The following is a 144179-nucleotide window of genomic DNA, read 5'->3' as shown; positions in this document are numbered from 1 at the left end:
ATTGATATGTGCTGCTTTTGGATTAAAACCACCCTTAGGGGACCCCTTCACAATAATTCTCAGATTTCTTAGGTTGAATTTTGTTGTAAGTGTACTTGGATGTTCATACCTATGGCAGTAAATACCTGTGGAAGGGAGGGGAAAAATAGGCTTGAGCAGAGAGACTGGTTGAGTTGTGAAGCAGGCCTGATGACCACCTGGCTGACCCCAAGGGCACTCAAGACCTAAAGCAGCCCAACATCAGAGCCAGTTTAACTTGAGCCAAGACAGTGCTATGTCCACTGCAATCAGTCACTCTGGAAAGTGACCCTAAAGGACAAATCTTTCAAACTAAGTCAATCCCTAGAAGAGATGAACCCTGAAGGCATGCCCTATGCCCTACAGCTTGGACAGTTTTCTATCCATACATGGGGTGACTTTGAAACTCAAAAGCTAAACATGGCCAAGTTCAGCAGAGAACCCCTACCTGTACTCTATTAAAATGAGACATTGGCACTTTCAAGTTTATCTGTAAAGCAGTCGGTTCTGTGTTATTTAATGCACACATACACACATGTGTGCATGCATAATCTTTAGACACGTTTAACAAGAATACAAAACAAATTCTATAGTGCCCATGTAGTAACATGGATACTTTAACTTTGTTAGGTAAAAAGTTTATACAGAGCCTAAAGTGAACCATAATGCTGATAAAATTTGTCTTCATGGTATCAACCTTTGTTCTGTCACTTTCCTGCCTTTCCACTCAGGCTTTCTCCAACTTAAAAAACAAAAACAAATTTATTATCTTCATACTTCTCACATGTACTGCCTTTTACAAACCTTTTTCTTATCTTCTTTATGATCAGTACTACTTCTAATAAAAGATACAGGGCTCTTTTTATAGGAGAAAAAATATTTTTAATCTCAAAAATGAAGGGATGTAAAATAAAACATAATGTGGAATTTTACAACATACCAAGGGAGCTGCATAATACATAGGGATAGTTGAGAACCAATCAGTTCACCAGGAGATAACATAGCTGCCTTGAAACAGCAGCTCACTCTTCAATAGCATGGCTCTGAGCCTGTGTCCTCTCTACAGTTTCAGGCTACACAGACTAGGAACTAAAACATGGTTGATTGATAAGACTTCCACATATCTTTCTCATTTCACATACAACTGCTAATATCCTGCCCCATATCTCAGAAAATTATCTCTGAAAAATCTCTGAGGACTCTCATAAGTATTTCCAAGTGATCTTGTTTTGCTCTTCTGTTTTTATCCTCTCTATACCAGTGTCCATGGGTCAAGAACCCACCCGAGGCACGTCTTCATGGCTTCAGCCCTATTCACACCAAGGAGGCTGGCTTCATAGCAAGGATGTGGTCTCTGTGCACTGCCCATGTACCTTGAGGTGTTGATGTGACACAAGCAGTCAAAAGTCTCCCCAGGAGAAAGGAACCCTGCTCCACTGTTGGTGGGAGTGTAGACTGGTGCAACCACTGTGGAAATCAGTATGGAGATACCTCAAAGAACTAGGACTGGAAGTCCCACTTGACCCAGCTATTCCCCTGCTGGGTATCTTCCCAAAAGAATTAAATGAATCATATCACAGCAATATATGCACACCCATGTTTACAGTGGCACTGTTTGTAATAGCTAAAGCTTGGAAACAGCCCAAGTGCCCATTAACTGGAGACTGGATAAAGAAAATGTGTTTTTTAAAAATAAAATGGAGTACCAATCAGAAAGAATGAGAAATTAGAGACATTTATAGCTAAATGGATGCACACTGAGGACATACTCTTAAGTGAAATAAATAGGACACACATATGTAAATACTGAATAGTTTCTCTGGTGTAAGAAACTGAAAGTGTAAATAAGGATTAAAATGAATAATTCATAATGTGTAATAGGAAGAAAAGGTCCAAAGGGGTAGGGAAAGTGGAAGCGGTGGGGGAAAGGAAAGAAGGGAAAGGAAAAAATATGAGATAAGAAGTAAATGTAAATAATGCCTTTGCAGATCGGGGAGAGGGGTTGAAGGGAGGGCAGGGGAATGGGGAAAAAATAAGAACCAAGATACATCATGTAAAGGTACAAGATCCCAATGAAGAATGTAAATGTGCTATATACCTAAAATGTACCAATAAAAGAATTTAAGAGAAAAATAATGTCTCCCCAGGTAGGAAATGCTATTTCATGTAGAGAAGCTGAGAGAGCCTCCCCCACTTCATGTCTCAGAGTCTCAAATGAACACTGTTTTATCCTCACATCCAGAAGAAGCCCTGTGAAAGCAGTGCCTCTAAAAAGCTACACAGATGTAGAATAAAACCCCTCTCTCTATAGATGTAATTCTCAATTCTTAAAACTGACTCAGCCGCAGTTTGCTGGCTCAGGATGGGCAGCTGCTTTCTGGCAGAGACTTCAAGTTGTCTTCCTCAATCCATTTTTCAGCACAGACATATATTCCCTCAGCGCCTTTCACTAAAAAACCTTGCTCAACTTGGCTCCTAGCAGCAGCATTGCTAATTATGTTCAAACATATCTAAATCCCAGTTTAGGGTTAAGTGGGGACTTCTATTATATATACCAAGGAATTAAAGAAGAAAGGCAGTAATGATACTATAAATATAATAATGATCATCATTTACTGAGGCTGTGTGTTAATCACTGTGCCAACTGCTTCTTTAACGTGTCCTTATTTGAAATATTGTCAAGCTCTCCAAAAGATATTATTATTTTCTCCTTAAAAAACACAAAAAGGAAACAAAGGTAGAAAGAGTTAAGCAATATGTCCAAGTTCACATGTCTAGAAATTTGCTGAACCCCAAAGCTGAAATTCACCACTATCTGCAGATGATCACAAGGGATTGACTTTCAAGTCAGCAAGCGCTGCTTAAGGAATTCCAGCATGCATCTTATTTCCAAGGGGTGATCAAAAATATGGTGAAGACTTAAACTTTTAAAAAATTTATAATAGTGAAAGACACATTGACATTAATTCACCCCAAAATACTCGGCCTTACTTCAGATACACTTAACTCATCATTCTTGCCACTTTCTGAATCCATTTTGGAATCCCTCTTCTGCAGATATCTTTAATTGCACTGTCATGACTTTCTCAATGTTCTGAATTGATTCAAAATATTCTTTTCCTGGTCATTTTAATTTGGAGGAAGAGTCAGAAATCAGATGGTGAATATGGTAGATAAGAACACTGTAATGTTGTGGCACTCACTGCAATAGATGCCACTCAGCACCAACATTGATTGTATTTTTTTATGTACTTCATAAAGATATTTTAAGTAATCACAAGGTAGTGATTATATTAAATCTACCCTGGAACCTCCATTTATATTTGGACATTTATTTGTAAACAAATGTAAGCCCTATTAAGACTAGTGATGACATTAAAGTTGTTATTAGAGAGCAGTGATTGAGAAGTACTAGTCAGAGAGAATCTACTGCAGAGGAGAAAGGGCAAAACACCAAGACTGGAGGAAATAAAGGAAAATTAGTAATCCTAATGAAACTACACAGATAACAAACCTCAAGCAGGGAGAGAGAGCAATCAAGAAAAGCAAACAGACGTGGCCACAGAACGGTTTGCATCCTTGTAATCCCACAAGATTACTAAGATTCTTACTCAAAAGAAGTAAAGGTTTTACTTATATTTGACTTCTGTATAGTTCATTATCTGGGCTGTAGCAGTACAACCCCTAATTTATAGTATTGCTATCATGAGTAGAAAATTAAAAACATCAACTGACAACAGGGGCATTCCTTGGGCAAAGTTGTGGGGAGCAGTTTGGGCTGAGTTTGCTCCTAAACAACACATGAAAGGGAATATGACTAATATATAAAAAATAACTTCTTCCTGAGCTATGGAGAGAGCTACTTGTCAATATTTGAAATTTCTGCCTTGAAAAAATCCCAAGATACTCATGAGTCTAGGCTGAGAGAAGATAAAGTTCTCACTCTCCCCTGGCAATGCTGACTGGGTTTCAGAGTGGTGTGGCAACTTTATCTGGGAGGGCAGGGTTTACCAGGTTGCAGGAACAAAGCAGAGGTCCTGATTATCAGCATTTGCTTATGATGAAGGTCTCCATAGCCCTTAAATGAAGAAATGAGGTTGCATGAATCATGGCGGGTATGGAGGGGAGGGCTTGATGATTTTAACTTCCTGCAATCAGAAGTAGACAACGTCTGTCTGCCTCTAAGCTCCCAACTATCCACTGCCATTCTAAGCCCCAGAAAGGAAGAATACTGAGCAATTATGCTGATCACTGAAATCATTCATCTAGTCGGTGTTCTAAAAAAACAAGTTGACGCAGGCCATAAAAGCCCTAATAGGCTTTAAGTTCAAGCAACATGCTTCAATAAAGCCAAATTTTTATATCATCTACAGTATCAAATCAGTAGATTAAATGCCACAAATGAAATTCAAATATTAAAAACCCTACAAAACAAGTCTTTGTATAAAGTAAATTAGAAATCCTTTTCAATATAATGTACAAACTATTCTTGTTCTGAGCCAATATTTCTAATCTGTGCAAATTCTTTTCTGAGAGAACTATGGACACAAAAACAGCAGCCAAAAAAATAAATAATAACTCAGGCTTTATAATCTTCAATGCTCTATAAACTTCAGTTCTTTCATTTCAGAGAGCTGGCAAGAAATTATTGATTTTCCCAGAAATAAGCAAGAATCAGCTAATTCCTTGAGGCAATTAATGACTTTGTTATTTAACATTTCTCAAGGGCTTATCACATATTGAATGTACAGAAACTTTCTCAATGGTAGAGTATTTTATTTAGGCCAAAGCACAGAAGAGGGTAGTAAAACATTAGTGTGGACTGAAGACATTTGTATATCTGGACTGGATAGAGGTAAAGCTACTGTCATTTTATCTCTTAACTTCACTCTCTAATCTCAAGATAAATTTCCTTAGCTTTGAGAAGCCATTTGAACAATGATAAAAGGCATAAATCTCCAGTATATAGAAGCATTGTTGTATTAGCTGCTTTTGAATGCATGTTGTCTTGAGTTCTTTACAACAATCTGGAGTTGCAGGTGTCATTTATTATTCTCAATTTTTGGGTGCAGAAAAGTGAGGTAACTGGTCTAAGGTGACACAACTTAATAGAGTGGAGGCACATTCAATCTCATTTTCTAAATTGTCCATGTGTGTCATGAAAATTAAAATGGCCCTCATTGTAAACATATTATTAAACAAACAGTTCTCAAAAAGAAAGAAACACTGTCATTTGCAACATAGATGAAAATGGAGATTTTTATGTTAAGTGAAATAAGCCAGGCACAGAGAGGCAAGTATCACTTGATCTCACTCAGATGTGGAATTTTTTTTTTTTTTTTTGGTACCGGGGATCAAACTCGGGTCCTTGTAAGATGTGGAATATTAAACGGTTATTTCATACAGGTTGATAGAATGATGATTATCAGAGGGTGGGGAAAAAAGAGAAAGATAAGAATGGAAAAGGTCAATCAATGGGTACTAAGTACACTAAGAAGAAGAGAAAAGTTTTATATGTTATTGGACAGTAAAGTAACTACACATAAAATAAAATACTGTATATTTCCAAGAGTTGGAAAACTATGAAAGTTTTCACCATAATGAAAAATAAGTGTTTGAGAATATAGATTTGTTTATCTGATTTAAACTTAATACATACACATATATAATGTGTACTATATATGTGTACTATTTTATATATCAGTTAAAAATCTATTTAAATTTAAAGTTAAAAAGTAAAATTCACTGAAAGTTTAAAAAACTCTCCTTATTAATTTTAATTATCATAAAATCCCAGTGGTTAAAGAATGTGTTATATATATTTGGTTATAATGCAAATTTTCCCAGAAATTATATAAAGGAGGCAAATGAAAAACCCAGTGGAATATTGTACTGTGCTGGCTGGCAGGCATACATGGTATCCTTGGCCCTCTGCCAGTGTATCTCCAAAAGTCACAAAAATTCTTACTCAGGTTTATAGATTTTCTGGACGCACAAGAATTCAACTTAAGAGAAGTCTGAACATTTGATTCCATAAAAGTAAAAGCAAGTGAATGAAATGGTCTGCAGAGCTCCTCAAGGCAAGTAGTTCAAAAGATTTCTTCCTGTTATTCTTAGCTACCTGCTTTGTTTTCATCACAGGTGGTTGCCAAGAGAAAAAGGAAGGAAAATAACTTATCACAAGCTAATGTGTGACTCAAATTCTCAGAAGTGAATTTCCAGAAGCAGAAAAATCTCCCCTTGGAAAAGGCAGTTCCCATCATATTTGCTAAGATGTAACCCAAAACTTGTTGAATACCAATGGTTTGCTGGCCGCTTTTATTTTGCAGCAATCATGGGAGGCAAATACTGTTATCTTCACTACTAAGCTTAGTCTGTTTGCAGACACTGCTGAGGTCACGTAGTGTACATTTTTAAATTATAATTGAGATGTAATATTCATAAAGAGAATCTAGGGACTACATTAATGTTAAATATATAGGTGAATGAATATATATCCATATAACCACCACTTAGCTTGAGAGAATTTCAACTCTGCAGAAAGCTCTTTCTTGCTCTTTTTAAATTCAAAATAACTTCTAGAAGTGATTTCTGTTCTGACTTTTATAAAATTGTCTTAAGCTCATTCTTAAACTCCATATGACTAGCTATATCATGGTCTCTAGTAAGGTTTGTCTTGATCTGAGGAATTTCCCAGGATGTAGTACTTTCAGTAATAGAATTGTAACAGTTGGATATTCTATAAATGGAATCATACAGTATGTACTCTTTTGTGCCTGGCTTCTTTTGCTCAGCATGATCTCTCTGAGATTCATCAAGGCTGTTGAAGCAAAGCTTCATTTTTATTGCTGTGTATTTCCAGTGTATAACGATTTTATAATTTATCCAATATCTTGTTGATGTACATAAGAATTGTTTTCAGTTTTACACTCCTACATTTTTTTTTTTTGGTTCATTACCCTTTAGCTGAAAAGCATGTAAGTTAATTTTTTTTTTTGCATTGCTGAATTCTGTAGCACATCTTTTTTTTTTAAATTAAATTCTTTTATTGGTACATCGTAGGTATACAACACAATTACATTTCTCATTGGGAATTGTACCTTTACATAATGCATCTTGGTTCTTATTTTTTCCCCATTCCTAGCCCTCCCTTCACCCCCCTCCACCCTTCCCTATTTACAAAGACTTTATTTCCATTTTTTCCATTTCTCATCATTTTTCCTTTCCCTTCTTTCCTTTCCCCTGCCTCTCCCACTACCCCTACCCCTTTGGACCTTTTCTTCCTATTTTGCATTATCAATTATTCATTCTAATCATTGGTACATTTTAGGTATTCAATATAATGACATTCATCATTGGAAATTTGCACCTTTACATAGTCTCTCTTGGTTCTTATTTTTCACCCTTGCCCAGCCTTCCCTTCAACCCCTCCAGCCCTCCCTATTTACAAAGATTCTGTTCCTATTTTTCCATTTTCTCATATTAATCCCATTCCCTTCTATCCTTTCCCCTAGCCCTCCCACTTCCTTCCCCTTTGCCCCTTTTCTTCCTATTTCACATTTCTCATGTAAGTTAATTTTTATAGTGTAAGTCAAGGGGCAATCACTTCAGTCAGTTTTGCTTGTTTGAAACTCCTTTATTTTTGCCTTGCATTTTTACAAATTAATTTCCTCCATTTATTTTTCAGAATGAATGATACTAAGTGCGATGTTTCTTTACTGCATAAAAATATACTTGTATTATCATTCTCTATTTTTTTAACATTTTTTAAAAGGTTAAATTTATGTTCAATAAAATTCCACTCCATGGGATAACTGTTATGGTTTTAAATTCAGTTGCATACAGTCATGTGTCTGTCACTACAATCATGATACAAAGTGTTTTCATTACCTCCCCCCCAAATTTTTTCATCTTATCCAAGCCCATCAAGCAACAGATCTGTTCTTGGTTCCTAAGGACTCTGTCCACTTTCAAGAGTGTGATACAAATTAAATCATATGATAAAAATTTTGAGATCTAGCTTCTTACACATATCAAATTATACTTGAGAAATAAACATATTATTGTATCTCTCAACGGTTCATTCATTCTCAAAGCTAGATAATACTTGTTTTATGAAGTTACGACAGTTTTTAAAGTATACTTACCAGTATAGGGATATCAGAGTTGTTTCCAGTATGGGGAAATTATGACTAAAGATTCACAGAGTTGTGTGAGTATAACTTTTCATTTCTCTTGAGTAAATATATGGGAGGATGACAGTTGGATCATAGGTATACAAGGTGTAATCAAAATATACAGTGAACATTTACATTTTAAAAACTATTGCAGTAAAAGGATCAGTACTATTAATACCCCTCAAAATAATCACCTTTTCTTCAAATACACATATCCCATTGTTCTTATCACTTTCTTTATTAAAAATTAATTTTATTGGTACATTTAAGGTATACAACATAATGACATTCATCATTGGAAAGTCATACTTTTACGTAATCCATCTTGTTACTTATTTTTTCCCCATTACCCTGCCCTCCCTTCAACCTCTCCACACCTTCCTATCTACAAGACTTTGATTACATTTTTTCATTTTCTTATATTAATTCCATTCCTTCATTTTCCCTAACCCCTCCCACTTCCCCTTCCCATTTGTCCCTTTTCTGCCTATTTCACATTGTCTATTATACCTTTTAGTCCTTATTAACACTTTCAGTGTCTCACATTACAGAAACTATTCAGTATTTACACATGTGTGTCCTATTTATTTCACTTAAGAGTATCGTCTCAATGCGCATCCATTTAGCTATAAATGTCTCTAGTTTCTTGTTCTTTATGGCTGAGTAATACTCCATTTTATATTTAAAAACAGATTTTCTTTACCCAGTCTCCAGTTGATAGGCAATTGGGTTGCTTCCAAGTTTAAGCTATCATGAATTGTGCTGGTATGAACATGGGTGAACATATATCACTGTGGTATGATTCTTTTAATTCTTTGGGGAAGATACCCAGAAGGGGAATAGCTGGGTCAAATGGGATTTACAATCCTCATCCTTTGAGGTATCTCCATACTGATTTCCACAGTGCTTGCACCAGTCTACACTCCCACCAGCAGTAGAGTAGGGTTTCTCTTTCCCCACAGCCCCACCAGCATTTGTTATTGGTTGATTTCATGATAGCAGCCATTCATTCTGGAGTGAGGTGGAATCTCAGCATTGCTTTCATTTGTATCTCTAGAATGACCTGTGATGTTGTACATTTTTTCATGTTTATTTGCTATTTCTATTTCTTTGTCTGAGAAATGTTTGTTCATTTCAGATGCCCATTGATGGATTGGGTCTTTAAATTTGGGAGGTCAGATTTTTTTAAGTTCTTTGTAGATTCTAGGTAGTAGACCTTTGTCTGAGACACAGCTAGCAAAAATTTTTCCCCACACTGTGGACTGTCTCTTTGAACTGTTGGTGGTTTCTCTTGCTGTGCAGAAGCTTTTTAGTAAGAAGAGATCCCACTTGTTGACTGTTTGTGCTAGTTCATGGGCAACTGAGGTTTTTCATAAAATCTTTTCCTACACCAATCTCTTCCAGAGTTCTACCTAACCTCTGTTCCAGCCACTTTAGTGGTTCTGTTTTAATATTTAGATCTTTAATCCATTTTAATTTCAGTTTAGTGCATGATGAGAGATATATGTCTAGTTTTACTCTTTAGCAAGTTGAAACCCAATTTTTCCAGCACCATTTATTAAAGAGGCTATCTTTCCTCCAGTGAAGGTGTTTGTCTCCGTTATCAAAGATGAGATGGCTGAGTATGTCTGGAGTTGTTTCACAATCTTCTAATCTGTTCCACTGGTCCTCAGGTCTGTTTCTTTGCCAGTACCATGCTGGTTTTTTTTTTTATGACGGTGGCTTTGTAATATAGTTTCAAGTTGGTGATTGTGATACCCCCTGCCATGTCTCTGTTGCCTAGAATTGCTTTTGCTATTCTAGGTCTCTTCTTGTTCCAAATGAATTTTTGGAGTGTTTTCTCAAGGTCTGTGAAGTATGCTGCTGGGATTTCAATTGAGATTGCGCTGAATCTCTATAGCAGTTTTGGAAGTATGGTCATTTTCACTGTTGATTCTTCCTACCCAGGAGCAAGAGATGTCTTTCCATTTTCTGATATCCTCTTCAATCTCTTTTTTCAGAGTGCGATAGTTTTCAGAGAAAAGGCTTTTGACTTCTTTTGTTAGGTTGATTCCTCAGTATTTCAGTTTTTTGGATGCTATTGTGAAAGGAATTGTTGGCCCTATTCTGTCTCAGTAAGTCTGTTTTTCATGTAAAGAAAGACTATTGATTTTTGTGTGTTGACCTTGTATCCAGCTGCTTTACTGAATTTGGTCATTAAGTCTAGAAGACTTTTGGTGGAGTTCTTAGAGTCTTCTATGTAGAGTATCATGTCATGTGCAAATAATGAAAATTTGACTTGTTCCTTTGGTATCCTTATTCTTTTATCTCTTTCTCTTGTCTAAATGCTGTGGCTAAAATTTCCAACAATATATTGAACAGGAGTAGTGATAGTGGACAACCTTGTCCTGTTCCAGATTTTAATGTGAAGGATTTCAGTTTTTGACCATTTAGTATGATATTGGCTATTGGTTTTTCATAGATGGCTTTTATTAGATTGAGGTAGAGACCTTCTATTCCAATTTTTTGGAAAGTTTTTATCATAAATCCATGTTGGATTTTGTCCAATGCTTTTTCTGTGTCTATCGAGATGAACATATGGTTTTTGTCCTTAGTGTATGACATTTATTGATTTGCATATGTTGAACCATCCCTGCATCCCTGGGATGAATTGCAATTGGTCAGGTTGTATGATTTTCTTGATGATCTTCTGCATGCTATTTGCCAGTATCTTATTAAGGATTTTTGCGTGTATGTTCATTAGTGAGATTGGCCTCTAGTTCTCTTTTTTGGTTGGGTCTTTCTCTGCTTTGCGGATCAAGGTGATGCTTGCTTCCAGGAATGACTTTGGGAGTATTACTTCTCTTTCAATTTCATTGAATAGTTTAAACAGTAGTGGCAGTAGTTTCTCTCTAAATGTCTTGTAGAATTCAGCAGTGAAGACATCAGGACCCAGGCTTTTCTTAGTTGGTAAGTTTTTAATTATGTTTTCAATTTCATTGATTGATATTGGGTTGTTCAGAATTTTTATGTCATCTTTGTTCAAGTTTGGTAATTCACAGGTATCCAGGAATCTATCCATTTCTTCTCTGTTTTCCATCTTATTGGTGTGTAGGTTCTCCAAGTAGGTATTGATGATCCTCTGGATTTCTGCTTGGTTTATTGTAATTTTACCCTTTTTATTCATAATTACATGGATTTGGGCCTTTTCTTTCCTTTTTTTGATAAGGTTGGCTAAAGGTTTTGCAATTTTGTTTATTGTTTTAAAGAACCAACTCTTTGCTTCTTTGATTTTTTTTCTATCATTCTCTTAGTCTTGATTTCTGCTCTGAGCTTTATAATATCCTTCCTTGTGTGAGCTTTAGGTTTGTCTTGCTCTTCTTCTTCTAGAAACTTGAGGTTAAGCATCAGGTTGTTTAATTGGGCTCACTGTGTTTTCCTAATGTGAGTATTCACTGCTATGAATTTCCCTCGAAAGACTGCTTTCATTGTGTCCCATAGATTCTGACATGTTTTTATTGGCATTGTCATTTAATTGAAGGAACTGTCTGATTTCTTCTTTAATTTCCTCTGTGACCAATTGGTTATTCAGAAATGTGTTGTTCAGTTTCCATGTGTTTATGAAATTCCTGTGGTTTCTTTTGCTATTGATCTCCAATTTCATCGCACTATGGTCTGATAATATACTGGGAATAACTTCAATTGCTTTGCACTTACTTAAAAATGTTCTAAGAGTGAGTACATGGGCTATTTTTGAGAATGACATGTGTGCTACTGAAAAGAATGTGTATTCTGATTTTGTGGGGTGGAACATTCTGTAAACATCTGTAAAGTTCATTTGTTCAAGAGTTTGATTGAGTTCTAATATTTTGTTGCTTATTTTTTGTCTAGTTGATGTATCTATTTGTGACAGTGGGGTATTGAGGTCCCCACTACTATTGCATTAGTGCTCGTTTGATTTTTCATGTCCATTTGTATTTGTTTTGTATAGTTGGGCACATTAGTATTTGGTGCATATATATTTGTAACTATCATGTCTTTCTCTTGGATTGTTCCATTTGTAAGGTGTATTGTCCTTCTTTGTGTGTCTTAATCAGTGTTGGTTTGAAATCCACTTGGTCTGCAAAGAGGATAGCTACTCCTGCTTTGTTTCGGTTTCCCATCGCATGGAGTATTGTTTTCAACCCTTTAACTTTCAGTCTATGAGTTTCTTTTTGAATTATGTGTGTTTTGTGTATGGACCATATTGTTGGACCTTGCTTCTTGACCCATTCTGCCAGTCTATTTCTTTTGATTGGTGAATTGAGGCCATTAACGTTGATGGTATAACTGATACATATTGACTTATCATTGTCATGACTTTTTCTTTTTGTTGGATTCTCCCCCTTTGGCTTTAATTTCTGGTCGTGCCCAATGGATTCATTCTGCTGGGATTCCTGGGGTTGTGATTCTCATTGTCTTTTCCTACTATATTGTTTAAAATTTTTGGAGTGCTGGTTTGGTATTCGTGATGTTCCTAAGGAGCTCTTTGTCATGAAAGTATCTTATTTCTCCATCAATTTTGAAAGATAGTTTTGCAGGGTACATCAATTTGGGTTGGAGCTTGTTTTTCTTTAGGGCTTAAAATATGTCACTCCATGCTCTTCTTGCCTTGTGGGTTTTTGTTGAGAAGTCTGCTGTGATTCTGATGGGCTTTCCTTTGTATGTGACTTGTTTCTTTTGTCTAAACTGCTTGTAGAATTGTGTTCTTCTCTTGAGTTTCTGGAATCTTAGCTATTATACACCTATATGTAGATTTCTTTTTATCACAGCTAGTTGGAGTCCTATATGCCTCACTTACCTGTATGCCAAGGTCTTTCCCCCTATTTGGGATGTTTTCTGCCATCACTTCTGTGAACAGGTTTTTTTTTGTTTTTGTTTTTTTTATGTTGTCTGCACTCTCTTCTGCTTCTTCATTGACTCCAGTCAGTCTGATGTTATTCTTCTTTACATTGTCTATCAGCTGCTGGACTGATTTTTCATGGTCCCTTACTATTTTAAAGAAATTTTTCTTTTCCTGGTCACTAATTGCATTCCTATCTTCTATATCTGAAATTCTATCCTGGCATTGGCTCATTCTGCTGCATAAACTTTCAATGGAGTTTTTAATCACCTGGAAATCTATTTGCATCTGTTTTCCGGATTCCATTTGTTTCCTATGTTGGGATTCCATCACGTTCCTCGGGTCCTCTATTCTTTTTGTCCTTGTCTTCTCTAAATTTATTAATCATGTCATGCACTATGGGCACAATGTCTGCTGTTACCTGAGAAATTATTTCTGATTTCATTTTTTCCAGGTCCTCTTTCATTTACAGTTCAGGGAGTCCATGTGGTTAAGTGTCAGATTTTTCCATCTCGTTCTTTTGGGGTTTCCTTAGGTGATCTGGAAGTATGGTTTTGAGACTTATTTACATTTCTTCTCATTTCAACAGATGCAATCTGCTCTGTCTTTGTTGAGGTGAGTTTTTTCTCACCAGTGGTCTTGAATTCTCAGCAAGCCACCAAGAAGCCTTTACTCTGCTGCTCACCAGTACACCAATTCCTGGGTCAGAGTGGTGGCCTTCTGGATCCCTAAGCTGACCTGTTATCTGGGTGGGTTTCTGGCTGGGGCCTGCTCACACTTGGGACAGTATCTAGGTGTGCCTCTTGCTAGGGCCCCTATGTAGCTGTTGTCTAGTAGGGCCTTTGGCCGGGGGCTGTGCACCCCAGTTCCTGTTGTCTGAGCTGGCTTTGGCTTGGGTCTCCACCAACTTATCAATGGTAGCAGGGTGAGCCTCTGGTATTGCTTCTGTGCCTGTGTAGCTCTTTTCTAGGCAGGTTCTTGGCTGTGGCCAGTGGTACAGCAAGCCTCTGGCTGAAGCTTGTGCAGTTCTTTTCTGGGTGGGCCTTTGGCTTGGGTGGGTGTGCTCAAGCCCCTGGGGTTGGGCTGGAGCCCTGGCTGGGATTTACCTGCAGCCACACTGGTCTGGGTCACACAGCTGCTCCCTGGGATCTGTGCGCACTTACGGTTGGAATGGCGGGCCTCTTCTTGTCACTTTATGAAGCAATTCTAGAAGTCTTCTTTCTTGCTTTTATGAAGTATTATCAAAAGTACAGTGAATGCCTCTGCCACGTGCCATTCAATCAAAAGGCAATCTCGGCATGTAAAACAATTATGGTGTATCTTTTTCTGCCTTACTCACCAGATCTGGCACCATAGGACTTATGGATCTTCCCCAAAGTCAAAATGACCATGAAAGATATATGTTTTGCATTGATTCAGGACATGGAGTCAGCCATGACAGTGCAACTAGAGACACTCATGTAAAAGGACTTCCAGAACTGCTTCAGAAGGTGGCAAGAAGGACAGGCACAGGGTGTTTGAAGTAAGGAAGAGTATTTTGAGGGATTTAATAGCAATTTTTTTTATTTTAATATATTTTAAAATTTAAATATTCATTGTATTTCTTGATCATATCTCATATGTTTAACTTCATAAGACTCTGTCAAACATTTTACAAAGTGGCTATAACATTTTCATTCCTACCAGCAACATGTGAGAGTCTTAGCTGCCTGCATCCTTGCCAGTCTTTGATATTACCAGTTTTGTCTATTTTTTAATTTGTGTAATTCTCATAATTATGTAGAAGTATATATATTATTAATATATATATAGGTTTAAACTGCACTTTCCAAATGTTAAATGATATTAAAATATTTTATATGTTTATTAGTCATTCATATATCTTCTATGTAAAATATATGTTAAGATATTTCATCTATTTTAAAAATTGGGTTATTTTCTTATTGTTGGTATTTTAGAATTATAAATATAAGTTGTATAAGTCTTATATCAGATAGTATGATTTTCAAATATTCTTTCCTGATCTGTGGCTTGTCTTTTCATTTTCTTTCTGTCTTTTGTAGAACTAAAGTTTAAAATTTTATAAATTTGGAAAGAAAAATACTTCATTTTATATATCTCCATTTTTTTTGGTACCGAGGATTGAACTTGGGACCTTGAACTTACACGGCAGGCACTGAAACCACTGAGCTAAATCCCCAGCCCTATGTCTCCCTTTTAATGTTACATGTAAACACTGTTTACAATGCAAATGAATAAAATTTTTAATGAAAATAAAATTACAGTGGATACAACAGAAATACAAAGGATCAAAACAGACTATGAACAACTGCATGATAGTAAAATGGATACATTAGAGAAGAAAAGGACCAACTTCTGGAAACAGACAGCCAACAATGACTAAATGATGAAGAAATATCCAATCTAAATATATTAATGAATAAAGAGGCATGTACACTCAGAAACAGTTCAACAGAAAAGGTCCAGACAAGATGGATTTTGGGATAAATTCTACCAAACATTTAAAGAAGAATTAAAGCAAATCTTCTCAAACTTTTCCAAACATTGAACAGGAGATGGCTTAGTTACTTTTCTCATTTCTGGGACAAAATACCTGACACTCAGAGTTAAAGGAAGAAAGGTTTATTTCACCTCGCAGATTTTAGGATTCAGTTCAGTCAGCTGGTTCCAAAGCAGGGCAGCATGGCAGAGGGGCAACTCAGAGGAGAAACATTCCATGGTGTGGCCGACAGGGCAGGAAAGCAGCAGGCAGCCAAAACAGCAAGCAGCAGATACAAACCTGCCTTCTTTCTGTCCTCTTATATTCCATTTAGGCTACAAGCCTATGGTGCCACTTGTACCCAGGGTGCGGCTTCCATTATTCACACCCTTAATTCCAGTAATACACCCTTAATCCACACTTACAAACCCTAATACAACCACCTTCAAAACTTTCCCCTTATGACCACATGAGACTTTGGGGAGACAACTAGATATAAGATATAACAGAAGGGAAAACTTCCAAGTTCACTTTATAAGGCAAGCATTGCTCAGTTACCAAAGGCAGAGAGGGACATTACAAGAAAAGAAAATTATGGGAAAATTTCTCTGATAATCATGTCATTTGACCATGAATGCAAAACTCCTGAAAAACATATGAACAAACCAAATGCAAAAGTACATTAAAAGTACCATGCATCATGGCCACCTGAGAGGCAAGAATGATTTAACATACATAAATGAATAAATGTGATATACCATGTTAATAGAATTAAAGAAAAAATCATATCATCACCTCAATAGAGTCATAAAAGCTTTTGACAAAACTCAACATGCTTTGTTAATTACAACTCTCAACAAAGTAGGTATATAAGAAATGTATCTCTATACAATAAAGACTATATAACATACACGTAGTTAACATCATACTCAAAGGAAAAAAGCTTAAAGCATATTCTTCTAAGATTAGGAACAAGATTAGGGTGCCTATTCTCAATACTTCCATTCAAGATAGTGTTGGGATTCTCAGCCAAAGTAGTTAGGCTAGGATAAGAAATTAAAGATAATCCAAAGTGGAAAGAATGAAGTAAAATTGACTCCCTGCAGACAATGAGATCTTATATATAGACAGCCTGAAAGTGTCCATCAAAAATACTGTCAGAAGTAAAAAATAAATCCAGTGAGTTACAGGACACAAAATTATAATATCAACAGACATATATATGTGTGTGTGTGTGTGTGTGTGTGTGTGTGTGTGTGTGTACACGAGATCATACCAACTAATGCAAAAAAAATTCCAAAACTGATTCATAATAAAAACTCTCATAAAACTAAAAATAAGGGGAATTTCCCCAGTTTGATAAAGAACATCTATAAAAAGTGTTAGTTAACTTCTTATTTAATGGCAATAAATCAATATTCTTCTCCAGTGATTGGGCACAAGGTAAGGATGTTTCAACACTGTGCAAGCAATGAATAGTTGGAAGTTGGAATGAAAACCATAGTAAAACTTACATTAGCACCAAAAAGCCCTAAAAATGCTTAGTGATAAATCTATTGAAATAGATGCAGCATCAATATGCATTAACAACAAAGCAGAAGAAAAAAAATTCAAATAACTGGAGATATATTCCATGTTCATGTATCTGAAGACTTGAAATTTTTAAGATGTAATTCCTCATAACATGATCTATAAACTCAATGTAATCCCAGTCAAAATCTCAAAAAGTCATTTTATGAAAATTAACAAATTTTTCTGATGTTTACATGGACACAAAAAAATTAAAAAGCCAATGTGATATTGATGAAAAACAAAATCTGAAGACTGACATTACTCAATTTCAAAACATATTTGTCATCGAGACAGCATAGTATTGGAACAAGTACATATAGATCAATAGAACACAATGAAGAGCCTAGAAATAGATGCACATATATATAGTCGACTTATCTTTAATAAAGAAACAATGGCAGTTCAATAGAGAAGAGGCAATTTTTCAACAAATGGGGCAGGAACAACAAGATATTTTTATGCAAAATAAAAAATCTAAACACAGATTTGTACCTTTCAAAAATATTAACTAAAAATAGGTCACATGCCTATACATAAAACTATGAAACTGCCATAGGATAACACAAGATAAAATCTAGACAACTTTGGGCTTATGATGTCATTTAATATACAACACCAAAAGCAATATGCAAAACACAATAGACAAATTGTATTTTATTATATCTAACAATTCTGCTACGTAAGATGCTATTAAGTTAAAAGACAATCCACAAACTGGGAGAAAATATTTGCAAAATATCTGATAAAGAATTTATCTCCAAAATATACAGGGACGTCTTAAAATTCAATGAAAAGAAAACAAATGTCTCATTAAAACTTGGACAAAAGATCTGAACAGATATCTCATCAAAAACATATACAGATGGCAAATAAGAATATGACACATTATTCAGTATCATTTGTCATTAGAGAATTGCAAATTAAAGCAAAAATGATACTGCTATTAAAATTAGTCTATTAGCATGACTAAAACTTTTAAAAGCTGATACTACAAATTGGTTGCAAGAATATAGAGCAAAAGGGGCTGTCATTCTTTGCTTGTCTGGATGCAAAATGGCACAGCAATTTCAAATGACATTTGACACTTTCCTGTAAACCTAAGTACAGACTTATCATACTCACCATCATGCTTCTAAGATTTTGTTGAAATTATATGTCCATACAAAACCTAGTACACAAACATTTATACATAGTGGCTTTATTCATAATCACCAAAAGCTGGATGTAACCAAGATGGTTTTATTACATGAATGGATAAACAAACTATAGTGCATATACATAATGCAATATTATTCCACAACAAAAAGACATGAGTTATGGAGCTGTAAGAAAGCATGAATGAATACCAAATGCATATTTTTAAGTGAAAGAAACCAATTTAAAATGTATGTATCATATGACTCCGATAATGAGACAATTAGGAAAAGATAAAGCTACAGAGATAGAAAGATGAGCGATTTCCACAGTTTCTGGAGGAAGACACATATGCATGGTTGAAGACAGGATTTTTTTATTGAGGTGAAACTATTCAATATGATATTCTAAGCGAACATCACATGCATTTGTTAAAACCCATAGAATTGTACAACAATAAGAGTGAACTTTGATGTATGCAAATTTTTAAAAACTTACTTAATTAGGTCAGTTGATCCCCCAAAAGAACAGAGATTGTGACAATAAAATAATTATAAATTTGTGAAATTATGTCACTGAAGAGGGTGAGGGAAAGTGGTGCTGACTGTATAGAAATAAATAGAAACAATTGTACTTTAGTTAAATAAGTTGTTATCAGGTTTCAAGTTTACAATTCTCATGCTGCTATACCTATATCCTGGATTTGAGGAAATATGTAAATGGATAGCAGATGGTAGGAGTTGAATTTCTCACTGTTGGAGTAGGAGTTTACAGCTAAACAATAGTATGGGGTTAAAATGATTCATATAGCAATGGGTTAGAATTAGAGATATCAATGCAACATATGTTTTGTATAGATACAGATGGCTACACATAGAAGTATTTATAGATATATGTGCATACAGTGATTATCAAACATGCATATACTTCTTTCCCCTGTCATCTGGAAAGTTCTAAGGGAAATGATACCCCAGTAACTATGAGCACAACTAAATCCAGGTTTGGTTTTCAAAATGATTTTGAAATAAAAGGAACCAAGGAACCTTGGAGAAACTGTTAATTCTAGGACCACACACAAAATATACTAGGTTAGTTTATAGCATCTTGTAATGCCAGGAAATAAAGTCTTGCTCATTAAAAGAAATTACCACTGATGCAGATATGTTAATAGGATTTGGAAACCAAATGCAAGAGCTCCAAATGGCCAAAGTGGGAACAATTTGAGCAATAAAGTAACATTGGATGAAAACTCAGAATATAAAATATTCATAAATCCAAACTGATATAGTTTATTGAGTGAATAAGTGGAGAAGAGTTCAATTAGAAAAAAATTATATAGATATTTCATTCTGAAGATGGAGAGAATAATATCTTTTATCATATTTGTGGCTGTGTGTGAAAATAGCTTTTTAGAGATACTATTGAACATTTATAAAATGGTCAAATTTTAAAACACTGACAATATCAAATGTTGGCAACAATGTGGAGCAAGATGTCTCACTTATAGTTGGTGGGACTACCAAATGCTACAGCCACTTTGGAAGACAGAAGTCTTACCCTTGGTGTTTATCCAAATGAGCTGGAAAAGTATATCTACAGAAATACCACAACAGATGTTTATAGCCATAACTATGTTACGTTCTTATCAAAACTTGGAAGCCATCAAGATGTTAAATGGATAATCTGTAGAATAGATATCCAGATAATGGAATACTATTCAGTACAATACAGAAATGAGTTACCAAGCAAGCCATGAAAAGTTATGGAAAAAATTAATTTGTATTATTAAGTAAAAGAAGAATTTAAAAATCCAATATGATATATGGGTTATGATTAAAAAATGATGAGTATTTAAATTTTAAAAAATTTAAATGCACTACAGTGAAATACATGTTGTCATTAAACTCCCTCAAAATACTTGTCATTGCTTTGAACACACTTCTCCCATCATTCTTGCCACTTTCTGAAGCAGTTCTGGAAATCCTGTTTTGTGAATGTTTTTAGTTGCACTGTCATCTTTAGTTGTGTTGTTGAGGCTATCTTGATGCTTTGGATGTATTCAAAACATTTACTTTTCATGATCATTTTGATTTTTGAGAAGAGCCAGAAGTCACATGGTGTCAGATCTGGTGGATGAGAAAACACCACAATGTTTTTATTTGACAGAAAGTATCATAAACATTTTGAATTGATTCAGGTATTTTTAGAGAAGTGATAATACTCCAAATGGTGTTATAATGGTAGTTACATGTCATTTTGTCCAGACAAAAAATATTTAACACAAATAGTAGATCCAAATGCAAACTACAGACTTTGAGTGATTATGATGTGTCAGTATGGTTCAGCAATTGTGACAAATGTACTACCCTGGTGGGGGATATTGATTATGGGGAAGACTATGTACATTTGAACTAGAAGTATAAGAGATACTGCTGAAGTTTTCTTTCACTTTTTCTGTGAACCCAAATCTTAAATAAAGTTGCATACGTACATTCACACCTTTGTACTCTTTCTCTACAAAACCACTGCTTCAAAAAACATCAGACAAATTCTAATAGAGGATGATCCAACAGTTTAACTGACCAGTAGTCTTCAAATTCATTAAAAATAAGAAAGGTCTGGGAGCTGGGGATTTAGCTCAGTGGTTTCACTGCCTGTCACACAAGTTCCCGAATTCATTACCTGGTACCAAAAAAAAAAGAAAGAAAGAAAAAGAAAAGTCTGAAAAAACTCTCAACAACCTAGAACCTAAGGACACTAAAATGAAAGTATTTTGGAGAAGAAAAAGGAAAACAGGTAAAATCTAAAAGAATGGGAGTGTAGTTAATAATAATATATCAATTTGGTTAATTAATTGTAGCAAATTATTATAATATATAAGATATTAATATGGAAAACTGTGGGGAAGTAAGTGGGAACTCCTTAAACCATTTGCTTAATGTTTATATAATCTAAAACTTATCCTAACAAAATCTATTGATTTAAATAAATATGCAGTACATAAATCAGACTGCCATATTTTTTCTTATGATCAACGCTTTACATGTTAGAGCATTAATCCTCACTGGGTAAGATCTACCCAGTCATTCATCTGAAAAAAAAAATCCTTGATAAATTCCAGAAAGAAGTTACAGATTGCTTTAGATAAGAATGCCTGGGAAGTACACTGAGCAGCATACCCCTGTCTTTGGGCATCATTTCCTAGGATATTAAGCCATGCAGTTCATCTCACAGGATGAACTTAACTGTGGAAATTGAGTTAGAGACTCAAGTGAATGTTACCACAACCACTCTATATGCTGCAAGAGAAGACTGAAAATATCCAGGATCCATAACACATATTTCAATCTTATTGACCTTATTAGTGAACAGCTAAAATGTGCCTATGAGAAAAAACTATGAGATTTGTCCAGATTTACTTTAGTAATAGATTTATGATAAGACCACTTATGTGACTTGTTAAACATCTAAGGTGGTTTTGAGAAAACAAATTTTTCATGAATATTACAGATGTAAATGTTACCTCCTCAGAATGTGTGTCTTAGCACCCTAACTCAAAGGAGTTTTAACACTCATTTCTAATAACTGAAATAAATTTTGGAAAATGAAATTCTCTTTTTTAATAATAATTTTTTGTTGAATCATGGAGGTGGTATATTCATTGGAGGGTTAGTCCACTGATGAGTTTATAGCTAAATGTGTTTCTAGGACGTGGGGCCTGATCAGAAGAGACAGGTCATTGGGGACATGGCCTGGAAGAGTGTATCTCTGTTCCCAGCTTCTCTCTTTTCTCTCTGCTTCCAGCTGCCTTGCTCTTCTGTCGTGGAGTCAGCTGACTGAACTGAAAAGTGAACCCAAATCAGTCTCTCCTACTGTAGGTTACAGGTGTCAGGTATTGTGTCTCAGTGACAATAAGGTAATTAACACAACTTAGTTATTTTTTGTTTCTTTTCTTGCCTTGACTGCAAAATTTTCAACTTTGTTTTTAAATTTTAGTCACTGCCAAGTTTATAAACTTTGTAAATACTTAAATAACACACTTTATAAAGTAGGTACAACATTCCTTGGGTTTTATTAAGGAATTATTGATTGATAGGTCAAAATATCGTGGTATATGCTACATAATTTCTATGTATATATATATATTATGAAATCAAAATAATCAGTACATCACATACCTACATTTTTTGGTGAGAACATACCAGATCTAATCTCCTAGCAATTTTGAAATATACCTTACATGATTATTGATCACCGTACTATATAAGAGATCTCCAAAACTGATTCATCCTTACTGAAACTTTGTATGCTTTAACCAACATCTGTCCATCCTCACCAATTCCCCACCTCCACCTCCTAGTAATCACTATGGTACTCTGCTTCTGTTTCACTTTTGTAGATGTTATATATAAGTGGTATCAGGCAGTAATTGTCTTTCTGGGCCTAGTTTTTTCATTTACCATAATAGCCTCAAATTCATCCATGTTGTTTTCAATGATAATTGAGTAGCATCCCCCCCATATATATCTTCAATGATAATTGAGTAGCATCCCCTACATAGATAAGATTATGTATCTTAGTCACTTTCCTTGTCACCAAGACATACTATCTGACTGACACAGGCAACTCAAAGAAAGAGGAGTTGACTTTGGATCATAGTTTAGAAATTTTAGTCTATGGTTGGCAGGTGTAAATGCAGATACACTATGAAGGAAGGGCCTGACTCAGAGGAAAGCTGCTCATGTTATGGTGGCTAGGAAGCAGAGAGAGAGAAGGAAGGAGGTAGGGAGGGAGATATTCCCTTCCAGATCATGCCTCTAGAGTCCCAGCTCTTCTGACAAGGCCCTACCTCTCAGCAATACTTTTAGCTCTGAACTCATCTATGGATTAATCCACTGATGAGTACAGCGACCCCATTATCCACTCATCTTCCAAAATCCCCACCTCGGAGTACATGAGGCTTTGAGGGGAAATTTCAGACACAAAAGACAACATTTTGCCTCTGGCCCCTGAAAGACCATGCACATTTTTTATGCAAAATATATCTAGTGTATCTCTAGGAGTTGCAAAAGTTTTAACAGTTTCAGCATTGCTGAAAAGTCCAAGTCCAAAGAGTCCATTTAAACTCAAGGAAAATTCTGTATGTCCTTGTAAAAATCAGAAAGAAAGTGAACAATATTGACATACAATGGCATAGAGTAAACATTCCAAAGGGAGAAAGAAGGAATAAAAAATCAATGAGACTAAAGCAGGAAGCAAGAAGCTGAAACCCAGCAGGGCAAATATTAATTACCATAACTCCATGTCCAGCACTCAGGACAAGTTGTGGCAAGATGTGAATTCCAAAGGCCTGGGCAGCCCCACCCCTAAAGCATTGCTGGTTGAAGCCTTCATAGCCTCTCTGTTGGGGTGGCTCTACTCACTACCTGAGCAGATGTTCCATGTTCCTCAGATCTTCAATTTCCTGTGGTCTCCACTGTACTTTCAGTTTCACCCACAGCTTCATTCATTGCCTTCTCAGGGTCACACTGCCTGGCCTCTCAGGCATTGCTCTGAAATCTCAGTGTAAGCCTTCATGAACCCACAACTCTTGCATTGTGCATGCCTGTAAAACCAGAACCATCTGGATGATGCAGATGTCTGCCAACAGCTTGAGCAGTAGCATGGCCCTCTTGGATTATGGCTGCAGAGACTTCTTAGTGCCTGGATAGCTGAGCACTGTGAACTAAATCCCAGGGAACCAATTCTCAAGCTGCCCTGTTGAAGCACGGTTCTCTAGGACTTTCCTCTCAAAATAAAGTCTTTCACTTTTGCATCCTTGAGCCTATGAGGATCTGGATCTAGTTTATTCTTGAAATGTCCTATCACATCCCAAAACCCTGGATCTGAGTGTATTATGGTTTTGAGAGTCTCTCCAGATTTGAGAAGTGTCTACTTAGATTTTCTTTAACTGGGTCATTTGTTTTCCTGCTATTTCATAGCTTGAGTTTCTTGGATATTAACCCCTTATCATATATTTGTTTCGCAAATATTATCTCCTGTAGGTTGAGTTTTGCTGTCCTTATTATTTTATTTGCCTTGCAGAAGCTTTTGAAATTGATGTAATCCAATTTGTGCATTTCTTTTTTAAACTTTGCTTTTGGGTCATATCCAAAAACAAAATTTTTTTTTCTAAACCAGCATCAAAAAGATTTCTGTTATGTTTTCTTCTGTACTTTTATAGTTTTAGATTAAATGTTTAAGTTGTTACTCTTTTTAAGTTGACGTTTTTCTGGCCTGGGGTTGTGTCATGTTTGCCTAGTAAAAGCAAAGCCCTAGGTTTGATCTCCATCACTAAAAAAAATTATAATTTCTTTCTTCTGTATGTGCTATCTTGTTTCCAGCACCACTTATTAAAGATACTGTCATTTCTTGATTGTGTGTTCTTAGCATCATTGGCAAAAGCGTACATGTGCAAATTTATTTCTTGGCTTTCTATTCTGTTCTATTGATCTATATGTCTGTTTTAGGGCAGCCATCATGTTTTAATTACTGTAGTTTTGTAGCATATTTTGAAATCAGGTTCATGATGCCTCCAGTAGTGTTTTTTTCTCAAAATTTCTTTAGCTATTGAAACTTTTATGGTTCCATATACATTTTGAGTTTTGATTTTGTTGAAAAATGTAATTAGGAGAAACTCAAAGTGTAAGTAAGGATTAAAATGATTAAAATGAATAATTGATAATTTGAAATATGAAGATAAGGTCCAAAGGGGTAAGGGAAGTGGGAGGGGAAGAGGAAAGGAAAGAAGGGAAAGGAAAAATTATGAAAAGGAAAAAATGGAAACCAAGTATTTGTAAATAGGGAAGGGTGGAGGTGGTGAAGGGAGGACAGGGAATGGGGGAAAATGTAATTAGAACTTTGACAGGGATTTCATTGAGTCTATGTATTATTCTGGGTAGAGTGGACATTTTAACAGTATTAATTCTTTCTCTGAACATGAGATATCTTTCTACTTTTTATGTCTTCATTTATTTCATCAATATTTTGTAGTTAACACTCTATAGCTCTTTCAGTACTGTGGTTAAATTTCATCCTAAGTCTTTGGATGTTGTTATAAATGGGGAATTTTCTTGATTTCTTTTTTAGATAGTTCATTACTAGTGTGTAAAAATGTTATTGATTTTGTACATTGATTTTTAATCATAAAACTATTGAATTTGCTTATTGTATCAAATAGTTTTTTAACGATCAGCAAACAGTTTCACTTCTTTCCCATTTGGATTCCATTTGTGAATGTGTGTTCTTGCCTATTGCTCTGGCTAGGACTTGAGTACTATATTGAATAGAAGCAGCAAGAATGGACACTCTTTTGCCTGGTACTAGAGGTAAGGCATTAAACCTTTTACTATACAGTGTGATGTTAGCTGTGGGCTTGTCATATATGGACTTTATTATGCATTTTCAAATTATGTATTTTCAGTTAGGTTGAGATCATTTAATTTGTTCTGTATAATGGACTATGAGTAGAAATGAAATGTTTTACTTCCAGACTAAAGTAATTAGAGATATTTTCCCTTCTTCCATGGTTGTTTTACTCTTGTTCCTGTGGCAGTATCCACCAGGGTGTACTAGGTACACCTGGAGTTTTGGGCATTGTACTCACTCCTGATTCTGAGGTGAGTTACTGATGTGCCTCAGTTATGGGATCCCTATGGTCTAGAACAGAGATTGGCAAACTTTTTCTATAAAGTGCTAGAGATTAAATATTTTAAGCTTTGAAGATCACATATAGTCTTTGTCATACATATTTCTTCTAATTCTCTTCCTTCATCTTCTTATTTTTCATATTCTTTTAAAATTATAAATAAAACTCCAATTTCTGGGCTATAAAAAGCATAATGTAGTAGGAGTTGGCCAACTCTGGCCTGTAACATCTTCCTTCTGACCTTGAGCCTCTTTTACTTTCTCTGCATGGATTTTAGGAAGTCCTGGGTTCCCGACATGCTTCCAGAGTCTACTATTACAGTATTATCTGTTGAGAAAACTCCTTTTCCTCTCATTTTTCATTGCTTTTGGACCATACTGATTTCAGAAACAAAGTGGCAACTCACATATCCTTTCATTCTTTGTCAATTTAGTTGAGTTCCCACTGGGGTTGGGATTGGGATTGGTATTGGCTAAGGTTCAGGATGTAGGAAATGCTGGGGCCTACTTTTAGGGAAACAGACATCAAATTTCCTATCCTAGTAGTACTGTCTCCAAATTTCTCCTTTCCCCTCTAGCAAAAGACTTACTACTTTTCTGTTTGTGGATCATGTATTCTAATCTTCTAAACTATAGTTTATTGGAGAACTCTCCCATAGTGTTGTCCTATACGTGGCCATCAAGCATGAATTTTCTATACTGTACAGGAAGTACTTAGCTTAAAGGATAATATAAAGCCAAGTATTCTAAAGTTATATGTTACAATCATCTATTTAAATATTTAAGTGATCATTTATTCATAAGGCCCTACTTTTTCTTCCCAAGATAGCTAGCACAATGTAGAAGCAGTTAAGAGGCACTCATAATCCCAATCACAGTAATTATTGTGCTTTCTGGCAGCCCTGTGCTACTCTTCCATAGTGAGCCTCCAGAGATCCAGTTCTACCTCTGGAACAGAGAGTGTCTATCCTCAGCAGGGGCTCTCACCTGTGCTCCTGCCTGGGTCAACCATGAGAGCTTTGGCAGTGACTCAGCTGTGCCTGGGAACCATCATCAATGACTCAGTGTCACCAGCAAACCAAGAGGCTGCTACATATTCAGCTGCTCTTTTTCTCTCATGAAGATTCAACATTCTTTGATATCTGCAGGGTGAAAGATAGCACATTTAAAATTCTAAAAAGCATTCTGCTCTAGACGACCTGCAATATGGCTCAGGCTTTGAACACAAAAAGGAATAGGATGCATAAGATGGTTCTTTGTCAACTTAAAAGGAAGCATTTAAAGATAGCTTGTTTCTTTCAGAAAGGCTAAAGCTACTTGCCTGGGCCAATGTTCTTTTCATTCCTTCTGCTACTTTATTTAGCGGTGTGTGTGTGTGTGTGTGTGTGTGTGTGTGTGTGTGTGTGTATACAGGAAAGAGAATGAATGTGCAGCCCAGTATCACAAGTCTCCTTCTACCTCATATAAGTAATAGCTGTGCCAATATTACTAGAAATTTAGAGACAATATTACTATATCCTCACCAGACAGTAATTTCTAGATCTTCGAAAATAAAAAGTGAGGACCTCTACATCAAGCTGTTAAAGAACTGAACTTTCCACCTGCCAGGTCTGAAAATTCACCATTAGAACTATTGCTGCTGAGAAATGTTATCTGGCCTTTTCAAGCCAAGCCATGTATTTCTTCTATTCTCCCATAGCTAGGATAACTGAATGTTCTGGTTTCCCAATGTCCTAGTTTTGGCAGTGAAAGTCCTAGGTACTAGGAAATTCTAGATTTCTAGAAAACACTTGAGCAACTATTCACCATGGCAATGTGTTCAGGAGTTGGTACTTACATTAATATAATCATTGAGTTCCCTGCTGGTTGCCCTTACTAATTGTGAATATTATGAAGGTAAAAAGTATATAAGCTCTAAAAAATTCGTTGTTGAAAGAATAATTTGAAAGAATAATCAATGAAAATGAATAGAATTAATTAGCCTAATAAAATTACCTACACTTTTGAGAGTTTCATTTATTCTTTTCCTGAGAAGGAAAAGGAAAGCCTTCTTCCATCAGTGATTTTACCAAGATCACATGCTTGAATGTCATGGTGGGAGGCAGTACTGGGATCATGACTGGAAAGGGTAAGTGCTGAATAAAAAGTCCGAGGGCATGAGGTTGTACCAGAGATTATAATGAAAGCTGAACATAAACTTTTACCAAGACAGAAAGACAACTGCTATGGTTTGAATGTGCCCCCTCCCTCAAAGTTCATGTGTTGGGAATTGAGGGTGATGGGAGGTGTTTAGGTCTCTGGGCACTTTCCTCTGGAATGGATAAGTGCTATTATCAAACAGTTGGATTGTCATAAAAGGATGAGTTTGACCCTCTTGCTCACTGTCTCATCCTCTCTTTGCCTTTCCACCATGGAATGATATAGCAAGAAGATCCCCACTGGACAGCTGGCCCTAGATCTTGGACTTCCAAGTTTTAGGAAGCATGAGCCAGTATATTTGTAGTTATTATGAATTACTCAGTGTGTAGAATTCTGTTAAAGTAATATGAAAAAGACTAAAACAATAAGAGATCAGAAATTTTTTCCTAGTCTCTTTTTTTATTAGTAAATGACCCCACTTTATACAGTATGGTATAAAAAGTTTATGATATCCACACCTAAATTCAATGTATTAACTTTTATTTTCATTCAGCTTAATGAATTATGGGCAACCATAAGAGCATTGTGGTATGCCACAGTGAGGACAGAAGAAAATCAGGGTCAGTGTGGTATATTGGTAGATGGTAAGAAGGCCTGATTACTATAAGGCCACTCACTATAAGCCAGGTGGCCTAGGTTTTAATTCCTTCACTTCCACCCTCTAAATCTTTGACCTTATGTAGAATCTATAGTATCACTAATACTCCATTGCTTCACCTGTGAAATAATCATTGTATCTGTAATATTTCAAAGATAAATGATACTCAACACTGGGCTCAGCATTTGCACCATAAAGAGTTCTCCCTAAACCAGGCACATTGGTATACACGTGCGATCTCAGCACTGTGGGAGGCTGAGGCTCAATCAGGAGTTCAAGGGCAGCATGGGCAACTTAGATCTCATCTCAAAAACAAATTCTTTTAAAGGCCTATGGTGGAGCTCAGTGCAAAGGCTCTAGTTTAGATCCCCAGTAATGGAGAAAGAAAAACAGCAGCTTTCCATTAATGGTCTCAGTAATGGAAAAAGAAAAACAGCAGTTCTCCATAAATGGTTGGAGTACTTGTTGCTGCTATTTTTATTATTATTAAGATAGTCTTTGGCATGCAGGAGTCATAGTTTGGCTGTTATTATACTATAGACTAAGTAAACTATAATAAACATATACACAAAATGCTATGGGGAATTTAGGGAGAAGGGAGAGATATTACCTAGAAAAATTTGTTAAGACATTTAAGACATTTCAAAAAGGTTTTGGAACATTAAGTCAGGTTATAAAAGTAGCTGTGAACATGTAACCTCCAAGTACTGACAAAATGAACGTGTTTCCAATCACAAGGACTTCATTGTTATACTTCTGCATTTTCAATTCATTGCCTTGCATAGATTAATAACTGAACATAGATTGATTCACTGATGTTTACAAAATAGACCCCTGTAAATTAAAATATGGTCTGATAAATATACCAATAACCTTAAATATTCTTTAGTAATATGTAAGGGTCAAAAGGTTTGATAATCTACCAATGCTGCCTTTATTTTTATTAGATCATTCTGGCATTATTTAGATAGCTATAGAGCACTTCTTCAATTGCCCCATATAAATTTAATAATGATGATGGTGAAACCTTGTTTTCAAAATTTTGCAGAGAATTACTTAATTAGTCTTCTATTAACATCCCTTTTTAGTATAAAACAATTCCTTTTATAGATATAATTAGAAATCCTCAGATCTGTAAGAATTGATTCAATTTCAAAGCACTTCTATTAGGCCTGGAAGAGCCCCTGTAACAATGAGATAATCCAAAGACCACAGAATGGTTTGGTTACAAATAGGGATGACTCTGGGATTGTCTTGCCAGAGTACTGTTTCTAAGAATGGCACCCACTCACAATACAGCATCCTAAAGCCTTTTAAATGTCAATCATTAGGCTGGAGATGATGAAATACATGTACAACTTTCACAACAGCTCAAACCATGGTGAGCCTGGAATGAAGAGAACCTGAGCAATTACATATCCTCTAAACTGCCTTTGCCCTTGGGAAGCCCAAAAGGCTATAATGATGGACTGTCAAGAGAAAATGGTTACAGTTTTAACATCCTTTTAATTCTATCAGAAGGAAAAATTAAGCCAGATTTTTATCCCTCGACTATCTGTTTCTCAGTATAGTGTCATTCTAAACCAACTAGGTCATCTGTCTTTCTACAAGGTTATTGGGAAAGCATTATCTTTATATTTAAACAGACATATATACATCATTAATTTTTATGACAAATCAGTACACCTAAAATATATGTCCTTCTCTTGGGCCGCATCCTAAGCCCCTGAAATTATATTTACTCTTCTCTTCTGAAATATTAATGGGAAGATTGAGTACTAAATGTGATGATTTATTCCCACCAACCAAACACAGATGTAAGTTCCATGACTTTATGTTTTTAATTTGCATGAATTTCTTGTCTTTCCAGTACTCAGGCATGCACAGAAGCCAACTCTGGCTGCAAGAAACATGGGACTCATTTTACCATTCTCCACTCCCAGGTTTCATACACTTAAATTTCCTCTACAGCACAAAGGATTTTTTTCTTATGTTTTACTTTCCCTTGAGGAGTCAGAACTCTACACAATCATATGTAACAGCTGGTGATACTCTAAGATCTCCCACAAAGCAAAATGCAGATGGTGATGAAAAGTACCCACCAATTGTCAGTTTGCCTAGATATGAACCTCAAGGGACAAAGTTCACACCAGTTAAATGAGCACATTTTCATGTCAAAAGAGAGCAGGCTGCTGAAAGACACTGTGCTGTCCAGATTCTGCCTCATCCACCCTGGCTGAGCATTAGGATCTCTAGAGTCAAACCGAAACTCAAATGACCAAGGCTTAGGACTATGACTTTTCCAGCATTGACAAGTGATTTTGTAGTTTAAGCAACAATAGTAGTAAAGTGTTTGAGTTTCAGGTAGAACACAGTGTACAGAGAATGAAAACAGATAGCTTAGGATTTCATCCTTACATCTCTTGCACTTTTGTGGCTCCTGCTGTGGGAATCTGAGAGCCCAAACAAATGTCTGAGAAGTGAATAACTAAAGAACTAAATAACTACAAAATAATTTTGTAGTTCAAAATAGGTTAAACCCCAAGAAAAGCCTAATTAGTTTATACATTATGATGGTTAGAATCCCAATTCCACCAACTAGCTGTCTCATCATAGGTAAGTTACTTAAACTCTCCAAGCTCTATTTCCTCATAAACTGTATAACATTTGCCTCGTAGTGTTGTTCTGAGAAGTAAATTACACAAAATAGCAAATGTACAATGAATAATCAAGTGATTTGCGTAAGTAGACTTCTGAATAATTGGATATTCCTTAACAGTATGCAGAACAATTCTGCCTTACTTATGTTAATAAGAGCTCAGGGTCAGAATTAAGTAATGAAAAAAATAGAACTCTTATTATAAAGTGATGGAAAACCAATTAAATTGAAACAGATTACCACTTACAGAACCACTTTTTGGTTTCCTTGATTTTGCCACTTAGTAGCTACATGGTATTGAGAAAACTATTTTACCTTTGTTATCCTACTATATCAGCTGCAAATTGTGACTGTAATTTTTGCTTATCCCAACATACAAGTCTATTTTGAGATTTTTATGCTTCATAAACAGTGAAGAATCAAAAATATAAGGCACTATAATTTGAGATATGTTTCAAGGTACTAAAGAGAGACAAATTGATATATATTTGGCTTAGATCATAGGCAAGGTGTAAGGCATGACTTTTCTTACCATGAGAAAGAGAAGAACATACCTCCAACATCATGTTACAAGTGATGAGTAAGAGTTTTTCACTTTGGACATAATAGGTTAATGTATTTTGCAAACTTTGGAAACTAAATTGAGAAGAACTGTGGGAATGTGAAAAGAATGCCACTGTGGTTCAATCTTGGCTGCTAAAGACACAGGAGGTGGGAGTGTCAGTGTGCATGATGTGAATTTTCCACTCTAATATAATGTACTCTGCTACACCTAAAATACTACCAAACAACCCAATTCTTGAAACTGTTTTGTGAACCTTAAATTGCTTTGTTTACCATGAATATATTTTTTTCTCTGCTTGCTGGCACACCTTGCTTCCTCCTACCAGTTTTGTTTTCAGTCTTCTTACTCTGAACTCACTTCTTCAGTGATCTCTTTCACTTCCACAGAAATTCCCTTACTTGTACACATTTCTTAAAAGTCATAATCCCCTGCATCCTACATGGTAAAACATTTGTGTGTCAGCATCCTCCCATTGTCTTCAGTAAAATAAATAAATCTCTACTTTTCTTATGTCCATTTGTCTCACAGGTGTACAGTATCTTAAATGTAGAAAACTGTATAACTCAAATGTATTTTATATCATAGGAAATGTAATCTCAGTCAGTACAAATTTTTTGATGTTTCTCTGGGACATATCTAAATTCCAGAGATTTTATGAAACTATAATGTCAAGAGGACTGGCCAGCAGATGCTTGCTATTACCTGTTTATGTTTCATTTTCCGAGAGTTTCATCACACCATTCACTGGGCTTCTGGGACCAATCCACACACTTTGCTGCTGAGAAAATCCTCATTAACAACTGCTAGGACATTTCAGAGTACTGTGATTCTTTACGGCTAGCAGCTTCTTAAGTGAGGAGCAAACATTAAGGGACAAAAGCAAAGGCACATATAAGGGAAAAAACAATTTCTTTTCCAATAACAAAAATATTTTCTGACTTCACTTCTACACACAATGGAGTAATAAGGACAGATTCGCCATCTTACCTAAAATAAACAAAAAACTGGATAAAATATTTTTCAAAACTTACTAAGATATATAACATAAAGAATTGAAAAATAGTTGTGTATGAGAAGTGTGAAACAAAGGAGGTGAATTTCCAAAATTCCCAGCTTACCACATCAGAGGGTTTATAGACTGTACAAGAAGGGTGAAAAAAACAGAGGGGAGAGCAAGGGAATGGGGAAAAAACAAGAACTAAGATATATCATGTACAGGTACAAATTTCCAATGATGAATGTGATCATAATGTATGCCTAAAATGTACCAATAAACATAATGGGGGAAAAAGGAAACAAGAATGTGTGGCTGTACCTTGAGATCATATTGTTAAGTGAAGTAAATCAGACACATGAGCTTAAAAATATTGCATGGTTTCTCTTATATGAGAAACTCAAAATATAAATAAAGAGCAAAATAAAAGAGAGGAAATAAGAAGTAGGGAAAAAGATCCCTTTCAAATGGGAAAGAGATCAAGAAATGGAGGGAGGGGAGGGGAAGGGAAGGAAGGGAAAAGGGATAAAAAAGGAATTCAGATGTATTATGTACATGAACCAACTCCCCACAAGGAATGTAATCATTATGTATGTACTAAGGTTAAAAACTAAAAACTGAAAAAAAAAAAAGGAAAAAAGAAAAGCAGAGGCTGCTGGCCTCCATGAGTTAGAGATGGAGCTGGGACTTAGGGGAATCAAGGCAGACAGAGTTCACAGAGCAGAATACTAGAGAGCAAAGACTGGAGAGAGAGAGAGAGAGAGAGAGAGAGAGAGAGAGAGAGAGAGAGAGAGAGAGAGAGAGAATGAATATGAATCTGTAGAGGGTTTACCTGTAGTATTTATCAGAAAACTGATGTGAGAGAGGAAACTACCAAGACCAGAATTTATAAAAAGTCACTAGAGCTTACAAGAAGAAAGAAATAGTTCTTATTATAGCCAATTAGAATGGAAAACCTCATCATTGAGGAAGGATCTGAGTTTAGTACTCAGAGGGGGACTACCTCAGTGGGAGAAAATTAACACTAGATGAAGCATTGCTCTGATCTTGTCTAACAAACCCAAAAGCAACACACAAAAGGGTTGAATTTTCACAATTGACTTAATCACATTCTAGCACAATGACCAAAATATTTATAATACAAAAATATCTAGTGCCCAACAAAATAAAATTTATTTTATATGCCCAGCATGAAATTAAAAATTTCCAGTAACAAAAAATTTCCAGGTGTGCAAAAAAGTAGAAAAATTACAACTCATAATGAAGAGAAAGATATGAGTCAGTAAAATATACACTGAGACAACACAGCTGATAGAACTGGTAAGGGAAAAAGTATTTATAAATTACTTCAAAATGTTCAAGAAGCTAGAGAGAAGAATGAACAGGTTAAATACTAACTTGGATGATATTAAAGAGACCTGGACTGAATATATAAAAATGAAGTATGCTTGATAATATTAATGGTATATTAAATATAATATTAGTGGCACTCATTGGAGAGGAAAAGTTGAGAAAACTTGAGGATATGGCAATAGCAATTACCCCAAAAGACAGAAAAATGTCTTGGTGAAAATTAAATATAGTATCACTGAGTCATGGTCAATTTTATGGAGCCAAGCACACATGTATTTGCATTCTTAAAAGGGTGAATGAAAGAGGATGAAAAACAATGTTTTTTCAAATTTGGTGAAAACTATAAACCGACAGATGTTAGAAACTGGACATAATCCAAGGACAAGAAGCACAAAGAAAGCCACAGCACAATACATCATTATCAAATTGATTAAAACCAGTGACCAAGGGAGGCATCTTAAAAGTGGCCCAAGAACAAGTACACATGCAGAAAGAGGGACAAAAAAGACTCTTGTTGGAAACAATACAATTGAGGAAATTGTGGAGAAGTATTTTTAAAGAGCTGAAACAGAAAAGCAATTCATGATGACTAAATACAAGTACCCAGCACTCAACCATCTTCCAGGAAGAAGAATGGAAATAACAGGTATAGAGCTGCATTGTGAGGTAAGTGACTGAGGGAAAATCAGCAACAGAGACTGGAATATTTGAAGAGTCAGAGACCTGGGATCTTACCACAGAAAGAGGAACAAAATATCCTGGTGTCTGCTGCCCTAGCTCCAAAACCAGGGGAAGAAAGAGACTGTCCATTGCAGAAGTAAGAGGGAGAATGAAAGTCTCAACAAACTCTGTCAGTGTGGTGCTGGAACTCCTAGGTACTAGGACATTTCACAGTCCTCTCAGGCTTGTAGACCATTAGATAAGTAATTTGAAATCAGCACAATATCCTTGCTTTGCAAAGGATCTCACACCATCTCTCAGTGAACCTAGAAACTGTTGTAGCCAGAAATCATCTTGACACATGAACTATTATCTGAATTTGGGCTGCTTTAGGGGTCAAAAAGCCCTGCATATTCCCATCTCTGGGATCTCACAAACATTCCATTGCACTGGCTCAGGGAGCAGCTGCCTCATGAACCCAATTTAATCCAGCAGATTGTCTGTAACACAAGACCTTTGGGTGGCCTGTACTGTAGGAGATGGGCCTTATAACATGGAGGGGAAAGGAGAGTGCTGTCCCCTCCCAGAACCAGATCAGGGTGCTTGTTCTCTGAGTCTCCCCGCTCCCCTGTGTTTCTAGTTCCCTCAGGTCCTCTCCCTACAGCATGATCAGACCCCTTTTGCTGACAGTATGAGAGAGAATACCACTGTTCCCGCAGCTGTCCCACCCACAGGAGCATACTAAGTGTTCTTTCAGCAAATACAGTATTAACCTCCAGCCATTGCTCTGCCCTCAGGCACCTATACCAAAGATGACCTTAAAGAATTTTTCTGAAGTGTCACTTTTAGTTATGCTGCCAGGAAAGTTGCAATTGAAGGAGTTAGAAAAAGAGCCATGCTATGACTGCTGTTCCACCCTTAGGCTTGTGCTGTCACTGAAAGGCCTGAGAGAAACACCAGAAGCTTCAGGCACTGCCCCACTGCCAGACATATAACAACACCAAATTAGGAGATAGGAACACCATAGTTCCCATAGCTACCCTATCTCCACAGTGTATCTGATCACATAGTGCTGTCAGGGCTTGGGCAGAGACACTGCAGTTCCTGACACTGCCTCTCCTCAAGCAGCATCTGGATCCACCCTACTGATTGGTTGAAGGACAAGTACTTCGGAGCCCTCACCACTTCTGGGGCCAGCCACCAGTGCCTTAGGTCCTTGCTAGTAACTGAGCGAGCATGAGGAGTATGAGAGAAATGTCCATTGAAGAAGAGCAAGCAAACCACACCTACTGTTGTCTACACCACACTTGACTTAGCTACTAGAGCAGTGATGGCAAGCCTAAAACACACGTGCCATAGTGGGCTGTTTGTTTTCTTTGTTAGCTCTAAAAGGTTCGTCATCACTGCACTAGAGTATCCCTACTCTTCCATGGACTTTAGAGTGTATTCTACTGCAGTGTGTACACTGTGACTAAAGTCATTACTTATAGTCGAAGATGTTGTAAAGAGAGCACACTATGGTGCCAAGCTGGAAACAAAGCCAAAATTGCCTAACAGACCAAACCTCCATGACACATCTTCACAAGGCCACTTACTAAAAAAACCACCCCATAAAAAGTGATAGTGACAACTGATCCAGCAGATGCACAGCTCTGAACAAATACAAGAAATATAAAAATACTAGGTAATATGATGGCTCCAAAAGAATGTAATATCTATAGCAACAAACTCCGCAAAATCAATAAGGACAAAATGACTGAAAAAGAACTTAAAAGAATGAGTATAAAAAGCTCAATGGAATCCAAGAGAACACAAATAAACAGTTAAATAAAATTAAGAAGACAATATAGGAGATGAATGAGAAAGTCAGTAAAGACTGATAATGAACCAAATATAAATGTCAGAAATGAAGAGCTCAATAAATCAAATAAAAACTACAGTTTAAAGCCTTAACAGCATATTTGAACAAGCAAAACATGGATATCTGATCACTTGAAATATCAAAAGAAGGAAATAGAAAAGAAAGGAAGGGAGGAAGGAAGAATGAAGAGAACATTCAAGAATTTGGGACACCATTAGCCTTAACAAATATTCACTTTTTTGGAATAAGCAAAGTAGAAGAAAAAAATGAAGGGCATAAAAACTATTACATAAAATAATAGCAGGAAACTTCCCTAATCTTGGACATCAAGGGACAAGAAGGTCATTGGGCCCCCAAAGATAATGATCAGAAAAGACCTTCAGCATGCCCTATTACACTCCCACTGTCAAAAGTACAGTCAAAGAAAGATTTTTTAAAATCTGCAATAGAAAACCACCAATTTTTATTTAAGTGTATCCCTATTAGTTGAAAAGTAGACTTCTTAGCAGAAACATTAAAAGGTAGAAGGGAAAAGGATTTTGTGTTCTAAATTCTGAAAAAATAAAAAAACCCTGCCAATCAAAAATACTATAATTGAAAGAATGATAACTATCATCATGAAAATATGTTATGTATAAATCTCCTGGAAGAGTAGACACACAAAATAATCAAATATTAATATAGTAATTCTCAAAAATAAGAGAGGCAGGAAAAACAAAATAATTAGAAGAAAATTAACTACATGACAGAAGAAAGTTCTTACCTATGACTAATAATATTGAATGTAAATGAATTAAATTCTCCAAAAGATGCTGACTGTCTGAATGGATAAAATAATAAGACCCCAAAATGTAGTGCATTTAAAAAATTCACTTCACTTTAAAGCTACACAGAGGATAAAAATGAAAGGATAGAGAATGATATTACAAGTAAATAGAACTCTAAAGTGAGCAGGAGTGGCTACACTTAATAACTGATAAAAAGACTTTCAGATAAAAAAAATGTAAAAAGAAACAAAGTCTCTCTGTAATCATCAAAAGATCAATTCAACATGAAGATATAACAGTTGTAAGTCAATATGCATCTAATATTGAAACACCTAATTTTATAAAACAATACTCACTATTAGATAATAAAGAAGAGGTTGTCTCCAATAAAACAACAGGAGAGAATTTTGACCCTCCAGTTTTATCAATGAGAAGCTCATACAGGCCCCCCCAAAAGAATAATCAGAATAATAAAGAAACATCAAAATTAAACTATACTATAGATCAAATAAATGGATTCAACATGCATTTACAGAATATTCTATCCAACGGCTGTAGCATACACATACATTTCATCAGTCCCTGGAACTTTATATATCAGGACGAAACACAAGTCTTAACACATTTTTTTCAGAGTGGAAAATTCTTTATTTTATTTCCTTATTTATATTAGCAAATGTTTGCACTACATGGTTACATTCCTTGAATGTAGTTGGTACATAACACATTTTATTCTTTTTCATCACCTTTCACTCCCCTCCCTCCCTCTCCCTCTATCTCTTGATCCTCTTCTCATTTGACAAAGACCTACCTCCCTACTTTCTGTTATCTATCTTTTATTTTCTCTGTATTTATAATTTTGGTTTCTCATATAAGAGAAACCATGGGATACTTAAGCTGTGTGTCTGATTTATTTCACTTACCATGATGGTCTCAAAGTGCATTCATTTTCTTACAAATAACTCATTTATCTTTCTTTATGGCAGAGTATCATACAAATAACTCAGTTATCTTTCTTTCCATTGTGTGTAAATATCACATTGTCTTTATCCATTCAGCTATTGGTGGACATATATACTGTTTCCAAGATGTAGCTATTATGAACTGTGTTGCTATAAACGTGGGTATACATACATCACTGTAATAATAAATCTTTAACTCTTTGGGGAAGATACATAGAAAATGAGTACCTGGGTCAATGGAATATATAGTTTTAGCTTTTTAGGAATTGCCATTATGATTTCCATAGAGGTTGTACTAGTTTACATCCCCTCCAACAATGTAGAAGGATATTATTTTTCTCTTCAGCCTTGTTAGTATTTGCTATTATTTGATTTCTTGATGATGGTCATTTTTCTGGGGTTAGATGGAATCTCAATATTGTTTTAATTTAAATTTCTCTAAAGGCCAGTGATGCTAAGCATTTCTTCATGTATTTATTGGTCATTTGTTCTTCTTCATGAACTATCTATTCATTTCACATGACCATTTTCTGGATTGGATCTTTTATTTTGAGAGTGTAATTTTTATTTCTTTATATATTTTAAGTACTATTCCTTTGCCTGAGGAAAGAAAGATAGCCTCTTTAATAAATAGGGTTGGGAAAACTGTCTATCCACATGCGTAAGATTGAATCTAGACCTATATATTCTACCACGCCTAAATCAAAATGGATCAAAGAACTAAATGTTAAAACAGAAACACTTAATCTGCTGGATAATAAAATAGGTAAAACTCTTGAAGTCAAAGGCAAAGGCAAAGACTTTCTGAATACAACCCAGGTTGTACAGGAAATAGTACCAGGAATCAACAAATGGGATCATATCAAATTAAAAGCTTCTGGACAGCAAGAGAAATAACCAACAAAGTGAAAAGAAAACCTACAGAATTAGAAAGACATTTTGCCAGCAGTTTTTCTCAAAAATTGAAATTATATCCTGTATATTATTTGATCACAATAGGATAAATCAAGAGGTTAGGAGACATTTTTTAAATTACATAAGTACAGGAAGCATGAACAACACAATTTCTAAAAGCTTTTTATTTTATTTTATTTGTACATGTTTGCACTTCATGTAGTTTACAATCATTTTGGAGAATGGTTACATTTATATATATTACAGCATTTTCTTTTTTAAAAATCCCCTTCCCCTTCCCCTTCCCTTCTCTTCTCCCTCCCTCCTCCAGTTCCCTTATCTCATTTTTCATTCCTGTTGATATTATTTATCTTAGCTCATTTTATGGCCTATAATCTTTACATTAATTTGGGGTTATTAGCTTCCTGTACATGGCATATCTTTATTCTCCTCACTTCTCCTTCCTCTCCTTCTCACACTAACCCTTGTTCACTTGGACCATTTCTCTATTGCAAGAGGTCCATCAACTTGTCTTTTTCTATCCATTCTTTATCATTTTCTTTGTGCTTTGCCTCACTCAAATGAGAAATATCATACAGTACTTAAGCTTGTGTGTCTGGTTTATTTCACTTAATATTATATTTTCCATGTGCATCCATTTTCCTACAAATGTCTCAAATTTGTCATTCTTTATACTAAGTAGTATTCCATTATATAGATACTACATTTTCTTTATCCAATCATCTGTTGATGGGTATACAGGCTGCTTCTAGGATTTATCTATTATGAATTGGCTGCTATAAACATTAGTATGCATGTATTGTTGTAGCATGATGACTTAAGCTCTTTGCAGAAGTTACCTAGAAGGGGGTGAGCAGGGTCACATGGAATTTCTAATTTAAATTCTTTAAGAAAACTCCATAATTTCCATAATGGTTGTACTAGTTTACATTCCTATCAACAATGCAGTAGTCTTCCTTTTCCACCACAGCCATGTCAATATCTGCTATTGCTTGATTACTTCATGATTGCCATTCTTTCTGGAATAATACCCAATCTTAGCATTTTTAAAATTTGCATTTCTTAAATGGCCAAGGATGTTGAACATGTTTGCATATAGTTGTCAACCATTTATATTTCTTCCTCTGTGAAGTGTCTGTTCATTTCTCTTGTCCATTTCTTGACTGTGTCTTTACTTTTAGGTGTTTTTTTGTTTTGTTTTGTTTTGTTTTTTAGTTCTTTGTATATTCCAGATATTAGTCCTCTAAGAAGTAGCTGGCAAAACCCTTTTCCCCATTATTTAGGTTATCTCTTCACTCTACTGGTTGATCCTTTTGCTGTACAGAAACTTTTTAGTCTGATATAATCCCATTTGTTGATTCTTGTTACTATTTCTTGTGTAACTGAGGCTCTGTTTAGAAAATCCTTTCCTACCCCTGTGTTCAAGTGTTTTACCTATTTTATCTTCTAGTAGGTTTACTATTCCTGTTTTAATGTTTAGATCTTTGATCCATTTTGATTTTAATTTAGTATATGATGAGAGATAAGGGTCCAGTTTCAATTTTCTGCAAAACAATATCCAGTTTTCCCAATACCATTTGTTGAATAGGCTTTCTTTCAACATGTGCTTTTGGCCCTTTTTCAAAGGTCAAATAGTTGAATATATCTGGGGAAGTTTCTGTGTCTTTAATTCTGTTCCACTGACCCACGTATCTGTTTGAACAACCTACTTTGCAAAAATTTGCAAATAGGATTACATGAGACTAAAAAGATTCTGTACATAAAAGGGAACAATCAACAGGGTAAATATATCCTACAGAATGGAATTAAGTATTTACTAACTATTCATCTGACATGGACTAATACCCATATTAGTATTTGCTAACTATTTGTTATTTTAACCCACATTTGCTAACTGTTCATCTGACATAGGACTAATACCCATATATTTCTGTATAAAGAAATAAAAAAACCTAAAACCAAAAAGATACAACTTTAAAATGGCCAAGTAATCTGAATAGACATCTCAAAAAAAAAAAAGAAAAAAATCCAAAACCTAACAAATACATGAAAAAATGTTTACAATCACTAGCCATCAAGGAAATGAAAATCAAAAGTATAACGAGATATCTCTAGTTAGATGACTGTAAAAAAAATAGTAACATCAACAACAAATTCTGGCGAGGATGTAGAGGAAAAAGAACACTTATTTACTACTGGCAGTAATATAAATGTGTACAACCATATGGAGAACACTATAGAGGTTCCTCAAAAAAACATAAAACAGATCTGCCGTGTGGTCCAGCCATCCTACTTCAGAGTACATATGAAAAGCATATAAAAGCAGCATACCAAAGAAATATCTGATCACTCATGTTTATTGTAGCACTATTCACATTAGTTAAGATATGTAATCAGCCTAGGTGTTCATCACCAGGTAAATGCATAATGAAAATGTAGTATATATTTACAATGGAATATTATTCAGCTGTTACCAAGAATGAAATTCTGTCATTTGCAGCAAAATATACACAGGCATTTTGTTAGGTTATAAGAATAAAATAACTTGAGATTAAAAATTATAGATTTGTTGATTTTCTTTTCAATATACTAAAAGAACAGGGTTCATTAGCAACACTAACAGTATTTCTCTGGATTCCAAGATCCTTTGAATAATTTTTGACAAAAATATCAACTTTACAAAAAGCTCCATCCCACACAGAACTGCTACACTTTCAGAGACAATAGACAATTAAACTGTCAAATTCAAACTTAATGATAATCTAGTAATAAACTACCATCTTTAAATATTAATAAATTATCCTGAAGAATATGAGAAATGTCAAGATCTAAGCACTTCATGCAGTCTCTTTTGGGAAATTAGGCCTCTTACCTACAGTTCATGTCACAAAAGGACATAACCATCAAGTGAATGTTAAGGCACTTCACTAACTGGTATCTTCCCAGCTGGGAAATACAACATAAAGTTTTCAGACATAATAGCAACTTCTCTGATAAGAATTCCTTATTTTTAAATCAAACCTCACTGATATGAAGTAAATAAAGAATAAAGCCTAAAACATAAAATTACAGATGGGTGTAGGAGGGAGTAACGAAAGGATAAATCAAGAAACATAAAGAATTTTACACTCAGAAAAACTTTACTTTTATCAAAATTCAACACTGGAGGACATTTTGGAAGGAATGAGTTACAGGCAAAATCAGATCAGACATTCAAGTGGCAGTGTTTGGATAAAACAAATTTGGAATCAAAGACAACCAAGTTTGATTGTTTCCAAAACATTAATAATTTTCTGAAAACAGAAAAATTGCATATTGTAAGAATTCAATAAATTTTAGATGCTATGTTTTTATCATTATAGTCATAAAGCAACTTGTACATACCAAATATTTCATAAAAATTATTCCATATTATAAAACTACACATACAACATGAGGCAAAGAAGTACAACATCAGACTGATCAGAGTCAATGAAGAAAGAGGAGAGTGCAGATGACATAAAAAAAGCTGCTCACAGAAGTGATGGCAGAAAACTTCCCAAGCAGGGGAAAGAACTTGACATACAGATAAGTGAGGCATATAGGACTCCAAATAGCCTTTATCAAAAAACACCTACACGTAGTCATATAATAGTTAAGATTCCAGGAACCCAACAGAAGAACAAAACTCTACAAGCAGTTAGAGAAAAGAAACAAATCACGTACAAAGGAAAGGCCATCAGAATCACAGCAGACTTCTCAACACAAACCCTTAAGGCAAGAAGAGCATGGAGAGACTTATTCCAAGCCCTAAAGGAAAACAGGCTCCAACCTAGATTGATGTACCCTGCAAAACTATCTTTCAAAATTGATGGAGAAATAAGATACTTTCATGACAAAGAGTACTTTAGGAACTTCATGAATACCAAACCAGCACTCCAAAAAATTTTAGACAATATTCTAGGAAAAGACAACAAGGATCACAACCCCAGGAGGCCCACCAGAATGAATCCATCAGGCACAACAAGAAATTAAACCCAAAGAGGGAGACTCCAACAATAAGAAAGTCATGACAATGATGTCAATACATACCAATTAAAACCATCAATGTTAATGGTCTCAATTCACCAATCAAAAGAAACAGACTGGCAGAATGGGTCAAAAAGCAAGATTCAACAATATGCTACATACAAGAAACACACTTAATTCAAAAAGAAACTCATAGACTGAAAGTTAAAGGGTTAAAAACAATACTCCATGTGACAGGAACCCGAAAAAAAGCAGGAGTAGCTATCCTCTTTGCAGATCAAGTGGATTTCAAAACAACACTGATTAAGAGAGACAAAGAAGGACACTACATCCTTGTAAAGGGAACAATCCAAGAGGAAGAGGTGACAATCATTAATATATATGCACCAAACTATATGAAACAAATACTAATGGAGATGGAAAATCAAATAAGCACTAATACAATAGTAGTGGGGGACCTCAATACCCCACTGTCACAAATAGATAGACCAACTAGACAAAAAACAAGCAATGAAATAATAGAACTCAATCAAACCCTTGAACAAAGGAACTTAACAGATATTTACAGAGTGTTCCACCCCACAAAATCAGAATGCACATTCTTTTCAGCTGCACATATGTCATTCTCCAAAATAGCCCACATACTTGCTCATAGAACATGTTTAAGTAAGTGCAAAGGAATTGAAGTTATCCCCTGTATATTATCAGACCATAGTGGGATGAAATTAGAGATTAATAGCAAAAGAAAGCACAAGAATTTCACAAACACATGGAAACTGAACAACACACTTCTGAATAACCAATGGGTCACAAAGGAAATTAAGGAAGAAATCAGACAGTTCCTACAATTAAATGACAATGACAATACAACATATCAGAATCTATGGGACACAATGAAAGCAGTCTTACGAGGGAAATTCATAGCAGTGAATACTCACATTTGGAAAACAGAGCAAGCTCAATTACACAGCCTGATGCTGAACCTCAAGCTTCTAGAAAAAGAAGAGCAGGACAACCCCAAAGCTCATACAAAGGAGGAAATTATAAAGATAGGGGCAGAAATCAATGTAATGGAGTCTAAGAGAATGATACAAAAATCAATGAAGCCAAGAGTTGGTTCTTTAAAAGAATAAACAAAATTGCCAAACCCTTAGCCAACCATATCAAAAAAAGGAAAGAAAAGGGCCAAATCCATGAAATTAGGAATGAAAAGGATGAAATTACAATGGACCCAGCAGAAATCCAGAGGATCATCAATACCTGCTTTGACAATCTATACTCCAATAAGATGGAAAACACAGGAATGGACAGATTCCCAGTTAAGTAAGAATTACCAAAGTTGAATAAAGAAGACCTAAAACTTCTAAACAACCCAATATCAGTCAATGAAATTGAAATGTACTTAAAAACTTAGCAACCAAGTAAAGCCTGGGCCCTGATGTCTTCACTGTTGAATTCTATAAGACATTTAGAGAGGAACTATTACCACTACTCTTTAAACATTTCAGTGAAATTGAAAGGGAAGCAATACTCCCAAATTCATTCCTGGAAGCAAGCATCACCTTGATCCCCAAAGCAGAGAAAGACCCAACTGAAAAAGAGAACTAGAGACCAATCTCACTAATGAACATAGATGCAAAAATACTTACTAAGATGCTGGCAAATAGAATGCAGAAGATCATCAAGAAGATCATACAACCTGACCAATTGGGATTCATCCCAGGGATGCAGGGATGGTTCAACATATGCAAATCAATCAATGTAATACACTATATCAATAGAGTCAAGGACAAAAAACATATAATCATCTCAATGGATGCAGAAAAAGCATTTGACAAAATCCAACATACATTTATGATAAATCCCTACAAAAAATTGGAATGCATGGTCTCTACCTCAATAAAAAAAAGCCATCTATGAAAAACCAACAGCCAATATCATACTAAATGGTCAAAAACTGAAATCCTTCACACTAAAATCAGGAACAAGACAAAGATGTCCTCTATCACCGTGTCTGTTCAGTATAGTCTTGGAAACATTAGCCATAGCAGATAGACAAGAGAAAGAAATAAAAGGAACAAAGATAGGAAATGAAGAAGTCAAATTGACATTATTTGCAGATGACATGATACTTTATATAGAAGACCCTAATAACTCCACCAAAAGTCTTTTAGACTTAATATCAAATTCAGTAAAGTAGCTGGATAAAAGGTCTACACACAAAAATCAGTAGTTTCCTCTACATGAACAACAGACTCACTGAGAGAGAAATAGGGCAAACAATTCCTTTCACAGTAGCATCCAAAAAACTGAAATACCTAGGAATCAACCTAACAAAAGAAATTAAAGACCTCTTCTCTGAAAACTATAGCATTCTGAAAAGTGAGATTAAAGACAATATCAGAAAATGGAAAGAATCCCCCTTGCTCTTGGGTAGGAAGAATCAACACAGTGAAAATGGCCATACTTCCAAAACTGCCATAGAGATTCATTGCAATCCCAATTGAAATTCCAGCAGCATACTTCACAGGCCCTGAGAAAACAATCCAAATATTTATTAGGAACAAGAAGAGACCTAGAATACCAAAAGCAATTCTAGGCAACAGAGACATGGCAGGGTGTATCACAATCCCCAACTTCAAACTATACTACAAAGCTACTGTGATAAAAACAGCATGGTACTGGCAAAGAAACAGACCTGAGGATCAGTGGAATAGATTAGAAGATGCAGAAACAACTCCAGACATACTCAGCCAGCTCATCTTTGACAAAGGAGCCAAACACCCTTACTGGACAAAAGATAGCCTCTTTAGTAAATGGTGCTGGAAAAATTGGGTTTCAACTTCCAAAGATTAAAACTAGACCTGTATATCTCACCATGCACTAAACTAAAATCAAAATGGATTAAAGATCTAAATATTAAAACCAAGATACTGAAACGCCTGGAACAGAGATTAGGTAGAACTCTAGGAGACACTGATTTAGGATATCATTTTATGAACAAAACCTCAGTTGTCCGTGAACTAGCATAAAGAATCAATAAGTGGGATCTCTTCTTACTAAAATGCTTCTGCACAGCAAGATAAACCAACAGTGTGAAGAGACAACCCACAATGTGGGAAAAAATTCTCACCTGCTATTCCTCAGACAAAGGTCTACTATCTCGAATCTATAAAGAACTTAAAAAGATCAGACTTCCCAAATTGAAAGACCCAATCTGAAAATTGGCATCTGAAATAAACAGACATTTTTCAGACAAAGAAGTAGACATAGCAAATGAAAAAATGTTCCACATCACCAGTCATTGGAGAGATCCAAATGAAAACAATGCTAAGGTTCCACCTCACCCCAGAAAGAATGGCTGCTATCATGAAATCAACCAATGACAAACGGTGGCAGGGCTGTGGGGAAAGAGGAACCCTGCTCTACTGCTGGTGGGAGTGCAGACTGGTGCAACCACTGTGGAAATCAGTATGGAGATACCTCAAAGAACTAGGACTGGAAGTCCCATTTGACCCAGCTATTCCTCTGCTGGGGATCTTCCCCAAAGAATTAAAAGGATCATACCACAGTGATATATGTGTATGCATGTTGATTGCAGAACAATTTGTAATAGCCAAAACTTGGAAGCAGCCTAATTTCCCATTAACTGGAGACTGGAAAAAGCAAATGTGGATTTTTTTTATAAAATGGAGTACTATTCGGCTATAAAAAATGAGAAATTAGAGACATTTATAGTTAAATGGATGCACATTGAGGCAATACTCTTAAGTGAAATAAATAGGACACGTGTAAATACTGAACAGTTTCTCTAATGTGAGAAACTGAAAGTGTAAATAAGGACCAAAAGTTATAATATTTAATGTGAAATAGGAAGAAAAGGGGCCAAAGGGAAGGGGAAGTGGGAAGGGTAGGAGAAAGGAAAGAAGGGAATGGAATCAATATGAGAAAATGAGAAAATGGAAACAAAATCTTTGTGAATAGGGAGGGATGGAGGAGTCGAAGGGAGGGCAGGGAAATGGGGAAAAAATAAGAACCAAGAGAGATCATGTAATGTTGCAAATTTCAGTGATGAATATAACAGTATTTTATCCCTAAAATGTTCCAATAAAATTAATTTAAAAATTTTGTTGGTAAGCCAAAAAACAAAACTACACATATTAAATAATTGTTGGTTGTTGTTATAGTGAAGACAGAGAAGTCTGTGGCATGCAAAATATTAAGAAATTTATCAACTATGTAACTACATATTGCCATCAGAGAACTGCTAGTCCAAATGATATGCTAAATAGCTCAGCAACTTTGAAACATGTAGTGGAAACAGAAACCCTTTCTTTTCTTTTGATGACAACATCCACGTTTCCCTTCCTAACACCTGCATCAGTGTGACTGATGATACTATCAGCTCCACAAGAGGACCTGTCACACAGGTTTGGTCACTGGGAGTACTGTCTTCCATGACCACAGTAATTATTTGCAGAGGTAAATGGAACCTAAATCAGACCTGTTTGATATACCTCTGGGAATTTATTGAAACTACTGGCAAAGGAAGCTGTCTTTGTAAAATAGCTAACCTGGGTGGTCTATAATTATGGAAGTCATGATATTCCTTGTATGGGAGGGATAACTTGACACTGAAGTCAATGTGAAAGAAAGTAAAACAAAGAAATACAGAAAAACATATCTTTGATGATATAGATCTACTAAAGTGGCAGTAGCAATCGGTAAGCAGCCTGTGAACTTTCCCACATTTCTCAATTTTTAACATAGTTTCAGTGAAGCCATACGCCATTTTTGATCAGTAGGATTTTATCACATATGAAGTATGTCATTTAAATGCCAAAGCCCCTGAGAACAGGTATTGATGATCCATGGTCCATCTTTTCATGGATCATGGCAACACTGGAAACCACAGAATAAAATAGTGGCAGCACAGATGGCAGCACGTCTGTGAATATATGAAATTTGTATCTCCTGACCTGTATTCATCAGGACAAGAAATATTAAGGTCTCAAATGCTAGCTCAGAGATAAAAATAAACTCACCACAGAAATAAGAAGTCATCCAAGCAGGACTACAGAAAATAGGATAGTTGAGCACAATTGCCCATGTACAACTGAGATGAATAGAGATACCATGAAACTAGTAAAACATTCTAGAGCCAAAATGAGAGCAGCAAAGGAACATAAGCAGAAGTCAAAGTACTCAGCTCAGAAGTTTCAATTACCCAAAACGGGACACCAATTTTTCATAAATCGACCAACAGTAGAACATCATAGTCAGAATACTCAATAAATCAAGAGCTTAAAGATGGGGTTAAAGTCAAGGAAATTAAAGTTAAAAGTGAGATTATTAAGCAAGAAAATAAAATTTTCAAGTAGCTCATGAAATTTATGAAATAAATGAAGCTAAAACATAATTAGAACCAGAAAGGGTGAGAACAGATATTACTGGAAATGAAATTATTGGCATAGAGAAAACTCTTACACTAATTATGTAAAAAGTGAATTGAAAATAAAAAGGACAACAATTAGTGCAACAAAAGGGAAAGCAGCAGACACTGAAAAGAGATATAATCTAAGACAAATTGAAGTTCCTGAAGTAAAGCTATATAATATATAACAAAATGAATTTAAATTATATTAAAAATCTCTAAAATGAATAAAGGCAAACCTTGGTTCTTATATATTAAAAAGACCACATTGTATTATAGACAAAATATGATAACAAAACACTCAACATCAGATATAACCTAGGTAAATTACTGTAAGGGGAGAGAAATAGTGATATAGGGGGAAGAGATGTGACTCCCAAACCTACTAGATATCCAAAATGTGAGTTCGTGGAACAACAAAAGTTAAAAGCAGGAAAAATTTATTGAGAAAGTTTCTCTCTAAGAGAGACAGAAGGGGGACCAGAAAGTGGGTTGCCCGGGACCCTATTTCCCAGGAGTTTTTTATGAAGCAAAGCCACAAGGTCAGGCGGGTTCAAGGTGGGACAAAACTATAACACTCAATGGAAAATTACAAGGTGGGCATGAGGTGGGGCAAAACCATGACCAACCAATAAGATTACAAGTACCATCACCCACATAATATAGATTAAATGGGGATCAGATAGGAAATCAAGTCACATACAAGTAATTTCCCATTTAGAATATCAATCACTGCTATCTATCTCTAGGGGAAGTAGTACCTCTTTACCTTTTTTATAATGCTAACCAGTAAATGTGCCTTAATTGTTCTCTATATTGGCTCTTAGCTGAGTTGGCTCCTTGAGGGTGGCCCTGTCTAACTGCCTACAAAATAATCTAATTAACTTACCTATCTACAATAATAATTCTTCTGGTATCCAGATAAAAGAAAAAATTTAAAGGGAATAATAATAGACTGATTTAATATTTCTCTAAAACTTCATTTAATGCCAAAAGACAATAATATTTTTATAATATAAATTTATATACACATATAAAGTTTAAAGGACTACAGACATGACAGAAGAGTATTATATACAGCAAAATGTCTATCAAACTTAGAAGTAGCTATCTTGACCAAGTCACAACCAGCGCAGATCCTGAGATTTTCATGAAAATATAATTACTTTTCACTGGAATATAGTCCCTTAAAAGCTGAATCAAAATAAAAAATTAGGAATTAAAAAGCTGTGCTAAAAAGAATTACCCATAAACATTGATGAACTTAGATTAAAGGGAGTCACCAAATATAAGAATTATTGCCACAGTTGCTCCATCTAACTTTTATCTTCGTACTTTGCTAAACTATGGAATCCATTACAATGATTATATGTGAATTTTCAAAACCATTATATATTTTTTTCAAAATAGACTGAATAAACTGGAAAATCATTATTTTAAGGTTTTGGTATACATATCATATATGTTGCTGTCATTTAGTTCAGCACTATTAGTATAGATAGATGAACTAGGTAAAAATACTATAGGCAGTCCCACAAGGGTAAGTCCTTGAGAGGGCCAAGACAAAGAAACACACCACAGCTGCACATCAGCTGAAAACCAGGCCTCAAGATGGAGACAGGATGACCAGACCCACAAACTTCTTCAAAGAACTGGGCTTAGTGAAGTATAGCTAGGCATCGACCACCCTGGGGGTGACCAGAGACCTCTGGACCCACCGCCTCCTAGGAAAATCCTTGTTCTTTCCATCCATCCTTGTTATGTGACTTGCTTCCCAATTGTACCACCATTACCTAAGTGACTATACTTCTTATGGGATGTTCGTGGCTATGGCCCACATTGTACACATGTTGGTTTCACCCTATAAAACTTCTCTGTAAAGTGGAGTCCTTCGCTACCCACTCAGGACCTCTTCTGCCCCTCAGGAGCTTTCCTATCAATAAATACCTTCCTACTTTCAACCTCTGTCATTCCTAGGACTCATTCTTCAATTTGTAGAGAACAAAAACTCAGCATATAATACAGTTAACAGGTTGGGAGATATAGCATTTCATATTTCATATTTCCTGTGACACTATTAAATTTTGTTTTAAATTTTCACAAAATAGTATTTGTAAATTGATTCCTGGTTAATTCTCCTTTATAAATTATGAAGTTAAAAAAAAGCAAGATAATTCACAAAAATGACAGGACATTAATAAAAACCACAAGGGGCTGGAGACTTGGCTCAGCAGCACCGCATCTGGCTGGCAAACATGAGGCCCTGAGTTCAATCCTTGGTACCAAGGAAAAAAAAACATGAATATTATAAGCAAAATAGAGGAATGAAATGTACATAGAAGTCTTTATAAAATTCAGATATTTTTTATTGTTCATTTGTCTTATGTATTTTCATCAGTACATGTTTGCAATACATATGGCTAGACTTATCGTGGAGAGTTTGTACATGTGCATGTCACATCTTAATTCTTTTTTTGTCCCTTTCCATCCCTCCCTACTCTCCCTGATTTTTAATCCCTGCCCCATTTTAAAAAGGTCTACTTCCATTATTTTTGGTAATCCCTTCATCTCCTGCCCCCCTTCCAATTTGAAAAAGTTCTCCCTACTTTCTATGATCTTTTATTTTTTTATTTATATTTGGGCTTATCATATAAGAGGAACTGTCTGATACTTATACTTGTGTATCTGATTTATTTTACTTAACATTATGGTGTTGAGGTGCATTCTTTACCTTACAAATGCCTCAAGTTTACCTTTCTTTATAGCAGAGTATATTCTTAGAGATCTAGAATTCCCTACATGTGCCTAGGTACAACCTCACTTTTGAGTTAAGCCCTAATCTCTCACCTGTGGCTCATTCTGAGTTCCTCCATATGCAAGAAGTGAATACTAAGAAGAGTTGCACACTGCTGGAGAATTGAGGCAGGCCCAACAAACAGTACCCTTCAAAAAGATTAGGTCATTCATGGGTTCAAAGCATTCGAGGAAATCTCACTCCAATCAGTTCATCGTTAAGTAAACTGAGCAGAGCTGCCAGTGGACATCCATAACAAGGAGCACAGACTTTACAGAGTAACTGCAAGAAAGGCACAAGATAAAGGACACAGGTTCTAACAATAAAAACAGTGAGGAGGACAACAAACCCTAAAAGGGGCAGAGCTGAATTTGATTTCCAATATTGCCACATAATATAATTGAACTGCCCAGATCTTGAAAACAGCAAAATATGTGACATGCAAAAAACAGCAGCAAACAGAAGGTACTTCTGAAGAAGTTCAAATTTGGGCTCACTGAACCACTACTTTAAATCAACTCTTCTACAAGCAGTGAGCTGAAAAATAAACTAAAAGGAAAAAAGACTAAATTATTAAGCCAAGCTATGACTAATGCCCCAGCAAATAAAGAACATCATGGTAAAAAATAGAAATTCTTATTAAAAATAACCAAATAGAACTTCTATAGGTAAAAACACAACAGAAATTTTGAGAAATGGTTAGGCTGGTTTCACAGCAGATTTGGCTGAGGAAAAGAAAAAAAAAGCAGTGAACCAGAAATTCAATGAAGTCTATGTAGGATACACTCAAAAAGATTCACATTCAGAAACATTAAAGTGTTGAAAGCCAAAACAAAGAGATAACCTTGAAAGCATCATTTTAGAGAACACATATATAATCTTCAATAGAACAGCTCTGGAAATGTGACAATTAAAATTGCTTCTGGTTGTGCCTTAGAAATTACAAGCATATTGTTGGACACTGGAAGAAAGATGATCTTCACAAAGTGGTGGAGAATTTGAAAGAATTATGGTTTTTGTTCAGTAAAACATAGAGCTTTTGAGTGATGAAAATGGATATTTAGTTGGGGAGATTAAAGTCAAATATCCAAAGTATCATCTCTTTGCTCCTTATTGTTCATAGTGAAATGTGAAAGATAGATATAAATTGAAGATTGTTAGGAAACAGGACTTGATGATTTGAAAAGCTGGCATACTCTAGAATGAGGCCAAGAGTGTGTCTGAACAACACTTGTTAAAGCAATTAGGTATATGACTTGTGGAGCTCAACAGAGGCCAGAAAGAGAGATGTACTAATCCAGGAAAGGCTTATATGATGGTTTACATCCCTCTAAACTGCATGGAAAAACCAATTTTTTTAGGGTTTTATACTAGCAACATTACTACTAGTCTACACTGAAAGGGGCAAAGACAAGATAAAATGCAAGAAATGACCTGTGAAAAGAGCTACTGATGCAGATGCCTGTCTGAAGGGTCTCCTGGGACTTCCACTCCAGCGGGCTGAAAGGGCCGCCATCCCTGCAATTCAAGAGAACAGAATACTGAGCCGATGAGGGTTACACTTAGGCCATGAAATTTAATGTATTTTACCGAGATGAGCTACAGATTCATTTGTGATCTGTGACCGCTTTCTCTTCCACTTTTTCTTTTTCTAAATGGGAATGCATACCCGGCACTGGTCCTACCAGTGTATATTTTGAAACAGCTAACTTTTTGTGATTTTACAGGTTCACCGATAAGAATTTTTGTTCAAGGATGAATCATACCTGGGTCTCATTCACAACTGATTGAGATGATTTAAATGACAAGAGTCAGGACATTGACTTGATATTTTTATGTGATTTGGAAGTTAAAATTGATGCTAGACTGCTTAATATATTTGGGGATACTTGGATTAGAGTCAAACTATTTTTCTCATGAAAATGATATGCATTTTGGGAGTTCAGAGTGCAGTCTGTTATGGATTGAATTATAAAGGACATGGTGAAGTCATAACCCTAAACCTTAGAATGTTACCTTATTTGGAAATTGTGTCATTGCACATGTAATTAGTTAAGATGAGGTCATGTTGCAGAAGGGTGGGTTCTTAGATGTGACTCTTGTTGTTATAGGAAGAGAAGAGAGAAACACAGGGGAAAGGTAGCCATATGACAACAAAAGTGATACATGTAAAGGCCAAAGAATACTAAGGAACACCAGTAAATGACAGAAGCTGTAGGAAGCAAAGAGGAATATTTTGAGGATTTTAGAGGGTGCTTGGCTCTACCAAGGTCTGTATTTCAGACTTCTAACTGCCAGAACTGCAAGACAATAAACTGTTGTGGTTTTAAGCCAAAATTTGTAGTATTTTGATATGGTTTGCTTGAGAAACTAATACATAATTCAATTTGGAATGTGTATTTTTTTCAACAAATGTTTGAGACAGCTACATATTCACATACAAAAAATGAAATCGGATACTAACCCACTTTATGTACAAAAAATTTCAAAATTGATCATATCCCTAAATATGAGAGCTAAAACTCTAAATTCATAGAAGAAATATATATAATATATATACATATTGTTATAACTTAACAATAAAATGACAACTGAGTTTTTAAATTCACCAAATAATTTACACAGACAGTTCTCCAAACAAGTTACATAAATGACCAATAAAGCACATAAAGAATGCTCAACACCATTAGTTATTAAAGACATACAGACTAAGACCATAATTATATATCACTTCATAGCCATTAAGATAATAACAATAACTACAACAGGCAGAGGTAGAGGCAGTGGTGGCACTGGTGTGGAGGTGGAGAAATCATGCAATTCCTGGAAAAGTTAAGCAGAATAAAACTATGTGACCTAGAAATTCCACTCTAACTATATATTCATGAGAACTCAAAACAGGTACTCACACTAAAAAATTGTAAATGAATGCTCATAGCAATATTATTTATAACAGCTGGCAAGTAGAAACAGTCCAAATGTCATTAACAGATGAATAATGCATGAACAAAATATGGCATATCCATATAATAGAATTTTTGGCAATAAAAGAACCAAGTACCTATATATGCTAAAATATGGATGAAACTTGAAAACTTTATGTTAAGTGAAAGATGTCAGTCACAAAGGGCTACATATTTTATGATTCCATTTATATGAAATGTCAGGAAAAGGAAGATCCATAGAGAACTGAAGCAAGCTATTGTTTACCAGAAGCCTAGGTGAAGGGGAAAAAAGCCATGACAGCTAATTGATAGGGGGTTTCTTTCTGAGGTGATGAAAATTTTCTAAAGTTGTGTAATAGTGGAGGTTTTATAGCTGTTAATATGCAGGAATCTCCTGAGTTATATACTTGTATAAGTATAATTTTATGGTTTGTGATTATTTCACAATGTGGCCATTATTTTTTAAATGTTATACTGGCTTATGTGGACCTGCTGTGTATTTTGATAATGTTGATTTATGCATGAATTACATTGCTTATCAATGGAGCATAAAACAACGGCAGTTCTGGAAAAATTAAACTCAAGTTATTTCCGTGTATTTTTCTATATCTACGTTTCCTACCTTATGTCTATTCACAGGAGTACTATTGGAAATTAGTATTATTTAACACATGCAATCAATCAAAGCTCACATAGTAAAAATTTTTGGAAAAACTAGGTTTAGGAAAATCATGATTTTTCTGCCTCCAACTCTTCATCAAATGAATGCTTTGTGAATTTCCAGTGGTGGATATATGTGCTGCTTATCCATGAATTGTTTTGGGTGATGTTTTATGGGAGAGAAAGGTGGGTTTTAAATCACCACTGTTGGCTGGGGATTTAGCTCAGTGGTTCTGGTGCCTGCCTCGCAAGCGGAAGGTCCTGAGTTCGATCCCTGGTACCAACCCCCCCCCCCAAAAAAACCGAAAAATAAATCACCACTGTTCTCTTTACTCTCTGCAATCACAGATGACCAAGGCAGAAGTCAATAAAAAAACTTCTCCTAACAGTTTACCAGTCAAGTTTACATTGTAGCTTTCCTATAAGCAGAGAAAACCATTATTCATGCCCAAAAATGTGCGACATAACAGAGATTTCAGCAGTAGTGAAATATCAAAGTAAAGTCCTGCCCCTTACATTGGTACACTAAAGTTTCTGGACAGATGTAACCCAATTTCTGTCACTTCTAGACTCTGAATATCAAGGAATTTCTTAACTTTTCTAGAGCTTTAGTTCTTTCATCTACAAATTATAAATTAAAAGGGGCCAAATCCACAGAGCTGTTGTGAAGATTAGAGAATATAAGAAAAGTTCAGAATGGCTACTACACATATAGTACTTTATAGTTCTTTTTCTGTGTGTTGTTATTATTCTGAACTAGAAGATCGGAGAAAAAAGTAGCCTGATACCAACATAATAATGTCAACCACTTTATCCCACTATCTCAGGCAGCAGACAATCTTTGTCATATTTAAGAGCGATTCTAAGAAATCCTTAGGAATAAATAATGTGATATTAAATATAGTTTTACCATATTATCTATGAATTAATAGCATTATATCTTTTTACCAAAAATTCAATACAGAATGTCATTCTCTCACAGTTTGTTTCAGTAAATGATGTTAAGCAATCGATCAACTAGAAATGCTTAGGGAAGACAGTTGATTCACCTTGACGGCTAAAGGACAGGACTGTTTGTGTAAGAAAAAATATTTCCTTCTGTCAATAGCCACAAATAGAAAATTCAAACTCTGAGCTTATGTTTCCTAAATCTCTTACACAGCTTCAAGTAATATCTAAAAGGGAGTCTGGCAATGATAGTTTGTCTTGCATCTATACCCATCTATATCTATATATTCATTTATTTTTTAAATTCATTAAATGTATTGGTAGATTTTAGGTATACAATATGATGACATTCATCATTGGGATATTGTACCTTTAAATGATATATCTTGGTTCTTGTTTTTCCCCCATCCCTTGCCCTCCCTTCCGCCCCTCCACCCCTCCCTGTTTACAAAGACTTTGTTTCTGTTTTTTCCTTTTCTTATATATATTCCTTGCCCTTCCCTTACTCATCCCACTTCCCCTTCCCCTTTGGGCCTTATCTTCCTATTTCACATTATTGATTATAGATTTTGATCCTTATTTATACTTTCAGGTTCTCACACCAAAAAAACTATTCAGTATTTACACATGCCCACTCATTTATTTTATAAATAAAAGAATCATGTGCCTGTGGCATGCAGAACTACCTGCATGTTCTCATATGTACCAATGGGAACCAACAACAGCAATTTTCCTTTGTTACCAAGTATAAAAGTGTCTTCATTAGATTGTCTTAAATATACATTAGTTACACCATTTGCTCCCAACAGATTTATGTTTGTTTTGGAGTATGCGAATTTTGTTTTCTAAGGTAGATACAAAAGATTCAAGACAAGATATAACATCTTTGTTGGTTAGGACATGCATTTGGCTGTCTTCCATAAGACTTTTTCTAACAAGTAACAACAAAATGTTATTGGAAAAAAACAAAAAAATAAGTCCTAGATGTCAAACATTAGGAACCAGAGCTCTAACCACAAGGTAAAGACCATGGATCCCAGAAGTTGCTCCAATGGAACTAGCTTACAAATATTTATTGTTACTTTGTTAATTGTTGGGAATTTGAATATTCACAGTCTCTGAGGGTAACGTTTGATTCACCAAGCTCCATCATATTCCATAAGAAAAGCAGCAGAAGGAGGCAACAATAATTGCCTGGTACCAAAAACCATCCTCCCTCTGTCACTACACACTTTGGAATATTCTTATAAAACGAATATTAGCAAAATCTGAATAACAAGGGAGGGATACAGATTATTGAGCATCCAAAAACATGACAAATATTCCCTTTGAGTAGTGATAATAATACTTGTAACTGTCCCTTCTTCATAGGATTATATAACTTTATAAAATATTCCAACATAAAAAAATCTCAGTCACTTCTACAAACCTATGGATCACATATCATTATTCTCATTCACAAATGAGGTAACAAGTGCTCAAGTATATTAAGTGCTTTTCCCATCGTCACATGGCTTTGACATGACAAAATTAAGATTTGTATACTATACAAATAACGTACTCGGGGCCGGGGATTTAGCTCAGTGGGTTTGCCGCCTGCTGTGCAAGTGCAAGGACCCAAGTTCAATCCCCAGTACCAAAAAAACCCCCCAAAAAACAAATAGCATACTCACTAAATATTTATTTAATGAACAAATTAGTGACAACTCTGTAGAATCATATAAGCAACATCTCTTGGATATAGCTTCAAAAATGAAAGGTTATTTTGATACATTTAGTCTATCACCTTTATTTTAAAACCCAGGAAACAAACCATGAATGAAAATGATTCACATAAGCCAGAAAGAACAAGATTAGAATTCTGCTTTACTAAAACTGTTTCTAGGTCTTATCCTTACATATATTCCCTTCCCCAGGTACTTGTACTTGACTGAGTATCATTTTTATTCTTTAAAAACAGGTAAGAAGAATAATGAAAACCATGTTCTCCCTAAGTTCACAGGCAACTGGAAAATCAGTATTCTAGGCATCAGCCCAGCCTTGTAGAACTCTTAGGATTCTTTTGATGTTCCTCAAGAAATCCAGGACTCTTGAGATTCCTTCCTGCTGCTACCCTTCTGGAACCCCTACCCTCTGGATGCCATCAGTCCTGAAGAAACGTCTTTCCCACATAGTTTCCTCCTCTCATTACTTTACTATACAAGGCTCAGTGGAGCCATAACCAAAAAATTCATCCTCAAAGCTTCTTGATATCATCCCAGTAGAGAGTGGGAAGCCCCAACTGAAAGAGAGAATTGAATAGACTTTCACTGATAGTCATGTGAGACAAGTCTCCCAAATTGAAATGTATACCACATCAGCAGCCATTTAGTGTGATTAATTCTATTCAGCTATTTGAACTACAGTTAAGTATATAACAGATAAGCTTTTCAAGGCAGTTTAGTGTATCAGTTAATATGCTCTCAATTCCAAGCCTGAATTGCCAGCTCTTCCTGGTTCTACCTTATCCTGACCCTAATCAGTTATTCCTGAAAAGGAGGACTTACAAAGCTGAAGCAACTCAGCCGCATCTTCCTAAACTAGTTGCAGGAAATGAAAGATAATTCTGAGCACACACACCCCCATCAAGAGCACTGCAATCTATCATAAATTCCCCCAAGAGTAACTGCTGTTTCTCTCTTCTCTTTGTTTCTATTTTGTGAGTGCTATGCAGCTATGCTCCACCACAAATAGACCTCACATGGGAGTTCTTCAGTTGATGATAACATCCACTGGAAATAACCATGGCAAAAAAAGAAAACTGGGTAATTGTATCTTGAAGCTCTCCTGAAGAGGTCTTTCTAGATGTGGCCATGTATAATACTTATTTTCTTCCTTAGTCTCTTAAAAGAAAAGTGAAGCATTCAGACAGAACACTCAGGGACAACTCTATTAATCAATTGAGTGTCGTGATAAATTAAGCCAGAAAATGCATTTTTGTTTTGTTTATAATTTCAGTACCTTTAAAAAATTCTTCAATGTATTGGTCTACATTCCTTTTATAATGTACAGTACAAAAAGAGACAACATGTTGCTCTCTGGTTACTGGAGCAGTTGTTACAGTTCTCTATCTTAAGTCCTAGTGATGTGGAGGCAGACAGCTCTCTGTCATCTGTATTACTCCTTGGATTTTCTGGGAAGAACTATTTGTGCTAAATCTCTCCTGTGAGATTGCTCTAAAAGAGACGTGCACAAGGAATTCTAACTAATCAGGATTTTACTAAGCAGTCAGACTTCTCTGAACTGCAAGGAGTGCAACTATACAGATCTTTTTATCTCCTTTGTCTATCCTCTTCAGTGATGATTAAAAAGAAATGTTTCAGTAAGACTCTTCCATTCTGTTTTAGCACCCAATCAATATAGTGCAATTCTAGGGTAGGTGTGTTTGTTCAACTTGTCTCTGTGCTTCCGGAAACTCTTTCTTTAGGATGGGTAAATAAAATTCAAGACTTATGTGCCCTTGCTGTCCAATTAAAGTCACAGAGAGAAAACAGAATCTTTCCCTTTAGGGATGAATGTCTTATTTTAGTATGTGCCAACTACAAACAGCTTAGAAATGTTACCAACTCAGCGGAGACATTTAATTTACAATATAACTTCCTGATTTGATGGCAGTGTTTGTGCTGCATTTACAAGCCAAGAACTAAAATAACAAAATGATGAGTCAGAAGTTCAAGTTGAAGCCAGATATAACACAGATGTCATTTGTCTTTTCTCTCTTTCTGCCCACCATCCTACCCAATCAATTCTGATTTGAGCCCATTTCACTTTAATCTCTCCTGTAGTTCTCCCAATTATTCACCCTGTGCTAGAATCATCTACTCTCACAGCCTCACATCTCATCTCTTACTGTACCAGGGCCTCCCTGAGTTTATTCCTCAGGTATCCTAAAGCACCAAAGCTGCAGACTAGACTCACAGGTCCACGTTCATGTGCCGATGAGGACACACATACTAATATTTATTGAATATTTATTAGTTTCTGATTTACAGCATAGTACATTATCTGTTATCTCATTTAATCATCACACTAACCTATTTACATTTTATATAGAAGGAAATAAACACCAAGAAAACTTCTGTAATTTGCCTAAAGAGCAAAAAGTAAGTGCTCATATTAAAACCCAAAGTCTCTTATTTTTGAAGCTTGCCCATCAATTCTTTTATGACACACCCCACAACGAAGAGCTGCCACTTAAGCAGCTAAGGAAGAGAGTGCCCAGGATCTAGGCTGAGGATCAGACACTGTGGACTTGATCCAGCTATAGGTTTGATTTCTGAGACACATGAAGGTTTCCTCTTAAAGTTACCAAGCTTTCCCCTTAACTCTACCTCTAACATACCTCTTCCAGTCCATCAATTTAGGATATTCCATAAAGTTTTATTTTTTAATTAAAAGCTTCTAATTACCTGCTTAAATGAAAATTCTATTGACAATACCTTATTGAACTTTAAAAATTCAATTTGTACCCCAATATGACAATGTTTATTAGATAATTTCCTGGTTATGGATGACAATGGGAAGAGAGAGGCACAAGATAAAGAAATATAAGACCACTGTTCAGGAAGTAGAAAGAAAAATTTTGGAAATTGGTAAAAAAGGACTTCATGTCACAAGAAGGAGAGACAAGCAAGTATATGCTACTATACATCCTGGCTTTACCCCAATTGTAATTTAGATGTCAGAGAAGGGGGCGGAGAGATGTGAGAGAGAGAGAGAGAGAGAGAGAGAGAGAGAGAGAATAATGTTAATTTAAGATTCTCCCACTCAATTATTTTAATATGCAACCTAGAAATTGCTGAGGTGTCTTTGGCTTATAAAAGAACCATTCATATATAGAATAGTTATTTCAAACTTCGTATGTTTAATAAGGATAATCTTGTATGCAGAAATGATTTGAAATACTGCCTTCTCTGCATGTCCAAGTAACTACTGAGTAAAGTTATTAGGAATACTTAAACATACTTAGAATTAAATGCAAATACCTGTACTGTTGATTTTTTGGATTGTAAAATCTAATTCCTCAAATTCCTTCCAGCTTCTCTACCAGCCAGAAATGAATCAGAGCAGGTGGCTGTGGATATGGGAAAAGCGATAAAGAACTTACTTGGCATCAGTAGGCTGCTGTCACAGCCTCAATATATCCTCACCAACATGGCACCCGAGTGATTAGGAACTTTACTTCTCAGTTATATGTTATTAATTTAGTTGACAAATGTTCACTGAGCAATGTCTATGTACCAGGCAGTGCAGATACAACAATGAGAAAAACAGACACTGTACCTCCTTATGAAGCCAAGATTCATTTTTCCATGTTCAGCCTAGTAAACATATTTTCTCCATGATGGCATGACTAGAGGTAGATTATGAGACTATTTTAGCAAAGGAGCTCAGAAATATTAGAAATCATCTCTGAACCAATCATCCTTCTTCCAAAGTGCTAGAGGAGAAAATATGGACATAAGATAAAAGGATCAGAGGATAAATTTATAACCAAACCTCAGCATAGAACCATGGTGACATTGGCTGAAGCACGGAGGTTTCTTGACTCCAATTGATAGGTAGGAGTCAAAAGACAAGACATTCCAAAGTAAAGGAGGCCTGCTTCAACTATTCTTGTCCAACACTGAAACCTGAGTCTTAGACCTTACCATGGCAACTTAATGAAAGACGTTAACACCTGTGCCAGAGGGAGGACGTAAGAAATCTGAGCTTAATGTCAGAGCAGCTTCTTTGTTCTTACGTGTCTCTAGCTATAGAAAAGATGATCTCATGGAGCCTGTAGTATTCCTCCTTCTTAAGAGAAGAAGAGTTGGGAGGAAAAAACAGGCTTGCTGGAGAAGGCAGCACTAGTACAGCCTTCTCACAGTCCCAAGTTTGTTGTCCATGAAGGTGGACCAGACACAGGACAGAAAAGACAACCTCCAAGAGGAGTAGATGATGTAATCTTCATCCCACAAACACAGTTAGGAGCAATTAAAACACAAGGCACCACGAGGATTTAGCTCAGTGGTTCTGCCACCTATCTCGCAAGCGCAAAGTCCTGAGTTCAACCCCCTGTACAAACACACACACACACACACGGCCATTTAAGATTCAGAGTCCCAAATTATTAATTGTCATGTACTCTAACTCCAGAAAGGTGAAGAGATTTCTCTACAGTCAATAGTTTCTCAAGGACAATGACCCAAAGGGGCCCAAAGTGCCCCCATAACAGTAATGTTTCCACTGCTATACTGACTCCACCAGAAAGCAACTCAGCTCAGGCTGATCTCCAACTGGCAGCAGATGAATCTCCTGTGCAAGCAGATGACATGCAGGTGTGTGTTCAGCATATTTGATAATGATGGTTTTATGTGTACTATCTCAGCCAGTCTTGGGGTAAGGGCTTGGATGGAAGTATGCTAAGGCATTGACTTTACAGACTTCATTTGACATGTAGATTTTTTTAGTGTAAGTCTTCTATAAATGTTTAGGATAAGGCCAAACTTCACCAGCATCTGGAAGAAGTGAACTAAACCAGTCCTATGCCACCTATGCCTTCACATTCAGGTCAGAACAGATGGTTCCTGATTCCCTGTCCCTTGGTTTGGGCTTAGTAGCAACCTCAGAGACCTTAAGAGTTTTTGTATTCTTATTCTATCTTTGGCTCCACATTGAAATCTCTTGAGGGGCTTTTAAACCTCTCAAGGTCCAGATCTCACCCTACATCAATTAGATCAAGCTCATCGGGGCAGGTGTCCAGCTGTCAGCTTTTAAAGCCCTAAAGGTCATTCTGTGGGTACTCAAGTTTCAAAAACACAGTTAAATGGACTAGTTTTAATGGAAAAGGGCTGCATAAGCAGAAAGGAGGTGAGTGAAACTAGCCTGGGACTACTGTCACTCACTGTTGTTTCTTACAAATTTGAAACTTTAGAATGTTTTTAAGGCTACCCACAAGTATAGCACATTACAGAAATTATGAGTGGTTTAGCTCAGAGAAAGTATAACAAGATTTATAGCAGAAGAAAAAAGACAGTCCCTTATTAAAACTATAAACACACGGGCTATTATGTTTATAAAGAGAAAGGTGATAACAGTTATAGCTATAAATTAAAGTAATTTAAAGAAATGTCATATTTTGAAAAGAAAAAGAAAAGTAAAAGTTAAACACTGGTAGGTTGATTTCCAAAAAAGTTAGGATTTTTTTTTTTTTTTTTGGTACCGGGTATCGAACTTGGGTCCTTGCAGTTGCACAGCAGGCAGCAGAACTACAGAGCTAAATCCCCGGCCCAAGTGACTACATTTTTATTTCCACTATCCATTCTGGATAGTCCTCAGAGACTTCCTATAGATCACTCCAGGGCAAGGGTAGTGACCACATCCTTAGGATTACTTGTCAGTATCACCGTCAAATTTACTTTCTCCATGTATGTAGTATCAGATTCTGAGATTTATTCCTTCAAAAACATGTTGGTGGGCCAGGGATTTAGCTCAGTGGTGCTGCTGCCTGTCTCACAAGCACAAGGTCTCGAGTTCAGTCCCCGGTACCAAAAAAACCAAAAAACTATAAACACACCCTCAGAACCAGCATGTCCTTCATTTACACACAGGTGTTATCCAGACTTTTTGAGGAATAGTTGAGGGAACACAGTGTGCCTGCAGACAGTGGCCTCCTGTGTGGACTGGACACCTCTACTGCTTGTTACCAGCAGAGGTGGATGCTTGCTAGTACTCAGCTGCATTTGTTCCTTTCTGTTAATGCCTTTTGCTCCTGTTACCCTAACTAACATAGTTTTATATTTCATAAACAGAAACCCAATAAGTAGATGCAAAAAAAGAAATACAGTTTTTTCTGTAAAAGGTGAAATGCTTGGAAAACCTGTTAAGAATATATTATTAATTGATGTTATTAATATGTACATATATACATGTGTGTATGTTTAAATACATAGTAATACAAATAGCCATATATGTTTACATGTATTCATGCATACATGCAAGCACATTTATGTATATGTATTCATATTATATGATATAGTATATGATCATGTTATATATGTAGTGCATGTAATATACAATTATGCACTCCATATGACATTTCAGCCAACAAGGGACTATATATATGAGAGAGATCTCATAAGATTATGTCCCTTAAGCCACCTTAGCCATTTTATTTTGTCTAAGCACATGCTATGATGTTCACATGATGCTAACAGTGCCTTTCTCAGACTATATCACCATTAAATGATGCATGACTACATAGATTCCAAACAACTACAAATGTTTTAAAATATGCGTCAAGACTCAGTGGGAATTATAACTAGATTGCTTCTTAAATGTCTTTAAATTCTAGTTTTACTTTAATCTCAAGATCCTAGCAAATGCACAAAATGTGTGATTCTGATAAGAAAGATAACAAAAAGTTCCAATCAGCATAGTCACATTTAGAGAAAGGGTCCTTGTCCCTATATCAAAAGACTGGAAAATAAATACAATTTTATATTCCTTAAGTTAAAATAAAACATTGAGGGATTCTTTCCCACTATTAATAATTATCTGTTAAAAAGTCCCTTTGAGTTAACTGTTAGTAGAAGTCATAGATGAGGGGAAAAGGCTCCTATTTAAGTGGCATACATGAGTCCCTGGCCAAGGATTTGGTAAGAATTAAACTTTCCTTCCCAATAAGAGCAAAGATGTTTTCAGTGAGGCTGTGATCTAAACAGACCTCGAAAAGTGTTAGGAACAGAGGTGTGGAATCAGGCAAACTGGTTTTCAAGGACTCTTCTGCCACTGACTAGCTCCCTGATCTTGGAAAGTTATTTGCCTAGGCCTTGCTTGCCTTATCTGGAATATGAAGAACAAATAAAATGAGATGTGGAAAGGGGTTAATAGGGGTTAATAGCTTGGACTCTGGATTCAGAGAGCTTAGTTTGAGTAAATCCCTATAATGCCCCTTATTAGCTTTGTAACCTTGAGCAAGTTTCTTAAAATTTCTGAGCTTGTGTTTCTTCTCTAAAAATAGGAAAAACTATAATGCATGCTTTATAAGGATTTTCAGAATTAAACAAGATATTACATATAAAACACTTGTAATATTGCCAGGGACTTAATAAGTACTAGAAAAGTATCATTTGCAAAAAATTGGGGACCTATCAAGTGCTTAGAGGTATTTAATAATTAGTAGCTACTGCTACTCTTAACATTATTATATAATTATGTTTGCTTTGGTTTTAAAATAAGTTAGTCTGTGGTAATTTTGACCATACTATAGGAATGATGTTTACTTGGACCATCAGGTTCCTCAGTGGGAAATGCTAAGGTCATGCATCAAACAGAAGTTTAAACAATTAAGAATAAAGTGGCCTCTGAGTTCTATAGAGACAGCACTGTTATAGCTTGTAAGACAGATTGAGTGATGGCTGAAGAGCTTTTATTTTTCTAAATACCTGGTAAGTAAACCCATCATATCACTGAAGTAAAATGACAGTAAAGAGAGTCTGATTTAAAGACGTGGTTTTGATAATAGGATCCTAGAGCCTAGAAGAGACACTTGAAAGTAATTCCAAGAGAAAGAGAGAACATGAAAGCAAAAACTTTGTCTATCACTATTTTTGAAATGTATTAGCTTGTCAGTCCATGATCAATTAAACAAGACTTTATTTGTTTAGTATTTCTTGATAATTTTCTACATATGCTTGTAATTTATTGATGGATGGTTGATCTATAATATTTCCCTTAGTTTAAGCCTGTTTTTCATATTTGAGAAAGGTATGTTGAGAATTCTCACTAAAATGAACTTGTCAGTTTTTCTACACATTATCAATTTCACTTTATATATTTTGAGGATATTGGCTGCACACATGATTATTTCTCTTCTTGATAAATTCAATCTTTTGACAGTATAAATGACCCTCTATAAGATTAATTCTCATCTTATAATATATTTTGTCTGATAATTATATAGACAAATTAATTTTCTTTGGAATTGGTTTTCTCTTTTTTTCATTTCCTTGTTTTACTAATAATTTGATCTATCCTCATACTTTAAAAAGTCTCCTTTAAAAAGCATATATCCAAATTGCTTTCTAAATCCAGTCCAACTGAACAAGTTTAACCAATTTACACATTTACACATTTTATAATTAATAAAATATTTGGACAGGTTTCTATCTCTGTACAGTTTATAATTTAGTTTGTTCCACTTTGTGTTTTTGTTTCCTTATATGTCTTTGTTGAAGAAAAATTTATAAAGTATAAAATTCATAATTTCTTTTTTTTTCTTTCTTTTGGTACTGGGGATTGAACTCAGGACCTTGTGCTTGCCAGGCAGGCGCAGTGCCACTGAGCTAAATCCCCAGCTGTAAAATTCATAATTTCTGTGCCCATTAAGCAGTCATTCCCTACTGCTTATCATCCCCCAGCTCCAGGCAACCACGAATCTCTTTTCTATCTCCATAGTTCTTCTACTTACCATAATGTTTTCAAGGTTTATTTATGTCATAGTAGGTATTTCTTAATATTTCATTCATTTTTATGGCTGAATAGTACACACACACACACACACACACACACACACATTTTATTTATCCATTCACCAGTTGATAGACTTTTGGGTTGTTCACAATTTTTAGCTATTGTGAATAGTGTGACTATGAACTTTCATGTGCAAGTTTTTATTTGAAGATCTATTTTTAATTTATTTGTGTATATACTTAGTAATGGAATTGCTAGGTAATATGGTAAATCTATGCTTAGAATTTCTGGAACTACAGATCATTTATAAAGTAGCCACACCATATACATTCTTGCTAGCAATATGTGGGAGTTCCAGTTTCTCTACATCTTTATCAACACTTGCTATTTTGTTGTAGGGGTAAAGTTCAGTAGTACAGCACCAGCCTAGAATGGATGAGGCCTGAGGTCCAACTCCCAATACTTAAAAAATAACTTGCTATTTTCTGGGTTAAAAAAAATAATATCATTATAGCTACTAAAAGGTTGTCAATTGGCATCTGCTTATAGTTTTCATTTGTATTTCCCTAATGACTAATGATGAACATTTTTCTCTGATGGGCTTACGGACTTATATAACTTTTTTTTGGAGAAATGTCTAGCCTTTTGATCCACAAAAGTTTTTAATTTTATTAAGTTTCAATGTATCTATAATACTTTTCTTGCTTATTCTTTTAGTGTCATAGCTAAAAAATGTTTTTATATATGTTTTGTGTATATGTGTGAAGACAAATAAGTACAGATCATAAAGATTTATTTATCTCTATGTTTCCTTCTTAGAGTTTTATAGTTATACTCTTATGCTTAGGACTTTGCTTGTTTTTTTAGTTAAATTTTATAGATAGTGTCAAATAAAGGTCTTAGTTTAGTTTAGTTTTTTTTCTTTTCATAAAGATTGCTGAAGAAACTATTTTTTACCCATTGGTTGATTTTGGCACCTTGTCAAAAATCACCTGACCATAGTATTTTGGGTTAATTTCTGGATGTTGTTAGGGTTTAATGTTGTTCCATTGAGATATATATCTACCTGTCAGCACCACAATTTTGATTACTATAGCATTATTATAAATTTTGAAAATGAAATGTGAGACTTCCAATTTTCAAGTTTCCTTCTATTTCAAGTTTGTTTTGAGTATTCAGAGTTTCTTGCAATTTTATGTGAAATTTAGAATTGGCTTTTCCATTTGTCAAAAAAAATAGGTAGCTGGAATTTTGATAATAATACATCTGTAGATAAACTTGAGGAGCAATGGTACCCTTAAGAATATTAAGTATTCTAATCTGTGAGTAAGAAACTCTTTCCATTTACTTAGGCCTTCTTAAACTTGTTTAAGCAATGTTTTATAATTTTCAGTGAACAAATCTTGTACCACCTTGGTTAAATTTATTCCTAAGTTTTGTAGTCTTTTTGACATTCTTGTGAATGGCATAATTTCCTATTTAGATTGTTCATTGTTAGTGTGTGGAAATGCAATTGAATTTTTGTATATTGGTCTTGTGCCTTGAAAAATCTACTAAATTATTTATTATAATAGTTTTCACATGCATTCATTGGGATATTTTTATATAACGTATAATGTCATCTGTGAAAGTGGTTTTATTCTTTTCCTTTTGAAACTGGATGCTTTTTATGTATTTTTCTTGCCTAACTTCTCTGACTAGAACTTCCACTGCAATATTGAACAGAATTAGTGAAAGCAGACATCTTGCCTTTTGATCTTAAGGAAAAAGCTTTTTCCATTTAGTATGATGTTAGCTGTGACTTTTCATGTTGAGAATATTTCCTTTTTCTTAATTTATTGAAGGGTTTTTATCATAATAGGTTGTTAGATGTTGTTAAACGCTTTTTCTGCATCAGTTTAGATGAATATTTGTGTTTTCCCTTCATTCTATTAAATTGTTATATTACATTGATTGATTGATTTGTTACCTTCTAGGATACTATCTCTTCACCATAGTGTCAAATACTTTCAGTATGCTCTTGAATCCATTTCCCTAGTATTTTAAGAAATTCATTGTATCTGTAGTAACAAAGAATATCTGTCTCTAGTTTCCATGTGATGCCTTTACTTGGTCTGGATGTGAAATTAATACTGGTTTCATGTCCCAGGAATAAATTGCCCTAGGGTTTTCTGTTTTGCCCATGCTCAAAGCAGGATTCGAGAGAGATATACTCCATGTTTTTACTTCTGGTAATACTAAACCTGTCTCAGTCCCCTTCATTTTGTGTGGACCAGTTTTGTCCTCTATATTCCACATAGGCAACACCCTGACCAACATAATCAATGTGATGATTCAGAGAACAATGGCTCAGTAGCTTTAGTCATTCTTATCATTTTGCTTTTCTGTTCCACTAATGGTTAACGAGAATATGCACATTGTATTTTATATAGCATATGTTTTTATTTTCCATTTTTATATTTATCCATCATTGCTATGTGTTTGTAGCTGAGGTGTGATTGAAATGCAAACTCAGATATATCTTAAAATATATGATAAATCTAGAGTGATGCTTTTCGAAAACATGTGTTATACATTTGTCTGATGTGGCTTCTGCTTTGGCATCCAGTTTTAGGTCTGACATAAGTCATTTGAAACCCAGTCATACCCTATCACTTCTGGCCCAGTTAAAACTTCCCCATCCTGAGTGGTCATTTTCCATGTGGTGCATTTGCTCTTGATTTCACTTATCCAAAACAACGTACCCCACAGATGTTGACCGGGAGCCTTGCAATTAAGGTCTCATCATTTTGTGTTTTCTTTGAACTCCCACCAAATACCTAAGGGATAAAGCTCACAGACCTTAATAAAGGCAGGACCCCACACATCACTTTCCCCCTTCTCACCCACTGGCTGAGCTCCATCCCTCCATCTCCAGTCTTTCTGTTGGCCCCCTATTAACATCCCTTACCTTTGTGAGAGTTGTAATAACTTCCTTCTGTTTCATCCATTGAGGTTTCACTTCCTCATCATACACACGCACACTTACACTAACATAACTTTATGCTGGTCACAGATCTCCTTGAGACTATTTTGCCTTATGTCCATTCTGAAGAGACACACCTAAAGATCAAATCAGAAAGAAATCAATGTTGGGAGCCGTTTAATTTGGGAGAAAAATCATTTCACAATTAAATTATGATTAGGCCTAGTTTTCTTACCTACAGGCCAGCTATGACATGCCTAAACAACTCCATTTTTGCCTTTGGTCACAGGTGAGACCTCAGTGGTCCCATACTGCCATGACACTCAAAGGCAAGATTACATTAGCTGAAGACATTCTGGTTTTTTGAGAACTGAGTACAAAGGTTTCAGCTGGGGATGGACAAATTCCTTATCAGCTTAATTCAACCCACCTACTGTTTTAATAACATCTTTGCTCATCTTCTCATCCTAATCAACATAAGATCCTCATGGTCCTAGGATTACAGCCACCCTCCCAGATATCTGATACTTCCTCCAGTTATATGATCCTTGTCAATTTAGGATTATTCCTGCCCTCTTAGTCTTCTGTTACGCCCTATGAACCCAATAAATATTGGCAACATTGAGGTGCCTCCATCTTTGCTGCCAAGAGCAGCATTGATCAGTCCCAGAACCCAGCTTATTCTCTGTCTTTTTTCCTTTCTTTATTCTTTAATTCACCTTGTGCTGTTATGACTCACAGGAGACCAGGACCCACTGCAGGGGTTCTGGTAACGTCCTCTTTTTCTGTTCCCTACAAATCATAACATAGAAATCATGATAAAAATCACCACATTAGTGGAAAAACATATACAGATTAAAAGTTCACTCATTGTACAGTACTTGGGAATTCAACATAGAATGAAACTGACAATATGGATTATTTGATGAATGATGTCGGGTCTACTGGATATTCCTTTGGAAGAAAAATACATTGTTCTTTCATTTTTACCAGAGAGTATCTCTTTATCATTAATTGCTGAATAGATGAAAAAATTATTATTATAGAACCAAAGCTTGTTATTATTGCCATAATCAATTCAATAATGGTCACTTTGGCAATTTTGATGGTCACTTTGGCAATTTCTTACTTTTCTTTTTTGGTACTGGGGATCGAACTTGGGACCTTGTGCTTGCGAGGCAGGCAGTGGAACCACTGAGCTAAATCCCCGGCCCTGGCAATTTCAATCAATTAAAATACACCTACTTTTAAATTCCTAAACATTTAGAAGCTATAAATATAATGTTGTTCATCACACAATTATAATTACCCAAAATACAAACTAGAAAGAAGCCCAAATTCTTACTTATAAGGAAGTGATTAAAGAAGTAAGTAAACAGTTCAGTGATTGTAACAGTTTAGTGATTCAATGTGAGGTTGATCTTCATATGTTTATAATAAAAGATGTCTAGACTTATGTCCAAAGAAAAATTATACTGCTTGTAAGAAATACAAAAAAAATTTGTATAAAGCTCAAAGAATGAATAAACATATGACATTTGAATATAAAGAAGATATAGTTGAGGTGACAATTTTGATAGGAAAAATCATTAGAAATGTAATTTTATATTTATTAAAGCTATAATCCAAAATTAAGTCATAATAAACTTGTACAATGTAGTCATGTGCTTTTATGCACCTGATGACATAGTAGTAAAATAAATTAAGAAAATGTAGACTTCTAAGGAGAAATAGACTAAAAAAAATAAGTACAGTGGAATATACATCTATATTAGTCATTGAGAGAACAAACAGAAATATGTTAGGATTTCAATAATGCTACTAAATTCTTGTATTTTGAACTTAATGTAATCTCAACTATCCATTAAACATTTTAAAATAATGATCATATGTGAGTTCAAGTTATTTTCACTAAATGCAAAAACTTCTGCATGACATCTTTTTTAATAAAATTCAATAGCACTGTAAACTAACTTGCAGTTATTAAACAATTCAGTACAATCTCAGCCGCTTGAGTAATTAATACCTCCTTAATAATCATGAAGTAAAGACAATACCAAAGATATAATTATGACAACATAAAGTTTACATTAAGTAATAATAAGATATAGAAAAAATTATCCTTAAAATGCTTTAAAATATTTACACAAAAATTTATTCATTGTTTAGTAACTAGAATATGCTGTGGATTTAAGAATTACAGGGGAGAAAGTAAAGAATAAAAGGAAGGTTTACTTTCCTGATTTCTAGGCATTTAAAATATCCTGCATTTATAATAACTTACAAATCCTTAACAGGCATGAGGGATCTTATTGGGGTGATAAAGTATTTCATAACTATGAAAGTGATGCTCTCCTAACTCAATAAATTACTGTAAATAAATTAATGTAAAAATTATTGGTTCTACAGCTAAAATTAATGAAACCTGTAGTAGGTAAATTATACTTCAACATTTTCTAAAGACTCCTTTTATCTACCAAGATTTAGCAGATGCATCTTAAATAAACACTCTGACTTTCATAGATCTAATAAGGCGATTTTGACTTTTTTTTTTTTCGCCAATGTTCTCATTGCTTTTATGAAGAATTGGCTTTATGCTATGCATCTCTCTACCATTTTTGAGGTCTTGGCCATTTTAAATTCTCTTATCTTTTTAATTGTATTGATATTTATGATTTTTGCCTTGATCATCTCATCCACTTGGCTATAGCATTCTCATTTGTTAATTCAAAGAAAAATCTTAGAATACTCTTTAATTTCTATTCTGTTAATAAAAGTTGTACAAACCATGTAACAAACAGACCTTGTATTGATTCCTTTGTCTTTCATGGAGCATGATAAGCTACTTTCCCTGCAGCTTTTCATTACATTATTTTCCCTTGACAATGCAGTTCATATGTTTACTTCAAAAGTAGTTGTAGATTGATCATATCAGCCTATAATTTTGAATTTACATTTACATAAATCATTACACCCACTGGAACTTATTGTGTCAATTAAAACCATATCAGGCTGCATTAGATTGAAGAGTGCTAGTAACAAGGTCTCTAATTTGAATAACAAATACATTGATTGAACTGTATCTCTTTGCCTTATTTTAACAACACTGAGTGGAATTTAAGTGCAGCTCATAAAATTTCATAAATAAGAAAATAATAACTCTCAAAATCTTCGCTAAATTTTAGCTGTTTTCTCATATATATGCTTTACTTTTTTCTGTATATTTTGCTTCTTTATTTCCTCCTTCATTAATAGTATTATTTTGGTCAGCCATTCAGCAGTTTTTAATGATTTTATTTTTGGGTTCATGCCCTTCACTCTTTGAATCTCCCCTCTCCTTTAATTATTTCTCAGGATAGGTTTTTAAGTAGGAGATTCAGTAGATAATCTCTTGTGGATCCTAAATGATGACATCACCATATCCTGTTTTATTCCTGGGTCCATGTAGTCTCTGAGTCATGCAGCTTTGGCTACAGTAAACAAAGAAGGATTTCAATTTCATGTCCCACCCCCCTATTTTCCCTGAATCATAGTTACGTAGTGGATTACTTCAGAAGTGTTGATCCCACAGGGTATATCTGAAATTGCCACCACACACACCCTCAGATTCTGTATGGATGCAGTCAACAACCCAGTATTTATTTATTACTTTCTCTCTTCTAGCCCTGGTGATAGAACCTTGGGAAACAAAGATAAGTAAAACAATGTCCCTAACTTCAAAGCATAGAAGTGTAAACAAATAAATTGCAATGTTGTGCCTAGTGCCGAAATTGAAGCATAAGAGCTACACATAGCAAAAGGAAAGTATATATACATGTGAGGGGTATTAGGATTGGCTCTCTATGATACACTTTCAAGATTTTATAAACCCTTTTGGACCTGATATTTGAAAATGATAGATACAGGTTACTCTTAGCAGAAAAATAACATTTTGTGAGGAGGATTAGCTTACAGACTCTTGGAAAACTTGAAGTTCAGGCTCAGAAAACTTGTAGAAACAATGAGGGTCATAGCCACAACTATGGACAGATAGAGTCTGGTCAGGATACCACTGCTACCATCTTGACTGTGGAAGTTAAGTTTGGCATCATCACCTTTAGGCAGGGAATGTAGTGTACTCCTTTCTGATGATCTGTAACATTTGCCAATTTTCATGGTGAAAATAATTTTACTGTAAGATTTGAAGCTCCTAGTCTGATATCACTGATGATGAGTTAGGAAAATATGTGAGGTGAAATATCATTACAGTGTCTATAGCATAATGTATATATATGTAAAGTATTTCTCATATACATATGAAGTACATATAAACAACCTCAGATAAAATTTTAAAATCATGTTTTATTTTAATATAATTTATATAATTGTAAGTTTATATAAATTATTGTTTAAAATAAACATGTTTAATAACTAATAAAATCTGCCAGGTTGATCAGAGTAGGGTCCGTGTGCTTATCCAAAGTCACACAATGTCATATTTTCCAGTGTAGAAAAGAAGTTTATTTGCTGGGTCAGAAGTGTCTACTACACATGACTAGGTTTTAATAGATAGGCAAGTAGGATATAGAAAGTAGATATGCTTCATACTTCCAAATTCATTCCTGGAGGCAAGTATTACTTTGATTCCAAAACCAGGAAAAGACCCAACCAAAAAATTGAACTACAAGCCAATCTCCCTAATGAACATAGATGCAAAAATCCTCAATAAGATACAGGTGAATGCAATACAGAGCGTCAGCAAGAAGATCATACACCATGACCAAGATGGATTTATCCCAGGGATCCAAGGATGGTTCAACATATGTAAATCAGTAAATGTAATACACTATATTAACAGAGTCAAGAATAAAAACCATATGATCATATCAATAGATGCAGAAAAAGCATTCAACAAAATTCAACACCCATCCATAATAAAAACCCTACAGAAAATTGGAATAGATGGTCTTTACCTTAACTTGATAAAGGCTATCTATGAAAAACCAACAGCCAACAACATACTAAATGGTCAAAAACTGAAAACCTTCAACCTAAAGTCAGGAACAAGACAAGGATGTCCACTATCACCACTCCTGTTCAATATAATCTTGGAAACATTAGAAACAGCAGTTAGACTACAGAAAGATATAAAAGGAATAAAGATAGGAAAGAAGAAATTAAACTGTCATTATTTGCTGATGATACGATACTCTACATAGAAGACCCCCCAAAAACTGCACTAAAAGGCTTCTAGACTTAATTGATGGATTCAGGAGAGTAGCTGGATACAAGATTAACACTCAAAAATCAATAGCCTTCTTATATACAAATAACAGACTCGCTGAGAGAGAAATTAGGGAAATAATCACTTTCAAAATAGCATTCAAAAAATGAAATATCTAGGAATCAATCTAATGAAGAAAGCAGAAGACCTCTATATTGAGAACTACAGCACTCTGAAAAATGAGATTGAAGAGGATATAAGAAAATGGAAAGACATCCCTTGCTCCTGAGTAAGAAGAACAAATGTAGTAAAAATAACCATACTTCCAAAACTGTTCTACAGATTCATTATAATCCCAATTGAAATCCCAACAGTATATTTCACAGATCTAGAGAAAACAATCCAAAAATTCATCTGGAACCAGAAGAGACCTAGAATAGCAAAAGCAATTCTAGGCAACAGAGATATGGCAGGGGTATCACAATCCTCAACTTGAAACTATACTAAAAAGCCACTGTGATAAAAACAGCATGGTAATGGAAAAGAAACAGACCTGAGGATCAGTGGAATAGATCAGAAGATGCAGAAACAACTCCTGACACACTGAGCCACCTCATCTTTGACAAAGGAGCCAAACATCCTCAACGGAGAAAAGATAGCCTATTTAATAGACAGTGTTGGAAAAACTGGATTTCTGGGGCAGAGAAGCTGAGCCAGTCCCAGCACCTGGAAGGAAGCTCCCCCGCCACCATCCCAAGCTCCTAGGGCAGAGATGGTGAGCTGCACAGGCACCAGAAGCAACCCCCCCCCACAAAAGAGAAGACATGAAAACAAGCCTCAAAACCAGACTTCTGGATCACCTACAGCAACCCCAAAGGGAAATGAGATGGAACAATCTGATACTCAACCACCTGGACTCTCTGAACTGGCAACAAAAGAGGATCTGGGAAAAATAAAATCAGAAATAATTACTCAGATAACAGCAAAGATTTTGCTCAGAGTGCAAGACATGACTAATAAATCTAGAGAGGACACAGATAAAAAAATAGAGGATCTGAGGAACATGATGGAATCTCAACATATGAAACAAATGGAATCCATAAAACAGATGCATACAGAGTTCCAGGTGATTAAAAACTCCATCGAAAGTCTGCAGAGCAGAATGAACCAATGTGAGGATAGAACTCCAGATATAGAAGATAAGATTGCAATTAGTGACCAGGAAAAGAAAAATTGCTTTAAAATTGTAAGGGACCACAAGAAATCAATCCAGCAGCTGCTAGAGGATGCAAAGAAGAATAACATAAGACTGACTGGAGTCAATGAAGAAACAGGAGAGAGTGCAGATGACATAAAAAAACTCTTCACAGAAGTGATGGCAGAAAACTTCCCAAGGAGGGGAAAAGAACTTGACATACAGATAAGAAGGCATATAGGACTCCAAATACCCTTGATCAAAAAAAACTACACATAGGCATATAATAGTTAGGATTCCAGAAATCCAACAGAAGAACAAAATTCTACAAGCAGTGAGAGAAAAGAAACAAGTCACATATAAAGGAAAGCCTATCAGAATGACAGCAGACTTCTCAATGCAAACCCTCAAGGCAAGAAGAGCTTGGAGTGATGTATTTCAAGCCCTAAAGGAAAACAGCCTCCAACCCAGATTGATATAACCTGCAAAACTATCTTTCAAAATTGATGGAGAAATAAGATATTTTCATGATAAAGAGCACCTTAGGAACTTTATGAATACCAAATCAGGACTCGAAAAAATTTTAGACAATACCCTAGGAAAAGACAATGAGGATCACAACCCCAGGAAACCCAGCAGAGTGAATTCATTGGACGTGACAAGTTAAACGCAAAGGGGGAGAATCCAACAAAAAGAAAAAGTCATGACAAGGCTTTTAAAACTTTTGACTTCATCTCCCTAATGAGTGTATAATTCAATCTTATTATTGTACTGATTAGTATTTTTTTGATTCTAGTGTTGCACACCTTTCCTTGTGCTATACTATTTATCATCTTATGTCTACATTTTAATTGGGTTGTCTATTAATGAGCTCTAAGAATTCTTTATACATTCTGGTCATAGGTTATATGCATTGTAAATATGGACTGTTTAAGGACTACTTTTCATTTTAATGATGTCATTTAAAGCTCTAAATTTTGATGGAATCTCATTTATTAATTTTTTTCTTTTATGCATCATGTTTTTTGTATCCCAGGTAGTTCTTGCCTACCCTAAATTCATAAACATTTTCCCTTAAAATTTCTTCTTAAAGTTTCATACTTTTAGGCTTTCTTATTTAGGTTCATAGATCCCTTCAAGTTATTTTCATGTATGGAAGTAAAGGGTTGAGATTAATTTTTTATATATGGATACCAGATGTTCTAGTGTCCTTTGCTGGAAACACTATCTCTTCCTTGGCTCTTGAATTGAGTTTATAGTCCATAAAATGCTAATGTTAAATAATCTTTCAAAACTCAGTGGACCATATATGTGTGGTTCTATTTCTGGATTCTCTGTTTTATTCCATTGATCTATATGTCTTTGCTTACACTAACACTGCCTTGATTACTGTAGCGTTAGAAGAAATCTTAAAATTAGGTACTAAACATCTTCCAACACTGTTTTTTTTTTGTTTTAACTTTTCTAGGTCCTTTGTACTCCTACATAACTTTTAAATTTCAATATCCAATTCTTTATTTATAGCAAGTATACACAGCCCTGAATTTTTATATATACCTTGTGTTTTCTAATCCTGGTAAATTTAAATACAAGTTCTAGGGGCTCCTAGAGATTTCTTAGTATTTTCTCTGTAGATGATCATTTCATCTACATGTAAAGATTTTGTTTCTACCTTGCCAATCCTATCCTAATTGTGTCATTTTATTGCCAGACTATTTTGGTGGGGCCTAGGTTTCAAAGTTTAATGGACAGATAAAGAGTAAGCATATCTGCCCTTTTTTCCCCACCTTAAGGAGAAAGCATTGTATCTTCTCCATTCATATAAGGCTTTCTCACTGGAAGTATGGAGTACATGTCTTTAATCTGTTGAGAAGGTGCTGTTCTATTTCTGGTCTCCTGATAGCTTTTACCATGAACAGCTGTAGAATTTAGTCCAATACTCTTTCTCCAACTAGTGACAGGATCATATGGCTTTTGCCTTTCCTCTGTTCAAATGATGACTTTCGGGGGTGGATCTTCCCATGCTGAACCTACACTGCCATTCCTATAACAAAACCACTTTCTACATACTGCCAGATCTGACTTCTCATAGTTTGTTGTGTTAAACAAATGTCTATCTATGTTTATACTTTTTTCTTCTATAATCTTTATCCAGTTTTAGGATTAGCACAATGTTGAGTTCCTAAAATGAAGGGAGAAGTGTTCCTTCTTTTTTCTGCTTTAATTGTTTGTTATAATTTATCAGTTAAAATGTATATGAGCCTGTTGTTGTCATATAGGTAGGTTTTCAAGCTAGGAATATGTTTTCTTTAATAGGTGCTATTCAAATTTTATATTTCCTCCAGAGTTAGTTTCATTAATTTGTATTCCAAGGTACTTCTTAGAAGTTGTCAAATTTATTTCAAAACAGATTTTTGTAATATGCTTTCTATATCCTTTTAAATTCTGTAAAATCTGTGGTAATGTCTCCTAGATCTTAATATTGTAATTTAAAAAATGTATAATTGATATTGTGTAATAGGAATTAAAGTTCTACAGGAGCAGGGGAAGTAGGAGGGGTGGGGAAAGGGAAAAGGGAAAAGAAAATATATGAGAAAAGGAAAAAAATGGAAGCAAAGTCTTTGCAAATAGGGAAGGTTGGAGGAGGTGAAGGGAGGGCAAGGGAAGGGGAAAAAAATAAGAACCAAGAGACTCATGTAATGGTACAAGATCCCAATGATGAATGTAACTGTATTTTATACCTAAAATGTACCAATAAACTTAATGGGGAAAACAAAACTGGATTTCTATTTACCAAATATTAAAACTAGACCCCTATCTTTCACCATGCACTAAACTAAAATCCAAGTGGATTAGAGATCTAAATATTAAAACTGAAACACTAACTTGCTGGAAGATAAGTTAGGTAAAACTCTCAAAGACAATGGCATAGGAAAAGACTTTGTGAAGAAATTGTCAGTAGCATGGGAACTAGCACAAAGAATCAACAACTGGGATCTCAACTTATTAAAATGCTTCTGCACTGCAAGAGAAACCACCAACAGAGCTAAGAGACAACCTACAATGTGGGAAAAATTTTTACCAGGTGTTCCTCATACAAAGGTCTACTATCTAGAATATATAAAGAACTCAAAAAAAATCAGACCCCCCCCCAAATATAAAGACCCAATTCAAAAATGGGCATCTGAATTGAACAGACATTTCTTAGACAAAGAAGTAAAGGCACCAAATAAACATAATAAAAAATGTTCAACATCACTGGTCATTTGAGAGTTGCAGATGACAACAATGCTGAGATTCCACCTTACCCCAGAAAGAATGGCTACTAGCAAGAAATCAACCAATAACAAATGCTGGTGGGGTTGTGAGGAGAAAGGAATCCTTCTTCATTGTTAGTGGGAGTGCAGACTAGTGCAACCACTGTGGAAATCAATATGGAGATACCTCAAACAACTAGGATTGGAAGTCCCATTTGACCCAGCAATTTCTCTGCTGGGTATCTTCCCCAAAGAATTAAAAGAATCATACCACAGCAATATATGTGCACCCATGTTTATAGCTGCACAGTTGGTAATAGGTAAAACTTGGAAATAGCCCAATTGCCCATCAACTGGAGACTGGATAAAGAAGTTGTGTTTTTTTTTTTTTATAAAATGGAGTGCTACTCAGCCATGAAGAATGAGAAACTAGAGACATTTATAGCTAAATGGATGCACATTGAGGCCATACTCTCAAGTGAAATAAATAGGACACACATGTGTAAATACCAAATAGTTTCTCTGGCGTGAAAAACTAAAATTGTAAATAAGGATCAAAATGTATAATTGATATTGTGAAATAAGAAGGAAAGGTCCAAAAGAATAGGGGAAATGGGAGGGATGGGGAAAGGAAAGAAGGGAAAAGAAAAAATATGAGAAAAGGAAAAAATGGAAGCAAATTATTTGTAAATAGTGAAGGGTGGAGCAGGTGATGGGAAGGCCAAGGAATGGGGAAAAAATAAGAATCAAGATACATCATGTAAAGCTACAAGATCCCAATGATGAATGTAACTATATTGTATAGCTAAAATGTACCAATAAATAAACTTAATTTAAAAAAAAAGAAGGTAAATATGCTTCAAACACCCAAGGAGTTAAGAGATTAGAGGATAAATTAAAAATACTTTGAGACAATACAAATGGAAATAAGACATGTTAAAACTTAAGGGTACATCAAAAGTGGTTATGAGAGGGAAGTTTATATCAATAAATTCCTACATTAAAATAGAAGGAAGACCTCAAATAAAGAACTTACTATTACACCTCAAGGAACTAGAAAGAAACCAAACTAAACTCAAAATCAGAAGAAAAAAATAATTAAAATCAGAACAGAAATGAATGAAATGGATATTACAAAGACAATATAAAGCATAAATGAAAAAATTGGTTCTTTGAAAAAAACAAATAAAATGAACAAACTTTTAGCTAGACTAAGAAAAAAGATTCATATAAAATCAGCAATGAAAGAGAAGATATTACAACTGATATCACAGAATTACAAAGGCCATAAGAGACTATATGAACAATTCAAATACCAACACACTGGATGACCCAGAAAAAACATGGATGAATTCATAGAAACATATAACCTAACAAGACTGAATTAAGAGAAATGAAAAAAATCTGTACAAATTATTAATGAGCAAGGAGATTGAATGAATAATTACAAATCTCCCTTTTTTTAAAAAAAATGTAAAATCCCAGGACCAGATTACTTCATGGCAGAATTCTACGAAATGCTTAGAGAATACCAAATACCAATTTTTCTCAAACACTTCCAAAGGACTGAAAAAGATGAAAGTAATACTTCCAAACTCACTTTATGACACTATAACGACCCTAATACCAAATCCAGTTGAGGACCGTATATAAAAAGAAAATTAGAGGCCAATATCTCTGATGACCAACACACAAAATATTCCATGAAATACTAGCAAACTGAATTTGAGAGCTCCCTACAAATGTCATTCATCATGATGAAAAAGGATTTAACATTGGGGTGTGAGGATGGTTCAGCATGCACATATCAATCAATGTGACACAACACATTAATCAAATGAAGGACAAAACCCATATGATCATCTCAGTCTATGTAGAAAAATGTTTGAAAAAATTCAATACCCTTTCATGATAAATACTTTCCACAATTTAGGCCTAGAAATAATGTACCTTAACAAAGTAATAGCCACAAATGAAAAGCCAATAGCTGGCATCATGGTCAATGGTGAAGAAATTTCAACTTTTCCTTTAAGATCAGCAATGAGACAAGGATACTTATTCTCATTATTTCTATTCAATAGAACTGGAAATTTCAGTCAAAACAATTATTCAAGAAAAAGAAATAACAGATATCCAGCAGGAAAAGAAGAAGCAAAATTCTCCCACTGGTGACATATTTTATGTAGAAAACACTACAAGCTACCAAAAATCTGTTAACATTGATGAAGAAATTCAAAACTAAGTTGCAGGGTATAAAATTACTAGCATTTCTTTAGAGTAACAATAAGCTATCTGGAAAAGAAATTCAGAAATCAATCTCATTTACAATACCATTACTAAAAAGTAGAAGTACTTTAGCAAAGAAACTGAGAGATCTACATACTGAAAATCATAGAACATTGATGAAAGAAATTTTACATGATAATTAAATAGAAAAATATCGTGTGTTCATGGATTGGAAGAAATAATACTGTTGAAATGTCCATACTATCATCAAGTGATCTACAAAATCAATGAAATCCCCAAATTTGTATGGAACCATAAGAAACACTTAGAATAATCAAAGCATATTTATGCAGAGATAACAAAGCTGAGGACACACTATATGACTTCAAAATCTACTACAAAGCATGAAACAACAAGAAAACAGACACATGGACCAGTAGGGAAGGATGGAAAGCTCAGAAATACATTTGTGCATTTATAGCCAAATTTTGACGTTCAAAAAAGGTGTCAGAAAACACAAGGAGAAAGGACAGAATCTTCAAAAAAATATATTTAGAAAAGTAGATATTTACAAACAGAAAAATGAAACTGGACCTTTACACCATATAAAAAAATCAACTCAGAATTGTTTAAAACCTTAAATATAGGACTTGAAACTACAAAACTACAATAAGAAAACACATAGAAGACACTCCACAGTCGTGGTCTGGGCAAAGATTTCTTAGATATGATTCCAAAAAGCATGGAAAACAAAGGCCAAAATAAATAAATGGGATTGCACCAAACTAAAAGGAAACAATAGAGTGAAGAGACACCAAGAGTTTGGGAGAGAATATATGTAAAACATACAATGATAAGAGATACACATTAAAAATATGTAAGGAACACAGCTCATTAAAATGAAAACAATCTAATCAGAATGTATAGAGGATCTAAAAAGACATTTCTTAAAAGAATACATGTAGTGAAATGAAATTTGCTCATGCCTGCAATCTTAGCACTCTGGGAGGCTGAAGCAGGAAGATTTCAAGTTCCAGCCAAGTCTAGGCAATTTAATGAGTCTGTGCTTCACATAATCAAGAAAGAAAGAAAGAAAAAAAGAAAGAAAGAAAGAAAGAAAGAAAGAAAGAAAGAAAGAAAGAAAGAAAGAAAGAAAGAAAAGAAAAGGCTTGGAATGCAACTCAACACGAAGGTCCTGAGTTCAATTTCCATTATCACAAAAAAAGAAAAAAATTATATATATAAACCCAAACTATTAACCTACTTTTGAAAAATGTTCATCATAATTAATTACAAGTCTAATATAAGCTAAAACCCGGGTGAAATATCACTTTACACTTTTCATTAAAAAAAAGCTTAGGGTTGGGCCGGGGATTTAATTCAGTGGTTCCACAGCCTGCCTCACAAGCACAAGGACCAGAGTTCGATCCCTAGTACCAAAAAATAAAATAAATAAATAAATAGATAGATAAATAAATAAATAAAATACTTAGTTGTCAAATAATATTATTTAACTATTATAGTTATATAAAATTTTATTCTTTTAGTTTGACTTTTAAACCTTTTTTAGTCCTGCACCCTGGTATGCTACCTTTTGTGAAACTACTTGTTTTTACTTATTCTATTTTGCTGTGAAGTGACATTTTAAAAAAAAGATCAAGAACAGAGGTATTCAGAGCTTACGATGCTAAAGAAAAGTTAAATATTTCCACAGCCTGGCTCTAAAAAGATATCCACATAATAAATTTTGTAAAGGAAAGAATCACCTCGTAAAGATTGTTTTAAATTAACATGGTGGTATATTTCACAGATTTCTTCAATGATGAAAGATAATCTACACTGAAAATCTCAAGTTATTCATTTTTACACAACCCAAGGAAGTTAATTTTAATTATTAAAAGACAAGAGGAAGAAAAACCTCATATGTAGTCAGCTTTGTATTGTTCATCTCTTTCAGCAAATGTCGATTTGGTAGAGGAGATAAGTCACGTGGATGTGGAAAAGTTAGAAAACAGTACAAGCACTGGCATGTAATTAAGTGCTGATGCAAGAGATGCAGTCAGTGGATAATAATTAGGGAAATAATTAGGGATAATAATTAGGGAAAAGCAGATAAGTGAGTGAAGCAAAGGCTAAAGAAGGAATGCTTTAACTGATCCTTAAAGGATGGACATGATTTGAATGGATGGTAGAATGAAGAAGGATCTTGCAAATTGGAAGAACAGGTTGGTTAAAGTTAAAAATAAGTATATTAAAGCCGGGATGTTTGAAGCAGACAAAGTAAAGAGGTAATGCCATAAATTTAGACTAATAATAATCTCATAGTTTGAAGAAATATGTGAGTTTCTTTTGGCTAAACTCTTACTGTGCTTACTAATCCCCTCCACAGCATTCGTAACAAGTAGCCACCCAGGCTTTGGTTTGACACCTTTATCATCACTCCTTTATTGCTGAGCAACTCCAGATGTTAGAACATTGCTTCTCATGTAAAGTCTACATCTAACCCTGACATTGCTACTAACGGGCCTTAATTGAGTTCTCCAGAAAGAAGTCTTTGCAAACATGCCAATAAGTCCTTCACAAGCTATCAGACCTCTTTCTGCCTCTCCCAGCTACACAGTCACTGTGGGAAATCAACAGGGAAAAGAACACAGATCTGATGTTCATGCTGTTATAAACAATCATGATTAAAAGAGCCATCTCTGTGAAAAATAATCTGAAAGAACCAGAGATTAATGTGTGATTGTACAGCCACATGCCAAGCAAAAGATATCAAATTATTTGAAGATGAACTAAAAAGGTCCATGAAAGAGAGTAATGATTAAAATAAAAACTATAAGAGCTCAGAGAAGTTGAGACATTTTTCTTCTTTTTCTTCCCCCCATTTATTTATAGAGAATGCTTAGAAATCACAAAATCATGTTCTATTCATAGAGTAAAAATGCTAATTGCAAATAAACAAGACTCTGACCTCTGGATCCAGTTCCCAATGAGTAGCTTCCCCAGAAGAATGAAGTCTACAACTATTTCAAATTGTTCTTCTGTCCATAATTTTTACCTTATTTCTCATAAACTTTCTTCAATTGCTGCTGACAGCTATTGAAATTGATTTATGGGATTTAGTATATTTTTACCTCCTTTCTGCAACATATTTCTCCTGGCAAACTCTTCCAGTGCTAATGAACTGGAAAATGGGCAGAAGGAAAACATCTAGAAGGTGAGAAATAAAAGGGGAAAAAAAGGGAAAGGATGTCAAAGAAACCAGAGTCAAGTTTGTGACTTGTTGGATCTGTGAATGTGGTCCCTTGTGGAATCTTCACAGACTCCCACCCTTGTCATCTTCTGTCTATGAGGTGCTCCATGTGCTTATCATTCTCACTGCTGTAGTGAAACAAGGTGAATGTAAAGTTAAACTGGTTGCATTTAGCTTATGCCAACATACATACTGGACTAAAAGCTGTTTTCTGTATCCATAGAGCTCAGAGCCTAAGATTAGTTATACAGCGATGATAGAATTGGCCCCAAAATGTTTATTGGTTAGAGGTGATACTTTGGGTATCACTTTAAAAAGGAAAGTTAGGAGAGAAGATGAAAAATCTACCTTTCAGATCACTAATTTTGCTTAAAAATCTATAAGAATATATGATACAATAAACTCCTTAAGCCACATCAGCAAGGGGTATCATAAAGCCACTTCAACAACAGAAATTCAAAAGTTGCTGGGCCACTAATTTATACTGACATAGGAATCCATGGGCTGTTTCCTTTGTACTTCCAAACTGATGAACTTCTATTTCTGCTGCACCATACTGGTCTATTCTGTTCCTTCTCAGCTTTTACAGCAAAGATAGTTTCTTTATGTCCCTTCATGTCTCAAACAAAAAACATGTTAACATTTAGACCTAGATAGATCCAGAGAGAAAAGCTAAGAGACAAATCTGTGAGAAACCAAGCTGTCCTCAGATGTGCACACCTAACTGGTAATCAAGGCACTTCTACTAATTTCCTGTGTACTCTAAAAAATTACCACTAATTTCATAAAAAAAAAAAATACACATTTTTAAACAATAGTTCTGGAGGTCAGAAGTCCCAGCTGGATTTTGTTAGGCTAAAATCATGTGTCAGCAAAGCTGATCGTTTCTGGAGGTTCCAGGGAAGAAGCTGGTTCTTGTCCCTTCTATCTTTTAAAGCTGTCAATGCTTCTATCACCACAATGCTTTTCCCACTTGAAGTCAAATTGCCTTCTACCCGCCTCTTCTAAGAACAAATCCTTGTAATTTATTTTAGGGTCTATCTATTAATCAGGATAATCTACTATTTCAACATACTTAATCATATTTGCCAAGGCCTTTTAGCTATATAAGGTAACATGCATTGGTTGTAGGGATTAGGATGTAGCCTTTCTTGGGGGCCTTTGGTCAGCCTATCACAGCTCTCTGGATTAGGTTTAAAGTGTTGGCTTTTCCTCCAGGATGAGTTTTAGGCCAAGGTTCTGGACCCAACCAATGAGTATAGCTTTGACTTGAACTGAGAGCCTGCCAACACTGATCTTGACCAGGTATTTTCTCAGTATCTCTTCATTTAATCCAATTCCATAAGTAATTATTATTATCCTATTTTGTAGATGAAAAGTCACCTCTCTTTTACTCAGCCTATTAGACACGTTATGCTTAAGGTCTTCTAGTAAGGGACAAACCAGCAACTGGACTTCAGAGCCCTGTCTTCCTCATTAGTTTAAAATTCTCCTGTGTATTTCATGAAGATTGCAACTGCCCTTTGCCCATTCTTTAACTTATTTCCACTCAGGCTGGAGAAACTACTAGCCACATTTTTTTCTCACAATACCATCCACTACCCTGAGGACTCTACCTCCAGTCTTAAAAATCCAACGTGTGATCTTCCAGAACTAGCCATAGATAATTAATTATAAGACTTTGCTGGGCAGGCCTTAGAGGAGGCTGCCCTCCTTGCACCAGACCTGGTACACAACTAATGCCTTTCAGTTTTCTTGACAGAGCTGCAGTCAAAGACTCAGCTGCTAACTGGCCTGCCCCTACCCCCAGCCAGCCATGCTCACAGGCACATCTACATTCGAGGCCTAGGTGTCTCCACTCAGAGACCACCTTGACTAAGTTACTTTTCTGCACTCTAACTACCTTTCTACTCCAAGCCATCCCCGCTGTTCCCCAGCCCATGGACCCATAAAGAGGCAGAAGCTTTCTCTCTGGGAATTTTATTAATGCGAATGAGATAATTCTCCCATTTTTGCTGCATCCCATGCTGTTCCATGAAGTGAAAGGGAGCCCTGGGGAGCTGGCACCTTGTTTTCTCTCTTGCTTGCACTACTGTAGTCAGTGTGTAAAGGTTTAATCATTGCTTTGCATGTGGCTTACCTCCTAAGGGGCCACCTTAACATGTGGCTGCTCCCCACAGTCTGCAAGCTCTGCTCTTTCTCACATCACACATTCAATGTCTGCTCATTTCAGAGCCCAGTCTGATTCCTATCAGATGTTGCCCATCTCTGAACTCCTCCTTTTCTTAGGTTCGCCCCCTAAGGCTTATTGGTCACTTGCACTACTGCCTAGTTTTTACTTGTTTTGTGTAATTTAATTTTACCTCCCTAAAAAGATACTTTAATATAACTATATCTCACCAAGTGTCTTAAATAACAAGTCAAAAATACTTGATTGTGTGATCATTTTATAAGCATCAATTAGAATAATTGACTGCTTATAATATCATGAGTTAGAAAGCTAAAGGAACACAAATTCACTATGAACCAGTGTGGTGGTCCTTTACAGAGCTACTGATAATCAGAAAAACAACAACAACAACAACTATCAGTTAAGATACTGTTCCCTTCTCCCAAGTGCCCCCTGGGATGCTATCACTTTATTTTAGGAAGAAACTACTTTTCTTTCATTTTTGTCCTCAGGCTTCTGCTGTGTGTACGTCAGGGCAGTACAGTGAGTATCCGAGCAAAACAGATTCCCAGGGAAAGGAAAATTTGTACCACATGGAAATCTCACAGCTAGTATCTAAACTCACTGAAAAATGATTTGATGTATTGGTTAAGGACTAACACACTCACTAAAAGCCATTGTGTGTGTATGTATATTTAGTAAATAAATATTACAAATTATTCTGACATTGTTTGTATCCTCAAATATGTGAGTAATAATTATTCACATTCATCTTCCCCCAGCAATTTGTCATAATGATTCCTTATATTCGTATGGTTTTTAAAATAAATTTTATTTTATTTTATCCCATTCCACCCATCAATGGAAACAAAGCTTTCATACATAGGGAGAGGAGGGGGATTGAGAGGGGAATTTGTATGGTTCTTCAAACTCTCCAAATGATTTCACATATGCAAATTTTATTAAAGTGCTGTCATACCATTTGGTGCTGAATAGAGAGTTAAGGGCAAATGTTAGATGACCTGGAGCAGTCCATTTTAGTGGACTGAGTAAGGTCATCTTCTCCATCTCACATATGCCATAGCAAAGGCTGTGAGTTGAAGGGGCATAAGGCCAGTCAATTCGGGAACTATGACTGGATCGCTCTATTCCTTGTTCCTAGCAGGTACACTGATGATCCTAATTCAACAGACAAATTCAGAGGCAGAAATGAGTATTTACCAAAGCAAGTAATTTGAGCATTCTTAATTTCACAACAGGAAGGAATTCATTTTGTAGAATGTAATTTAAGTAACAACCTTAATCCAAAGATGAGCTATTTAGTAAATCTATTTATCTTTGCATTGCATTTGAAAACATCCATATAGGCCCAAAAATTAACCTTTTCAATAATCTCTATAGTGATGTTTTAAAAAATGAAAATGTCAGTCTCACTTTTCTGGGAATGAAGCATAATTTTTCTTTCTACCATTTTCATCTTTTGGCTTATCACTGTCTCCTTTGGAAGAAAGGTTCTTCTCTTCCCTGACTTCAAGCAGAAACATTTGAGATGTAAGATGAATTTATCTGGTCAAAAAAATCTCTTCATTACTTGCTTTATCCTCCCATAGAAGGAATAATTGCACATTTTCAGTAATGAAAATTTTGCTGAAGGTACTTTTCTATCGAGGCATTTCTATTCAGGCCATAAAAGTTAACAATGAGATAAAATCATCATTTATTTTCATCTGTACATATACACATATATACTTTACAACCTCAAAGATTATACAATGTTGTAAGGTACATGAACAGAAAGGAAAATGTTGTGTATGTAAATAACCCTAGAGGTTTGCATTCACAGTTTACAGTCCTAGAGAGGAGTTCAATATCAGCTAATAATGTAATCTCAATCACCTACCTAAGATGTACTTTTAAAACACCTTTTCCATCTATTACCTCATCTAATTATACATACAGACAATATTTTATGCTTCCTTCACATTTTTCTAAAGGGTTGCCTATGATGCTCAGTGTATCACTCATAACATAACTCCTTTTTTTTTTTGCAGAAGGTTCAAAAGCATTATTTTAAAAGATTTTTACATCTCTAGAATACTTGCTCCTATAAAATAACTTAGTACATTAAAAATGCTAGTGCAAGTTTGTATTGGTTAAAGCTTGGAAACAACCCAAGTGCCCATCAACTGGAGACTGGGTCAAGAAGATATGGGTTTTTTTTAATAAAATGGAGTACTACTCAGCCATAAAGAACCAGAAACTACAGACATTTATAGCTAAATGGATGCATATTGAGGCCATCCTCTTAAGTGAAATAAATAGGACACACATGTGTAAATACTGAATAGTTTCTCTGGTGTGAGAAACTGAAAGTGTAATTAAGGATACACACGGATGAAATGGCCTAATGACATGTTTCTCGGACTGTGTTTCCATCGCGTGTCATATAACTGTATCAAAATTTAAATTAGGGAGAAGTTTGGCTTATGTGGAGTATGCCAGCTAACTGGAGGGTTTTTTTCCAGACCACTATTTGTTCAATGTTGGTTTTGGGGATCTTTCTGAAACAAATCACATCCTCTGGTGTCTTGTTGGTACTTGAGATGTTTTTTTAAGTTATATGGAAAAATGTTTGAGTGCTTTTCAGTTTTGTTTTGGTTGAGTTCTATTTGAGTTGTATTTGAATATTATTGTAGTTTTTTTTTTCTCTTGCATTGTTCTTCTTTGAATTGTTTCAATTTCTGTATGTGTGTGTGTTTGATAATAAAGTTATTTTTAAATTAAAAAAATTTTTTAAAAATGCTAATGCAGCCCTGGAGCTAGTGTATGGGTTTACTCTTAGAACAGTTACTTAAATCCCCAATGGCTCTTTATTGATGCTAGCTCCAATAGGAATAGCAATTCAGACTTCTATAATTTGTCAGTTTTGTGCCTTCAGAGTCTTTGATCTATTTAATATTTTAAATTGCCTAGAAAGGAAGTATACTTGTTACCACAGTGACTATAGCTCTTAAAATCCTATACACACTATCTTCACCCATAATTCAGCTTCATGAAGAGCCTTATGACAAGATTCCAATTAGTCCAATATTATAACATAAACAGCATTAGAATTAAAATATTAAGGTGCAATTCTAGCTTAAGGGACAGAATACCTGTTTTATTTTATTACAAATCAGTGAAACCATAAAATAAATTTGATGAGGATAATTTATCTTTACCATGTAGTGACTAATACTGCAATTTCCTTTTGAGACTACAGATAGTAATGAAATGCCAGACACTGCACTGAGTATTTTATGGTCACAATTCTCTTCAAATCCATAAGAAATATTCTCTCCCTTTACAGTTAAGGAGTTGAAACCTCAAGAGGTTAACCAGAATGGACTACTCTGATTTAAAAATCCAGGATCTTAGACACAATATACTGTTGTTGGCTCCCTGAGAAAAATGCAAATTATCTTCAAGACATCCTGCTTGGTGACCTTGTAGTTAACCATCAATTGCAAACAAGTGCTCATAACCCAAGAGCATCAGTCCTATCCATCTTTTATACATTCCACTTCTGGCGAAAACCACATTGTCATTATTTCTACCTTGGACAACTGAAAAGCTTCCTAAATAATCTTCCCATTGCCTAGATCACTTCTTTAATCATTCTAGCCAGAACTGGCAGATTTATTTTCCTGCAGCTCTTATAGTGCCGCTCAATTCCACAACGTGGCTTAAAAAGCACATACCATAGACTTTCAACATTAAAAACAGTAAAGTGCTGAAAACCTGAGGATGATAGAATAATACAATTTGTCAGTCAGGTATTAGGTTTTCTATGACTCTAAAAAAAATGGTCTTTTTAAATGAAAGGCTTTTTAGAACTAGTTAGGAGAGTCAATGCCAATTGTCAGCTGTTAAATTCCCTAGTAACCTAGTAATGATAGTAATTCGATCATTATATGAATTAAAAAAAACTCATGGACTGTATCTAGTCTGATTTCCTTCAATGCCATATTTAAAATTTAATAGTGTTTAATATTAAATATACATGTATATGTTTTAAGTCTTCTAACAAACAAGGACAATATAAGCAAAAGTTAGATAATTCTGAATGTTAAATACGATTAACTGGTTCTTCCTTTTATTATTAAAATATGTTCCCAGAGGAGAAGGAAAAGGGTATCTCTTAATACTTATAATATTCTTTAACCATTACTATTTTTTTTAGATTCAATTTTTAAAAAGTCAAAATTTTATGAGACAGCAAACCAAAAAAATATCAAGGCCAAAATTTTTTAAATGTGTGCAGAAGCAGTGATGTCAGTTAAAATCTCAGGCTTTCACACAAACAATGCAAATGGGCCCCTTGTCCTTGTTCCTGGGAATTGCTTACTTTATAGCTTTCTTTCAGGGAGATAGAATTTCTAAAATATCTCTACCCTTTCACAGAACTTTACTAATTCATAAAGTGCTGTATCAGTATAGATGCTCCCCAACTTACAATGAGGTTGGATCCTGATAAGCCCATCAAAAATATAAAATATACCCAAATAAAAAAATGTATATAATATGTCTAATTTATTGAACATGCTAGGTTAGCAACACAGTGTACTGGAGAGGATCAGTGGTTACCTTTGTGATCACACAGCTGACTGTGATCTGGAACTCACTGCTATCAGGCATCACAAAGCAGCACCTTACCATATATCATGAGCCAGGAAAAGATCCAAATTCAAATTTCAAAGTATGGTTCTACTCAATGTGCATTACTTTTGCACCATCTTAAAGCTGAAAAATCATAAACTGAACTATTCTAGTCTAGGACCATGTGTATTTGTACCTTTAACAAGAAAGCAATTTTAACAATAAGATTCATTGTCTCTTGAGTCCAATTTAACTTGTAAAGAATGAGTCACCCTTTTCCTTAAGTCAAACTGTGTTGTTCAAATCTTTGTAGATTTGACACAATTGTCATAAAATAAAAAGCTACTATAGTCTACAAAGAGTACTAGAAAAACCAGGTAAACTGCTTTTTATGTTCTTACTGAAAGGGTTTGGGGAAGTCCTCCAAACTCTGAGATATTAAATTAAAATAAAGACAGAAAAAAGACACAAAAGAGTTGAACACTTTGTGCCACTAAATATATTGAAATATCCCAGGATCCAGAAATTCTCTGTCTCTGATGAGGGGAATATTATGAGGTAAGAATGCATTGAAATTTTCTTCTCTAAGAGAATCCCTACCGGCAAGACGTGCCATTTAAACTCATTATATTTAGAATATTAGCCAGGAAGGAGCTGGAGATAAAAGCCAGAGCTGGCTTAGTGACCTAAAAGTGTTGCCTTCTTTAAACTTAGTTTAGATCTTACTTCTAATCCTAGTAAATTATCACTCTTGTGATAATGCTAAATCCCAAGGAAACTTTCATATGGACTTGTGTGCCTAAGTTTTTCTTAGTTGGCCTACTTTTAACTGCCAAGAAAAAGGATGAACATATGTCATACCCCATTCCTCCTTAGAATGTACTTTTCTCCTTAGTGTAGTGGCACAGAAAGAGTGCTTGTTAGCAGTGTGATTGTAAGTTTCAGTTTCTTTATTTGTAAAACTGGACAGAATGATTATGTGCAGGTTTGTTGTGAGGTTTAAGCAAAATATCCATCATGTGGGATGCAGAGTATCTTTATTAAAAGATAGTATACCATTTCCAGTGGTCCTGCCATTTAGTGAGCAATCGGTTCTCTCAAAGGAGTTAGCAGATAAGATCTATAAACTCATCTCTCAAAAGAATATTTACATTCTGGAGGAGCCTCTGAGGATTTGCAAGACTTTAGGGCACCAAGGCATACATTTACAAAAGTAGAATTTTGGCACTGCTCACATATTTACTGAGTATTCTTCTTTGCCAATACAGACAGAAAAAACAGAAATGAATAGTGCAGTACTTGTTTTCAATGAAGTAAGAACAGAAGGACTAGTATCCCCACACCACTTGCCCATTTCTCAGAGGATAACAACAAAGTAGCCCAAGGCAAGGGAGATAAGCCTTTAGCACAAGGAATGAAAGGATTGTGTTCCTAGGAGAAGGGGAGACAGGGGAAAAGATTTTGTTCCAGGAGACCCCTTAAATGTAGTCTTTTGGCAGGAAGATTGAATGGAATTCCACATCCCTTCATGACCTTATGACTATGAGCTTTGGGGCCTCTGGGGAACTTTGCACTACAGAATTTTTATTTCTTTCTATTTGTGCAGAGACAATCAATAGTGATGGTGTCTTACTACAGACTGGGTAATTTAAAAAGAACAGGATTTATTTCTGCACTTTTTGATGCTAGAAGCCTTCAGTTCTAAGATGGTACCTTTGAATGCTGTGTCCTTTCATGGCAGAAAAAAAAAAAAAAAAGGAGAGAGCAAACTCATTCCCCAAAGCCCTTTTTAAAAATTAATTAATTATATTGGTACATGTTAGATATTCATAATCATCACATTGATCATAGGGAATTTGTACCTGTAGATGATATATCTTGATTCCTCTCTTTTTCTCTATTCTCCTCTCCTCCCTGCAACTCCTCTTACCCTCCTTACCTACAAAATCTTTCCATTTTTTCCCCTTTTTTCTCTTTTTTCTTTTTCTTCCCTTCCTTTCCTCCTCCTCCTCCCTAGTTCCCCTTCCTATTTGGACATGTCCTTCCTATTTCACAATATTTATTATACATTTTGGTCCTTATTTACACTTTTGATTTCTAACATTAGAGACACCATTCGATGTTTGAACATGTGTGTCCAATTTATTTCACTTAAGAGTATGGTCTTGAGGTGCACCACTTACCTAGAAATATCCAAAGTTCTTTTTATATTAGCATTCATCCATTCCTGAGAGCTCTGTTCAACTTATTAGCCACCCCCCCAACACTGTTTCCTTGGGGATTAAGTATCCAACACACGAATGTAGGGGAACACATTCAGACTACAATAGATTAGTATCTTTGACTTCTAGAAGTGGGGACTGTGTTAGGTTCAAATGTGAGAAAGTTGGTTGCTAACTCCTCAGAAGTGTGTTTAGCATAAGTAAACCCCCTCACCCCCCCAAAAAAAACCAGTAAAGGAGAATCTTCAACTTCTCATTGTTCAGCCCAGTTCATCAGACTAGGAGAAGATAATTTCTAGTAAAAAATGAATATTCAAATGAAGCATCCCTGGGTCTATATCTTGTGGAAATCTGAGAAGGAAAATAGAAAACTCCAGAAGCTGTAAACAGGAAATGGCCATTGCAACTGTTTCCTATTGTGACAGTAACAAGTTACCACAAATTTGTTGGTCTATTACAACACAAATTTGTATTACCTTTTAGTCATAGAGGTCAGACATAAAGCAATCTCACTGAGTTAAAATCAAGGTGTTAGCAGAGCTACCTTCTGGTTCTGGGGAGAATCCTTTTGTTTGTCCTTTACAGAGGCCATCTGCATTCATTCCTTGGCTGGTTGGCTCTTCCTCCATCTTCAAAGCCAGCAACCTAACATCTGTAACTCTCACTCTCTCTCACTTTGATCCCTGCCCCATCATCACATCTCTACTCTCTCTAGAATCGTATGCTTACATTGTGGTCACTCACCAATGTAATTGAGGATAATCTGCATGATTCAAGATTATCAAGATCCTTAACTTGGTTACATTTGCAAAGTCCCTTTAGCTATATAAGCTGACATATTCACAGGCTGTAAATATTAGGATGTAGATACCATTTGGGAGTGGGTAATCCTTTTACCCACAAACACTAGCCTTTAAGAATAGGAATTAGCATTAAAAACAATCTAAAAATAAATGCTGTAAAATTGGTATTTCAGCTTTGCCTTCTTATCATCATGTAAGCACACTTGCCTTTTCACCTGGTGACTAAGCAGGTCCCTCACAATAAACTATTTTTAGTCTCAGTGCCAAAGAAAAAGAGGCTTATTTTATGAAATAGCATAAGAACCTATTACTCACCTGAGACTACTCTGTCCCTCAGATTACCGGTAACCTTAACTCTCAGCACATTTTCCTGAATGATCCTTTGCCCTGCTTATAATATGGCTTACCAGTAAGGCCTTATGATTGGTTTCTATGTCACTGTATTTAGACCCTACTTACAATTCACTCAAAATTTTGAGGTCAAATGTTCCCTACTTTGACTCTACTTTCAGCACTCTCCACCTTAGTATTCATTGAAAGGGTAATGGAAGGGGCTGTCATTGCTAGGCCACTTCACATCTCTGTTTGACATATTGCCATCTTTTTCTCTTATAGAAACATCCAATTGGAAAAAAAATTGCTCACAAGTTTCCCAGATATCAAGAATGTGTGCCTGATTTGCTGCATAGTGGAAAAATTGTGAACCTGAACTTCTGGCTAGCAAAAACATCAAAAATATTTTGTAGGAGGGTATTAAGGAATTTTTTTATTAACCTAAAATTTCACCAAAACAAGAAACTGAAGGCAACATATATTAAATATACCTTTTCTCAGTTCTGAGAGTTGTCAGTGAAAGGTCCTATCTCCTCCTTGCAAGTTTCAATTTTCTTCATTCTGCAAGTATATTAGTTCAAATGTGTACTACACACTTTCTTCTGCTCCCAGGGGATCTCAGCTACCTCAGGATCCTGTTTGGTAGTCATGAAAAAGAAACTCAGAAGTTCAGAGGCGTTAACAGAGCCCGAGGAAATCTTTAACAAATGAATTGGAAAGCCAATGGAAAATCCTTCTTAATTCCTTAGACACTTTTCTAGCTTAATCTTTATAGTACTGCAGATGGTCTAAGTGAATACTGATTCTTTCCCTCCCACATAGACAATGGTATAGTACATTCTTGTGTTGGTTTTCCCTCTCTTTCATTCTCTCCAGTCTATTAATTAATCTTGCTCACTTACTTTCTTAATAAATTGTTCTCTATATCAGGGTCCAAAAACCCAAGCTAAGACAGTTGCCATCATAACTAATCAGAGAAAGCAGATCCTATGGATAAGATTGCCTATCTTTCAGACAGCAGTAATAATCCCACTTCTGGTGATGAGTTGGTGATAACCTCTGATACGTGGTAGCATCATACTTAGTATGATTGTGATCTAAGGTAGATTGAGAAGAAGACAAAAATGAAAGGGGAGCATTTGGTTTTCTGCTAGCTATGGCACCTGAATAGTATGAGAGTAATGATACCTTTAAAGATCATGAAATTTGATAGCTTTTTAAAAATACACTTGAAGCTTTGGAAAAGGAAAGTGACAAACTTGGGTCAGCCAACTACCAAATGAATTCACTCTATGAAAGCCCAAAATTTTCTATGGCAAGAACTAAAATGACCCATCTCTTACAGCAGCAGGATGAATTATGTTGAAAACAAAGCCCCAATTTTATTTCTAAGTTGGGCTGTAACAAAGGGGTCAAAACTCATAGCCTCAACTACCTCTTATGGAAAATTAGGGAAGGATACATTGAAAGCTAGCACAATACATTTGGATAGATGAAGTTTAGGGGATTTTAGCTGCTATATTCTCCTGAGTCCTTCAGAATAGCAGAAGCAGTTCTTTCTCCCTTGCCTGGGGGCCATGCTTATATTTTACTCAGGCTGGCAAATTGCATGGTGATATATGTCCACTTGAAGATTTGTCATCTTTCCCCATTGCCTCCAAACCAATCATTAGATTGGGTTTTGTCATAACCCAAAGAAGGACAGCCTTTCTCACTTGTATGGCAAAAAGGTTAATACATCAGGATTTACAGGACTTTTCCTGTGTATGAGTAAATCTTGAGGATTTTGACCAAGGTGGGTAGAATATAAGCTGAATAGGGTTGTGGTCATGGATTTGGAAGGACTCTCCCATGACTAAGGTTTTAATGCTCTACCAAGGATACCAGAAGCATGGATACATGCAATAAATGAAGATGAAATTCTGAAATTATCATTGGAGAATATTGAAGTACCAATTCCATGTTAAAAATAATATATTATGTGAAACTAAAGAATTGACTCTGGAAGTAGTCAGAGGATACTCACTTCACCACAACAATAAGGAATTGAATGTTAAAAAAGGCACTATCCTCTCTGAGAAGCTCAGAAGAAGCAGGCAGGTCTCAAGAGGTAGGCTGAGACGGACAGCAGGAGACTTACATTAGAACTTGATTTCCTAGTTGTAATGAGAAGGAGAGAAATCTGGGATGGTCATGTAGTAACATTTAGCCATCAAAGACAAGGTATATTTAATGACCTCCATGGGTAATAACCCAGAACAGGCATCAGGGAGTCTGTGATTATAGCTGTGATTTTTTATAATAAAAAACTCAAGAGATGACAATCAGAAGACTAAAATCAGCCACTATAATGGAAAATCTCTTTTATTCTCTTAGTTCTTATGTGAACAGTTCCAAGTCCATTAATCAAATGTAGACTGGGTCCCATTGAGGAGACCCAGGAGGTTTCTGCACTCCTTCACAAAAGGGGTCATGATGTGATTTACCAAAATAACTGTGTGCCAAAAAAAGAAATTGCTAGACCTTTCAAGGACAAGAGGATTTGAGCTAACACTTTATACTATGGGAATCCTAACAGCATCATAACCCACCAGTTAGAAGTGTTGACTTTGACACAACACATGACAAAATTCTAGCCCACGCTTACCTCACCATATATTCAATATGACCTTGAATATATTTGAGTGTATATTTGAGATGTAGATACTTAGCAACTAGCATAATTATCACATTGGTTTTCTGATTCATAAAAGAGCTAACTTTAGACAAACTACCTGGAAGTCCCTATCCCTATCTTCTGATTCTGGCCAAGGTAACAAATCAGAAGAAATACCATATACTAAGGGGAATTATAGAAATTAACATCATCATTAAAGTTTCAAAAACGGTATGTCCTATGTAATTTAAATATCTCACTCTTTCTCTTGTGTGAGAAACCCAAAGGGTAAATAAGGATCCTCACAGAGAACAGATACTCAGAAATACAAAGAATGGGTTCAGATTGGAAGGAGAACAAAGGAAGGAGAAGGGGAAAGGAAAGAAGAGAAAAGGGAAAAAAGAGAATAGAAGGAAAAAAGTGGAAACAAAGGTTTTGCAAACAGGGAGGGGGAGAAGAATTGAAGGGAAGAGAGAGGAATGGGAAAAAAAGGAGAATCCACACACATTATGTACAGTACAAATTCCCTATGATGAGTGTGATCGATGTGTATGACAAATATGTACTAATGAAAATATAAAGTTAAAGAGATGTTTCCTATAATAATCAGACAATGGCAAAGAAAGTGGACTGTTAAACTCAACAAGCGGATGCCTCAAATATAGCTGTTTTAGAAAGAAGCTAGAATAAATTTCTGGGTTTGAGACAAGGGTAGGTATTCAATAAAGGCATTCTCAAGTCCCATCAAATAGATCAAAATAGTAGTTTTTTTATGAAGGCACAGGGAGACAGACACTGGTATGTATTCATTCCCCATCCCAGAGCTGTATGATTCTACTGTTTTTATAAAAATTGAATACATAAGATATTTCTCTTTCTAATCCTGCACAGCATAGTAAATAGGTTGCCCCTCTTATCAGTAAGAAAAGCCAGCCCTTTTGTGAGCCCTTTTTGGATTTTAGAGACAGTATATATACATGAGATGTGGCCATATTTCTCTGACACCTTTAACCTATTGCTGACAAAGTTGTCAATTTTAACTGGTGCCCTAATCTGCAGTGCTTCAAGTGACCCTAGCATATAGGCCATGTGACCCAGAAGTTAAATGGTATGAAAGTTAGGTGTAGCAATGAAGTGTGACATCTCTGGTAAGACTTAACAAAAGTCACAATGCACAGCAACCTGTTTTCTGAAACACAACTATGTGTTCTGTAGCAGGAAACTACTTTCCTTTTGAGAAGCAATTTTTGCTATGCTATGCTATTGAGCTGAAGTAGAGATTGAATATCTGAACATAAAATATCATGTGGCAGTACAACTAAAGATGACCACCATGAACTATATATTATAAAACCAAAGAAGCCATAAGCCTAAGGAATACAACAGAATTACATTATATGATGGAATGCATACATTCAAGAACTATTCTGCTCTGGACAAAACAAACGGAACATGCATGCAACTTCTGTGTTACCTACCTCTATTTCACAAATCTCTCTCCCTCTCTCTTTTGTCCTGAGCCATTCACAATGGACAAGAAGGACCAAGATTCATAAAAAGGTCAATTCTATAGGTTTGTCCATACTGCAAAAACATACTGCCACCACACTATAAATCAATTCACAAGTTGATGAAGGAAGTCCTCCTGGTGAGCAAATGTGACGGCAATACATTGTCTTCTTGCTTTATGTGGTAGAAGCAGTGGCCTGAGTCACAGATACTCCACAACTTCTAGTAGTGATGAATAATTTAGTTAGTAGGGGCTGAGTAGTTGTAAGACTTCCATGGAAATGTTAGTCTGAGGAATTGTTACCTATAATATAGATCCATAGAAGTGGGTACAAGGTGTATTTCTTTGTATTGTTAAAGTTCATATTTACCACAGCATCCACTGTAGGCAAAATTCTCATTACAACAGGATGACTCAGTCTTACCTATCTGTCCTCAGTTCATCCCAGTGCTAAAGTAACAGATGAGTATATCGTGCCATGGCATCAGGAACAGAAGCTATGCATTGAACCATAGCATGGGCTTCCTCTCCACAAGGCTGACCTTCTTACTTCCACTGCTCATGTCTATGCTGGTACCATCCCTTAAGAAGGCAATGCAAGGGTCAGTTTTAAATTGATTATAGGAGATCATTTTCACCCTAGTGAGATATTAATTCAGCCTTACCAAATTTGATACTTACATCAGTCTGTCTCCCCACCTGAAATGTCAGAACTCTATTTGAGAGCTTGTTTACATGTAAACTTGTACAAAATTGCATTAGTGGAAAGAGCCTATTTTACAGCAAAGGAGGTATAACAGTGGGTGCTTGTTCACAGTATCCACCCAAAAGCTGTTGGCCTAATACAATGGGAAAAAATGATCTATTAAAACTTGGCCTAAACATTATACCAGGGACATTGCCTTGTGGGTTTAAGATGCCATCTTCCAGGGGCATCCTGGAAGTACATGCATTGAACAAACATTGAGTTCTCAGTATTTAGAATGTATAGGTTCAAGAATAAAAAGGCACAAATAGAACTGAGCCCTCTTAATATTAGGTTTGTGACTTGCTTGAAGATTGTGTTCTTATCGCAACAAACAGGTTCTGCTTCATAAGATGGCTACATTCCCAGCGGAGGAGTGCTTTCACCAGGGACAGAGTAGTAATTCTACTAAACTGAACCCTGTGGCTGCCACCCTATCACTTGGGTGCTTCATGTCAGTGAGTCAGAAGTCCAAAAAGGGCATAAGAAAAGAGTTACTATGAGGGCAAAGTCAAGAAACCTTAATTGTCGTAAGAATCTGGCACTGATGCTACACAATTTAGGGCAGGAAGTGCATGTCTGGCCCTCAGACTATCTGATTAGAGATGCCTCGCTGTTTTTACAAGCTGAAATAATGGCAAAAAAGGCAAATTGAAGGACTCAAAGTTCAAATAAAGAAAGGAAATTAAATATTTACATAATCTCACCAGGTAAACAGCCTAGGTTACTGAAGTGTTGTATGAGAGTAAGGAAAATCCAGGAGAGAGTGAAGAATTCGAAGTTCAAATAAAGAAACGTAATTAAAGATTTACATGATCTCACCAGGCAAACAGCCCAGGTTACCAAAGTGTTGTATGAGGGTAAGGAAAATCCAGGAAAGATGGTTTAGTATGGAGATGATTAATGTCAGTTTTAACCTTGGAAGCCACTGCAACTAAAGAGACCTTAGCTGTTTCCGTTACTATTTTACACTGCATCATTTGCAAATATTGCCTGGCACCGATCCTGAAAGCTCTGTGATTGATTATACTTAATGGAAGGCATGACCTGAATGGTGGAAGGGGAGACTCTGCTGGACATTTCTGCTGCAATACCGCAAGACCTCATGGCTATCTGGATTTCTTTCCTTTCTTCTTTTATTTTTCTCTGGCCCCATGCTTCTGTTTATTTCCCAAACAAATATGTATAAATTTGTATGCAAACTCTTGTTCAAAGCTGAACCCCTAGATAACCCCAGGCTAAAACATAATAATACATAACTCAGACCATCTGACACTTCCGCACTCAAATCTTCAAAGCTTCCTATCATACTCAGTAAAACTCAAGAAAACTCAGTAGATATAACTTAAAATCCTAACATTACCTACCCCCCACTACATTTCTTCTTTGTTTCTTATTTTTACTGGTCCTTTGGGGTTTTATTTCATTAAGCTGCTAGTTTGTGTTCTTGGCCTATTTTCTCTTTTTCTTGTTAATTTTTTAAATTTAATGTTTAATTGATAAATAAAAGTACATATACTTGTGTGTGATATATTTAAAATAAGTATACATTTATTGCAAAGAAGTATATACATTAAATGGCTAAATCAATATATTTAATATATATACTACCCCACATATTTATCATTTATATGTAGTAAGAATACTTCAAATATGTTCCCTTAGTGATTTTCAAGCCTACAATAACTTAAGTCAGCATGTGGTAAAATAGATCTATTGAACTAATCCTTCTAACTGAAATTTTGAATTCATTTTGTACCATTATTTCACTAATTTCTACCCTTCCACTCCTGATAAACACCATTCCACTCTGCTAAAAGGTAAGTTCAATATTTTTAGATTCCACATATAAGTGAGGTCCTGCAGTATTTCTCTTTCTGTGCCTGACTGTGTTTATGTAATCTAATGCCCTCTGGTTTTATCTATTTTGTTACAAATAGCAGGATTTTCTTCTTTTTAAAGGCTGAATAGTATTCACTGTGACTATATATCACATTTTCTTTACCTATTCATCCACTGATGGGCATGTAGATTTATTTCACATTTTGGCTATTATAACTAATGGTTCAATGAACACACCAGTAAAGATGTACTATATATACTGATTTCATTTTCTTTGGATACATGTGGTAGTTCCATTTTTAATTTTTTAAAAACATCCACAGTGTTTTCTGTAATGGCTTGCTAATTCATATTCCACTAATATTTTACAACGATTCCCCTTTTTCTATATACCCTCACTAACATTTATCATTTTTTGATACCAGCTATTCTGATGGCTCTTATTTTGATTGTTGTTGATATTGAGCATTTTTTATCTTGTTAGCCATTTGTATGTCTTGTTTGTATGTCTTGTTAGCCATTTGTATGTTATGTCTACTCAGGTTCTTTGCCTGCTTTTTTAATTTCAGGCCCTGCTATGCTTCTACCCTCAGAAAGCATAGACTACTAGCTGACTATAGAAATCTACTTTCCCTTTTCTTCTACTGAAGGAGTCATGATGATTTTAGTTCATCCACTTAAAATCCTCCACTGAGCACCTGGCCACACATAGTTTTTCTTTTTGGTACCAAGGAGCATTACTATGGCAGCATATGTTGCTGGTTAGTTTCACAGAAGGAAAAAGTACCCTCAAAGCAACTGATTTAGCCTCCATGTTACTTTCAGATTTTCATTTTTCACTTTCTTTCTGCCTGAAAGTTTGAAGGGCAAAGAAGATTGGATCAGCCATCTTGGACACAAGACAACATACGCATTGAAATTTTAAGCTGAGGTTGGTAGAGAGAAAAAGTAGAAAGAAACTGGGTTCCAGATGGTATCCTGGAGCTTCATTAGAAGCCCTTTTTACATGGTTACAATTAGAGGTTCTATTTATTAAATTACTGTAAATGTGTTTTCTGTTCAGCACAGCTGGATATAATTCTAATTAATGACTATTTATTCTATTCCATCCCTCCTGGCCTCCTTTTTAATCCTCAAACACATCAAGCATGTTTCTGCCTCAGATTTTGTACTCATCATTTCCTCTGTCTGAAGAGATTTTTCTCCAGATATTCTCATGACTGATACCTTCACTTTATACCGATCCCTATTCAGGTGCCACCTTGATGGTCCTATGGGCTCCTGTTGCCCCATTCACTTCTTTTCCTTTACCTTGTTCTCTATTTCTAATCACTTATTTGCTTTGACATAACATACAATTATTAGAGTTTATAATTTTTTTAACCTATATTTGGTTCTTAAGATCCTTGTGAAGAGAAATCTTGTCACAACAGAATAAAGGAGAAAATCACCTGGTCATCTCAACAGGTGCAGAAAAAAAGTATTTGACAAAATTCAACACCCTTTAATAATAAAAAAACTCAATGAACTCAAGTAGAAGGGAATTTGACTTGATAAAGGGAGTCTATGTGAAACCCACACCTACCATCACTAGGTGAAACTTTTAATGCCTTTTCCCTAAAAGGAGGAATAAGAAAAGGGTGTCTACTCTTGTCACCTTTATTCAACATTGTCCTTTATGGTCTAGTTATGCAATCAGACAATCAAATGAAAAAGGAAACATTGTGATGGGAAAAGAAACAGTAAAACTATTTTTATTTTCAGAATAAAAGTCTCAGATCTATAGAATACCCTCAGAAAAGGAATCTATTAAAATTTATTAGAACTAATGAATGGATTCAGCAAGGTTCCAAGTTACAAGATCAATACACAAACTTCACTGTATTTCTATATGGCTGTAATTATCAATCTGAAAATAAATTTTTTTAAAATTCCTTTAATAATAGCATTAAAATATTAAAAGAGATAAAAGAGTTTAACCTAAAAGCTCAAAACCTACTGTCTGGAAAACACAAACTATTGTTGAAAGAAAGCAAAAAAGACCTCAATAAATGAAAAGACACTCCAACATTCCTGGAGTAGAAATCTTAATGTTGGTAATACAACAATAGTATCCAAATTGATCTATAAATTCAAAGCAATCCTTACCTTTAAAAATCCAGTGGTCTTCTTTGCAAGCTGATCCTAAAATGCACGTGGAAATTTAGGCACCCAAAATAACAAAACCAATCTTGATGAAGGAGGACAAAGTTGGAATAGTCAATTTCCAAATTTCAAAATTCATTTCTCATCTATCGTCATAAGACACTGTATGAGGACCTTTTGTTTAGCATAAAAATGACCTTTGGATAAGCCAAATTATCTTGGTGTTAGTAAGGGGATAGTAGCAAGATTGCTGTATCCAATAAAACAAAGAGAATTTAAATTCCTAGAGGACATCCTAACTTACCACCTTGGTAGGAAAGGGAATACATAAAGGATGAAAATATATCTGAATAAAATTTTTAGGGAAAGAACTAAATATCATATTCCGAAGTTGGAGCCCTCACAAAAATGTAGCCACTCTTTAGTAGCAGGAGAACCAAAGCAATTTAAAAAACAAAAAACAAAAACAGAACCAAAACCCCCCAAGAAATCTTATGGATTGTCAAGTAATTTCTTCCATAAGTTACAAAGCCTTAAGAGTTCTGCAATATACAAAAAGGCCTGCAAAGTTGGAATTTTGTAGAAGGAAATAATCCCAGTAAAAAATGAATTGCACTCCTTACAGGTTTGTGTGACAAGACAAAAGAGAACTATCAGAGGAAGAGACAGGCAGCAATACAGCAGACAGAACTAACAGGACGATGTAAAGCACCATAGTCTGCAGAAACCACAGGGCTGGCACCAAATATCTCACAGAATTTGGGAAAAGGACTAAAGGCAATTTCAGAGATTTCAAACAGCAGAGTAACCTCAGCTAACACCTAGCTAAAATTGGAATGTTCACTTGAAAATAAAGACCTGCTGAACATAATGCAATTTTTGAGGATTTAAAAGGTCTTCAAGACCTTGCTTGGATGTGATCATTATAAAGATTAGTCAGAAAAATACAAGGGGCCTTGTTAATAAGAAGATGCTCAGTTCATAGAATAATAGCACCCTTTAAATTATTTTGATTTTAATTTCCTGTGAGGCATGGAATTCTGTTTTGTGTTTTTCAAAATAATATCTCATAGGTTCTTGTATTGATTAGAAATTATGTTGTTAAAATATAATTATATTTAACAAAGAATACATCAGTTAATCACCACATCCTGATATAACCTGAACTTGAACAAACTATAATAAAATCTTTTAATGAAGTTTTAGAATCTGAGGTAAAATGGATTTGGTCCAAAAGTGAATATTAAGATATACATTGTATTAGTCAGCTTTCCCTTTGCTGGTACAAAACATAAAACTTTTGCAACTTAAAGGAGGAAAGGTTTATTTTGGCTTACGGCTTTGGAGGGTTCAGCCCATGGTTTGCTGGCTCCATGGTAGGAATATCAGGATGCTCACTTTATAATGGCTGGAAGTAGAGCACAGGGAGGACTGTTAGTGAGAAATATACTCCAAAGACATGCCCCCATCAATGCCCACTACTTTCATCTGGTCCCCACTTCCCAACAGCATATTCAGCTATGAACATCAGTGGATTAATCCACTGCTGAATTTAGTGCTCACATTATCCGATAACCTCTCTAGGAGTCTATTATTCCAGTCAAGTTGACAATTAGACTTTCACACAAGTTCACGCACCCATGAAATATCTTAAACCCCAAGGTAATTACGTTTGGGATCAGAATATTTTCCAATATACGTATTTATGTCTATGGAACAATTATAAAATAATTTTTCAGTGCTTATATAATGATGACTATAATAATAATCCATTTATAATTTTTCAGAAGCAAAATTATTTTGATTTTACTACTATGTGATATATAAAGTCATCTTTATTATTATTAAATAAAATCTTCATTCTCTATGTCATGAGGTGGCAAGATTGATATTTCACTATTTCTTTAAGTTCTTTGAGCATTTAAGAAAATGAAAAAAATTCTATCCCAAACTTAGCATCTAACTGTTCTGTATATAGAGCCCACCCAAACTTTCAACCTCAGCCTAGGAAAATTATGCCCTTTGGTCCCAAAAGGTGAAAATCTTGGAGGCAGCCTTAATTTTTTCTTCTCTTTCATTTGATCACCAAATCTCATCAACACTATCTCCCACGCTGAGTCTCCTGACAACTGTAACACCTCGCCAGAAGCAGCTTTCTTAAAACACCTCCATCATAACATTCTCTGAAAAACTTCTAATGAGTATGTGAGCCCAGGGGTATGTGGGAACTCTGTAATTTTTTCTCAACAAACTGTGAAAATAAAACTGCTCTGAAAAATAAAGTTGATTTTAAAATAATCATTAAAGGCAAACAAAAAAGTCGCTAATGTTACTGCATTGATCACAAGATAAACTTGTGTGCATAATGCAGAAACCTACTTCCCTCTCTCCAGCATCTCAAGGTTCCTGCCCTCAAAAGAACTAGTGTCCTTTCCTGAGTGTTTCTGCTCCTCTGTCACTTAGGAAGCCATCCTTGCTCTTTCATTTGGAACCAGTTACTCTTTTACCTGCTCTGACTGTGCCAAGTACACAGCCCCCAGCTTAAAGAGCATCTCATTGCATAATTACATATTTATGTGTTGGATTTTCTTCCTGGGCTTCTTAGAAACCAGGATTGAATCTTATTTACATGTAGATTTCCCAGTGTCTAATTTTTTATGTTTTCTATTTTTTTAAAAGAAGAAATCAATGTTTAATGAATAAAGAAAGCATGATGAGGTACAGCTTGTCAAAGATTTTGATTTTCCAGTCTAATCGTTCCTCAAAACCTTCACCAGCCCCTTGAGGTCCCACACATTTTCTTTCATTCTTACCAGACAAAACACATCTCATCATATTTAAGAGTTTGAAACATTAATGTGTATCTTCTCTCACAAATCGCCACTCTTTTACAAACGTGTTTATGTTCATAGCATTTTCTTTCCTCTTATGAACACTGTTTATTGTTCCAAATCATCCACTTCTGCATCCCTATTACCTGGGCTCCTGCACTGGGCTCAAGTAAATCTTATCTAAAAATAAACCCTCCATGACCCTGCTGGGAATGGCTCCATCAACTTTAGTTTAAGTTTAACAAAAGGATATCTGGTCTGATTCCTCCTACTATCTCTTTTCTATCTCTCAGACATCTGCTTTTAATGGTTTCCACCACTTCCCTGAAACTGTTCTTACCAAAGTCATCAGAAACCTTATTCACATAGAAGAGGATGGATCCCCCAGACTTTTAAAGAAGGTCAGGGTCAATTATGCCAATTGTCAAATGTAAATTAATTCCACAATGGAATATAATTTCATATCAATCAGATTGTCACTATTTTCAAAGTCTTAGCAAGGTGTAGGGGAAATGGGAACTCCAATGAATAGCTGTTGGGGGATAATTTCATATAATTGCTTTGTGTAAACAAAAGAATGACTAAGTAAGTTGAAGGTTTGCACAGCCTCTGATCAGCAATTTTTCTTCTTGGAGTAAATCTTGGGAACTGTACAGCTTATGTGAACAAGAAACACATGCAAAAAACTTTAAAGCTGTGTAAAGACTGGAAAAATCAAAATATCCATTCCCAGAAGAAATGATGGAGGTTAGTATTATTATATAATGATGTGTCATGCAAGTTGTAAATGAAACATATTGCTAAACATGGTTAAATGTCATACTGAAGCATGTTATTTAAAACTGAAAAAATAAAGGTCAGAAATTTTATGTAATATGATAAAATTGATAAACATTTCAAAAATGTGCAAAAGTAAACAATATGTGATATAGGAATCCAAACACTCATGATAAAAACCCTCAACAAAAGGAAGGGAATGAAATCAGATATTCAAGGCAAAGTTTCCACTTCAGGAGTAAGTTTTGGGGAATGGTTGAAATTAAGAAGAGAGATGAGGTTTCAGAGTCACTAGTTTATATCTTTATATTTTTTCAGTTCTAGAGATTGAATCCATGGCTTTCACATTGAGCTACATCAGTTACAATCAGCCTGGTGATGTTTTATTTGCTTTGTTTGTTTGTTTTTGAGTCAGGGCCTTGCTAAGTTAAAAGATTGCTCAGGCTGAGTTGGACAAGTAGTCTGCCTGTCTCAGCATCCTAGAGTTCTAAGACTACAAGTATGTAGCACCAGGTCTGTCTAAACAGTTTATACCTTAAACTCAATATTGGATACATGTGCATTCATTTATATGTAAGTAACAAAGATAGTACTCATATATAATTAACATCAAAATAAACACAATTATTTTTTGATATATTTTAATAATTTGTAATTTTTTTTAAGTAGGAAAAACTTTTACCTATCAGATGACAGCCCCATTTTCCCAGGAATACTAAGGTTTAAACAATTTCTGGATTGAAAGATATTCCATTTTTTAATATTTCAACGTCAGTATGAGTCATGGAGACTCTGTTAGTTTAGAGAGCTATCTCAAAAGAAAGCAAGTATTCTGCAGCCTATCTTTTCACTGGTGAACTAGAAAACTTACCTTTTAGAGAAAGTCTTTTGTTATTTCTTGCATTTCTTTGCTTAAATTCTTTTATTGGTACATTTTAGGTATACAACACATTTACATTTCTCATTGGGAACTTGTACCTTTACATGATGCATCTTGGTTCTTATTTTTTCCCCATTACCTGTGTGTCCTTCCCCCCTCCACTCTTCCCTATTTACGTAGACTTGGTTTCCATTTTTTTCTTTTCTCATAATTTTTCCTTTCCCTTCTTTCCTTTCACCTTCCCCTCCCACTTCCCCTATCTCTTTGGACCTTTTCTTCCTATTTCAAATTATCAATTATTAATTTTAATCCCTATTTATACTTCCACTTTTTCACACTAGAGAAACCATTCGGTATTTACACGTGTCCTATTTATTTCACTTAAGAGTATGGCCTCAATATGCATCCATTTAGCTATAAATGTCTCTGGTTTCTCATTCTTTATGGCTGAGTAGTACTCTATTTTATAAAAAAAAACCCCACAACTTCTTTATCCAGTTTCCAGTTGATGGACACTTGGGCTCTTTCCAAGCTTTAGTTGTTACGAACTGTGCTGCTATAAACATGGGTGCACATATATTGCTGTGGTATGATTCTTTTAATTCTTTTGGGGAAACACCCAGCAGGGGAATAGCTGGGTCAAATGGGACCTCTACCCCTAGTTCTTTTCTTGCATTTTTTAACAGACTCACCACTGATGATCAATACAGCAATAGAAGCTATCTTTAGTTTTTCTAAGTACAATAGATTAAATTAATTTATTCTCTTCATATTAAAACTTATTATTATTATTTTTTTTTACCAGGGATCGAAATCTGGACCTTGCACTTGTGAGGCACGCAGTGCAACCACTGAGTGAAATCCCCGGCAAACTCCTGTTTGTTTGTTTTTTTGGTACCAGGGATTGAACTTGGATCCTTGCGCTTGCAGGGTAGGCGGCTGAACCACTGAGCTAAATCCCCAGCCCCTAAAACTTATGTTTAAAACCCATTTTAAATTTCTAGTATTAGAATTCTTCCAAATTTCCACAAATATCTGACAAAAGTAAGCACCACATAATATCATAGTTGGTATCAAATTAAGGATAAATCATAATGAAGACAAAAAATAATGCCATGTCTTAAACAGATATTATTAGCAGTTATAGCTTTTTAAGAGGAGAAACTAGAGTATACAAAGAAATTTTACTATTTTGCTTTCTCCTCTGTTATATTATTCAATCTTTTACAACAGCATATCTTTTTTTTCTGACGTGTATGTGTTAATTACTTTATATTTAAGGTCATGATTTTAAAGTATTTTTCCAGCCAGAAAACTAGAATTCTTAGTAATAATACTTTCAAAAAAACAACATTGAAGCAGAGAAATCAGTTTTTACTAAGCCCCACTTTGGTCTTCTTTCTCTAATCTTTCATCCATTCGAGGACAACACTTGTTAATCTCCCCTTGCCTGCTGTAACTCTGCCCCCCAATAAACAGACACACACACTCACGCACACACTCTCAGGCACTCATACACATCCCCTTCCTTTATCTGAATTCCCCTTTAATCAGTGCCACAACTTCAGTTAGTGGTCTCAACAGCATTGTATGCTCAAATACAAGAAGACCTTGCTTTGGACATTTGACAAGTACAAACTTAAAATTCCACTGATCACTGCCTCCCCAGGCCTCTGAGGAGCCAAGCCATGTGAGCTACTAGCAGCACTGCCTCCCAGGACTCCAGCCACCAACTGGTACCTGGATTCACACCGCAGAGGCTCAGGAGGTCATAAAGGCCATTATTCTGAGCTCCAGAAGATAGAGTAGAAGGGAACAACAGAGAGAGGGTCTCTCTGAGGCTTCTTGATGAAAACTGAAGCCCACTGGGAACGTGAAGAAAATCTCTACAATAAAGGTGCACTGGACTACCATACTTGGTAAGTTGGAGAGATCAGCACCTCCCATCAGAAACTGGACTATCTGTGGGGGAAGGGCAGCTGGAACCTGTAGTAGAACCTTGCAGAGTTCAATGCAGCAGGAGGTCAGGGAGCTCAACTTGGGTATTGCAAACAGAAATCAGCCTGAATATCAGTGGACTGTGGCCTGCTTGCTGAGACTAACTGAGTTAGATTTGTGCACTGCTTCCCACATTAAGTGACAGTAGAGACATACCCTGAAGGAGGCCCTTTATTTTTTTTTTCAGAGTTATCTTTTTTCTCTTAGTTTAAATTTTTATTTTTGATTTTTTATATTTATTTTTTCTCTTATTTTCTTTTCCTCCCTCCCCCCACCCCACACCTGGTTCTTCATCTCTCTCCCTTTTTTTTCCTGTTCCCATGCTATTTCAGATTTTTTTTTCTTTTCTTCTTTCCTTTTCCTTCTCTCAATTGTCATTTGTTTTATAAGAAAGTTAATACAGTTTCTGGCTTCCCTACTGCTGTTAGTTCATTCTGTTCTTGCCTTTGTTCTTTCCTTCTGTCTTTTCCTCTTGTCTTCAACAGTTTCCCAAAGTTTGCATGTTCTTCCTGTGTCCTTTGGCCTCAGATATAACCTTTCCCTATCCTTATACCTATCTATCCCTTGCTTCCTAACTCCTTCTAAGTCCTTATCCTGAAGGGTAAAGTTGCTATATTGCAGAGTTTATTTACTACAAACATATTTTGGGGTGGTGCTAGAGTTTGATCTAGTTGATTCTGTTAAAGGTGATAGATAAATAGCTACCACAAACTGTCATTTTCTAAGCTGTGCTTGATGCTATTGTTACTGATTGTATCACTTGGGCTAAGGGGTTGTGTTTGATTTAATCAGTTGTCCTTCCTGGTATACTGAAAACAAGATTGCCTAAGAGTCATTAGGACTCAAAACCTAAAGACCAGCTATATCTGGAGGGCAACTTTGAAAAGCAATCATTCCATATGGGTTCTAAATACAAGCAACAAAGATACTTATAATAAGCAATATTGAAGTATCAACCCAAGAATTAAATGGAAAACACCACCAGAAACAAAAAAAGAAATGAGAACACACCTAAGCAAGGCACAAACCCAGACTTCCAGCTCACCAAAGGCAAATTCTGGGTAAAAGAAAGTGGAAAAATCTGATAATCAACCACCTAGTCACCCTGAACTGTTATCACAGGGAGTAACAAAACAGATGAATGAGGGTCTAGAAAAATTCAAAATAGAAATAATTTGACAGATAACTACAGAGATGGAGAAAAGAATGAAAGAAATGATTAGACACTCTGGAATAGAAACAGAGGGAAAAAAAATAGATGAGCTCAGGACCATGATGGAAGCCATGAATGCCCAGGATAAGAAAGAAATGGAAACAATGAACACCCAACATAGAAAAGAAATCGAAGCCAAGAAACAGATTCAAGCAGATATGCAGGAGATTAAAAACTCTATTGATAATATTCAAGGCAGAATGAGCCAATGTGAAGACAGAATATCAGACATAGACGATATAGAAGACAGGGTGGCAAGGGGTGACCATGAAAAGAGACATCTCTTAAAAATAGTAAGGGACCATGAGAAATCAATGCAGCAGCTCCTAGATGACACAAAAAAAGAATAACATGAGGCTGATAGGAGTCCATGAAAAAGCAGGAGAAAGAAAAATGACATAAAAAAATGTTCACAAAATTAATGACAGAAAACTTCCCAGGTACAGGAAAAAAAATTTACATACAGGTAAGTGAGGCATATAGGACTCCAACTAGCCAAGATAAAAAAAACCAAAACCTGCACTTACATATGTAAGAGTCAAGATTCCAAAAAGCCAACAGAGGAACAAAATACTACAAGTAGTTAGAGAAAAGAAACAAATCATATACAAAGGAAAGCCTATCAGAATCACAGCAGATTCTTCAACACAAAGCCTTAAGTCAAGGAGAGCCTAGAGTGAGAAATTTCAAGGCCTAAAAGAAAAAAACCTCCAACCTGGATTGATGTATCCTGCAAAACTATCCTTCAAACTTAATAGGGAAATAGAACACTTTCACCACCAAAACACCTGAGAAACTTCATGAATACCAAACTGGCACTCCAAACAATTCTAAACAACATCCTAGAAAAAGACAATGAAGGTTACAACTCCATGAGGCCCAACAGAGCAAAGTCATCATGCAAGGTAAGAAATTAAAGGAAGAAGGGGTAAAAATAAAACATAAAAGAGCCAACAACAGGAAAATAAATGACAAGGGTAAGTCAATACATATCAGTTATAACCCCAATGTTAATGGCTTCAATTCACCAATCAAAAGAAATAGACTGACAGAATGGAATAAGAAGCAAAATACAGCAATATGCTGTATACAAGAAACACACCTAATTCAAAAAGAAATTCATAGACGGAAAGTAAAAGGATAGAAAACAATTCTCCATGCAACAGGAACCCGGAAAAAAGCAGGGATAGCCATCTTGTTTGGAGACAAAGTAGATTTCAAACCAAAACTAATTAAGAGAGACAAAGAAGGTCACCACATCCTTGTAAAGGGAACAATCCAAGAGGAAGAGATGACAATCATAAATGTATATGCACCAAATACTAAGGTCCCAAACTATACAAAGCAAATATTAATGGAACATAAAAAACCAAATAAGCACTAATACAATTATAGTGGGGGACCTCAATATCCCTCAATATCTCACAAATAGACAGATCATCTAGAAAATCAACAATGATACACTAGAACTGAACCAAACTTTTGAACAAATGAACTTAGTAGATGTCTACAGAGTATTCCACCCCACAAAAATCAGAATATATATTCCTTTCAGCTGTAAATGGGTCATTCTCCAAAATAGACCACATGCTAGCTCATAGAACATGTTTAAGAGAGTGCAAAGGAATTGAAGTCATGCCCTGTATATTATCAGACCATAGAGCAATTAAATTGGAGATCAATAGCATAAGAACCTACAAGAACCCCACAAACACATGAAAATTGAATAACACTCTCTTGAACAACCAAAATTATAAATATCAGAGCAGAAATCAACACAATGGAGACTAACAGAATGATACAAAAAATTAATGAATTGTAGAGTTACTTTTCTGAAAGAATAAATAAAATCAATAAAATCTTAGCCAACCTTATAAAAAAAAAAAAAGGAAAGAGGGCCAGGGATTTAGCTCAGTGATTCTGGCACCTGCCTCTCAAGCACAAGTTCCTGAATTCGATTGTGGGGGGGAAAAAAAGGAAGAAAAGGCTCAAATTCATGCAATTAGGAATGAAAAAGTTGAAGTCACAACAGATCTAGGAAAACTCCATAAGATCATCAATACCTATTTCAAGAACCTGTTCTCTAATAAAAAAGAAAACTCAGAAGAAATGGACAGAGTCCTAAATACATATGAATTACCAAAGTTGAATGAATAAGATATAAAAATTCTAAACACCCCAATTACAATCAGTGAAATTGAAAATGTAATTAAAAATTTACCAACGAAGAAAAGTCCAGGTCTTGAAGGCTTCACTGCTGAATTCTACAAGACATTTAGAGAAGAACTGTTACCACCACTGTTTAAACTCTTCAATGAAATTGAAAGGGAAGCAATACTTCTGAATTCATTTCTGGAAGCAAGCATCACCTTGATCCAAAAAGCAGAGAAAGACTCAACTGAAAAGCATAACTATAGGCCAATCTCACTAATGAACACAGATGCAAAAATCCTCAATAAGATACTGGAAAACAGAATATAGAGGGTCATCAAGAAGACCATACACCCTGACCAAGTCGGACTTATCCCAGGGATGTAAGAATGGTTCAAAATATATAAATCAATAAATATAATACACTATATTAACAGAGCCAGGACAAAAAACATAGGATTATCTCAATAGATGTAGAAGAAGCATTTGACAAAATCCAATATTCATTCATGATAAAACCCTACAGAAAATTGGAATAGAAGACTTTTATCTCAACCTGATTAAGGCTATCTATGAAAAACCAACAGCCAACATCATACTAAATGGTCAAAAACTGAAAACCTTCATGCTAAAATCAGGAACAAGACAAGAATGTCCACTATCACCACTTCTGTTCAATACAGTCTTGGAAACATTAGAAACAGCAGTTAGACAACAGAAAGATATAAAAGTAATAAAGACAGGAAAAAAGAAATTAAACTATCATTATTTGCTGATGATATGATACTTTACATAGAAGACCCAAAAAACTCTGCCAAAAAGCTTCTAGACTTAATTGACATATTCAGCAGAGTAGCTTTATACAAGGTCAACACTCAAAAGTCAATAGCCTTCTTGTACACAAATAACAGACTCTCAGAGAGAAATTGGAGAAACAATTCCTTTCACAATAACATGCAAAGAAATGAAATGTCTAAGAATCAATCTAACAGAAGAAGCAAAAGAAGTCTACATTGAAAACTACAACACTCTGGTCTAGCACTGAGGAAGGGGCTTCCAAGCCACCACACTAACCATTCCAAGGACAGAGGAAGTGAACTGCATGGGCGCCAACAGCACACCCCCCCCTGCTGCCTGCCCCGTGCCCCTGTCAAAATGAGAAGACATGTAAACAAGTCTCAAAACCAGACTTCCAGATCACCTACAGCAACCCCAAAGGGAAATGAGATGGAACACTCTGATACTCAACCACCTGAACTCCATGAATTGGCAATAAAAGAGGATCTGGAAAAAATGAAATCAGAAATAATTTCTGAGATAACAGGAGAAATTGTGCTCATAGAAAGACATGATTAATAAAATTAGAGAGGAGCTGAGGAAAATGATGGAATCCCAAACAAATGGAATCCATAACACAGATGCCAACAGATTTCTAGGAGAGTAAAAACTCCATTGAAAGTCTACACAGAAGAATGAACCAATGTGAGGAAAGAATTTCAGATATAGAAGATAAGATTGCAATTAATGACCAGGAAAAGAAAAATTGCTTCAAAATTGTAAGGGACCACTAGAAATCAATCCAGCAGCTACCAGACAATGCAAAGAAGAGTAACATAAGACTGAATGGAGTCAAGGAAGAAACAGGAGAGAGTACAGATGACATAAAAAAACTGTTAACAGAAGAAATGGTAGAAAACTTCCCAAATAGGAGAAAAGAACTTGACATAGAGAAAAGTGAGGCATATAGGACTCCAACTAACCTTAACCAAAAAAAATCTACATATAAGCATATAATTGTTAAGATACCAGAATCCCAAGAGAAGAGCAAAGTTCTACAAGCAGTTAGAGAAAAGAAACAAATCACATACAAAGGGAAGCCCATCAGAATCACAGCAGACTTCTCAATGCAAACCCTCAAGGAAAGAAGGGCTTGGAGTGATGTACTCCAAACTCTAAAGGAAACCAGACTCCAACCCAGATTAATGTACCCTGGAAAGATATCTTTCAAAATTGATGGAGAAATAAGATATTTTCATGACAAAGAGCAAACAAACCTAGGAACTTCATGAATATCAAACCAGAACTCCAAAAAATTTTGGACAATATCCTAGGAAAAGACAATGAGGAACAAAACCCCAGGAAGCACAGCAGAATGAATCCATTGAGTGAGACAAGAAATTAAATATAAAGACGGAGAATCCAACAAAAAGAAAAAGTCATGACAATGATAAGTCAATACATATCAATTATAACCTTCAATGTTAGTGGTCTCAATTCACCAATAAAAAGAAATAAACTGGCAGAATGGGTCAAGAAGCAAAATCCAACTATATGCTGCATAAAAGAAACACACATAATTCAAAAAGAAACTCATAGACTGAAAGTAAAAAGGGTAGAAAACAATACTCCATGCAACGGGAACATGAAAAAAAGCAAGAGTAGCTATCCTCTTTGCAGATCAAGTGGATTTCAAACCAACACTGCTTAAGAGAGACAAAGAAGAACACTACATCCTTGTAAAGGGAACAATCCAACTGGAAGACATGACAATCATAAATATATATGTACCAAACACCAGTTTGCCAACTACATAAAACAAATACTAACAGACATGAAAAGTCACATATGCAATAATGCAATACTACTGGAGGACCTCAATACCCCATTGGTACAAATAGATATATCAACTAGACAAAAAATAAGTAATGAAATACTAGAACTCAATCAAACTCTTGAACAAATGAACTTAGCAGATATTTACAGAGTGTTCCACCCCACAAAGTCAGAACACACATTCTTTTCAGCTGCACACATGTTGTTCTCCAAAATAGACCACATAACCGTTCTTAGAACATGTTTAAGTAAGTGCAAAGCAATTGAAATTATTCCCTGTATATTATCAGACAATACTGCAATGAAACTGGAGATCAATAGGAAAGGAAACCACAAAAATTTCAAAAACACATGGAAATTGAACAACACACTTCTGAACAACCAATGGGTCATACAGGAAATTAAGGAAGAAATCAGACAGTTCCTTCAATTAAATGACAATGACAATACCATATATCTGAATCTATAGGACACAATGAAAGCTGTCTTACAAGAGAAATTCATAGCAGTGAAAACTTATATTAGGAAAACAGAGTGAGCCCAATTAAACAAGCTGATGCTGAACCTCAAGCTTCTAGAAAAAGAAGAGCAGGACAACCTCAAAGCTCATACAAGGGAGGAAATTATAAAGATCAGACCAAAAAACAATGCAATGGAAACTAAGAGAACAATATGAAAAATTAATGTAATCAAGAATTGGTTCTTTGGAAGAATAAAAAAAATTGACAAACCCTTCGCCAACCTTACCAGAAAAAAGAAATAAAAGGCCCAAATCCATGCAATTAGGAATGAAAAGGGTGAAATTACAACAGACCCACCAGAAATTCAGAGGATCATCAATACCTACTTCCAGAACCTATACACCAATAAGATGGAAAACTCAGAAGAAATGGACAGATTCCTAGATACATATGAATTACCAAAGTTGAACAAAAAAGACCTAAAAATTCTAAACAACCCAATATTAATCAATGAAATTGAAAACATAATTAAAAACTTACCAACTAAGAAAACCCCAGGTCCTGATGTCTTCACTGCTGAATTCTACAAGACATTTAGAGAGGAACTTCTGCCACTACTTTTTAAATTCTTCAATGAAATTGAAAGGGAAGCAATACTCCCAAATTCATTCCTGGAAGCAAGCATCACCTTGATCCCCAAAGCAGAGAAAGACTCAACTGAAAAGCATAACTATAGGCCAATCTCAGTAATGAACATAGATGAAAAAATCCTTAATGAGATACTGGCAAATAGAATGCAGAAGATTATCAAGAAGATCATACAACCTGATCAAGTGGGATTCATCCCAGAGATACAGGGATGGTTCAATATATGAAAATCAATCAATGTAATACACTATATCAATAGAGCCAAGGACAAAAACCATATGATTATCTCCATAGATGCAGAAAAAGCATTTGACAAAATCCAACATGCATTTATGATAAAAACCCTACCAAAAATTGGAATAGATGGTCTCTACCTCAAACTGATAGAAGCCATCTATGAAAAGCCAACAGCCAATATCATACTAAATGTTCAAAAACTGAAATCCTTCAACCTAAAATCAGGAACAAGACAAGGATGTCCACTATAACCACTCCTGTTAAATATAGTTTTGGAAACATTAGCCACGGCAATTAGACAAGAGAAAGAAATAAAAGGAATAAAGATAGGAAATGAAGAAGTCAAATTGTCATTATTTACAGATGACATGATTCTCTATATAGAAGACCCCAAGAACTCCACCAAAAGTCTTCTAGACTTAATAACCAAATTCAGTAGAGTAGCTGGATACAAGGTCAATACACAAAAATCAATAGCTTTCCTCTACACAAACAACAGACTCACTGAGAGAGAAATAGGGCAAACAATTCCTTTCACAATAACATCCAAACAACTGAAATACCTAGGAATCAACCTAACGAAAGAAATCAAAGACCTCTTCTTTGAAAACCATAGCACTCTGAAAAGAGAGATTGAAGACAATATCAGAAAATGGAAAGACAGCCCTTGCTCCTGGGTAGGAAGGATCAACATAGGGAAAATGGCCATACTTTCAAAACTGCTATATAGATTCAATGCAATTCCAACTGAAATCCCAGTGGCATACTTCACAGATCTTGAGAAAACAATCCAAAAATTCATTTGGAACAAGAAGAGATGCAGAATAACAAAAGCAATTCTAGGTAACAGAGTCATGGCAGGGGGTATCCCAACCCCCAACTTGAAACTATACTAGAAAGCTACTGTGATAAAAACACCATGGTACTGGCAAAGAAACAGACCTGAGGACCAGTGGAGCAGATTAGAAGATTGTGAAACAACTCCAGACACTCTCAGCCACCTCATCTTGAACATAGGAGCCAAACACCCTCACTGGAGGAAAGATAGCCTCTTTAATAAATGGTGCTGGAAAAATTGGGTTTCAACTTGCCTAAGATTAAAACTAGACCTATGTCTCTCACCATGCACTGAACTAAAATTGAAATGGATTAAAATCTAAATATTAAAATAGAAACACTGTATCAGCTGGGAGAGAGGTTAGGTAGAAATCTTGAAGACATTGGTGTAGGAAAAGATTTTATGAACAAAACCTCACTTGCCCATGAACTAGCCCAAACAATCAACAAGTGGGATCTCTTCTTACTTAAAAGCTTCTGCACAGCAAGAGAAACCACCAGCAGTGTGAAGAGACAACCCACAATGGGGGAAAAAATTTTTGCCTGCTGTTCTCAGACAAAGGTCTACTATCTAGAATCTATAAAGAACTTAAAAAGATCAGACCTCCCAAATTTAAAGACCCAATCCAAAAATAGGCCTCTGAAATGAACAGACATTTCTCAGACAAAGAAGTAGAAATTTCAAATAAACATGAAAAAATGTTCAACATCACTGGTCATTCGAGAGATGCAAATGAAAATGATGGTGAGATTCCACCTCACTCCAGAAAGAATGGCTGCTTTCAAGAAATTAACCAATAATAAATGCTGGGGGTCTGTGGGGAAAGAGGAACTCTGCTCCACTGCTTGTAGGAGTGTAGACTAGTGCAACCACTGTGGAAATCTGTATGGAGATACCTGAAAGAACTAGGACTGGAAGTCCCATTTGACCCAGCTATTCCCCTGCTGGGTATCTTCTCCAAAGATTTAAAGGAACTGTACCACAGTGATATATGTTCACTCATGTTCATAGCAGCACAAATTGTAATTGCTGAAACTTGGAAGCAGCCCCATTGCCCATCAACTAGAGACTGGATAAAGAAAATGTGGTTTCTGTATAAATTGGAGTACTACTCAGCCATAAAATTTGACAAATTAGAGACATTTATAACTAAATGCATGCACATTGAGGCCATACTCTTAAGTGAAATAAATAGGACACACATATGTAAATACCGAATAGTTTCTCTAGTATGAGAAACTGAAAGTGTAAATAAGGACTGAAAGGTGTAATAGATAAAGTGAAATAGAAAGAAATGAGGCAAAAGGGAATGAGAAGTGGGAGGGTTAGGGGATAGGAAAAAATGGAATGGAATTACTATGAGAAAATGAAGAAATGGAAACAAATTCTTTGTAAATAGGGAGGGATGGAGGGGTTGAAGGGAGGGCAAGGGAAGGGGGAAAAAATAAGAACCAAGAGAGATTATGTAAAGGTATAAATTTCCAATGATGGATGTCATTATATTGTATACCTAAAATGTACCAATAAAATAAAATTTAAAAAAAAGAAAACTACAGCACTCTGAAAAAAGAAATTGAAGAGGATCTAAAAAAAATGGAAAGACTTCCCTTGTTCCTAGGTAGGAAGAACGAATATAGTGAAAATGACCATCCTTTCAAAACTGCTGTATAGATTCAATGCAATCCTGATTGTAATCCTAACAGTATATTTCACAGAAGTAGGGAAAACAATCCAAAAATTTATTTGGAACCAGAGAGGACCTAGATTAGCAAAAGCAATTCTAGGCAACAGAGACATGGCTGGGGGTATCACAATCCCCAACTTGAAACTATACTACAAAGCTACTGTGATCAAAACAGGATTTTACTGGCAAAGAAACAACGTTGAGCATCAGTGGAATGGATTAGAAGATGCAGAAACAACTCCAGACACGCTCAGCCACCTCATCTTCGACAAAGGAGCCAACCATCCTTACTAGAGGAAACATCGCCTCTTTAATAAATGGTGCTGGAAAAACTGTATTTCAACCTGCCAAAGATTAAAACTAGACCCATATCTATCACCATGCCCTAAACTGAGATCGAGGTGGATTAAAGATCTAGATATTAAAACAGAAACACTAAACTTGCTGGAAGAGAAGTTAGGTAGAACTGTCGAAGACATTGGCATAGGAAAAGACTTTGTGAACAAATCATCAGTAGCACGGGAACTAGTACAAAGAATAAACAACTGGGATCTCATCTTATTAAAAAGCTTCTGTACTGCAAGAGAAACCACCAACAGAGCTAAGAGCCAACATATAACATGGAAAAAACTTTTCCAGCTGTTCCTCAGACAAAGGACTACTATGTAGAATATATAAAGAACTTAAAAAAAGAAGACTCCCCAAATATAAAGACCCATTTCAAAATTGGGCAATGATGAATGTAACTGCACTGTGTACCTAAAATGCACCAATAAACAATGTAAAAAATGATTCCATTGTATAGATGAATCACACTAGTCCCCTAAAAGCATGATTCAAATTCAATTTATCACAACTGTATCAACCCTGAGTGTGACCACTGGTGCTGATATGTCTCCTTGACTGTTCTGAGAAATTCCTAGCAGATGAGGAAAGCATACTTCAAGGTGTTTCCAGAAATGACTGACATTTGGGTAGCAAATTGAGAGGGGTGACCCATCCCGATTGTGGGTGGCATCATTCACTGGGCTTGGTTGGAATGAAGTAGAAGAAAGAGGAAGTCTGCTGCATTTAAACTGCATTCTCTTTGAACTTGTGCTTCTTTTTCCGATGCTGTCACTTGTGATCAACAGCCTTCCAATGTCTACAGTGACTCTTGAGGGAGCTGCCAGGCCTCTGATCTGGTGCTGCATCCTTGATGCCTCTAGTTCCATGGCTTCCAGCTTCTTGGGCTGATCAACTACTGGATTTTCTTGTTATCCTTCTGCAGATGGGCATTTTAGATTCTCCTGTCTTGTCCCTATAAGCCTAGCTAATATATTAATATACATGAATAAAATATATACATATATAATTCAAATATATATGTTTTTCAAATATATATGTTCCTCTAGAGAACCTCAAGAGATACAGTGAGTAACTGCATAAAGTACATATTCTTTGCTAATTCATCAGTCCAGAAATTGCTGTGTCTGTAACAACTCTGTACCTTGATCAGTGGCAGATGGCATGACTTCTCTCAAATTCTTTTAATCAGTCATTGTGTATTTATTATTCAATTCAGCCGAGGTAGCAAATGTATAGTTACATTTCCTCGTGTTGCAAGGAAAAACCCATAAGATATTTTATGACAATAAGAGGGATTTGGCTAACAAAAGCACAACAAAGAAATGAAACATGTTGAAACTGATATTAACAGATTTAAACATAAAACAACTTCCCATGGAAATACTGACACTGCTATCCTACAGATAGTCCAGGTTGTAGCGAGAGGGACTCACTGAAGGTAAAATGTACTGATAGAAATAAGGCAAGAGGTTGAGACTAAAATGATGAAAATGTCCAGAGAAAGTGACACTGGTGAAAATCTTCATGTTATCAGGACAATCAAGATGTACATCCCGATATTGATAACACAAAGGATAAAATAACAAAAACTGATACAAATATAGATGAGTATGACAATTTACCAAGGCCAACTTCAAGCATACATTATAACAAAATGAAGGACCCTTGATGAGGATATTTTTTTCCCACAAACAAATAAAATGTTTTGTTTTGTTTTGTTTTAACAGTGCTGAAGATGGAAGTCAGAGCTTTATGTATGGCATGCCTTCTCCCACTGAGCTATATCCCAGCCCTAAAATATTATACTTTTATTGCTTAATGCTTTAAATTATATTGCACTAAACATTAATTAGTTTTACATTTTTACTTTCCTACATGTTTATAACAGACATTGTTTTTAATGATTCGACAAAACTTTTTTAAAGTCATAGAATGTTTTTAATTTCTTTATTGACTGAAACCACTGCATGGTTTAAGCTTTCATGTTTCATTTTCACAGTTCCAAACTACTATTCAAAATACAAGTACAAGATCTGTGTACATGACACTCGTTGCTGCAACATTTACTAAAATGGAGGCAGCAAAAAAAAAAAAGGAAAAAGTAAAAAAAGCAAACAATGGAACTAGAAGAAAACTCTAACTGTGACACTTGTCCATTTTGCAGTCTTCACGTTTTCACTACTCAGTTGGATATTTCTCCAATGTAAAGATGCTAGTAATACCCACTAACAGCACGGCTCTGAGGATTAAAGAGACAAAGAAATAGGAGCAGTGAATTCTAAAACAAGCTACAAATATTAGTTGTTATTAAAGAGCACAAGACTTGGAGAGGATTCATTTATTGTCCTTTCATTCATATTCACATTCTAAAACAGGACATTTAGTACCACAATATACTCACTCAGAGAAGTAAACCTTGAACAAAAGGTTTTCAAACAGTATTTTAGCAAACAGCACAAAGAATTTAAAAACAAATCATTCTTGGAACATCTCAAATCCTAGGACAACGTCTCTTGTCTGGTAGTTGAATTCAACTGGCAGTTGAATTACTTCCAGATGTAAACTTAATTCCTACAATGCAATTTGAATCCTACATCTTTTGGAGTCTACATCTTTTCCCAAATAATATCTCACTATTTCATTAATGAATCATTTCACTAACTCAGTAAACCACGGCTTCAGTGAACTAATGCTAATTATATGTGATGAATGTCATCATATTGTATACCTAAAATGTCTATGAGTCAGTTTTGGAAGCAATGAGTGAGCCAGGTCCTAAGAATAATTTACAAACAGGTACTAAATCTTACTAACTTAATATCAAGACCATGAAGTTGGTATGAAAAACAAACAAGTTCTTATAATAGGCCCCGTTCTTGGTTAAGTAATGAAATCTGCTTTAGTGCTCATCACTTTTCATGCCTTAATTTCATGGTTTATATTCAGTGTTAATTCCATATAGAAACTACAAATGATGAGAGAGAGGGAGAGAGAGAGAGAGAGAGAGAGAGAGAGAGAGAGAGAGAGAGAGAGAGAGAACATGATTCCCAAATATCTGGATCTTTAAATATCTAGCTACTTTCACCACAGCCTCAGAAGGCAGATGAAAATGAGATAAATGAATAGTCATACCACTGTCTGGGTGTTTGACCCTAGGCCCTATTTGAACCCTATGTTGTCATCTAAACTGGATGCTTTTCCAACCCTACCAGAAGCAAACCAAATGGCTTTGTATTTTTTTTACTCAGACTTTCCATCTGATCTTGGTCTCGGAGCCTTATCTTGTCACTCTGAAATTGCCTTAGGAAGGTACAAGGAAAAGATATATCAAGAAAAACAGCTTTTGAATCTAAAACCCAGAAGAGAACTCACTTATGCTACCCATCCATATTGTCTTTCCCTCCGCTCCAAATTCAGACCTGGTAAGTCTCAGAAAGCAGAGTCCATAGCCTCTAATGTCACCTAAGCAAGCAACACACTAGCCTTTTTCACAAGCCAAGAGAGTTGCAAGAGCCAGTCTGAAAGGAAGATGCCACAAATGGGGAGAAAACTAGAAGATCCCAGAAAGAAAGGAAAACCACAAAGACAAAAGAGCTCCACTCTGCATCCCAGAGCCTTATTATTCTTCACCATTTCACAACCTCTCTCTTTGAGGGTGGAGCACAGGACAGCAAAGAAGCAATTCTTTAACTACCAGCAGCTTACAGCAATGTTTCTTTGTTCCATATAGGATATAGCCAAAGTAACCAGCCCTTCACACAGAATTTTGTCTAAATGCCTGCCTATTTTTCATAAGAAATTGAGATTCTCTAGTTAGCACCTTTATTTTTCCATCATAGAATCCACATTTTTCCTGAAAACTTTTCAAGCAGAAAGAATAGCCTAACCAGAAAAATATTCTACAGTTCTCAGTCAGGATGATGGTTTTCAAATTTTAATAATTTAGTATGGAAATTCTCAACCAACGTTATCGAAGTAGGGAGAATAGCAAAATGAATCCCCATGAAATCTACCCAACTTAGTCAATTATACTAGGGGTCAGCAAACATTTTCTGCAAAGGATCATATAGTAAACATTTCTTTTACAGACCATATGGTCCCTGTCACGAAGTCCTTAACTCTGCTGTTGTGTGAATGCAGCCACGGGCAACATATAAACAAATGAGTGTGGCTGTGTTCCAATAAAATTTTATTTACAAAAAGTATATCCTTGACTCCCACAAACAATCACTCTTCTGATTTCTATCTTCATGGATAAAATTTTCCTGTGCCTGAATGTCATAATAATGTACTCTTTTGCTTCTTTTACTGAGCCTAAATTTAAGATTTTTTTCTATGTATACCGCAGTGGCTCATTCCTTTTATTTTTGAGGGGTATACCATTATATGAAAATAACATGTTATTTTATTTATCTATTTCTCTTCTGATAGACATATTGGGTTGTTTCCAAGATTTTTGCTATTTATAAATAAAACTATACTTGACATTCCTTAATACATATTTTTGTAGAAATAAGAATTTCCTGGGAGTGGAGTTGATAAGTCATAAGACAGATGTATGATTAGTTAAAAGTGACTACTAATATGGTTATGCCACTTTACACTTCTTCCAGCAGTATATATGGGATCCAGTTATTCTGTATTCTTAAAAACTCTTGGCATCAGTCTTTTTAAATTTTAGCCTTTCTCATGATAGAAATATATCTAGTGATATTTCTTTGTAATTGATGTTACCATTTCTTTGATGAATAATATGTATATGCATAAGCATTTTTTAATTATGGTCCACCGAATACATGACTTTTAGTAAAGTTTCTAAGACACCTGCCCAATTTTAATTGGGTTGCCTTTCAACTTTTATCTTTCTTTGTATTACTGGGGAGAGAACTTAGGGCCTTCACAATGAGCTACTTCCCCAGCTCTTTTTTAATTTATTTCGAAGCAGGGTCACTAAGTTGCACAGGATGGACTTGAACTCGTGATCCTTCCTCCTCAGCCTCCCAGAAGCTTTTAACTGTTGATTTAATTAGAGATTTAGGATTTACAAATTTGAGTCTCTTATCAGGTATATATCTGTAAAGTATTTTCCCTTACTATAACTTCATTTTTAAAATAAACTTTTCAGAGAAGTTGTAGGTTTACAGAAAAATTGCACAGAAGGTACAGAGAGTTTTCATATACCCTCTTCCACTCACCTACCTCTAAACCCCACAGACAAATTTTTCTATTATTAACATCTTGTGTGGTACATTTTTTTTTTTGGCAATCAATGAACCAATATTGGTACATTATCCTTAACTTACAGGGCATAGCTTATTTACAGTTCATGTTTTATATTGTACAATTCTATGGATTATAAAAAAAGGCATAATGTCATATATCCATCATTACAGTATCATACAGAATAGTTTCCTTAATCTAAAACACCCTGTACTCCATTTATTTATCTCCACTGCCTCCCCTCCCCTAAGGCCTAGCAACCACCACCTTTGTTACTGTCTGTATAGATTTGCCTTCTCTGAAATGTCATAATTAGAATTATAAAATATGTAGCCTTTTCAGACTGACTTTTCTCATTCTGCAATATCCATTCTACCATCCTCCATGCCTTTTCATATTTAACAGCTTATTTCTTTTTGTTACTGAATAATAGTTCATTAAATGGATATACTACAGTTTGTTATAAATATTTACCTGATGTTTTGTTTCCTTCCAAATCCTGAATCAGAGCCTGTGCCTCTGGACTGAGACCTCCACAAACCCTTTTCAGCTTCCCTCATTCCTTAAGTGAGACAGTTCACTAGTATTACACCGTATGCATGGTGGGACTTGCTTCAGTGATGATGGAAATTTAAACTGAGGCAAGAGCACAAATTCACAAGTAAAAAGCTTTAATTAAGAAGGAAGGCAAAGCAGGGAAGGGACATCAACTTGAGGGGAAGAAAAACTAAAGACACCAAAACTCTTATAAGAAAATCAGACTCTCCCATTAACAAAAGAATAGGACTAGCTTTTAAAGGCTTTCATTGGTGTGGGCTAGAATCTGGTAATTTTCCATTGGGCCATGAACATGAAATTTTTAAGACTTTCTTTGTACTCTAGGGAACTGATGGTCATTCTCATACTTGCAGACATCAAAGAACCTCACCACCACCCCATGTTGCAGTACACCTGGTTTTCATGACAAAAATAATAAAATAAGAGGAGGGAACATTACATACATTATTAACAAGGGACAATAGAGAAAATACATGTTTTCACTTTAGTGGGCAAAAGGTCATGGATTAAGGTCTGAGAATCTAGATGTCTTCTCCCCATGAGAGACTCTGTCCCATTTTAAGTGGAGCCTTTAGGTTAGTATTCCCTATTCTCCACATGGATTATGCTTCATTAAAATATAAGCAGCCTGGGCTGTGGAAGGGGAGGGGAAGAGGACGTAAAGAGGATCAAGATGCTGTATGTATAGGCACGAATCCCCCTCGATGAATGTACATATACTAAATTAAAAAGAGAAAAAACAACAGGCCTTTGTATTTTTAAATTTTATTATATATGTTTTTGATAAATAATAATTATATTTGTTTTGGGGAATTGCGATAGGTAGATGATAGATGACAGATAGATAGATATCATGTTTATCCCCCATCCGTAGTCCTTTTCCAGATCCCTTTCTCCATCTCCAAAACATTTATCTGCCTGTTTCCTATTATCTCACCTTCCTTTTTCCCTTTAAATTATTTAGATTTTGTGTTTCTCATATAAGAGAAACCATACAATATTTAATCTTCTGTGTCAGATACTATATGTTTCATTTTATATTAGAATCTCCAGATCCATCTCTTTTCTTGCAAATAACTCAAGTTTATCCCTTTTTATAGGTGAGTGATACTTCATTGTTTATAAATACCAAATTATCTTTATCACTATTTTTTTTTTGGTACTGGGGATTGAATTTGGGACCTTGCGCTTGTGAAGCAGGCAGCGGAACCACTGAGCTAAATCCCCAGACCCCAAATTCTCTTTATCCATTCATCTGTTAATGGACATCTACACTGCTTTCAAAATTCGGCTATTGGGAATTGCACTGCTATAAACAATGAGTATGCATGTATCACTACAATGATGATATTAGTGCTTTTGGGAAGATACTCGTGAAATGTATAGCTGGAGCAAAAGAAATTTCTACTTTAGGTCTTTTGAGAAATCTCCACACTGATTTCCACAGGTGTTGTACTAATTTACATTCCCATCACCAGTGAGAAAAGGTTCATTTCCCTCATCTTCCTCATATTTGTTGTTTTTGGAGTCCTTGATGGTAGCTCTTCTTACTGGAGTAAAAATGAAATCTTAGTGTTAGTTTTATTTACATTTTTCTAATAGCCAAATATGCTGAGCATTTTTTCTTTACTAGTTAGGTTTTTTTTTTTTCTTTCGGAGAAGTGTTTGTTCATTTCATTTGCCCATTTTTGGATTAGGTATTTTATTTTGGGGCATTCTAATTTTTTTAAGTTCTTTATATAGTCTAGATATTAGTCCTCTATCAAAGGAGTGAGTACCTGGCAATTTTTTCCCATTTTGTAGATTTTCTCAATTCTTCTGTTTCCTTTCCTGTACTGAAGCTTTTCAATTTGATATATTCTTATTTCTTGATTATTGGAATTATTTCTTATACAATTAGGTTCTCTTCAGGATATCTTACCTATGCCTCTGTCTTCCACAGTTTTACCTATTTTATCATCAACAAATTCATCATTCTGTTTTTATCTAGGCCTTCGATCCATTTTAATTTTAGTACATTGTGAGTGATTTGGGTCTAGTTCTATGTATTCTTCTCGTGTAGATAACCAATTTTCCCAGCATCTTTTGTAAAAGAGACTTTATTTTTCTCCAATGTTTGTTTTTAGCATCATTGTCAAAGATCAGATGCCTAAAGGTACATGGGGTTTTTCTGTCTTACGTTCTGCTCCATTGGTCAAAATGTTCGTTTTTGTACCACTGTCATATTGTTTCTATTACAATAGCTTCATAGTAGAATTCAAAATCAAGGATTGTGATGCCCCCTACTTTGCTCATGTTGCTCAGCATTTCTTTAGCTATTCTGTATGTCTGCTGGTTCCATATAAATTTTAGTATTGTTTTTTCCTAGTTCTGTGACAAACGCTCTTGGTATTTTAATTGGAATTGTATTAAATCTACATATCCTTTTTTGTAATATGGCCATTTTGACTATCTTGATTCTGCCAGTTCTGAAATAGGGGATGTCTTTCCTTTCCATTTTCTAATGTCCACTTCAATCTTTGTTTTCAGAATACTTCATTATAGAGGTCTTTTATCCCCTAACTTAGATTGATATATATATATATATATATTTATATGTATGTTTATATATACATATATATATATATATATATTTCCTTTGAAGCTACTGTGAATGGGATCATTTTCCTGATTTCTTTCTCAGTAGGTTCATTATTGGTATGTAGGAATACTATTGATTGTTGTGTATGGATTTTGTATCCTATCAATTTGCTGAATTTATTAGCTGTGTCTTCTTATGGAGAATTTTTGGGGTCTTCTATGTGAAAGATTGTGTAATTTACATGTAAAAATAGTTTGACTTACCCTTGTCTTGTTCCTGATGTTAGAGAGAATGCTTTCAGTTTCCCCATCTAGTAAAATTTTGACTGAGTTTATAATAAATGGTTTTTATCAATTTGAAGTACCATCCTTCTATACTATTTTAATCAGGTTTTTGTCACTAATAGGTATTTAATTTTGTCCAAAGATTTTCTGCATTTATTGCATTTATTGAAATGGTCATCTGATTTTTATTCTTAATTATGTTTATGTGACATATCATGTTTACTATTTTACATATGTTATACTATCTTTTCTCCAGTAGGATGACTTAACTTGATCACAATGTATAATCTTTTTCATAACTTGTTGCATCATCTTTGCAAATATCTTGTTAAGAGTTTTTGCATTTAAGTTCACTAGACATTGGCTTGTAGTTTTCTTTTTTGTGTAGTCCTTGTTCAGTCTGGGTAAGTCAGTCTTCAACGAATGGGTTTAGTAGTGTTCTTTCCTTTTCAATTGCATAGAAGAGTTTAATTATTGGCATTAGTTCTCTGAAGTTCTGGTAATATTCAGTGACGAATTTATCAGTTCTTGGACTTTTCATAGCTTGCAGACTCTTTATTACTGCTTAAATTTTATTGGTTGCTATTGATTTATTCAAAGTTTGTTTTTTATCTTCTTAGTTCAATTTTCATAAGTCACATACATCTAAAAATTTATCCAATTCTTCCAGATTCTAATATATTAGAATATAAATTCTAAAAATAGTTTCTTATAATCTTCTGGATTAAAGTAATATCTCTTGTCATTTTGCCTTCTTCATTTCTAGTTGTATTGATAAGGGCTTTTTCTTTTCTTCCTTTAGTTCAGATAAGGGTTCATTGATCAGATTTATCATTTCAAAGAACTAATTCTTTAATTAATTGAAACTTTGAATTTTTAGTCTAAATTTCATTGATTTCCTCTCTGATATTTAATTTCTTTCCTTCTACAAGTTTTGGATTTAGATTGCTGTTTTGCTAGTAACCTGACATGCATCATTAGGTGATCTATTTTATAATGCTCTATTTTTCTAATGTAGGCACCTATGGCTATAACTTTTCTCTTACAAATTTTCATTGTTTTTGCAGGTTTTGATATGTTTTACTGCCCTTGTCACTTGATTCTAGGAACTTTCTTCTGTGACTCATTGATTATTCAGGAATGTATTATTTAATCTTTATATTTTTGTGTAATTTTTATGGTTTATTTTTCTATTGATTTCCAACTTCACTACATTGTGATCTGATAGGATGCAAAGGAGTTCTTCAACTTTTTGCATTTATTTAAACATGATTTATGGCCTAAGTTGTGGTCTATTTTAGGTAAATTTCCATGAGCTGCTAAGAAGAATGTGTATTCTGCTGTTGTTGGATGAAACACTCTATAGATATCTGTTAGGTACTTTTGTTTAATGGTGTGGTTCAACACATAATTTTGTTGAATGCTTTTCTGACATGTTTGTGAGTCAGGTGTCAGAGTCACACACAATGATTTTATTAGTATGTGATCTGTCTTTTATGTCATGGAGTTTATGTTTTATGAAATCAAGTGTGCTATAATTCAGTGTATGTGTGTTTATGATTGTTATCTCTTCCTGGCAAACAGTTCCTTTTACCAATATTTAATGACCTTCTTTGTCTTTTCTGATCAGTCTTGTTTTAAAGCCTACACTATATGAAATGAATATAGCTACTCCTGCTTGCCTTCAGGCTCAGATTGAATGGAGCATCATTTTCCATACTTTCATTTTCAGTGTAAATGTCTTTATATGTGAGTTGTGTCTTGCACAGGCAGTGTATAGTTGGGTTGTGTTGTTTGATCCAATCTGCCATTCTTTGTCTTTTGATGAGGGAGTTAAGAGCATTCACATTGAGCTTTACTGATGATTCCTGTCATTTTGTTGTTTTTTTCAGTGCTGATTCCTTTAATTTTTCTTTTGTCCAATTATTCTCTCAGATAGATGTATTCTTTAGTGTCTTTGATGATGTAGGCTCACTGTCTCTCTTTAGAATTCCCTCAAGTATTTTTCTGAAATGCTGATTTGGACGTCATCAATTTCTTTGGATTTTCTGTGGTGTGGAATGTTTTTATTTCTCCATCAGTTTGGAGGGAGGGTTTGTTTGCTTTTCTTTTTGTTTGCTAGTTATTGAGGGTCTCCCTATGTACTTCATGCTGGCCTCAAACTCACTATATAGCCTAGGCTGGCCTCAAACTCATGGCAATCCTCCTGCCTCAGCCTCTTGAGTGGTAGGATTATAAGTGTATGCCACCACACCTGGCTCTTCATCAATTTGGAAGCATAATTTTGCAGGCTACAGTAATCTGTGTTGGCAACTGTTTTTCATTTTAAAAACTTCACTCCAACCTTTCATGTTCTTTAAAGATTGTGTTAGAAAGCTGCTTTTATTTTAATAAGCTTGCCTTTAGAAGTTATTTTGTATTTTTTTCTCATGACTTTTAATATTTTTCTCTTTGTTCCTAACTTCTGGAATTTTGACTGTGACTGTCGTAGAGAGGTTCTTTTCTGATCATGTCTACTGTTGGTTGTAAAAGCCTCATTTACCTAAATATCCATTTCAATCTTTACATTTGAAAATTTTTCTGCAATGATTTTGCTGAATAAATTTTATACCATTAGTGTTCTTCTCCATTCCTTTTTTGGTTCCTATAATTCTTTGGTTAGTTCCTTTAGAGTCCTCTAGGAGCTCTTGAATCAACTTTTCATAATTTCCTTTTATTTTAGTGGACTGAGAATTCGATCTACTATGTCATTCTTGTTAATAGTCCTGAAATTCTTCTGCTTGATTATGTCTATTGACAAGGCTTTCAAGTGTGTTTTTTATTGCCAGGATTTACTTTGATTATTTTTTCATAACCTCAAATTATTTACTAAAGTGGTCATTTATATTTTGCCTTGTTTTCTTTACTTCACTCATCTTTTTGTTTTCTTTAAGCTCATTGAACATTTTATTAATTAAATCCATTATCTGCTTATTTCTCTTTGACATAATTGAACATCTTATGTATTTGATTATTTGTTTCTCTATGGTCTCTTCAAGAATTTTAACCATTTTTTCAGTTCTTTAAATGAAATTTTCTCCCCTTCTGTGTCCATCAGATCAGCTTTTGGGGAGTTTTGAATATTTTAAGGTTTCTTATTGCCTTGTTTCTCATGATTTTTGTGGTTTTGGGTTGAATGTATATTAGTATATCATTTAGAGCTCATTCAGCACATTTTCTTCTTTTTCAAAAACCCAGGTATATAAAGGACTACTAATCATAGAGGAAAAGATGGGAGAGAACAGATAATGAAAGAAAAAAAGAATTTAAAAAATAACCAGAAGGAGAGAAATTGAGAAAAACAGGAGGCTAAAGAGAAACAAGAGCAGACAAACTAAAGAGAAGATGTAGTTTTGATATTTTTATACCAGTAAAGAGGGGGATAGGAAGAGAGAGTTTGAGAGGATAAGTGTGGAGGCAGAGGGAGAGGAGTAAAGGGGTACTTATAAGTAGAAAGTAGAAAAGCTTTCTGGAGAGTATATTCAACTTGTAAACTGTATTAGAAGATGTAAGCAATGACCTTTGGTACGGGAAAATCTGTAAGGTTAATGCAAGGCACTGTGAAAGCACAGAAAATAGTTAGTACTCATATACAATCAATCATAAATGTATGCCTCTCATATTCACTCTGGAAAAAAAGAAAAGTTAAAATTTTTTTAAATTTTATTTTATTGATACATTTTAGGTGTACAGTATAATGACATTCATCATTGAAAATTTGCACCTTTACATAGTCTCTCTTGCTTCTTGTTTTTCCCCCTTCCCTGCCCTCCCTTCAACCCCTCCGTCTCTCCCTGTTTACAAAGGCTTTGCTTCTATTTTTTCATTTCCTCATATTAATTCCATTCCCTCCTTTAAGTTTTTATAACAGTTTTATATACAAGAAAAGAAGGGGGAGGGTAGGAATACTTGTAAGAGCAGAAGAGGAAAAAGAATTAAATGAAGTACTTTAAGTGGACAGTGAAGAAGAATACAAGGAGACTGATTCCAATTAATAGAGACCCTAATTTTAGACATCCTATGAAACAAACTTTGACAAGAGAAACCTAACGTAAGACACTGACCCGGTAGTATTTAGATTAATCAATTTATGTATAAAAGAAGAGTAGATAAAAAAGGAGAGGAAAAAAGAAAAGAAAAAAATTAAATGTGAGGAGAATCCAAGAGATGGGAGCAGGTATGAAGGGGAAAATGAGCAAGGTAAGGAGAGGATGATACTATAGATAGAACATGAGAGGAGAGATGAGATTGTGTCTGTCCTTTGAACAGTCATGCAAAGTTAGATAACATCCAGAAACAACCTTTGAAGTGGGCATATGTGACATTACTACACAGAATATTTTTAAAGCAACAGCAAAAAATGTGTACACCTAGCTATAACCGTACACACACACACATATATATATATACACAAAGGCCAGCAGCTCAAAATATCAAACAAGAAAAAGAAAGAAGAAACACGCACACAAAAACACAAAACCAAAAAGAAATCCAAAGGGCCCTGGAGTTCTCGGGGTGTGGGTGTACTCCTTGCCCTGACAGGTAGACACCACCTTAATGTTATGCTCCTGGCTGAGATCCTACCACAGGATTGGCTCCATCCTGTTCACCTGTCATTTTCCTGCCCTGTCCCTTTTCAATTATGTTCCAGTTTCCCCAGCCTTTCTCTAGCTGGTGACTTCAGTGGTCTTCTATGGTAAAAAGAGACCATAGCCCTATGCCTGTGCATCATTCTGATGGCTTTTCTCTGCCACTTTTTCCTACTTGTGCTTTGTGGGTTTCAATCTGACCCAGGACTTTAGTGATTTCTGGGGGCTGGGAAGAAATAGCCTCCACAGGAGCTGATTCAGGTTGTTTTCCACCCCCTGTATTTCCACATCACAGCTGTTCAGCTTCACAGAGACCCTTTCCAGCCTGAGGATTCAGTGGTGTTTAGAGCTCTGAGGAAGAAAGCCCTTTTTTGTGGAATTCAGTAGAGTTTGGAAAGCAGTGGAAGGGAGCTCACATGGACACAGAACTTAGCACTTATGGGGTTGTAGGAGAGTCCCTGGTCTGCCCTGGTCCCACTGGTCACAGCCGCTACAAGCTTCTGCAGTTCTCACTGTCACAGATCCCTCAGTGCCTGGTGCAGGTCCCTAACCAGAATCATGCCCTTTATTTCTCTCTGTCCTATGTTAGTCACCATCTTCTGAGTGACTCTTGGGCTTGCATTTTCCTTACTGTCTGATCTGAGGAGGCCATCTCTTTTGCATATCTTGCTCAGTGGGGCCTATCTTCCAGTGGGAGGAGAGTTAGGACAGATGGGCAATGAGTGGTGGCTGATAAACTGGGCTCTTATCTGCAGCCCAGGAGCTGCTGCTACATTTGGCTTCTTTCTTCAGGGTGAGATGAACTCTTCCAAACATGGTGTGTTCACTGGACCTCAACTCCAAGTAGAGCTGGATCAAGAAACAGCACTATACTGTTAAGTACACTGGTTACTGGATTTTATCTGATAGGCTTCTTCTTCAAATTGACTCCTTTGGTTGGGTTTTTGTTTGCCCCTGTACCTGAGTTTCTGTGGACCTTGGTGAGCATCTCACCAGTTTCTCATGAGTTATGGTGCCTACAAGGATAGAATGTTGGCTGTATTTCAAAATGGCTAGTCCCCCTACGCCCACCCCCACCCTCCACCAGATCCAGGAGAGGATTTTTTTCTCTTATGGTGACAAGGTAGTGAAGCTCCTGGATGTATAACTCACAAAAATACAGACACACCTAAAATTCTATTCTCAGCAGGTTTTGTCTCTTGAGTTTTAATTATTTCCAACAATTACTCAATTACCCATTCAGCATTCCTCCAGTGAAATTTTCTCCTCCTGGTACACTGTGATTATCTTTAACTGTCTGTTTCTTTGCTTCAAGGAAGCTATTTGCTCTGTGATCTCAGTGATCTGACAGAACTGAGAAGAGTTTTTGATTTTCAGTGTGTTTATTTTTTCTTGTTGTGAGGATGGTAGTGACAACCTTCAGGCTTTTCACATACTGGACTAGAATTAGGAAGTTTGTAACTTGCTTTTTAATTAACAATGCCTCTTGAAGAAAAGAAGGCTTATTTTGTTAACTCCAGTTTAATTTTCAAATTCTTTTTTGGTTACAATATTTGGAGTATTTTTTTACAATAAAACTTTTGCCTATCTCCAATGTGCTATGTTTTTCTGGACAGGTAATTCCTCCCAAACAGCTCAATTTACAATTTTTAACTACATAATAGTGCCGAGGTGATATCCACTCAGGAGAAACTGTTCTTCAAATTTTCCATTTTATCTATTTTGGGGCTGGTGATATGCAGAATATTTTCACAATGCTGGCAGTGTCAGCTAATGGCAACTCCCAGTCAACCACCATGCAATAACAAACAGAAACAAACAAATGATACTCCACAGTTTACTGAGTTATGATGGTGAGTAGGTCTATTAAATATATTTTATATGATATTTTCAATGTGCAATAAGTTTGTTGGTATATTATGCTATTGAAAGTCAAGGCCCATCCACCAGTGTTTTATGCAGAAATTTCATATTTATATCTAAGACTATACTCCATGGCATGATAATTTTTGTATATCATATGTAGTATATACATCAAGATTTAGTGGGGTTGATTTCCTACAGAGTTATTCAGTTAGCTTTATACCACTTATTAAAGAAGTTATGCTTTCTTCATTGAATTACATTGATGCCGTTATCAAATATAAGACTATATTCTGTTGCATTAATCTTTCTATCTTTACTGTTGAACCTTATTCTCTTGATAACTCTATAGTTAATCTTAAAATCAGGTAATGCAAAGTCTTGCAACTTTATCTCCTTTTGCTTTTCTGGAACATTTCTTTTAGCATACAGATTATAGTATCAACTTGAAAATTTCTACAAAAACTTTTCTGTATTTGTGATTGAAATTTCAGTGACTGTATAATTTATTTGGAGAAAAATATTAAATCTTCAAACCCATATGCATGATGTATCTCTTCATCTATTTTTTACTCTTAAAATTATTTTCAACAAATGTATAAGACATTTTTAGTAAGAAAATGTTATATTTCTAGATATTTATAGCTTTGTGGACTTTTGTAAGATGTAGTTATTTTTTTCAAGTTGCTTTTGCTAGTAAATAAAATATAATTATTTTTCACATGATTTTTATATTCTGAGAACTTTCTGGTCTAAAAACTTATTATAGTTTTTTTAGATTTTTAAGTATTTTCTGTGTAGTTTAACTACAATGTACCTGATTGTTAGGGTTTGGAACTTAAATGTCCTAAAAGAGCTCCTGAATTGAAGGCTTGGTGCCCAGTGTGGCAGGGTTCAGAAATGCATACTTTTGGAAAGTGACTGGAATATGAGGGCTCTAAGTTCATCAGAGCATTAATCCATTGATGGAATTATAACTCAATGGCATTATTGGGAAATAATGGAAACTTTAAGATTTAAGGCCTTTATGGAGGAAAGGAGGTGCCTGGGCATGCATTCTCAAAGGTTATATTTTGTTCCTAGCCCTTTCTTTTCTCTGCTTCCTACCTCCATGATGTAAGCAGTTTTGTTCTACCACATATTCATTATATGAAGTTCTGCCTCACCACAAGTCCAGAAACAACAAGGCCAAATGACCATGGACTGAAACTTCTGAAACTGTAAGACACACACACACACACACACACACACACACACACACACACATGAACAAGAAAACAAACCCTGTCCTTCTTTATGTTGACTTTCTTAGGTATTTTCTCATAGCAATGGAAACCTAATACAATGATTTCAGCATATTTATCTTGTTTGGGATATATTTAGCTTGATATAATTGTGAATTTATATTTTCACCAATTTTGTAAAGTTCTCAGTTGATATTCTTTCCAGTATTTTTTGGTCTCTCTCATTTTTTTATTCTTTCCTGGGATTTCTAAATTCTGCATTGTTCAATTTACATATGCCTTGATATACTATCTCACTGCTATCTGACATTTTCCTCTCTTTCAGTCTTTTTCCTTCATATGGTTCATTTTGTGTAGATTGTATTAGGTAGTTTTTACTTCACTTGTAGTTTCTTCAGCAGAATTTGCCCTGCCTTAAAACTATATATTTTCTATTTTTGATATTTGCTTTATGTATCCAGGAATTTTATGTGATTCATTAGTATTTTTCATTTTTATGCCAATATTCCTTCTTTCTTGACCTATTCTTTCCATATTTGCCTATAAATTATTAGAGATATTTTATAATATTTTTTAAAGTTCTTATTTGTTCAGTTCTACTATCAGATTCATCTGTGAAGTGGTTTCTTCCTTTGTCTTCTCCTGTCTAGAGCCCTGTTATGGCTTCTGTCCAGAAGTCCCTTCAAAGCCTCATGCAGTCTCATAGGTGGAGCTTTTTCAGAAGGGGCTGGATCTAGAGTGTGTGATGCTGGGATTGGTTGGTGCAATGCTAGAATCAAGGGCATTAGGATTAAGGGTATGGGTGCTACCAGCCCTAAGTAGCCTGGATAAGATATAAAAGCAGTAGAAAGAGCAGTGTCATCCCTTGCCTTCTGACTACCATGAACTGTTTCTCCTCCTGTGATCCCTGCCTGCCATGTTATTCTTTCTTGAAGTCAGCTTATTATGGACTGAAACCTCTACAGACTGTGAGCTGCAATAACCCTTTCCTACTTAAACTTTGTGTGTTGGGTATTTTGTCTCAGCAATGCGAAAATTCACTGAGACAGGCTCTATTAAATTTGGGCGCTATATTTTTGCTTTTCATGCTAAGTAATTTTTTTGCCTGGCAGACATTATGTATAGAAAAACAGTGGAGACTAGGAAATGTTGTATTGCTTCATTTCCCCTAAACAGCAGGAGTTCCTTCCTATGTCTGGTGGTTAAGATGAGAAGAAAAAGTGGGTTTCTCTGAGTGGTGATTTGATCAGTGATTGAGCTTCTGGCTTTTAACCACTAACAGTTTACCTCCACTGTCACTCAGGCAGCACATCCATTGACATATTGACTATTCCAAGCTATTCAGGCAGGTGTCATTTCAATCAGTCAATTCTTATTTCCACAAGATATACTCGTACATCCGTTTGTTTCTTTTATATTGACTTTTTTTGCATACTTTTTTATTTAGAATGTTGTATTCCTAATCACCTTTCATGTTTGTTTCTAGTGAAATCTAATAAATTCTGTTTACTTTCTTTTAGTAATTCATGTTTATTTTATTTGTGAACAAATAACCTATAATTTTGTGCTACAATCTATAAAAACTCTCATCATAAATACATTAGATATAATTTTTATATTTCTCCAGAACTCACTGATATTCTTATATAATTCAAAATAGACACATTTAGGATACTGAATACTGAATAAGAAGGAAGTGCCAAAAGACCTGCAAAAGAAAAACTGGAAAAGGGAAAAATGATAGCATATCAGAGAGGAAAAGTCTGTGTTATGAAGTGGAAAGACAAAAAAAGTCATCTCCTTACTGTCAGCTATTCATAATACAGAAATGATAGAACTCTGAAAGAAGAAATGAAACTAAAATATTCTAATAGTGGTCAATGATTGTAATAATTCTATGAGCAGTGTTGACAGAGCTTACCCACATCTAACAAGCTATCCTGTAATCAAAGGCAAGGGAAAAATATTATTATAAAATATTTATGCACCTTCTGGACCAACCAATATGGAACTCATTTGCTGTGTATTCAAAACAAGGAGGCTCAAAAAGTCATTTGCAATTTGGATTAGGTCTGATAGACCAAATAATCGAAAAATACAGAATAGTGGAATGCCAGCCATTTGTGTTGTGTATTGAATGTTTTAAGATACGGTCTACCATATACAGAAAAATTATTGAATAAATCTGATAAAATTGTCATTTTCTATTTCCCATTATCTTATAAACATTAATGAAAAATTATACAATTTTTGGTTATCTTATATTTAAATAATTGGACTAGTAAGTGGTTAAGAGGTTGAATTTAAGCCTGCTTAACCTAACCCCCAGCCTCCAGCCCAGCCAGTCCTGCAATCACCAGTAGAATACTGCAGCTTCCCCTGCCACTCAGTCTTGTTTTCACTGCCCCTGGGTCCCACCTCTACTGCTCACTGAGGACTTCATTTTGAAGAGTATGAGCACTTAAAATGGCTCTCACCAAATGTTTTACAGTTTTCAATAAGAAAGTCTTAGATTCATTCCTAGATAGTTCTAGATTTTATGCTTTTGTAAACGGTTTTCTCCTACCAATCTCTGCTTCCTCCTGTCTATCTTTCATAGGTAGTCTTATAGAAATATATACAATTTTAATATTATCTAGATTTTTCCTGGTGCTACAATGAAAATATAATCTGTCTTTTTATATCTTCAACTATAGATGTCAGCTTTCATATATTTCCAGTATTATTTTAATTGCAAAAACTACGTCATTTTACTTATAAACACTTCGAAAGGCATCTCTAACTGATTAGGATGTCTATTTAACATTACTGCCAAACATTTTTACACCTTAAATAAATTAACTATAATTCATTAACATTATTTTATACCCAATTCATATTTAAATTTTCTTACTTTTAAAAAAATATTCTCTTCCATTGATTTATTTAAATGAATATCCAAAAAAGGATTAATAAATCACATTTTTTGTTTCTTAGGAATTAAAAAATTTATAATATTCACTATTTCCTCCTTCTTAGCTGGAATGCTTTTCTAAAGAATATGTTTCATCAAAACATTTATTTCTCCTGAAAAACAGCATAAGTGTTCCTAAAATCATTGCATTATGGGATTTTGTCTCATAAACACAACTAGCATTATGGAATGATGCTGAACATGAACTTAATTTCATAAGTTATAAAATATAAGTAAATAAACCCAATTTAATACAGTACAGCTTAAAATTTAAATACCTAATAAAGAAATGTTATAGTAAACAATGAACTTAACCTTGATAGTAGACATGAATCTTATTTGTTAAACTGTTTTAACTTTTAATTTATGGAGAAGAGGTTGGAAAAAGATCATCATTTTTAGAATAAACTGTAACAAACCAAAAGCTATAAATTATTGTTTCTCTGTCATTTTTCTACATTGACCTAACACAGAAATTTAGATTTTGATGTTTTAACCAGTTTTTTCCTTTCAGAAAGCAGCAGCTTGTACATGGCAATGAGATTCACCTAAGTGACATCCCACTGCCTTCTGCATTCTGGTCCTTTCCTTACAGTCCATGGCAAGTGCGTCAATCTCAAAGAAAGAACATGGTGATTGTTATGTGTTAAGATCCATTGTTTCCTTCACAGCATTGTCCTCTGGTGTACAATGTGAATTCCTTTAGGTATATAGCCTCTTATAATAACATATTCTCTTATTGATTTCAAAACACTTTATTATTTGAAGGTTGTCCTCAATATACAAAGTTTTCTCTTTTAATTTATTGCTTGTATTCTTTTATCCAGGTTACTTATTCAAATTTTAGATTCTGTATTATACAGCTTCTAAACTCAGGAGTTGGACATGGTACACAGTTGGAAGGCAGTGAGCATAAGTAATTGCAGAGATAGAAAATGACATGAGTGTGTACATTCTGTGTATTCTTCTCCAGGCACTATGATCTTCCAAGATCCAATTACTGCATTGCCTATAGTGGCTAAAATTCAGTACTGGAAGATATTCACTATGTGAAACATTACATATATTCTGATTTTACATTTTGATGATTGCCTTAATCTGTTTGGACTCCTATAACAAAAATATCATTATCTATGGTGCTTATAAATAAAAATTTATTTCCCACATTTCTCAAAACTAAGAGTTTTAAGATTAAGATGTCAGTAGATTCAGTGTCTGAAGAGGGCTTACTTCCAGTTCCATAGAATGGCACCTTCTCACTGTATCCTCATATGGTAGAAGGAACAAGGCAACTCTCTTGGACCCTTATAAGGACAATAATTCCATGATCATTTCCAAAGGCCTCATCTCCTAATGCCATCACTTGTGGGTTGAGATTTCAGCATATAAATTTATTGGAAGACACAAATATTCAGACAATACTGATGATTCTCTTTTATCAACTGTGTACAAAAAATTCATTACAGATAAGCATCATACAAAAGGGACTATATTTGGTACAGGAAAGACAGGATAAAACCTTAATTCCTTCTCTCTATTGACCACTTTTCAGAGTAATAGTTAGGTGCCCCAGTGATGTCCAATGCTGTCCTGATAGCCATTTTTTATATTTTAGTATTAATAATAATTCATAGATTTTCATATATTTTATGTGTTTTAATTAGTTGTAGTTATTATGTTCAAATCATCTTGTTGTGAAACAGGGACAGTCCCTTTTAGTTCTTTCTGTGTACTGTTGAAATAACACCATTAATTTTTTTAAATTCTTTTATTGGTACATTTTAGATATATAATACATTTACATTTATCATTGGGTGCTTGTGCCTGTATATGATGTATCTTGGTTTTTGTTTTTTTCCCATTACCTGTGTGCCCTTCACCCCCTCAACCCTTCCCTATTTACATAGATTTCATTTCCATTTTTTTTTTCTTTACTCAAAATTTTTCCTTTCCCTTCTTTCCTTTCCACTTCCCCTCCCACCACCCCTACACCTTTGGACCTTCTCCTATTTCATATTATCAATTATTCATTTTAATTATTTTAATCCTTATTTACACTTTCAGTTTCTCATACTAGAGAAACTATTTGGTATTTACACATATGTGTCCTATTTATTTCACTTAAGAATATGGCCTCAATATCCATCCATTTCGCTATAAATGTCTCTAGTTTCTCATTCTTTATGGCTGAGTATTACTCCATTTAAAAAAAAAAAAACCCACATCTTCTTTATCCAGTTTCCAGTTGATGGGTACTTGGGCGTTTCCAAGCTTTAGCTATTACAAACTGTGGCGCTATAAACATGGGTGCACATGTATCACTGTGGTATGATTCTTTTAATTCTTTGGGGAAGATACCCTGCAGGGGAATAGCTGGGTCAAATAGGACCTCTAGCTCTAGTTCCTTGAGGTATTGCCATACTGATTTCCACAGTGGTTGCACCAGTCTGCACTCCCACCAACAATGGAGAAGGGTTCCTTTCTCCCCACACCCTTGCCAGCATTTGTTATTGATTGATTTCATGATAGCAGCCATTTTTACTGGGGTGAGGTGGAATCTCAGCATTGTTTTTATCTGTATCTCTCAAATGACCAGTGATGTTGAACATTTTTCATATATTTATTTGCTATTTTTACTTCTTTGTGTGAGAAATGTCTGTTCATTTCAGATGCCCATTTTTGAATTGGGTCTTTGAATTTGGGGGTGTGTGATTTTTTTTTCAGTTCTTTATATATTCTAGATAGTAGTTCTTTGTCTGAGGTACAGATGCTAAAATTTTTTTCCCAAATTGTAGTTTGTCTCTTAGCTCTGTTGGTGGTTTCTCTTGCAGTGCAGAAGCTTTTTAATGAGATGAGATCCCAGTTGTTGATTCTTTGTGTTAGTTCTCATAACACCATTAATTTTTGTAAACAGTTTTTCCTTTCTGTAATAAGATACTTCAGAATGATTTTGCTCATTTTTCACCTTTGATGGTGAACTGAAGTAATTTTTAAAGGAGATCTGCTTTCTTGTAATAAAAAATGTATTAGGAACCACACTCTGGGAATAAAGATGCTCACTGATAGGGAGCTGTTATTGCCTCTATTCTCTTTTAGTGGAAAGAGTCAGGAAATGTGTATAAAAAAGAAAGTTTACTGCTATTTTTATTGGAAATTTAAGAACACATCACTTTTACTTGACTTCCTCATTTTTTACTTTTATCTTTTTTCTTTTATTCTGAAAATTTTTAGCTCCTTAAGGTCTTAAGTTGTCTATTTTTTGTATGATATCATTTCTATGTAGTTTGTAAATAACAATATGAATTATTACTAATGATAACTGAATACAGTTTATGAGATAATGATTCTTTTGTTAATGAAATAAATCTCACCTAGGGTGTATAACAGCAATACTATACTGAAACTTATTTGAAATAATTATTTTCTGTGTGTTTATGTCAACTTGACATAAAGTAAATTAGGTTGTTGAGTTTGTTTCCTTTCTGTTCTTGTTGGTTTTTTTCAAGTTCTAGAGATTGCTTTTTCTCTTTCAGTCTTTTTTAATTATATAAAAACTTCTACAAGTTTTTAGAAAGAAAACTAAATGATAGGGAGTCTTTACTGAAGCCTCACAATCATCTTTGTTTCCCCGACCTGACTAACTTTTTCCCATTGGGGTAAACCTTTGTTGAATTTTGGCATTATTTTCCCCTGTGTTTTAAAAATATAAGTACAAAGGCATACACACACAAACACACATGCAAATTCCTTTCCTATTTCTTACACTTAAACAGCACCCTATGAATATTGGTCTTCATCTTCCTTGTTTTAGCTTAACTTTTGCAGATGAAACTATATTAGTATATCAGTACCCTATTCATCCATTCTATTACCTTCACAGTACTTCAGCAGATAAGTTAACTATACAAATTTTAAAAATCTGGTTCCCTATTAGTGGTCACTGGAATGACTATTATAAATCATGCTGCTATGAACAGCCTTGTGCAAAGGGCATTGAGTATTTTGCTGATGATATAGATTTCGAGTAAGCAAAGGATAAATTAATATATGTACATTATTTGCGAATTGATAACTCCAGAGAATGACATTGAAGTGTTTTAACTGCTACTGAGTTCTGTCATTGGACCTGAATCTTTTCATGTTCCTTATTATCAAAGGTCAGACTAAGTTAAATTAACAAAGGTACTTAAAGATGAAACTAAATTTTGTGGGAGACTGAAATGACTGTAACTATGTAAGTTT

This window comes from Heterocephalus glaber, unplaced genomic scaffold, assembly GCF_053883595.1.
Source record: "Heterocephalus glaber isolate CG9 unplaced genomic scaffold, H.glaber_assembly_v1.0 deba00001666, whole genome shotgun sequence".
In the NCBI taxonomy this organism is placed as follows: domain Eukaryota; kingdom Metazoa; phylum Chordata; class Mammalia; order Rodentia; family Bathyergidae; genus Heterocephalus; species Heterocephalus glaber.
Note: the sequence above shows the minus strand (reverse complement) of the source record.